Genomic DNA, 144,179 nt, shown 5'->3' on the forward strand with positions numbered 1-144,179 from the left:
AATGTAGAGCTTGTACTAGTCCTTGATCCTACAACACAAGGGGGATCAGCTAACATCCCAATGTAGAGCTTGTACTAGCCCTTGATCCTACAACACAGGGGGGATCAGCTAATGTCCCAGTGTACAGCTTGTACTAGTCCTTGATCTTACAACGCAAGGGGGATCAGCTAATGTCACAGCGTAGAGCTTGTACTAGCCCTTGATCCTACAACACAAGGGGGATCAGCTAATGTCACAGTGTAGAGCTTGTACTAGCCCTTGATCCTACAACACAAGGGGGATCAGCTAACGGCCCAATGTAGAGCTTGTACTAGCCCTTGATCCTACAACACAAGGGGGATCAGCTAATGTCACAGTGTAGAGCTTCTACTAGCCCTTGATCCTACAACACAAGGGGGATCAGCTAATGTCCCAGTGTAGAGCTTGTACTAGCCCTTGATCCTACAACACAAGGGGGATCAGCTAACGTCCCAATGTAAAGCTTGTACTAGTCCTTGATCCTGCAACACAAGGGGGATCAGCTAACGTCCCAATGTAGAGCTTGTACTAGTCCTTGATCCTACAACACAAGGGGGATCAGCTAACATCCCAATGTAGAGCTTGTACTAGGCCTTGATCCTACAACACAAGGGGGATCAGCTAATGTCACAGTGTAGAGCTTGTACTAGCCCTTGATCCTACAACACAAGGGGGATCAGCTAACGTCCCAATGTAGAGCTTGTACTAGTCCTTGATCCTACAACACAAGGGGATCAGCTAACATCCCAATGTAGAGCTTTTACTAGCCCTTGATCCTACAACACAGGGGGGATCAGCTAATGTCCCAGTGTACAGCTTGTACTAGTCCTTGATCCTACAACACAAGGGGGATCAGCTAATGTCACAGTGTAGAGCTTGTACTAGGCCTTGGTCCTACAACACAAGGGGGATCAGCTAATGTCACAGTGTAGAGCTTTTACTAGTCCTTGATCCTACAACACAAGGGGGATCAGCTAACGTCCCAATGTAGAGCTTGTACTAGCCCTTGATCCTATAACACAAGGGGATCAGCTAATGGCACAGTGTAGAGCTTGTACTAGGCCTTGATCCTACAACACAAGGGGGATCAGCTAATGTCCCATTGTAGAGCTTGTACTAGTCCTTGATCCTACAAGACAAGGGGGATCAGCTAATGTCCCAGTGTAGAGCATGTACTAGTCCTTGATCCTACAACACAAGGGGGATCAGCTAATGTCACAGTGTAGAGCTTGTACTAGGCCTTGATCCTACAACACAAGGGGGATCAGCTAATGTCCCATTGTAGAGCTTGTACTAGCCCTTGATCCTACAACACAAGGGGGATCAGCTAATGTCACAGTGTAGAGCTTGTACTAGCCCTTGATCCTACAACACAAGGGGGATCAGCTAATGTCATAGTGTACAGCTTGTACTACCCCTTGTTCCTACAACACAAGGGGGATCAGCTAACGTCCCAATGTAGAGCTTGTTGTACTATCCCTTGATCCTTCAACACAGGGGGGGATCAGTTAATGTCCCAGTGTACAGCTTGTACTAGCCCTTGATCCTACAACACGGGGGGGATCAGCTAACGTCCCAGTGTACAGCTTGTACTAGTCCTTGATCCTACAACACAAGGGGGATCAGCTAATGTCCCATTGTAGAGCTTGTACTAGGCCTTGATCCTACAACACAAGGGAGATCAGCTAATGTCACAGTGTAGAGCTTGTACTAGCCCTTGATCCTACAACACAAGGGGATCAGCTAACGGCCCAATGTAGAGCTTGTACTAGCCCTTGATCCTACAACACAAGGGGGATCAGCTAATGTCACAGTGTAGAGCTTGTACTAGCCCTTCATCGTACAACACAAGGGAGATCAGCTGTGTCCCCTTGTAGAGCTTGCACTACCCTTTGTCCCTACAACACTGGTCACACTATATGTACATGTACATTACAAATGTTTAACTGTAAGTGGATCATAAGTAATAAGCTAGTCAAATGATACCAGTCATGTAGGAGTCATATGTACATGTACATGTACGTGTATGAGTCATATGCAGGAGACAGATGTAGGAGTCAGATGCAGGAGACACATGTAGGAGTCAGATTTAATAGTATTTTTGAATGTAGACACTTCGAGTCAGTTAAAACATTTTGTCATGATGTGAGTAACTGGTTTGGGAAAAAAACATCTATTCAGCTTGAGGTGAAATACTGTCATATCATTGTCACACCAAGTTTGTCAACATTGCACAAGTTCCAACACCTCACCGGGCACTATACACAGTGGAGGGATCTCAGTTGTTCTGCAGACTGTACACATCATGCTGAATATAATCCCTGACAAACACATTCCACAAGTGTCACCCACCTCACAGTGTAGAGCACTGAGTGGCTCTGCAGACAGTACACATCATGCTGAATACAAATCCTGACAAACACATTCCACAAGTGTCACCCACCTCACACTGTAGAGCACTGAGTGGCTCTGCAGACAGTACACATCATGCTGAATACAAATCCTGACAAACACATTCCACAAGTGTCACCCACCTCACACTGTAGAGCACTGAGTGGCTCTGCAGACAGTACACATCATGCTGAATACAAATCCTGACAAACACATTCCACAAGTGTCACCCACCTCACACTGTAGAGCACTGAGTGGCTCTGCAGACAGTACACATCATGCTGAATACAAATCCTGACAAACACATTCCACAAGTGTCACCCACCTCACAGTGTAGAGCACTGAGTGGCTCTGCAGACAGTACACATCATGCTGAATACAAATCCTGACAAACACATTCCACAAGTGTCACCCACCTCACAGTGTAGAGCACTGAGTGGCTCTGCAGACAGTACACATCATGCTGAAGACCAACCCTGACAAACACATTCCACAAGTGTCACCCACCTCACACTGTAGAGCACTGAGTGGCTCTGCAGACAGTACACATCATGCTGAATACCAACCCTGACAAACACATTCCACAAGTGTCACCCACCTCACAGTGTAGAGCACTGAGTGGCTCTGCAGACAGTACACATCATGCTGAATACAAATCCTGACAAACGCATTCCACAAGTGTCACCCACCTCACACTGTAGAGCACTGAGTGGCTCTGCAGACAGTACACATCATGCTGAAGACCAACCCTGACAAACACATTCCACAAGTGCCACCCACCTCACACTGTAGAGCACTGAGTGGCTCTGCAGACAGTACACATCATGCTGAATACAAATCCTGACAAACACATTCCACAAGTGCCACCCACCTCACACTGTAGAGCACTGAGTGGCTCTGCAGACAGTACACACCATGCTGAATACCAACCCTGACAAACACATTCCACAAGTGTCACCCACCTCACAGTGTAGAGCACTGAGTGGCTCTGCAGACAGTACACATCATGCTGAATACAAATCCTGACAAACACATTCCACAAGTGTCACCCACCTCACAGTGTAGAGCACTGAGTGGCTCTGCAGACAGTACACATCATGCTGAATACAAATCCTGACAAACACATTCCACAAGTGTCACCCACCTCACACTGTAGAGCACTGAGTGGCTCTGCAGACAGAACACATCATGCTGAATACAAATCCTGACAAACACATTCCACAAGTGTCACCCACCTCACAGTGTAGAGCACTGAGTGGCTCTGCAGACAGTACACATCATGCTGAATACAAATCCTGACAAACACATTCCACAAGTGTCACCCACCTCACACTTTAGAGCACTGAGTGGCTCTGCAGACAGTACACATCATGCTGAATACAAATCCTGACAAACACATTCCACAAGTGTCACCCACCTCACAGTGTAGAGCACTGAGTGGCTCTGCAGACAGTACACATCATGCTGAATACAAATCCTGACAAACACATTCCACAAGTGTCACCCACCTCACACTGTAGAGCACTGAGTGGCTCTGCAGACAGTACACATCATGCTGAATACAAATCCTGACAAACACATTCCACAAGTGTCACCCACCTCACAGTGTAGAGCACTGAGTGGCTCTGCAGACAGTACACATCATGCTGAATACAAATCCTGACAAACACATTCCACAAGTGTCACCCACCTCACACTGTAGAGCACTGAGTGGCTCTGCAGACAGAACACATCATGCTGAATACAAATCCTGACAAACACATTCCACAAGTGTCACCCACCTCACACTGTAGAGCACTGAGTGGCTCTGCAGACAGTACACACCATGCTGAATACAAATCCTGACAAACACATTCCACAAGTGTCACCCACCTCACACTGTAGAGCACTGAGTGGCTCTGCAGACAGTACACATCATGCTGAAGACCAACCCTGACAAACACATTCCACAAGTGTCACCCACCTCACACTGTAGAGCACTTTAATAGTAGTTTTGCAGACAAATACACATTATGCTGAATACAAACCCTGACAAACACATTCTAGACATCATCCCACTACTGTCTGTTTTAATTAGAGCAGAGCTTTGTCAACCAATTAGTGCCACCTTCATATTGCTGTTTTGCAATAAAACAAATGAAAGGATCAAATGATGATATAGCATGTTTTGCTTTTGTGTTTATTGTTTTTGTTTTCTTTTTTTTCATTTACAACGAAGGAGATTCATTTTCATTTAAAGAGAACTGCATTATCACAGAGCATTTTGTATTTGGATGTTTTAGTGCTATATACATGTAAATGTTTAACAGAATGCATTTTTTTTCACCACCATTGTAGGCCCTATTATGTAGGAGAAAGTTTTTCTGCACTGGTTTGATGCTTTTCTCCAGTGATTTATATATGACCATGGTGTCATGGACAAAGAAGCAGCTTCCAGAAAGCAGGCAGATGTTATTGTTAACTAACTTTGGCACATATACCTTCATGTGTACATATATGTGTGTGTATGGCTGTATTAACCCTTCCAGCCTTCTGAAAACTTGCCCAGGGTATACAGTACATATAGCTGTTACATATTAAAGTGATTTGCCCCATTCTAAATGTGCACATTTGTGGGTAGAGATGCTCATGTTCAAGTGTGATAGGAAACAGAGTAAACCAATTTTGTGTACCATAACACACCAGTAAGTAGATTATTTGGCCTATGAGCTGCATGGAGTAGAACTGAGTTTTCGGGCATAACTTTTCACTTTTTTATTCATGGAGTTTTGCTCCAAGTGTTGCATAACCATGGTAACGGTTTAATTTACCTGTGAACTTATGTCAGTGTTAATGTGTGATACCATGTGTGATATTTTTGTCCTGTGTGATAATCTGCCTGAAGCTGACCAGACCTGTCATGTGTCTGTAGTTTGGTGAGTCACACCCAGCAGACCTTTGTTAGGGGACGAAAGATTCCTTTGTATGACTATGCACTCAACGGTTAAGGTTTTCCTTTATTGCTTGTGACTTGGTGACATTAATAATATTTGTACATCATTATGATTCATTAGGTAGGCAGATTGGTGAGTCCAAACTGTTCACTTAAGAGATACATTCATACAGAATCAATGGTGGTTAGCTGACAGTGGAAATAGGGTTTCCTGGGTTAAACCAATCAGCCTTGGTCACACTTTGTATAAATCTGCCATACCCAAAATTCATCTTGGGATAGGCATCGACTCTGATTGACTGACATAGGGTTTCCTGGGTTAATCCCTGCAGCAGAGGTCATGCTTGAGTAAAATTCACCTTAGGCTATTCAGGCTATCTCTCGTAACCTATCTCTCACACCAGCCAATCAGAAACGATGATTGTGTATCCCCTCAAAGTTAAGGTCTTCTTTACATAATTGTGCTAAGGGATAGTTTACTGTATTTCAGAACTATATATCCGACAGATGCGTTCTATATTCATACCTTCATGCATGCTTTATCTATCCTTTTGTTGAGCCCCTTGGACTTCCATTACACACACCATGTAACGGTGTTATTTTCGCATTGTGTACATATATTTAGGTGCTTCCCTGCAGATAATGGAATAGGTAACATTCTATTGGTAAAAAAATATACGAGAGATTGTGTGGTCACAAGAAGTAACGATGATGGTGTTGTTTATATCTCTTCAGCTTAGTCCTTTTGGAACAAGGATTTTTGTTTTAATTTGAAGTTGCGGTAAAACTTTCACTGATGTCATTGCTCCACACCCTGTGGACCGACACCTGTGTACTGCTGCTTTTTCCTGTTCAGTACCTCAAAGTATCCTTCCCCAAACAGTGTAATCTAATGCAAACTATGATAATCTGGTTCTTTTTGTTGTATTATCTTGCCTGTGTCTTGTTTTTACTAAGACACAAAAATGCCGGATTTTTTAAAAATTGTTACCAAGCTAATCAAACCTGGCTGTAGAGCTGCAGTAGGCAGACTTTCCATTCTGTTATGGTAGCATAATTTGCCTCTTATCCTAATCAGAATTGATCTTTCATGCCATTTTTGCGGAGGAGCAAAGATATCTGGGGAGGCTGCTTCACAATTACATGTATCTAGATGTAATTCATCAGCTGTAAGCGTTCATAGCTTTGGAATACCATCAGACATCACGGAATCTGTACCAACAAGGGAGCTAACTCTGCAGGCCAGTTGAAGTCAAAACTAATGATATTGTCGTAATAATGTAAAACTTTGATCTCCATCCGTTGTATTATTTTGGTTTTTACATTTAAACCATGCCAAACACTTACCTCTGATGTATGACACATTTGCTAATAAATTTATTTATTTCCCCACCTTGAATCTGTTGTTGTATGAATGAATTTAAATCCAATATAAAATCACTGTAAATGTTTATATATGGCTCCTTGTACTTGTATGGTTGTGACCAGGACTACTTGTACTTTGCTGAGGTGGGTTCACCAATGAGGGGAGAGTGTTTTAATCCTCTTGACGTCTGGATTGGTGATACAGCTGTATTATAGGGTTTCTGAGTATTTGTTCTTGTGTGTGGCAGGGATGAGTATGCAGCCAGAAACACCTCTCTTAGTTTGATACCGTGTATGGTTCACCAATGAGGGGCGAGTGTTTTAATCCTCTTGACATCTGGATTGGTGATACAGCTGTATTATAGGGTTTCTGAGTATTTAATCTCGTGTGTGGCGGGGATGAGTATGCAGCCAGAAACACCTCTCTTAGTTTGACCCCGTGTATGGTTGTGACCAAGACTACTTGTACTTTGCTGAGGTGGGTTCACCAATGAGGGGCGAGTGTTTGAATTCTCTTGACATCTGGATTGGTGATACAGCTGTATTATAGGGTTTCTGAGTATTTAATCTCGTGTGTGGCAGGGATGAGTATGCAGCCAGAAACACCTCTCTTAGTTTGACCCCGTGTATGGTTCACCAATGAGGGGCGAGTGTTTTAATCCTCTTGACGTCTGGATTGGTGATACAGCTGTATTATAGGGTTTCTGAATATTTGTTCTCGTGTGAGGCAGTGATGAGTATGCAGCCAGAAACACCTCTTAGTTTGACCCCGTGTATGGTTCACCAATGAGGGGCGAGTGTTTTAATCCTCTTGACGTCTGGATTGGTGATACAGCTGTATTATAGGGTTTCTGAATATTTGTTCTTGTGTGAGGCAGTGATGAGTATGCAGCCAGAAACACCTCTCTTAGTTTGACCCCGTGTATGGTTCACCAATGAGGGGCGAGTGTTTTAATCCTCTTGACGTCTGGATTGGTGATACAGCTGTATTATAGGGTTTCTGAGTATTTGTTCTCGTGTGAGGCAGGGATGAGTATGCAGCCAGAAACACCTCTCTTAGTTTGATACCGTGTATGGTTCACCAATGAGGGGCGAATGTTTTAATCCTCTTGACGTCTGGATTGGTGATACAGCTGTATTATAGGGTTTCTGAGTATTTGTTCTCGTGTGAGGCAGGGATGAGTATGCAGCCAGAAACACCTCTCTTAGTTTGACCCCGTTTATGGTTGTGACCAAGACTACTTGTACTTTGCTGAGGTGGGTTCACCAATGAGGGGCGAGTGTTTGAATCCTCTTGACATCTGGATTGGTGATACAGCTGTATTATAGGGTTTCTGAGTATTTGTTCTCGTGTGAGGCAGGGATGAGTATGCAGCCAGAAACACCTCTCTTAGTTTGACCCCGTGTATGGTTCACCAATGAGGGGCGAGTGTTTTAATCCTCTTGACGTCTGGATTGGTGATACAGCTGTATTATAGGGTTTCTGAGTATTTGTTCTCGTGTGAGGCAGGGATGAGTATGCAGCCAGAAACACCTCTCTTAGTTTGATACCGTGTATGGTTCACCAATGAGGGGCGAATGTTTTAATCCTCTTGACGTCTGGATTGGTGATACAGCTGTATTATAGGGTTTCTGAGTATTTGTTCTCGTGTGAGGCAGGGATGAGTATGCAGCCAGAAACACCTCTCTTAGTTTGACCCCGTTTATGGTTGTGACCAAGACTACTTGTACTTTGCTGAGGTGGGTTCACCAATGAGGGGCGAGTGTTTGAATCCTCTTGACATCTGGATTGGTGATACAGCTGTATTATAGGGTTTCTGAGTATTTGTTCTCGTGTGAGGCAGGGATGAGTATGCAGCCAGAAACACCTCTCTTAGTTTGACCCCGTGTATGGTTCACCAATGAGGGGCGAGTGTTTTAATCCTCTTGACGTCTGGATTGGTGATACAGCTGTATTATAGGGTTTCTGAGTATTTGTTCTTGTGTGAGGCAGGGATGAGTATGCAGCCAGAAACACCTCTCTTAGTTTGATACCGTGTATGGTTCACCAATGAGGGGCGAGTGTTTTAATCCTCTTGACATCTGGATTGGTGATACAGCTGTATTATAGGGTTTCTGAATATTTGTTCTCGTGTGAGGCAGGGATGAGTATGCAGCCAGAAACACCTCTCTTAGTTTGACCCCGTGTATGGTTCACCAATGAGGGGCGAGTGTTTTAATCCTCTTGACGTCTGGATTGGTGATACAGCTGTATTATAGGGTTTCTGAGTATTTGTTCTCGTGTGAGGCGGGGATGAGTATGCAGCCAGAAACACCTCTCTTAGTTTGACCCCGTTTATGGTTGTGACCAAGACTACTTGTGCTTTGCTGATGTGGGTTCACCAATGAGGGGCGAGTGTTTGAATCCTCTTGACGTCTGGATTGGTGATACAGCTGTATTATAGGGTTTCTGAATATTTGTTCTCGTGTGTGGCAGGGATGAGTATGCAGCCAGAAACACCTCTCTTAGTTTGACCCCGTGTATGGTTCACCAATGAGGGGCGAGTGTTTTAATCCTCTTGACATCTGGATTGGTGATACAGCTGTATTATAGGGTTTCTGAGTATTTGTTCTTGTGTGAGGCAGTGATGAGTATGCAGCCAGAAACACCTCTCTTAGTTTGACCCCGTGTATGGTTCACCAATGAGGGGCGAGTGTTTTAATCCTCTTGACGTCTGGATTGGTGATACAGCTGTATTATAGGGTTTCTAAGTATTTGTTCTCGTGTGTGGCAGGGATGAGTATGCAGCCAGAAACACCTCTCTTAGTTTGATAACGTGTATGGTTCACCAATGAGGGGCGAATGTTTTAATCCTCTTGACGTCTGGATTGGTGATACAGCTGTATTATAAGGTTTCTGAGTATTTGTTCTCGTGTGAGGCAGTGATGAGTATGCAGCCAGAAACACCTCTCTTAGTTTGACCCTGTGTATGGTTCACCAATGAGGGGCGAGTGTTTTAATCCTCTTGACGTCTGGATTGGTGATACAGCTGTATTATAGGGTTTCTGAATATTTGTTCTTGTGCGAGGCAGTGATGAGTATGCAGCCAGAAACACCTCTCTTAGTTTGACCCCGTGTATGGTTCACCAATGAGGGGCGAGTGTTTTAATCCTCTTGATGTCTGGATTGGTGATACAGCTGTATTATAGGGTTTCTGAGTATTTGTTCTCGTGTGAGGCAGGGATGAGTATGCAGCCAGAAACACCTCTCTTAGTTTGACCCCGTGTATGGTTCACCAATGAGGGGCGAGTGTTTTAATCCTCTTGACGTCTGGATTGGTGATACAGCTGTATTATAGGGTTTCTGAGTATTTGTTCTCGTGTGAGGCGGGGATGAGTATGCAGCCAGAAACACCTCTCTTAGTTTGACCCCGTTTATGGTTGTGACCAAGACTACTTGTGCTTTGCTGATGTGGGTTCACCAATGAGGGGCGAGTGTTTGAATCCTCTTGACGTCTGGATTGGTGATACAGCTGTATTATAGGGTTTCTGAATATTTGTTCTCGTGTGTAGCAGGGATGAGTATGCAGCCAGAAACACCTCTCTTAGTTTGATACCGTGTATGGTTCACCAATGAGGGGCGAGTGTTTTAATCCTCTTGACGTCTGGATTGGTGATACAGCTGTATTATAGGGTTTCTGAGTATTTGTTCTCGTGTGTGGCGGGGATGAGTATGCAGCCAGAAACACCTTTCTTAGTTTGACCCCACGTATGGTTCACCAGTGAGGGGCGAGTGTTTTAATCCTCTTGACGTCTGGATTGGTGATACAGCTGTATTATAGGGTTTCTGATTATTTGTTCTCGTGTGAGGCAGTGATGAGTATGCAGCCAGAAACACCTCTCTTAGTTTGATACCGTGTATGGTTGTGACAACCAACTACTTTTGCTAGGTGTTTTTACAATTCAACTGGCTAACAGAACAGGAAATCCAGATTGAATAGACAAATGTAAAGCACTGTCGGGAGATGACAGATGTTATGTACAAGAGGGTTTTGGGATGTGTTTGAACTGCAGCAAGCAGCTCTACATGTCACAATGTCAGTAGGTGAAGTTTTTCTCATCCTATCTTTTTGCATGGGCTGTCCACTTAAGATAGGGCCGCCGAGTAAAAGATGATAATGGTGGACTTATGCTCTAGAATATTTAACTCTACATGTTGCTTTGCTTTTACATAACAATTAATTTCTTTGAAATTCCATTTGGATCAGCACTATGAGCATTACTATACGGATATGAATGGAGAAGGGCCTTCAGTCAACAATTTTTACGGGAAGTATACATTTGCGTTTTATTCCATTCTCAGCAAAAGCATTTGTGATGTTATGACGTCACAAAAAGATTGAACGTGTGTTCAATGCGAATGTCATCCGGTTAATGTATTTCAACAATACTGATGTCATATAGGAGTTTGTGCATATCGTAGATAAAAATTGGTTTAAAACATTATTCATTTTTAGATACACGCACTTATGTTGAAGCCTACATCGTTCAAAGCTACTTTATTGACTCACGATACGCCGTATATAAGTCTGCGCCAATTCTTGGGTATATTATCGTGAAATCAGCTGACGGACACGGAAAATCAAGCTTAACTGAGGTATAGGCTTGGTGATATAAATGAACAAACAGGTGGTTGGCCAGTCAGACGAACGATTGGTCAGGTCACATACAAATCAAATACTCATCTACCTGCCAAGGTTTTCATGTTATGTATGTTTGGCAAGTGGTAAAAGTGTTCTATAATAGTTATCCATGACTAGGGGGGGTGGGGGGGACAGTGGTGCGACTTAATGAGGAGATCCCATGGTGTGAGTTTTATCCGCCAGTATATCCAGTTTGTGCCATAACCACACATTACAAGAAGCTTGGCACTGTGACGCAGTGAATGTGGAGATGAACATGGGAAGTAGTTCAGATGAGGAAGAGTGTAATAAGAGCAACTTTCCAGTGCCTATAGGAGTAACCCATAGGACTTTCCCTTTACCTCAATTGGTAGAGCACTTACATGTAACTTCATCTGTGCCGATCAGAATTCAAATTCCAGTCTGACCCACAGATTGCACCGTGGCCGAAAAGTGGATCTGGGGCGGTGAGTTAGTTGACCAGGTGACAGTAAATAACCTACCTGTGTGAAATTTGAGTAACCTCAAATCTCCTCCATCAAATCATTGTAAGTACTGGTTCTTCAGTACTGCGGGAATGTTGAGTACAACAGGATTCTAGGATGTGTTTATGTTTATTGCAGCAACAAGCAGTCCTATACACGTCACTGTGCTGGTCAGTCTGGAAATCTGTACACTATGAACCTACCGGTAGTAAATAATTTGATTAACAGTATAAGTAACATGTATGCCTCATGTCTGTAAGGGTGTTTGCTCAGGTTTTGTGATGGAGTCAGGAGAGGGGCAGTCACAGACATACCAAGGTGTACACGAGGCGCACACCCCATATACACCTTAGCTATACCTTACACAGAGGTGTACACCTCAAGTCTATAAGGGTGTTTGCTCAGGTTTTGTGATGGAGTCAGGAGAGGGGCAGTCACAGACATACCAAGGTGTACACGAGGCGCACACCCCATATACACCTTAGCTATACCTTACACAGAGGTGTACACCTCAAGTCTATAAGGGTGTTTGCTCAGGTTTTGTGACGGAGACAGGAGAGGGGCAGTCACAGACATACCAAGGTGTACACGAGGCGCACACCCCATATACACCTTAGCTATACCTTACACAGAGGTGTACACCTCAAGTCTATAAGGGTGTTTGCTCAGGTTTTGTGACGGAGACAGGAGAGGGGCAGTCACAGACATACCAAGGTGTACACGAGGCGCACACCCCATATACACCTTAGCTATACCTTACACAGAGGTGTACACCTCAAGTCTATAAGGGTGTTTGCTCAGGTTTTGTGATGGAGTCAGGAGAGGGGCAGTCACAGACATACCAAGGTGTACACGAGGCGCACACCCCATATACACCTTAGCTATACCTTACACAGAGGTGTACACCTCAAGTCTATAAGGGTGTTTGCTCAGGTTTTGTGATGGAGTCAGGAGAGGGGCAGTCACAGACATACCAAGGTGTACACGAGGCGCACACCCCATATACACCTTAGCTATACCTTACACAGAGGTGTACACCTCAAGTCTATAAGGGTGTTTGCTCAGGTTTTGTGATGGAGTCAGGAGAGGGGCAGTCACAGACATACCAAGGTGAACATGAGGCGCACACCCCATATACACCTTAGCTATACCTTACACAGAGGTGTACACCTCAAGTCTATAAGGGTGTTTGCTCAGGTTTTGTGATGGAGTCAGGAGAGGGGCAGTCACAGACATACCAAGGTGTACACGAGGCGCACACCCCATATACACCTTAGCTATACCTTACACAGAGGTGTACACCTCAAGTCTATAAGGGTCTTTGCTCAGGTTTTGTGATGGAGTCAGGAGAGGGGCAGTCACAGACATACCAAGGTGTACACGAGGCGCACACCCCATATACACCTTAGCTATACCTTACACAGAGGTGTACACCTCAAGTCTATAAGGGTGTTTGCTCAGGTTTTGTGATGGAGTCAGGAGAGGGGCAGTCACAGACATACCAAGGTGTACACGAGGCGCACACCCCATATACACCTTAGCTATACCTTACACAGAGGTGTACACCTCAAGTCTATAAGGGTGTTTGCTCAGGTTTTGTGATGGAGTCAGGAGAGGGGCAGTCACAGACATACCAAGGTGTACACGAGGCGCACACCCCATATACACCTTAGCTATACTTTACACAGAGGTGTACACCTCAAGTCTATAAGGGTGTTTGCTCAGGTTTTGTGATGGAGTCAGGAGAGGGGCAGTCACAGACATACCAAGGTGTACACGAGGCGCACACCCCATATACACCTTAGCTATACCTTACACAGAGGTGTACACCTCAAGTCTATAAGGGTGTTTGCTCAGGTTTTGTGACGGAGTCAGGAGAGGGCCAGTCACAGACATACCAAGGTGTACACAAGGCGCACACCCCATATACACCTTAGCTATACCTTACACAGAGGTGTACACCTCAAGTCTATAAGGGTGTTTGCTCAGGTTTTGTGACGGAGTCCGGAGCGGGGCAGTCACAGACATACCAAGGTGAACACGAGGCGCACACCCCATATACACCTTAGCTATACCTTACACAGAGGTGTACACCTCAAGTCTATAAGGGTGTTTGCTCAGGTTTTGTGATGGAGTCAGAAGAGGGCCAGTCACAGACATACCAAGGTGTACACTAGGTGCACACCCCATATACACCTCAGCTATACCTCACACAGAGGTGTACACACACCTTGTGTCTGTAAGGGTGTTTGCTCAGGTGTTGTAACAAAGTCAGGAGAGGAGTGGTCATAATGATGCCACATCTACTGCTGCCTCACCGTAACTGGACAATACAAGATGTCCTGCCAGCCCAGCAGCATAAGATATCATATTGAATCCACATAACAGACCGTACAGTTGTATGTTTAAGTTACAAATCACTTAGTTTAACCTCTCCTCAAATCACTCCAATTTGTCATAAGTCTTTGGTTTATAGTGACATCACAATGTTAACACCTTTCACAATGTTGCTCAAACCACAACTTCAGCAGAATAAAATTTATTTCACATTACTCATACATTGTCTGAAGATGTCAACATTTTTTCACACTTTTCTTTCCAATACAACTTCTAACAAAGTACTGGTAGTTCATAGCTGTTTGGACAAAAGTTTGACCTGGCTTATCAAATGATCATTTTATCTCATGTACAATGTACAAGCGGCTTATCAAATGATCTTCACTTTATCTCATCATGTACAATGTACACCGGGCTTATCTATCTCATCATGTACAATGTACACCCGGCTTATCAAATGATCTTCACTTTATCTCATCATGTACAATGTACATGCGGCTTTTCAAACGATCTTCACTTTATCTCATCATGTACAATGTACACCTGGCTTATCTATCTCATCATGTACAATGTACACCCGGCTTATCAAATGATCTTCACTTTATCTCATCATGTACAATGCACACACGGCTTATCAAATGATCTTTACTTCATCTCGTCATGTACAATGTACAAGCGGCTTAGCAAATGATCTTCACTTTATCTCATCATGTACAATGTACAAGCGGCTTATCAAATGATCTTCACTTTATCTCATGTACAATGTACACGCGGCTTATCAAATGATCTTCACTTTATCTCATCATGTACAACGCACATGCAGCTTATCAAATGATCTTTACTTCATCTCTTCATGCACAATGTACACGCCGCTCATCAAATGATCTTCACTTATCTCATATACAATGTACACCTGGCTCATCAAATGATCTTTTACTTTATCTCATCATCTACAATGTACATCACGCTCATCAAATGACCTTTACTTTATCTCATCATCTCCAAAGAGCATCCTGCTCATCAAATGATCTTCACTTTATCTCCTCATCTACAAAGTGCATCCTGCTCATCAAATGACCTTCACTTTATCTCATCATCTACAATGTAGACCCAGATAATCAAATGACCTTTACTTTATCTCCTCATCTACAAAGTGCATCCTGCTCATCAAATGACCTTTACTTTATCTCATCATCTCCAAAGAGCATCCTGCTCATCAAATGATCTTCACTTTATCTCCTCATCTACAAAGTGCATCCTGCTCATCAAATGACCTTTACTTTATCTCATCATCTACAATGTACACCCGGCTAATTAAATGACCTTTACTTTATCTCATCATCCACAATGTACACCCGGCTAATTAAATGTCCTTTACTTTATCTCACGATCTACAAAGTGCATCCTGCTCATCAAATGACCTTTACTTTATCTCATCATCTACAAAGTGCATCCTGCTCATCAAATGACCTTTACTTTATCTCATCATCTACAATGTACACCCGGCTAATTAAATGTCCTTTACTTTATCTCATTATCTACAAAGTGCATCCTGCTCATCAAAAGACCTATACTTTATTTCATCATCTACAATGTAGACCCAGCTAATCAAATGACCTTTACTTTATCTCATCATCTACAAAGTGCATCCTGCTCATCAAAAGACCTATACTTTATCTCATCATCTCCAATGTAGAGGGGCCTCCGTGGCTCAGTCGGTTAGCGCGCTAGCGCAGCGTAGTGACCCAGAAGCCTCTCACCAATGCGGTCGCTGTGAGTTCAAGACCAGCTCATGCTGGCTTCCTCTCCGGCCGTACGTGGGAAGGTCTGCCAGCAACCTGCGGATGGTCGTGGGTTTCCGCCGGGCTGTGCCCGGTTTCCACCCACCATAATGCTGGCCGCTGTCGTATAAGTGAAATATTCTTGAGTACGGCGTAAAACACCAATCAAAAAAAAAAAAAAAAAAAATCCAATGTAGACCCAGCTAATCAAATGACCTTTACTTTATCTCATCATCTACAATGTACATCATGCTCATCAAATGACCTATACTTTATCTCATCATGTACAAACATGTGATCATTTACACATAAAACAGATCAGAGTTATAAAATATATATGCCCACATCACATACTGTACATCGACATAATATTTTGGAGCACATATAACATTTTTCCCCAGCATCACTTTTACAGAAATAAAGACATGATATAAAAATAAGAAAATAAAACTCTGTCACATTAAAGATGTTGTGGCAACACTTTCTAAAAATGTGATCGCTAAGACTGTGTTAAAATATCAAAATATTCGGTAAAATGAACTTAGTATTTAATCTTTTTCCCATTGCATTTGTTTCAAACTACAATCATAGAAAATCTTAAAAAGACACTAAGATCAAAAAAACTATCAAGATGTACTATGTATGAAAATAGCCTTTAGCCTTGGAAGACACATGGATAAGTGAACTGTTCCTGATATGTCACACTATAAGATACACCCTGAAATCACTGTTGTCCAACAGTCATAACAGTATTCTAATAACACAGCGGAAAAGTGACACGACATCCTTGCGTTCATTCTTCACAGGGATACAATCCAACATCAATTCTGTTCACTTGAGTTAAACAGGCCAGTCACTGGTATTACACAACAAATCGATACATGATATAATGATAACACTGTGCTCTCATCAACTTCTTCACAGTACAGGATACAGCCTATCTTGCAGGATGACTTCCTCACAGTACAGGATACAGCCAATCCTGCAGGATGACTTTGTCACAGTACAGGATACAGCCAATCCTGCAGGCTGACTTCCTCACAATACAGGATACAGCCAATCCTGCAGGATGACTTCCTCACAATACAGGATACAGCCAATCCTGCAGGATGACTTCCTCACAATACAGGATACAGCCAATCATGAAGGTTGACTTAATTGCAGTACAGGATGCTGACAATCCTGCAGGATAACTTCCTCGCAGTAAAGGATACTGACGATCTTGCAGACAGGTGAAACATCATACTGCAGCTAAAGGTTTCACCTCTATTCCAGAAATCCAAATAATCTGTAAAAGTGATATGCACATTCTTTGGATTCCATTTTTACAACAGGGATGGTTCCTTTTCACCCACAGATAAAAAGGTTTTGCCAACCAAAAATAAAGCAGTTTAAAGAACCAGGAACAAACTGCACAGCTCTCCAATTTGTGGCTTAGAATGCTAGGGAATGTCTTTCTGCTTACTGATACACAGTAACCACGTTCAGACGTATGATGGAAGGCTTAATAGCTCGTCATTTGATCCATGACTGACTTGACACTTCAGCCAATCATATCACCAACACGGTTCTTGTACACATCACCTCAATGACTTTTAACGGTCGCTTCTATTTTACTGAAGTCAATCACAATTTGCTTCTGCTTTGGACGATATTGTCTAAAAGGCAAGGAAAATCAAAATATTAGCTTTATGTTTTTGAGCATGATCATTTAACACACTTGTAAAACATTTCGGCCTGCAATGTCACTATAGTACACTGACACCACCCTGACATCATTTTAAAGCTGTTTTCTGCTTCTTAAAGTGCATTTCCTGAAGAAGAAAAAAACACGTTTTGATGTCATAACGTATTTTATACGACAACGATATTTTTTTTTTCGATTTACAGGCAAGCCAACTTTCAAACATGCATAAATGGAATAAATATAAAACTGAAAATCCACCAATAATCTCCATGCATTCTGACCATTAATATGTAAATATGTCTTTAACAGGAAAAAGTGCCATTTAAATCCACAGTATTTATTTTTATCTTTACACCCATCTGCGACATTAAAAAAAAGATTTATTCTTCCTGTAAAACAATTAAAACTGGTGTAAGCCTTACCCTCAACCTTCAACTGCAACCTCAACCTTCACCATTCAACCTTCAACTTCAACCTTCACCACCCATCACTCCACAAATTCAAATAAATTCAGCTAAACTATTTTCAGGAAAGCAAATCTTTTCGCTCATCGAGTTCTAGTGGGCAGGAAAAACTAAAACCTATTACCTGGACTTATACTGTTCAGACTTAATTTGGAATCGGCTTATGGCAATTTGTGATTTATTTTTACCTGTATGTCACACCTGCAAAATCCATCATTTTCTTTGAGGCTTTAAACTCCACATGCTCCTTATACTTGTCAGAGAAATAGATGACCTCTTTGATACCAGACTGAATTATAACCTTGGCACATTCGTTACAGGGGAAGAGCGCGACATAGATAGAACAGCCTTTCACATCAGCCGAGTTCTTGTTGAGGACAGCATTCAACTCGGCATGACACACTGGAACACAAAGATAGCACATGTAATTCCTAATTATGTTCTATGAATTATGAAACTTTCACATTTAGTTGTTGGCAACTATTTTAAAATAAATTCTTGTGCTTTATCATTACTTGTGAATTAAACATTATTACATTCTGAAGATTTCCTCTTGGATTCTATGATGCGAGGTGTGATAATTATAACTAGGTTAATGGCTCAAGTAGACGCCCAGCTGTGGGCCTGACAAACCGCAGACAGATGGTCACACAGATGGTCACACAGATGGTCTGATGTCCTCTGAATCGATCAGGATCATTTTAAACATCATAAACAGAAGAAAAATATAATTTGGTGAGGAAACATCTGAAAATCTACTCAACTACGATTGAGTCACAATTGGCCTTTATACCTCACAGCAGTACATACCTTGTACATGGGACCTACAGGTGTACATACCATGTGGGGTATCTCTGTGTGTACAACACAGAGCACAGAACATACCATGTGGGCCATCTCTGTGTGTACAACACAAATCAGAGGACATACCATGTGGGCCATCTCTGTGTGTACAACACAAACCACAGGACATACCATGTGGGCCATCTTCATGTGTACAAAACAAACCACAGGGCTTATCATGTGGGCCATCTTCATGCGTACAACACAGACAACAGGGCATACCATGTGGGCCATCTCTGTGTGTACAACAAAGAGCACAGAACATATCATGTGGGGCATCTCTTTACCCGTCTCGCCATCTACCTGTACAACACAGACCACAGGACACACCATGTCGGCCATCTTCGTGTGTACAACACAGACCACAGGGCATACCACGTGGGGCATCTCTGTGTGTACAACACAGACCACAGGACATCCATGTGGGGCGTCTCTGTGTGTACAACACAGACCACAGAACATACCATTTGTGGGGAATCTCTATGTGTACAACACAGACCACAGGGCATACCATGTGAGCCATCTCTCTGTGTGTACAACACAGGACAACAGAAAATACCATGTGTGGCGTTTCTCTGTATACACCACAGACAACAGGAGAGGTCCATATGGCCCATCTCTGTGTGTACAACACAAACCACACAACATACCATGTGGAGAATCTCTCTGCATACAACACAGAACACAGGGCATACCATGTGGGGCAACTCTCTGTGTAAAATACAAACCACAGCACATTCCATGTGGGCCATATCTCTGTGCACAACATAGACCACAGGACAAACCATATGGGCCATCTCCCTGTGTACAACACAGACCACAGGAAATACCATGTGGGCCATCTCCCTGTGTACAACACAGACCACAGGGCATATCATGTGGACCATCTCTCTGTGTACAACACAGACCACAGGACATACCATGTATGCCATCTTCATGTGTATCACACAGACCACAGGGCATACCATGTGGGGCATCTCTCTGTGTACAGACATACTATGTGGGGCGTCTCTGTGTGTACAACACAGACCACACGACATACCATGTGGGCCATCTTCATGCGTACAACACAGACAACAGGGCATACCATGTGGGCCATCTCTGTGTGTACAACACAGACCACAGGACATACCATGTGGGCCATCTCTCTGTGTGTACAACACAGACCACAGGACATACCATTTGGGGAATCTCTCTACCCGTCTCGACATCTACCTGCACAACACAGACCACAGGACATACCATGTCGGCCATCTTCGTGTGCACAACACAGACCACAGGGCATACCATTTGGGGCATCTCTGTGTGTACAACACAAACCACAGGACATACCATGTGGGGCGTCTCTAGGTGTAAAACACAGGCCACAGGACATACCATTTGTGGGGAATCTCTCTGTGTACAACACAGACCACAGGGCATACCATGTGGGCCATCTCTCTGTGTGTACAAAACAGACCACAGAACATACCATGTGTGGCGTGTCTCTGTATACACCACAGACAACAGGAGAGTCCATATGGGCCATCTCTCTGTGCACAACACAAACCACAGGACATACCATGTGGGGCATCCTTATGTGTACACAAACCGCAAGACATATCATGTGGGCCATCTCTGTGTGTAAACACAAACCACAGGACATCTCATGTGGGCCATCTCTCTGTGTACAACACAAACCACAGGACATACCATGTGGGCCATCTCTCTGTGTACAACACAGACCACAGGACATACCATGTGGGCCATCTCTCTGTGTACAACACAAACCACAGGACAGTCCACGTGGGCAATCCTTGTGTGTACAACACACACCACAGGACATCTCATGTGGACCATCTCTCTGTGTACAACACAAACCACAGGACATACCATGTGGGCCATCTCTCTGTGTACAACACAAACCACATGACATCTCATGTGGGTCATCTCCGTGTGTACAATACAAACCACAGGACATACCATGTGGGCCATCTCTGTGTAAAACACAGACCACAAGACATACCATGTGGGCCAACACTCTGTGTAAAACACAAACTACAAGACATACCATGTGAGCCATCTCTCTCTGTACAACACAAACCACAGGACATACCATGTGGGGTGTCTCTGTGTGTACAACACAAACCACAGGACAATAACATGTGGGCATCTTCATGCGTACACACAGAAAACAGGGCATACCATGTGGGGACATCTCTGTGTGGTACAACAAAGGGCACAGAACATACCATGTGGGGCGTCTCTCTACCCGTCTCGCCATCTACAACACTGGCCATAGGACATACCGTGTGGGCCACCTTCGTTTGTACAACACAGACCACAGGGCATACCCATGTGGGGCGTCTCTGTGTGTACAACACAGGCCACAGGACATACCATTTATGGGGAATCTCTGTGTGTACCACACAGACCACAGGGCATACCATGTGGGCCACCTCTCTGTGTGTACAACACAGACCACAGGACATACCATGTGGGCTATCTCTCTGTGTACAACACAAACCACAGGACATTACCATGTGGCCATCTCTCTGTGTACAACACAAACCACAAGACATACCATGTGGGCCATCATTTTCTGTACAATACAAAAAACAGGACATCTCATGTGGGCCATCTCTCTGTGTACAACACAGACCACAGGGCATACCGTGTGTGGGGCGTCTCTGTGTGTACAACACAGACCACAGGACATAACGTGGGCCATCTTCAATGCGTTACAACACAAACAACAGGGCATACCCTGTGGGAACTCTCTATGTGTACAACAAAGAGCACAGAACATACCATGTGGGGAATCTCTCTACCCGTCTCGCCATCTACCTGTACAACACAGACCACAGGACATACCATGTCGGCCATCTTCGTGTGCACAACACAGACCACAGGGCATACCATTTGGGGCATCTCTGTGTGTACAACACAGACCACAGGACATACCATGTTGGGCGTCTCTGTGTAAAACAGGCCACAGGACATACCATTTGTGGGGAATCTCTCTGTGTACAACACAGACCACAGGGCATACCATGTGGGCCATCTCTCTGTGTGTACAAAACAGACCACAGAACATACCATGTGTGGCGTGTCTCTGTATACACACAGACAACAGGAGAGTCCCATATGGGCCATCTCTCTGTGTACAACACAAACCACAGGACATACCATGTGGGCCATCTCTCTGTGTACAACACAAACCACAGGACAGTCCACGTGGGCCATCCTTGTGTGTACAACACAAACACAGGACATACCATGTGGGCCATCTCTCTGTGTACAACACAAACCACGTGACATCTCATGTGGGTCATCTCCGTGTGTACAATACAAACCACAGGACATACCATGTGGGCCATCTCTCTGTGTAAAACACAGACCACAAGACATACCATGTGGGCCAACACTCTGTGTAAACACAAACTACAAGACATACCATGTGAGCCATCTCTCTCTGTACAACACAGACCACAGGACATACCATGTGGGGTGTCTCTGTGTGTACAACACAAACCACAGGACATAACATGTGGGCCATCTTCATGCGTACAACACAGAAAACAGGGCATACCATGTGGGACATCTCTGTGTGTACAACAAAGGGCACAGAACATACCATGTGGGGCATCTCTCTACCCGTCTCGCCATCTACCTGTACAACACAGGCCATAGGACATACCGTGTGGGCCACCTTCGTCTGTACAACACAGACCACAGGGCATACCATGTGGGGCGTCTCTGTGTGTACAACACAGGCCACAGGACATACCATTTATGGGGAATCTCTCTGTGTACCACACAGACCACAGGGCATACCATGTGGGCCACCTCTCTGTGTGTACAACACAGACCACAGGACATACCATGTGGGCTATCTCTCTGTGTACAACACAAACCACAGGACATACCATGTGGGCCATCTCTCTGTGTACAACACAAACCACAAGACATACCATGTGGGCCATCATTTTCTGTACAATACAAAACACAGGACATCTCATGTGGGCCATCTCTCTGTGTACAACACAGACCACAGGGCATACCGTGTGGGGCGTCTCTGTGTGTACAACACAGACCACAGGACATAACATGTGGGCCATCTTCATGCGTACAACACAAACAACAGGGCATACCCTGTGGGACATCTCTATGTGTACAACAAAGAGCACAGAACATACCATGTGGGGAATCTCTCTACCCGTCTCGCCATCTACCTGTACAACACAGACCACAGGACATACCATGTCGGCCATCTTCGTGTGCACAACACAGACCACAGGGCATACCATTTGGGGCATCTCTGTGTGTACAACACAGACCACAGGACATACCATGTTGGGCGTCTCTGTGTAAAACAGGCCACAGGACATACCATTTGTGGGGAATCTCTCTGTGTACAACACAGACCACAGGGCATACCATGTGGGCCATCTCTCTGTGTGTACAAAACAGACCACAGAACATACCATGTGTGGTGTGTCTCTGTATACACCACAGACAACAGGAGAGTCCATATGGGCCATCTCTCTGTGTACAACACAAACCACAGGACATACCATGTGGGGCATCTCTCTGTGTACACAAACCACAAGGCATATCATGTGGGCCATCTCTGTGTGTACAACACAAACCACAGGACATCTCATGTGGGCCATCTCTGTGTGAACAACACAAACCTCAGGACATACCATGTGGGCCATCTCTCTGTGTACAACAGAGGCTACAGGACATACCATGTGGGCCATCTCTCTGTGTACAACACAAACCACAGGACAGTCCACGTGGGCCATCTCTCTGTGTACAACACAAACCACAGGACATCTCATGTGGGCCATCTCTCTGTGTACAACACAAACCACAGGACATACCATGTGGGCCATCTCTCTCTGTAAAACACAGACCACAGGATATATCATGTGGGTCATCTCTCTGTGTAAAACACAGACCACAAGACATACCATGTGGGCCAACACTCTGTGTAAAACACAAACTACAAGCATACCATGTGAGCCATCTCTCTCTGTACAACACAGACCACAGGACATACCATGTGGGCCATGTTCATGCGTACAACACAGAAAACAGGGCATACCATGTGGGACATCTCTGTGTGTACAACAAAGAGCACAGAACATACCATGTGGGGCGTCTCTGTACCCGTCTCGCCATCTACCTGTACAATACAGGCCATAGGACATACCGTGTGGGCCATCTTCGTTTGTACAACACAGACCACAGGGCATACCACGTGGGACATCTCTGTGTGTACAACACAGACGACAGGACATACCATGTGGGGCGTCTCTGTTTGTACAACACAGACCACAGGACATACCATGTGTCGGGAATCTCTCTGTGTACCACACAGACAACAGGGCATACCATGTGGGCCATCTATCTGTGTACAACACAAACCACAGGACATCTCATGTGGACCACCTCTCTGTTAACAACACAAACCACAGGACATACCATGTGCGCCATCTCTCTGTGTACAACACAAACCACAGGACATACCATGTGGGCCATCTCTGTGTGTACAACACAAACCTCAGGACAGCTCATGTGGGCCATCTTTCTGTGTACAACACAAACCATACGACATACCATGTGGGCCATCTCTCTGTGTAAAACACAGACCACAAGATATATCATGTGTATACACCACAGGACATACCATGTGGGCCATCTCTGTGTGTACAACACAAACCACAGGACATCTCATGTGGGCCATCTCTCTGTGTACAACACAAACCACAGGACATACCATGTGGCCATCTCTCTGTGTACAACACAGACCACAGGACATAGTCATCTCCATGTGTACAACACAGATCGCAGAACATAACATGTGAGCCATCTCTCTGTGTACAACACAAACCACAGGACATACCATGTGGGCCATCTCTCTGTGTACAACAAAGACCACAGGACAGTCCATGTGAACCATCTTTGTGTCTACAACACAAACCACAGGACATACCATGTGGGGCATCTCCGTGTGTACAACACAGACCACAGGACATAACATGTGGGCCATCTCTCTGTGTACAACACAGACCACAGGACATACCATGTGGGCCATCCCCCTGTGTACAACACAAACCACAGGGCATCTCACGTGGGCCATCTCTCTGTGTACAACACAGACCACAGGACATACCATGAGGGCCATCTCTCTGTGTGTACAACACAAACCACAGGACATACCATGTGGGCCATCTCTCTGTGTGTACAACACAGACCACAGGGCATCTCATGTGGGCCATCTCTCTGTGTACAATACAGGCCACAAGACATAACATGTGGGCCATCTCTCTGTGTACAACACAAACCACAGGACATACCATGTGGACCATCTCTCTGTGTGTACAACACAGACCACAGGACATACCATGTGTGGCGTCTCTCTGTATACACCACAGACAACAGGAGAGTCCATATGGCCCATCTCTGTGTGTACAACACAAACCACAGGACATACCATGTGGGGAATCTCTCTGTGTACAACACAGACCACAGGACATACCATGTGGGCCATCTCTCTGTGTAAACAACACAAACCACAGGACATACCATGTGGGCCATCTCTCTGTGTGTACAACACAGACCACAGGGCATCTCATGTGGGCCATCTATCTGTGTACAATACAGACCACAAGACATAACATGTGGGCCATCTCTCTGTGTACAACACAAACCACAGGACATCTCATGTGGGCCATCTCTCTGTGTAAAACACAAACCACAGGACATACCATGTGGGCCATCTCTCTGTGTACAATACAAACCACAGGGCATCTCATGTGGGCCATCTCTCTGTGTACAACACAAACCACAGGGCATCTTATGTGGGCCATCTCTCTGTGTACAACACAAACCACAGGACATACCATGTGGGCCATCTCTCTGTGTGTACAACAAAAACCACAGGGCATATCATGTGGGCCATCTCTCTGTGTACAACACAAACCACAGGACATACCATGTGGGCCATCTCTCTGTGTACAACACAGACCACAGGGCATACCATGTGGGCCATCTCTCTGTGTACAACACAAACCCCAGGACATACCACGTGGGCCATCTCTCTGTGTACAACACAAACCACAGGACAAACCACGTGGGCCATCTCTCTGTGTATAACACAAACCACAGGACATATCATGTGGGCCATCTCTCTGTGTACAACAGGCCACAGGACATACCATGTGGGCCATCTATCTGTGTACAACACAAACCACAGGACATCTCATGTGGGCCATCTCTGTGTGCACAACACAAACCACAGGACATCTCATGTGGGCCTTCTCTGTGTACAACACAAACCACAGGATATACTATGTGGGCCATTCTCTCTGTGTACAACACAGACCACAGGACATACCATGTGGGCCATCTCTCTGTGTACAATACAAACCACAGGGCATCTCATGTGGGCCATCTCTCTGTGTACAACACAGACCACAGGACATACCATGTGGGCCATCTCTCTGTGTGTACAACACAAACCACAGGACATACCATGTGGGCCATCTCTCTGTGTTTTTACATTTTTGTGAAGGGAGTTAAAGGCATTGAAATGTTTGAATTCTAAGGCGGGCTTCATGGACCATACTATAAGCGTTTAGGAACTCTAAGCGGAAGTTTTTCCAACTCCTATCACGACACTGAATATGTGAATAACTCTTTATACCCAGGATTTAAAGACCACTGAAATGATGTTCTCAAAACTTCGTTCCTTCTGGTTAATATCAGGAGAAAAAGGTCATGTGACATCAGAGTTCACAGATACTGTCAGTATGGCTTGTAATGCCCAACAAAGAATTCAAATAGTTGAATGTCTTTCAGCACTCAAAAAAACTAAAAAACCCATGAAAGTATTTTTATGCTCACTTTTCAGTTGTCTATCTGATGAACCTTACTTTATACTTTTTAGCTATCTTTTACTTTAAAGTTACATACGTGGCCAAAAAAAAAAAGCCACAGATAGAGGAAATATGGACCAGATCTGACTGAATACTCCCTTCAATTACTGATGAGGGGCCTCCAAGGCTCGGTACAGAGCCATCTTGACTATGGCGTAGAGCTCCAATGAAATAAAATAACTAAATCAATTACTGATGCTCTCAGGGCACTACATATTGAAAAGCCCAACAAGGCATTGTCAAATCCATGCATATGGCTTATAGCATATCAGACTTGCTAATTCAACTAATTCAACCAAGAAATACAGAGGTTTATCCTAAAATAAAGCCAAACGAAAAAGAAAAGGTCCACATTTTCACTCCAGGAAACACAGGCTCTGACAGCAACTGTTGCGAAGCGATGGCCTTTTCCCCTATAACAGCCATGAGGCAGAAGGGCAGGCTTCCAACTCATTTCAAATCTTGCCTACACGCCGCTGTGGGCGCGCAAGACCCAAATGCATGCTACATCTTGAAGTCGAGATAATATAAACCCGGATAAATTTAAATGGGCACTTCTACAAGCTACCAATCACTGTTTCCACACTATAAAATTCAAGCTTCATTATAGATTAAGCCACACCATGACTATGGCTTCTGGAAAAGCACAGTGAGTAGGCCTAATGCATCAATTTAGCAATGCTTTACAGGGCAATACATAATGCCTTCAGGTCTTCCTGGCATGGCGTCACCTGCTCTGGGCTCTGCGGCTGACAGGATTGGCAGACAGTCCATCTTAAATGTTGTTTTTAAATGGAAGTGGTTGACATAATATTTTCTTATAAGCAGGTTACAAATGCACAAAGCATAAATAACATGAATAATTTTTATCTAAGTTTGAGCTTTTCCAATCTACTGTACATGGGAAGGTCTGTCATCAATCTGCGGATGGGCCTGGTTTTCCTCCCGAGCTCTGCCTGCTTTTCTCCCACCATAATGCTGGCCACCACTGTACAACTGAAATATTCTCGAGTATGGCTTAAAACATCATATAAATACATACACTCAGAATTGGTAACAAGCCTACCACAGAGCTTGCCTGTTTGAGGCAACAAAGTCAGGAATTCAGCCATTTATGTTATTTAATATGCACACACCGAATCAACGATGGAATATCCCCCTCATGCTATTGTGCTCTACATGTGAGCAAAGTCTGAGCTCAATACATGCAGTATTTTTTAAGATATCACCCGACACACTTTGTTTAACATTGATCCTTATACACCATACACATACACCATACTCAATACACCATACACCAGACACAATACATACACCACACACCATACATATACACAATACACCACACACAATACCCCATACATCACACATAATACACCACACACCACACAAAATACACCATACACCACACAGGATGCACATAGCCTGAAGTAATTCAGTAATTTACCGTATTTAATATACACACCCCCAATCAACGATGGAATACACCCCTCATGCTACTGTGATCTACATGTGTGCAAACCTGGAGCGCAATACCTGCTGTACTTAAGATAACACTCCCAACATTTTGTTTAACATTGCTGTATTATTGGACACCAATGCTCAGGGTTTGATATAAGCTACACCCTTACTTTACAAAGGCGAGCTGAAAGGGGTGGACACTCAAGATGTCCTTAGGTCAGCTGTTATGGTTACCATAAAGACGCTTCTGATCCAGTATGTCGCCCTCTCTCCCCCAGGGCATGACGTCATCGCTGCACCCAATAGGCATCCCATTGTACCCTATACCCACAATCTTGTTCTCACTGTTTACAATGCATGCTCCAACCTGTAAGAAATAGAATCAGACAAGACAACCTAACTACTTCCACAGGGTTACAACAGGTGAAATAGTACAGGGCAAAATGTCTGAGATAAGAGTTCTCTCCTGAAATAAATAGACATGCAGACAAGGTATTACACAAGGGAGTTAAATAATGTTCATAATGGGAGGGTGGTGGGGGAGTGGTAACAAAATTCACCTAGAGTTCTGTAGTGACAGAACTATCAAGTTTGACTTAAATTCAGTGCTGGATGCAGGGTTCCAAAGAGTCCTTCAGTTGACTTGTTTTTAAAGTAATCAATGACAAAGTAATCAATGACAAATTATTCAGAGCAAATAAGGTATGAAAATTGTATCGTATTACCAATACATGTAAATTCTGAAAGCACAAAAACACTCAAATATGTCCCAATTGAGAACTAGAAACTGGAAATGCTAGGACATAAGCCAAGTGGTCAGACACCAACAGTGAAGCTGTGGTCTTAATACATGTATCCTAGCTGTGGTCTTAATACATGTATCCTAGCTGTGGTCTTAATACATGTATCCTAGTTGTGGTCTTAATACATGTATCCTAGCTGTGGTCTTAATACATGTATCCTAGCTGTGGTCTTAATACATGTATCCTAGCTGTGGTCTTAATACATGTATCCTAGCTGTGGTCTTAATACATGTATCCTAGCTGTGGTCTTAATACATGTATCCTAGCTGTGGTCTTAATACATGTATCCTAGCTGTGGTCTTAATACATGTATCCTAGCTGTGGTCTTAATACATGTATCCTAGTTGTGGTCTTAATACATGTATCCTAGCTGTGGTCTTAATACATGTATCCTAGCTGTGGTCTTAATACATGTATCCTAGCTGTGGTCTTAATACATGTATCCTAGTTGTGGTCTTAATACATGTATCCTAGCTGTGGTCTTAATACATGTATCCTAGCTGTGGTCTTAATACATGTATCCTAGCTGTGGTCTTAATACATGTATCCTAGCTGTGGTCTTAATACATGTATCCTAACGGTGGTCTTAATACATGTATCCTAGCTGTGGTCGTAATACATGTATCCTAGCTTGAATATTTCGATTCTCATATATTTTTAAGGGCCTCATTTCCTACAGTTGACGTCCACCTTACGTGCACACCACAACAGGTACCTAGCCTGAAAATTTGGTCTAAGGATGGCTTGTACTTACTGATATGTGGAGAACATCCCTGGATGAAATGTGCACCTGATCATCACACTGTATCATAGCTATCCCCAAGCCACCATTGAATAGTTGTTTGTTGCGGGTTACAAACTCTATCTTTTGAAGTCGACTCGGTCGATCGGCATTTTTTTTTTTTGAAAGTAAACTGAAAGTAATTCCCAGCCCGCAATCTGAATCTGAATGCTAATTGAATTATCGCGGGTCCAATTTTCGTCACTTGCTTCAGGGCATACATCTCTTGTCTCTTTAAATGCTCTTTAAAAACCTTGTTGTTTTGATAAACAAGTTCTATCACATTGAAGTCAAAGATTCCTTCTTGATTGTGGATCCAACATTAAATTTGAGCAAATTTATGAACTTTAACCCTAAACAACTGAAGCTGAAAGGCATCCATTGCTTTCGCCATGGTGGCGAAGGGTGCCAACTTGCTTTAGCAACACAGAAATTATATTTGCCAAACCTAAGGTGGCGAATGGCTAGCAGAAGCCTAGCGACTAAACAGATTATCAGTCATATAATGAATTTGGGCTATTTCTTTTTTTCTTTTTGACACAAAGGGCACTTCGAGGGAAAGGCAGTATCCGGTAATCGGACGCTGAGAAGGGCTGGGTTTGGCCCTGCATATCCTAGCTGTGCTCTTAATGCATGTACCCTGTGATCTTAATATATGTATCCTGTGATTTTAATATATGTATCCTGTGATCTTAATACATGTATCCTGTGATCTTAATACATGTACCCTGTGATCTTAATACATGCAGAGGCTACAACTGAGTTGCATAACTGAGCATGCTACATTGTTGAAATCCATTTATAAACTCATCTGGCTGATAACCATACCTGTGTCCTCGGGTCCTTACTTCTCTCTGCAGAAAGAAAAGCCACAGCCATGAAGTAATCAGCCCATTCCAGGTAACCCTCTCTCTTCTTACTGTTTATCCTGTGTTAACATCAAGCATTGAAATAAGTCACCCTATGCCATGGTCAAACATAAGTCATACACATAAGTCAAACTGTGCCAAGGTCAACCATACACATAAGACACCCTGAAAACAAGGTCAAACATAAACACAACATCAGCTGGTGTATTTTATATCAGGACGACGGATTCTTCTTGTAGCTGGCTGAACCCAATGCTGACATACTGGTGTTTGTAGTCCTACTTCACTGGAATGTACAAAATGTCGAGAACAAGAGACATGATGTTACACCCAGTCACACTGTACTATCACCGGGCGTCAAGTACTTGGCCAATTCCTCTTATGCTGAGTGCCAAGCAAGACACTACCAGGATTACTGAGGGGCAAGTTTTATGACTCAATTCAAGTCTGTACCCCAGATCTACCATGTACAAGGCAGATATGCTCAATCCACTACCAGCCCTCAAAATTTGCAAAACTTTGAGGCGGCAATAAATGGCACTGCATCAGCACTTTGAAAAATGCTTAAGACACCAAAATAAAGGCAGTCCATTTACTCTGCAAATTCATCTGCACTGCCTACAGTAAAGTCTTATTACATCGCTATTTTCATCTATATAATACCCAATTAGATTGTCCAGATTTCAACCGTCAGCCATTTTTTGTTTAACCATTATCAAGCAACACAAGAGAGAGTTACGTAATTCAACATCTGAAGACACATGCTTTGTTATTGAACAGATCAGAACTTGAAATAATATTTTCGCACTAAAAAAACTAGAATGAGTTTTTCAACCTAATCCATAAAAATTCACAACCACAAAGATATATACTACAGCTGAGTTTACCTTACATAGCAATTATTTTAATTTTGTGAATAAGGACTACAAATCATAAATCTCTGTTCTGATGAGCATGGCTTGTGTTGATATGTTACAGACCTTGGCCCATTGGTAAATATTTAATTGTTCGCGATTTTTGATCTTTACAGGGATATATGATAAAAATGAAATATGAATAAGAAGTTTGTTCATGCAAAAACATAATGATAAATCTGTGCTGGTTTAAAAATTTGCAAAAAGTTGCTGTCGCAAGTTCAGGTCAGTCATCAAGTGGCAAAATTGTCAATTTACCACAGGGCATTTATAGCCTTGTGAATTTCCCTTTCCATGTACATAATAGTCCTAGGATAACCTTGACCCCTACCTGAGGCCTAGTCAAATATTTACCTGGATTTGTCTTCCAGAGTTGTTACAGCTTCTAATCTCTCACTCAGCTGATCAACTGTCTTTCCTTCTGACATTATGAACTCTCACTAAATTTGCTGACACCTTGGAAAATACTGTGGACACCTTGGTAAATACTGTGGACACCCTGTTAAATACTGTGGAATGTTGAAATATCACCAAACATTAAAATACAAATAGTAGGAGGCATTTGGGAAATAAAAACTTAGCAAAATATAACTAGCAAACATGGGATGCATGTACAATTAAAGACGCTGGCGAAACTTGTGATCAGAAACAACACGTCACCGCAAACCATTATTGCCATCCAAAAGGGTTGCATTTAATGAATATTCATGGCATTATTGATAAAAATAGGGTATAGCATAGATAATAAATCTTTCCACATACCTATTCAATTTTTGTTAAGAACTGACATACACGTGCGTGCACGCGTACCTGTACGTGTTAAATTTGTCAGAGACACACAGCTCCCTTTTCCCGGACCACTCTTACTCTCCTCTCTCTCTCGATCCAGTCTTCTGATTGCTGTTTCAGTCGTACTCACGGCCATACACACACCTTCGGAAAGTAGCTTACAATTCCAAAATAACTTGCTACGCGGAACGATGCGTCGAGTACTATGCAGCCGAGACAAGTCACTACAAGGGGTTTCGATCGTCACACTTTCCTTCGCGGGTCAGCTTCTCGTGCACACCCAGTGTCTTCGTGTCACCACTACCAAAAATCAGTAATTCCCGCGTGAATTTCAACCACACCCATATCCCTCTAGCGGGATGGTAGCCAAAGCGTGATCAGATTATCTCCCCTTCCTGGATTCATTTGCCGGCTGTGGGTGCCAGAAACAACTTTTGCTGGTACATTGTATCTTTCGCATCGAATTAAATAGGCCAGTTATCATTTAAGGATGAAAATACAAAAAGCGAAAAAGAAATTTCACTTTTCGTCGCACTAAACGTAACAGCTTTTTTTGTTTTGATTCCGATAACATAGGCCTATACATGTGCAAACATCAGAAACAATCAATGTAGGTCATGTTTAGGGGCCTACTGGTTTCTGACGAAAAATTTATATATGCCGGCGATTTTCGGAGTGTTTTCTGGAACCACACATTGTAGTGATCGATGGGTAAAGTAGGTTTGTTGTGTGTGTCTGAGCTTACTGTATTGTCTTTACACGTAGGCATTCTGCATGTCCCTAACGGAATGTGCCGTGTGTGTCTGAGTGTACTATATTTTCTTTACACATAGGCGTGCTGTCCCTAACAGAATGTGTTGTGTGTGACTGGGCGTACTGTATTGTCAACACACATAGGCGTGCTGTCCCAAACGGAATGTGCCAGGTGTGTCTCAGCGTACTGTAGTGTCATTACACATAGGCGTGCTGTTCCTAACGGAGTGTGCTGTGTGTGTCAAGCGTACTGTATTGTCATTATACATAGGCGTGCTGTCCCTAACGGAGTGTGCTGTGTGTGTCTGAGCGTACTGTAGTGTCATTATACATAGACGTACTGTCTCTAACGGAATGTGCCAGGTGTGTCTGAGCGTACTGCATTGTTATTACACAAAGGCGTGCAGTCCTTAACGGAATGTGCCGTATGTGTCTGAGTGTACTGTATTGTCATTACACAAAGGCGCGCTGTCCCTAACGGAGTGTGCTGTGTGTGTCTAGCGTACTGTATTGTCATTACACATAGGCGTACTGTCTCTAACGGAGTGTGCTGTGTGTGTCAAGCGTACTGTATTGTCATTACACATAGGCGTGCTGTCCCTAACGGAATATGCTGTGTGTGTCTGAGCCGACTGTAGTGTCATTATACATAGGCGTACTGTCTCTAACGGAGTGTGATGTGTGTGTCTGAGCGTACTGTATTGTCATTATACATAGGCGTGCTGTCCCTAACGGAATATGCTGTGTGTGTCTGAGAGTACTGTATTGTCATTATACATAGGCGTGCTGTGCCTAACGGAGTGTGCCGTGTGTGTCTAGCGTACTGTATTGTCATTACACATAGGCGTGCTGTCCCTAACGGAGTGTGCTGTGTGTGTCTGAGCCGACTGTAGTGTCATTATACATAGGCGTAATGTCTCTAACGGAGTGTGCTGTGTGTGTCTGAGCGTACTGTATTGTCATTATACATAGGCGTGCTGTCCCTAACGGAATATGCTGTGTGTGTCTGAGCGTACTGTATTGTCATTATACATAGGCGTGCTGTCCCTAACGGAGTGTGCCGTGTGTGTCTAGCGTACTGTATTGTCATTACACATAGTCGTGCTGTCCCTAACGGAGTGTGCTGTGTGTGTCTGAGCCGACTGTAGTGTCATTATACATAGGCGTACTGTCTCTAACGGAGTGTGCTGTGTGTGTCTGAGCGTACTGTATTGTCATTATACATAGGCGTGCTGTCCCTAACGGAGTGTGCTGTGTGTGTCTGAGAGTACTGTATTGTTATTACACATAGTCGTGCTGTCCCTAACGGAGTGTGCTGTGTGTGTCTGAGCCGACTGTAGTGTCATTATACATAGGCGTACTGTCCCTAACGGAATGTGCCGTATGTGCCTGAGTGTACTGTATTGTCATTACACAAAGGCGCGCTGTCCCTAACGGAGTGTGCTGTGTGTGTCTAGCGTACTGTATTGTCATTACACATAGGCGTGATGTCCCTAACGGAATATGCTGTGTGTGTCTGAGCGTATTGTATTGTCGTTACACACAGGCTTACTGTCCCTAACGGAGTGTGCTGTGTGTGTCTGAGTGTACTGTCCCTAACGGAGTGTGCTGTGTGTGTCTGAGCCAACTGTATTGTCATTACACATAGGCGTGCTGTCCCTAACAGAATGTGCTGTGTGTGTCTGAGCGTACTGTATTGTCATTATACATAGGCGTACTGTTCCTAACGGAGTGTGATGTGTGTGTCTAGCGTACTGTATTGTCATTATACATAGGCGTACTGTCTCTAACGGAGTGTGCTGTGTGTGTCTAGCGTACTGTTTTGTCATTACACATAGGCGTACTGTCTCTAACGGAGTGTGCTGTGTGTGTCTAGCGTACTGTATTGTCATTATACATAGACGTACTGTCTCTAACGGAGCGTGCTGTGTGTGTCTGAGCCAACTGTATTGTCATTATACATAGGCGTACTGTCTCTAACGGAGTGTGCTGTGTGTGTCTAGCGTACTGTATTGTCATTACACATAGGCGTGCTGTCCCTAACGGAGTGTGCTGTGTGTGTCTGAGCGTACTGTATTGTCATTATACATAGGCGTGCTGTCCCTAACGGAATATGCTGTGTGTGTCTGAGCGTACTGTATTGTCATTATACATAGGCGTACTGTCTCTAACGGAGTGTGCTGTGTGTGTCAAGCGTACTGTATTGTCATTACACATAGGCGTGCTGTCCCTAACGGAGTGTGCTGTGTGTGTCTGAGCCGACTGTAGTGTCATTATACATAGGCGTACTGTCTCTAACGGAGTGTGCTGTGTGTGTCTGAGCGTACTGTATTGTCATTATACATAGGCGTACTGTCTCTAACGGAGTGTGCTGTGTGTGTCTGAGCCGACTGTAGTGTCATTATACATAGGCGTACTGTCTCTAACGGAGTGTGCTGTGTGTGTCTAGCGTACTGTATTGTCATTACACATAGGCGTACTGTCTCTAACGGAGTGTGCTGTGTGTGTCTGAGCGTACTGTATTTTCATCACGCATAGGCGTGCTGTCCCTAACGGAATATGCTGTGTGTGCCTGAGCGTACTGTATTTTCATCACGCATAGGCGTGCTGTCCCTAACGGAATGTGTCATGTGTGTCTGAGCGACAATGTAATAATTGGCTAGAAATAAGATATTTGTAAATCCTATATCAAAAATGTATCATTAAAAAAAATGAAAAAATACTTTTCTGTAATAGAGAAAATAGAGATAATAGAGAAAAGAAATAGAGAAAAATCCCCACGTGAGGAGAATTTACATTGGAAAAAAATAAAAAAGAACGCCTTCTGCAGTTTCAAGCTTCATGTTATTTTCAAGGAATATGAATATATATTTGGGATATGCGTATGCTGCTTTACATGGGGATTTAGGATATATATATATATGCTGCTTTATATGGAGGTTGGTATTTATGTATGCTGCTTTATTTGAGGGTTTGGGATATATGTATCCTGCTTCATATAGGGATTTGGGATATATGCATGCTGCTTTATATGGAGGGTTGGGATATACGTACGCTGCAGCTTTATATAGGAATTTGGGATATACATATACTGCGTTATATGGGGGATTGGTATTTATTTATGCTGCTTTATATTCGAGGGTTGGAATATATGTATTTTGCTTTATATGGAGATTTGGGATATATGCATGCTGCTTTACATCTGGGTTTGGGATTTATGTATGCTGCTTTATATGGGGGGTGTGGTGGGATATGTGTATGGTGCTTTGTATCGGTGGGGTGGGGTGGGACATATGTATGTTGCTTTATATGGTGGGTTGGTATATATGTATGCTGCTGGTGCTGTACGGGGGAAATTTGTATGGTGCTTTATATGGAGATTTGAGATATATGTATGCTGCTTTATATGGGGGATTTGAGAGATACGTATGTTGCTTTATACAGGGACTTGGGATATATGTACACTGCTTTATATGTTGGGTTGGGATATACGCATACTGCTTTATATGGGTACATTTTATTTTCTACTTTGATCAATGTGCAATACGCTGACGAGAAGCTACCTGGGATGGCCAGGGTTTACCCCATGTGTTTGTAGATAAATGTCTTATTGTGCCAACTTTGAATTTCTTTTGAATTTCGTTGTCTAACAGGTCATTTTGTAGAACTCCCACACGTTTGATGTATATATTATGTGAGTGGGACTAGCATGGCTCAGCGGTGCAACGTCTACAACTTCCAATTGCTGACACATGCCGTTCGGGTTCGATCCAGGTCATGGGTAGGGAGTTAATAGATTTACACTCTTGTTCGTGTATGGAGCCATGGTGACAATACGCGGTCGACGACACTCGTGCCTGAGGTTGATGGTGCAGCCTCCCGCTCGTTGAGTACAACATGTTTTCTACACTGTACTTCACATAGTGTCTACTTCACACCTGGTAATGGTCGTCAGTAAGTTGCCAACGGCCAGCTTTGTGACAGCGGGCAAAGCCAGGGGAAAACCCACGACCACCCGCAGGCTGCTGACAGATCTTCCCACATACGACTACCATACCAATATCTTACATGAATCATTAAAAGTGAAATATTCTTGAGTACGGCGCTAAAGAAAAATCAAACTAAATAAACACATACATGGTGAAAGAAAAAATAAACTGCAGAAAACCCTGTCTTATTTTATACTAAACTGCACATTCAGGAAAACCGTTGAGCGCCAGCAATGAATGTTCCAAGTCTTTATGTCCTGTCATACAAGTAACCAGGGGTTTTGACCCAGCAAAGGCGAGCCCCTTCTTGACACTTCCCCTCTACATGCATAGATATTTCCCACTTAGGTCCACATATAGCCTTTACATGCACGATCTCTGATATCCCTACATATCATCTGCATGACCGTCTATATATAACACATGTAATGTCAAATACACATGTCCTCACTTCTGGTGTATGTATATCACGTTGTATATTAAACATGTATGTAGATTATATATAGCCACTTTTGTCAATGAAATTACATATGCTTGTTAAAATAAGAAGGATATTGTTAAGTTGTACCTGGTCTGCGTATCTCTGATACAACATTCTACTGATATGACGGTAAAGATTATTGTATAGATGCATTATCGAACTGTTGATTCACAGGTCAGCTGATATTCTATCAAGGATATAAGTACACTCCAATACGTTTATTTATTTCGTTTAATGTCTTTTAATGGCTTGTACACTCTAGAATCACTCATACATGTATACATGAGTGTTATCCGCGATATGATATATTCACAGTATAAACACTAGCTTATGAATTGCCTAACAGGTAAAGGTATAGTAAAGGTCATACATAACTGTATTTTCATGTCTGGTAGAGCGTACGCGTCGGGGGTGGTAGATTCAATCCTGGATCGGGTCACACCTAAGGCCTTAAAAGAGGAAGTTGTAGCTTCTTCTGTTGGCGTTCAGAATTAAGGGGATAGTGCAACGACTGGTTGATCCGTATCAGTATAATGGCTGGGGCGGGGCGGCTTACTTGCCTTCGGTAAGTCGTCTCATTGAAGCAGCGCTAGATAAATGAGAGGCGGAAATCCGTCCTGCAACAAGGAGACGCGCACTCTAAGGTACTCTTCGTCGTCATATGACTGAAAAATTGTTAAGTTCGACGTTAAACCCTAAACACTCACTAACTCTGTTTTCAGGTCCATAGTACTACCCCACAATGCAGGCTTTGAGGCATTTTCATGCAGAATCTAGAACAACCTACATGACATGGGGTGTAATGGGCGAACTCGAGGACGGGAATTTTTAGGCCACTGGGCCACGTCTTTCCCGCCAGAAAAATAATTTTGCTGAAACATATGTATATATCTAGGTGTTGTCAAAATCTCGTTTTGGTTAACGTTTGTCTTCATATGTAAAGGGAATAATGTGAACAGTTTTGTCATAGTTTGGCTAGTTTAAAACCCGTGTTTCTGCCATAGTCTGTCGCGCAACCTTCATAGTACAGTGAACTAACGAGTTGATGGAATTGGTGCTGACGTGTGAACTAACGAGTTGATGGGGTTAAAGGATATATGAAAAGGAACAATAAAACCAAGGTTATGTTGCTATGCCGAATGAAGAAGATTATGCCCTAGAATATTTGTTAAATAAAATTCATTCTAGGGGTTAGCTATAATTTAGTGCACTAGAGTAGGATACCATTTTTCGCTTTGTTTGACCAAAGCATGGCTTCAGTGCTTGTTTAGAGCTTTATATGTCACATGCTTGCCATATAGCAGGAAAAGAAGAGTAAAACAGAACTTAAGAAAGTAGCAGCCTTACGAGTGTGTCAGTGGCTGTCACTCACAGCTATAGTCAGTTTCGCTTCTTAAGGTGCACAGTTTCTAGCATTCGGGCCGATTCTTCGCCTTACCATTTCAAGTCCTTTGCTAATAACTTCAAGTTTAAAATATATCGATAATAGATTCGTCTGTGAAATGAAATTATTTGTCTCACAGACGTATATAGTAATAAAAAGTATTATTTATTTATCTGACTGGTGTTTTAGGCCGTACTGAAGTAAATTTCACTTATACGGCGGCGGTCATCATTATGATGGGAAGAAACCGGGTAGAGTCCGGGGGAAACCCACGACCATTGCTGCGGGAGCCAGCATGAGCTGAACTTCAACTCACACCGTATGCACACGCGTGCACACACAAATACATTCATAATATGAAATAAATAACATGATTATAAGAGTAAGTTGGCTAATTCATCACTGCATTCCAGTGACACCGAAAACCTGTCTTTGACTATATGCATTGTGCGATGTTTTGCCCTTGTGAATTTCTAATTCAACTCTTGATTTAAGGGCAAAGTATATATATAGGATTACATGGTGGACATTGTTCAGTCATGCGTATACGTACCTGGATGAATGCATTATGTAAATCACTCAGCCGTGACCGGTGCGTATCGGGCCACCGTATTTAAAACATCATCTTAACGGGGACTGGGCGAGCTTTAATTGTCATCGTTAATTACATTTTCGTGTTGCACCAGAGTCACGCCGCCAATCTCACGGCTCCCAGGACGATCTGACTTAAAGTCTGGAAACGATCTGTCAGGATTTCTTTTTTTTTTTTTTTTGTTCAGCCAGAACTCCGTCATTGGTCCATTAGACATTTTCAGAATTATACGACAATCTGTACACGGGTCATTTCCGGCTGAATTCCTGGATGTACATTGTAGACTAGTGACCAAGAAACTCCTCGGACGTGTATATAAAAGTACCTGGTGCTTTTCGGACAAAGCGGACATTAGATCTTGATGGTAGTTTTGCTTTGTGGAAGACGCTATCCTGTACCGACTTTCACCATGCTGTTCGGCGTCCGGTTGGCGTTTGGCGTCATTTTGTTTTCCCATCTCCAGGAAGCCTTGGGTTTTCAGTGCACCGACACTTTTCTTGGTAAGTTACTCGTGGCACACTAGAATGGTTTAATCTTCGAATGTACTTACTGAAAATATAATACATTTTAATTTTTGAAATAGTAAAACAAAACAAAACAAATGAAAAAAAAACAGCTGAAAAAGTTAGAATGCATGTCTTGCAAATGTATGTGACGGGAATTGCATATATAATTTTGTATAGGTAACTTCATATATAACTTACTTTTGCACATTTATTTTAATTATAATACAAATATATTGGCTTGCAATGTTCACAAGCTGCGATTTTTCGGCGTGAAATCATCAAATACAATTAGTTCTTGAAAACAGCCACAGAACAAACTATGTTACAAACTGTTAGTACATTTCGGATAATACAGTACATGACTACACTTGAGTTTCGCCCAGAACGTTAAAGGAAAATCTTATTGGAATTACCAATTAAGCACCATATTGTTGTAATTAATACGTATATGGTTTGACCTTCACATCTCCGCTTACGTGTCTATACATGTGCGTTGACAGTAGTATATTTGATATACATAATATCACTGTCAACGTTACTCTGACCGACCCTCATGGCTCAGCTGGTAGAGTGTCCTCTTCTGAGGCGGTAGATCCGTAATGAATCCAGAGTCGGGTCACAACTAAGACTTTAAAGGAGAAAGTTGTAGTTTCGTCGCTTGGCCTTTAGCGTTAAGGGGATAGTGCAACGACAGGTTGACCCGTATCGGGCTAATGGCTTGAGTGAGGCGGCTTATTTTTCTTCAGTAACTCATCTCAGTGAAGCAGCACTAGACAAACGAGCGGTGGAAATCCGTCCTGCAACAAGGAAACACCTTACATGTACATGCACCCTAAGGACACCTTCGTCGTCATTTGACTGAAGCATTGTTAAGTACTACCTTCAACTTTAAGCACTGACTCACACACCAAACGTTATTTTGCGTGTTGGATGGCATTGTTGACCCAAATGTATCGTTTTGTGATGGCATCGTGAAATATCTGAGGAGAAACCAAACGGGCCTACCTGAAGATAACTGATATAAGTTGATTATTCCACGTGATTCGTGCTTTTGTTTAAATTTTGCATAGAGGACATTTTCAAACAGCCTGGCCATCAACATTTTTCAATGGCGGTATAAAGTCGCTCAGAAATGCATGCAAGTGTATGCGTCGGAAAGGCAGTAGACGCATTGTCTCTATTAGAATCACCTTTTCACGTCTGGAAAACGGATCAGAATTTGTGTGATAGGAAACCAGTCATTGACAGCTTGTATGTTGTGCACGACAAAAATGCCATGAAGGTGGAAAATAGTTTGCTGTATGAGTCAAAAATGCCACAACCTTGGGAAATGGTTTGCTGAGTACAAGGCAAAATGCCACAACCTTGGGAAATAGTTTGCTGAGTACAAAACAAAATGCCACAACCGTGGGAAATAGTTTGCTGAGTACAAAACAAAATGCCACAACCGTGGGAAATAGTTTGCTTTATACAAAACAAAATGTCACAACCGTGGGAAATAGTTTGCACGTCTATGTACCGCTACATGGGCATGTGTATTTGGCCAGACATAATGACCGAAAAGTATTCGGCTCAAAATGTTACGTTTGTTTGTACTTACACTGATGTAAGACGAGAAACTTTTTGATCTTCATGTTATCAAGTCAGAGACTTCGTATATAGATATGTATTCTACCTTTATCAAACGGTCCATGCCATGGGAAGATTGAATCATTTGATTATTTTCCATTGGATAACTTTACCTCACGAACCTTGACCCAAACTGCCTCGCTTGTAATTGTGTTAGAATACATGGCATCTAGCTAGATACGGCAGAACAACGACTGGACAGAGATATCTGAACTGCGCAGAAGTGCCATGGGCTAAGTCATAATTAAAGGCTGTTCGCTGAAAATATCCAAGTCGTGACTAAATGCACTTTATTTGTACACAATAAACCGTTAACTTATTTTGTCTATTTCAGTGTTTTATATAGTCGTTAGCGTATTAAGAGTTATAATATAGTTGTTAATAATTCCAGTCCGTGGTTAATAATTTAATAGTGTCTAAATGATAGATACATGACTCCTGTGAGAGATGCCAGAGAGTATGAGGGTATAGCTGCTTATACTCGTGCACACGGAGGGTATAGGGATATAGCTACTTATGTTCGTGCATACAGAGGGTATGGGGGTATAGCTGCTTATGTTTGTGCACACAGAGGGAATGAAGGTATAGTTGCTTATACTCGTGCACACAAAAGTATGAAGGTATAGCTGCTTATACTCGTGCACACAAAAGTATGAAGGTATAGCTGCTTATACTCGTGCACACGGGGGGTATGAGGGTATTGTTGCTTATGTTCGTGCATACAGAGAGCATGAGGGCATAGCTGCTTATATTCGTGCATACAGAGTGTAAGAGGTTATTGCTGCTTATACTCGTGCATACAAACGCATGAGTTTATAGTTGCTTATGCTCGTGCACACGGAGGGTAAGGGGCTATAGCTGCTTATGCTCGTGCACACGGAGGGTGTGGGGATATGGCTGCTTATACTCGTGCATACAGAGGGTATGAGGGTATTGTTGCTTATGTTCGTGCATACGGAGGAATGGGGGTATAGCTGCTTATGTTCGTGCACACAGAGGGTATGAAGGTATAGCTGCTTATGCTCGTGCACACGGAGGTATGAGGGCATAGCTGCTTATGTACTTGCATACAGAGGGTATCGGAATATAGCTGGTTATGTTCGTGCATACAGAGTATGAGGGTATAGCTGCTTATGTTCATGCACACGGAGGGTATGAGAGCATAGTTGCTTATGTACTTGCATACAGAGGGTATCGGAATATAGCTGGTTATGTTCGTGCATACAGAGTATGAGGGTATAGCTGCTTATGTTCATGCACACGGAGGGTATGAGGGCATATCTGCTTATGTACTTGCATACAGAGGGTATGAGGGCATAGCTGCTTATGTACGTGCATACAAAGGGTATGAGAGTATAGCCGCTTACATTTGTGCATACAGAGGTATGAGGGTATAGCTCTCTATGTGGATTTTGAAACAAATTGTATGCTTGTGTTCTTGCATGCAGAGGGTATGAGGAGTAGCTGTTTATGCTCGTGCAGGGTATAGCTGCTTATGCTCGTGCATACAGAGTGTATAAGGGCATAGTTGCTTATAACTCGCGCATACAGAGGGTATAGGAGTATAACTGCTCATACTCTCACTTACAGAGGGGATGAGGGTATAGCTGCTTATACTCGTGCATACAGAATGTATTAGGGTTTAGTTGCTTATACTCGTGCATACAGAGGGTATAGGAGTATAACTGCTTACCGCTTACGGAACAAATATCTGTCATTACCTACAGTTATGGATGGACTTTCAGAGACAAAATTAGGAAAGAATCTATGAAATATTTATACGCAGGCCCTCTAATTTTAGATCTGTACGAGAAGTCAGTTGCTGTACTATAACTGTGCCATATAGTCTCAGAGGGACAAAGCTTTGGTTGAACTTCTTTTGATCAATGACGATTAACCTTGACATGTGTGGACTTGTATAAAGCTCCCATAACACACTCACTTCGTTGTCTCGGAGGACATCTTAAAGACTGGAGCTTATGCATATCCATAAAGTGGACAGATTATATGTGCGCTAATGAAGTCATGTAGTCAATCAGTGATAAAGGGAGTTGCTCGTGTGATTTTGACTTGCTGATGAGATCGTGGTACTGATCACCGTGCTCTCTCATTAGCTGACTACTGAACAGGAACGTCAGCACGACTGACAAGAAACTCAATAATTCATTGATTATTAAAAGCTCTGTATGACGTCATAAGACGAAGTACACGTTTATATATACGTTGTAAGATGACTGTCCAGTGTCGAGCATAACTCTTTCATTATTACGTAGATATGCGCCACTGAACTCAACAGGGGTATCTAGGAATATGCCGGCGTTCATCCCAGATTCAAGGAAGCCAGTACCTGTGAGGACAAGGTTCTTAATGCATGGCTTATCTTGGTTTAGAGTGTCCAATCTTCATTTAATCAAACTAGCTGTGATGTCCGCTATCAGAATCACGAATTATCCAACGCATTTTAATCTGCATGATATTTCTGTTGGGATGACCAAACTGCATACCAAATTGCATACAAAAGATCTTCATATAGATTCCCTCTACGGAAAGAATAGCTCACATTTTTTTACAATCAGTTGCATTATATTCACCTTTTGTCCAATCAATCAATCACTTCACAATCCATCCAATCAATAATCCAAGAAGGCAAAGGGCGTTTGTTAATTCAGAGAAGTTGCTTGAGCCTAGCTATAAATTTTCATCGTTTAGGTATTCGCCTATAACCCTGACCTTTTTGCCAGTGGGGACAAAGAGACAGTGTTTAGGTGGCAATGTTTCCAGTCACCTCCTTAGAACCATCAATGGCGCCAGGTCGAACGCCATGGCGAACTGCACATAATCATTGCTTGATAAAGGCTGCTTAGCTTCCATAACTACAGAAAAGAGTTTAAAAGGCAAACAATTCAGATTTATCCACCCTCGATGAATCATAATGTATCATGTGCAAACACTATGCCTAGCATCAGTCGTTGTGACTGTCTGACTCACTGACTAACTCATGTAAACCTGGCTACTTGCTAGTCGTCGTACCAGCTCATCGTTTCTACTTATATTGGCTTGTATTTCACAACATACATTGGATCCATTTAAATTGGACTGTTTTTATTCATGTTTTCTCGCCAATGGGTTGCGGTGTGACTTCAAAGCATTGTTGACACAGAAGGCTGAATTAACTGCCTCAAATAAACTAGACATGTGATTGTTTTAGCTGTTGTACGTGGGTATTGGAATGTAGGTGTAACATTTCGCTTTTGACATACCAATCCGTGCTCAGCTGCGTCTACACGCTAATCTACACTTGTATACTTAGTGTACGTGTAACAGCCAACGGTACCGTGGTGAGAACAGTGAAATGATGTAAACAAGTGACAAAGAAGATTCTAAATCCGGCTGTACAGCAGCATCGTCGCAGCAGATGTTAGCGGACATATAGAATGTTGGAGGAAACATTCTGAAAATACGGCCAGGACAAGGAAAAGTTATAAGTGGGATGTCCGCATTAACTTTGAAAGACTGAATAGGTGGGGAGTTAAAAAATTCGAATGTGTTAACGAAATACAGCAGGGAACATTCATTAGCCTGCAAGTAGAGACACATGCAAAATAACACACATGATAAGTTGGTGACTTGATCTGGTCACGAATGAGTGGGTGAGTGTTAGTTTAAGGTCCTACTTAACAATTTTTCATTCGTATGACAATGAAGGTTTCCTTAGAGTGCATGTAATGTGCCTCCTTGTTGCAGAACGGATTCCCTCCGATCTTTTATTTAGTGCTGCTTCACTGAGACGACTTAACCTCCCCCCCCCCTCCCCCGGCAACACACACACATACATACATTACGCAGCCATTATACTGATACGGGTAAATCGGTCGTTGCACTATCCCGTTAATGCTGAACGCCAAGCAAGGAGGCTACAACTTCCTCTTTTAATATCTTGGGTCTGACCCGGTCCAGGACTGACCCTGAAGCTATCACCGTCGAAGCGGAGATCAGGTCAAGACAGGAACAACATAACACATGTGAGACGCTCTTGACTTGATCGGCTTACAACACACGGACAACATAACATGTAAGAATCTGGTGACTTGATCAGCTCACGACACACGGACAACATAACACACATGTAAGAAGGTGGTGACTTGATCAGCTTACGACACACGGACAACATAACACATGTGAGATGCTGGTGACTTGATCAGCTCACGACACACGGACAACATAACACACATGTGAGAAGCTGGTGACTTGATCAGCGGACAACATAACATATGTGAGATGCTGGTGACTTGATCAGCTCACGACACACGGACAACATAACACACATGTGAGAACTTGATCAGCGGACAACATAACACATGCGAGATGCTGGTGACTTGATCAGCTCACGACACACGGACAACATAACAAATGTGAGAAGCTGGTGACTTGATCAGCTCACGACACACGGACAACATAACACACATGTGAGAAGCTGGTGACTTGATCAGCGGACAACATAACACATGCGAGATGCTGTTGACTTAATCAGTTCACGACACACGGACAACATAACTCACATGTGAGAAGCTGGTGACTTGATCAGCTCACGACACACGGACAACATAACACACATGTGAGAAGCTGGTGACTTGATCAGCTCACGACACACGGACAACATAACACACATGTGAGAAGCTGGTGACTTGATCAGCTTACGACACACGAACAACATAACACATGTGAGATGCTGGTGACTTGATCAGCTCACGACACACGGACAACATAACACACATGTGAGAAGCTGGTGACTTGATCAGCTCACGGCACACGGACAACATAACACATGTGAGAAGCTGGTGACTTAATCAGCTTAGGAAGGATAAGAAATACCCAAAACTAACATGAAGGTGCTGGGTACCTTATTCTGTATTCATTATGAGTAGGCTGTTATCTCTGATATGTCACATCCGTTGTTTCTTGTTTCCCTTGTTTCAGGTAAATCGTGTGGCCTCCCTCCCCGGGACTGCGTGGACCTGAGGAATGCTGGACAGAGGAAGAACGGGGTCTATCTAATCTACCCCCAGGGCACGGAGATGTCCTTCCCGGTGTACTGTGACATGACCACGGACGGGGGAGGCTGGTTGGTGAGCGACTCCTAGCCATAGCTACATACACACTGACTTTTTTTAACATATGTATTAAACTTGCCACTTGGGGTATCGAACCATCCATCCACCCCCCCTCCCATCCTGTATAAATCTGACCGCCTTTATATAAGTGGCGTATCTCTGAGAACGGCGTAAACCACGAAGTTCATCTGTCAGTCAATCAATGTTCAAAGTGACTGAATTAATATAGAAAAGAACATAGAAAAGGATCTATCATCCGATGAAAAGAAGAAAACAGACATCACTGTGACAGAATCTTGCCTTCCTTTAGCTTTAAGCAGATGAAAACAAGCAGACACCATTTTCACAGTAGCTTGTCTTCCTCGAGCTTTAACCTGATGAAAACAAGCAAACAGACACCATTTTCACAGTAGCTTGTCTTCCTCGAGGTTTAACCTGATGAAAACAAGCAAACAGACACAACTGTGACGGTAATTTATCTTCCTCGAGCTTTAACCTGATGAAAACAACCGAACAGACACAACTGTGACAGTACCTTGTCTTCCTTGAGCTTTAACCTGATGAAAACAAACAAACAAACAGGCACAATTGTAACAGTAACTTGTCTTCCTCGACCAGGTTTTCCAGAGGCGTATAGACGGAACGGAAGATTTCAACAGAAACTGGACGGCTTACGAGAATGGATTCGGCAATCGCGAGAAGGAATTCTGGCTTGGTAAAACAGTCGCAAAAATGAAAGACCTACTGTATGGTAGCACATGTTAGTCTATTGAATAGGGGAAGATTATCGTACCGGAGTATCGTAGGCTAATACGATGATTAGGCTACACCTACACTGTATCGTATCGTATGTTAGTGTAGTGAATAGGGGTACATTATCGTACAGGAGTATCGTACGCTAATACGATGATTAGGCTACACCTATACTGTATCTTATCGTATGTTAGTGTAGTGAATAGGGGAAGATTATCGTACCGGAGCATCGTAGGCTAGTACGATGATTAGGCTACACCTTCACTGTATCGCATCGTATGTTAGTGTAGTGAATAGGGGAAGATTATCGTACCGGAGCATCGTAGGCTAGTACGATGATTAGGCTACACCTATACTGTATCTTATCGTATGTTAGTGTAGTGAATAGGGGAAGATTATCGTATCGGAGCATCGTAGGCTAGTACGATGATTAGGCTACACCTACACTGTATCGTATCGTATGTTAGTGTAGTGAATAGGGGTACATTATCGTACAGGGGTATCGTACGCTAATACGATGATTAGGCTACACCTATACTGTGTCTTATCGTATGTTAGTGTAGTGAATAGGGGAAGATTATCGTACCGGAGCATCGTAGGCTAATACGATGATTAGGCTACACCTACACTGTATCGCATCGTATGTTAGTGTAGTGAATAGGGGTACATTATCGTACAGGAGTATCGTACGCTAATACGATGATTAGGCTACACCTATACTGTATCGCATCGTATGTTAGTGTAGTGAATAGGGAAGATTATCGTACAGGAGTATCGTAGGCTAATACGATGATTAGGCTACACCTACACTGTATCGCATCGTATGTTAGTGTAGTGAATAGGGGTACATTATCGTACCTGAGTATCGTACGCTAATACGATGATTAGGCTACACCTACACTGTATCTTATCGTATGTTAGTGTAGTGAATAGGGGAAGATTATCGTACCGGAGCATCGTAGGCTAGTACGATGATTAGGCTACACCTACACTGTATCGCATCGTATGTTAGTGTAGTGAATAGGGGAACATTATCGTACCTGAGTATCGTAGGCTAGTACGATGATTAGGATACACCTACACTGTATCTTATCGTATGTTAGCGTAGTGAATAGGGGAAGATTATCGTACCGGAGTATCGGGGGGTAATACGATAATTAGGCTACACCTATACTATCGTATGTTAAAGCAATAATCAAGCTAGACTTCGCTACATAACCAGGTAGACGTAACAATGTTGTTATATAAACTTATATTCTTTTGCGTTTCTTAGGTAATTACAAACTTTACATGCTGACGTCACAGGGCAAGTACCATCTGCGCGTGGATTTAGAAGACTTCGAGTTTAACAAAGCATTTGCGAAGTACAGTCAGTTTTCTGTGGCCGGGCCGATGGACGACTACAGACTGACGTTGTCTGGTTTCACCGGAAGCAAGATTCCCCTCGTCAGTAAGTACTACACATAATGTAAACTTACTGTGGCTTTACCACGGGTTGGGGAGTCAACGTGTATGGTAACGGTAACGTGTGCTAGTTTGCTCTCAGCAATGCCCAGCGATCAAGGAAGTGGTTGTAGCGTGATTGCTCTGGTTTCTCAGCTACGGTATCGCGTGTGAAGTTGTCGTGCTGACACGTGCTCTTGCGCATCTACTGTACCGTCTGTAAGGGGCCTGGTCGTCTGACATCTGCTCTGTTACCTCAGCTTCGGTACCATCTGTGAGGGTGTGGTCATCGTATGACTGACATCCTCTCTTGCGCATCAGGTACGTTACTGCGAGGGCCTGGTCGCCGTGTGATTGACATCTGCTCTGGTACCTCAGCCACGGTACCGTCTGTGGTCGTCGTGTGACTGACAGTTGCTCTAGTGCCTCAGCTACGGTACTGTCTCGGAGGGTGTGGTCATGGTGTGGCTGATATCTTCTCTTGCGCATTAGTTACGTTACTGCGAGGGTGTGATCGCCGTCTGACTGACATCTGCTCTGGCGCCATAACTACGGTACTGTCTGCGAGGGCGTGGTCATGGTGTGACTGACATCTTTCCTTGCGCATCAACTACGTTACTGCCGGGATGTGATCGCCGTCTGGCTGACAGCTGCTTTGGCGCCTCAGCTAGGATACCGTCTGCAAGAGTATAGACATCTTCTCTGGTGCCTCAGCTACCTTACTGCAATGGTGTGATCGTCGTATGACTGACAGCTGCTCTGGCGCCTCAGCTACGGTACCGTGTGTAAGGGTGTGGTCGTCGTATGACTGACAGCTGCTCTGGCGCCTCAGCTACGGCACTGTATGCAAGGGTGTGGTCGTCATATGACTGACAGCTGCTCTGGCGCCTTAACTATCGTGCTCTCTGCGACGGTATAGACATTTTCTCTGGTGCCTCAGCTACGGCACCATGTGCAAGGGTGTGGTCGTCACATGACTGACAGCTGCTATGGCGCCTTAACTACGGTACTGTCTACTAGGGTATAGACATCTTTTCTGGTGCCTCAGCTACGTACTGTGTGCAAGGGTGTGGTCCTTGTGTGACTGACAACTGCTCTGCTGCATTAATTAAGGTAACCTCTTTGTAGTCGTCGTGTTATCGACACCTGTTCTGGCCTGTTCATGTCTATGAGGGTGTGGTCGCCGTGTGACTGACAACTCTGGCGCCTCAACTACTGTACGGTCTGCCAGCAGCTTGCTGATAGTCGTGGGTTTCCCCCGGGCTTCGCCCGGTTTCCTCCCACGACAATGCTGGTGACCGTCGTATAAGTGAAATATTCTTGAGTACGAAGTAAAACACCAATCAAATAAATAGATCAACTAGTGTACAATGTGCGAGGATGGGGTTGTTGAGTAACTGACAGCTGTTGTGATGCCTCAGCTACAGTACTGTCTGTCAGAACTATAGATTTACGTCGGTCCCCTCTCACGCCGTATTTATCTAGTAGAAATGGGATTAAGATAGACATGTGACGTTTTATGCACTCTCTTCTATCTCAAGTCTCCTATCTCAAGTCTCCTATCTCAAGTCTCCTATCTCAAGTCTCCTATCTCAAGTCTCCTATCAAGTAATCCCATATCAGTTGCCATCCGTCTGAGGAAAGCTTCAACAGATGCAGCGGGTAACTAGGGACTACATGACATCAGTTCGGTTATCGGTAATCTGTTGACTTATAACACGTGTGTCTACTCTCCTGTCGTAATATAAAGGTTCAAACCGTGGATACATCCATCAGTTAATCGGTATCCTATGTCTTGATAGGAAGGTTCAAACCGTGGATACATCCATAAGTTAATCAGTAATCTGGTCAGTTATAACACCAGTATGTCTATCCACATGTCTAGATAGGGTGGTTCAAACCGTGGATACATCCATAAGTTAATCAGTAATCTGGTCAGTTATAACACCAGTATGTCTACCCTCCTGTCTTGGTAGGAAGGTTCAAACCGTGGATACATCCATCCCCTAATAAGTAATCTGGTCAGTTATAACACCAGTATGTCTATCTACATGTCTAGATAGGAAGGTTCAAACCGTGGATACATCCATACCCTAATCGGTAATCTGGTCAGTTATAACACCAGTATGTCTACCCTCCTGTCTTGGTAGGAAGGTTCAAACCGTGGATACATCCATAAGTTAATCAGTAATCTGGTCAGTTATAACACCAGTATGTCTACCCTCCTGTCTTGGTAGGAAGGTTCAAACCGTGGATACATCCATACCCTAATCAGTAATCTGGTCAGTTATAACACCAGTATGTCTACCCACCTGTCTAGATAGGGTGGTTCAAACCGTGGATACATCCATAAGTTAATCAGTAATCTGGTCAGTTATAACACCAGTATGTCTACCCACCTGTCTTGGTAGGAAGGTTCAAACCGTGGATACATCCATCCCCTAATCGGTAATCTGGTCAGTTATAACACCAGTATGTCTACCCACCTGTCTTGGTAGGAAGGTTCAAACCGTGGATACATCCATCCCCTAATCGGTAATCTGGTCAGTTATAACACCAGTATGTCTACCCACCTGTCTTGGCAGGAAAGCTCAAATCGTGGATACATCCATCAGTTAATCTGACCTGTTATAACACCAGTATGTCTACCCTCCTGTCTTGATGGGAAAGTTCAAACCGTGGATACATCCATCCCCTAATAGGTAATCTGGTCAGTTATAACACCAGTATGTCTACCCTCCTGTCTTGATGGGAAAGTTCAAACCGTGGATACATCCATCCCCTAATAGGTAATCTGGTCAGTTATAACACCAGTATGTCTACCCACCTGTCTTGGTAGGAAGGTTCAAACCGTGGATACATCCATCCCCTAATCGGTAATCTGGTCAGTTATAACACCAGTATGTCTATCTACATGTCTAGATAGGAAGGTTCAAACCGTGGATATATCCATCAGTTAATCGGTAATCTGGTCAGTTATAACACCAGTATGTCTACCCACCTGTCTTGATAGGAAGATTCAAACCGTGGATACATCCATCCCCTAATCGGTAATCTGGTCAGTTATAACGCCAGTATGTCTATCCACATGTCTTGATAGGAAGATTCAAACCGTGGATACATCTATCCCCTAATCGGTAATCTGGTCAGTTATAACACCAGTATGTCTATCCACATGTCTAGATAGGGTGGTTCAAACCGTGGATACATCCATACCCTAATCGGTAATCTGGTCAGTTATAACACCAGTATGTCTACCCACCTGTCATGGTAGGAAGGTTCAAACCGTGGATACATCCATCCTCTAATCTGGTCAGTTATAACACCAGTATGTCTATCTACATGTCTAGATAGGGAGGTTCAAACCGTGGATACATCCATCCCCTAATCGGTAATCTGGTCAGTTATAACACCAGTATGTCTATCTACATGTCTAGATAGGAAGGTTCAAATCGTGGATACATCCATCCCCTAATCGGTAATCTGGTCAGTTATAACACCAGTATGTCTACCCACCTGTCTTGGTAGGAAGGTTCAAACCGTGGATACATCCATCCCCTAATCGGTAATCTGGTCAGTTATAACACCAGTATGTCTACCCACCTGTCTTGGTAGGAAGGTTCAAATCGTGGATACATCCATCCCCTAATCGGTAATCTGGTCAGTTATAACACCAGTATGTCTACCCACCTGTCTTGGTAGGAAGGTTCAAACCGTGGATACATCCATCCCCTAATCTGGTCAGTTATAACACCAGTATGTCTACCCACCTGTCTTGGTAGGAAGGTTCAAATCGTGGATACATCCATCCCCTAATCGGTAATCTGGTCAGTTATAACACCAGTATGTCTACCCACCTGTCTTGGTAGGAAGGTTCAAACCGTGGATACATCCATAAGTTAATCGGTAATCTGTTCATTCAGTGTGGAGAATAGCGGTGACTTAATTCAGACAATTTTTGCAGCTCTCATAAATTATCTGATTCAAGTCAAAACTGTTACCACGTTAACCAAATGAATTGTCTATTTGATAAGGAGCTTAAACTGATGCCATGTATGTTCTTTTCTCTTTGTCGCAGGGGACACCTTCGCTCCTATTCACAGTAACCACACGTTTTCCACGAAGGACTATGGTGATAAAATCATTTGCGCAAACTCGTACAATGGGGGCTGGTGGTTCAACCATTGTCACGCCGTCCATCTGAATGGGGTGTACCGCTTACAGAACATTGAGAACGCCGCCTTCGCCAACGGCATCATCTGGAGCGGCTGGAAGGGCAACGGCTACTCCCTCAAGTTTTCTGAGATGAAGTTCAGACCTGTCAAGTAATCGGCGATCTGATTTCGGACTGAGCTTGATAGGTTATGCATCACGAGCGTAACGTCAGGTTTCTGAATAAAACAGTTATGCCGCCAGGACCACTGACTCTAAAAACGTTCTCCGTAACACATTTTTTAAAGTTTCACAGAGCCGGATCCAGAAAACGAATTTTTGAGATTATTGAAAATTTAAAACCATTAAAATCTATTCACGATTTATTGCCTTAAAAGTTCAAATGACCACAGATTGGTTTTATCACATTACCACCACCACATTAATTCTAAGGATCCAAAATCAGTAGCCATATCAAAATTGCACATAATTCAACCATGACGTTTTGGTTTTAATCAAGCGAAAACCATAATAACAGTATTTCCGAGCGATCCTAGATATGGCAGATTATTACAAAATCAGTTGGAAGGAACATTTCATACGCTGACCTGTATTCAAATTCTTCTCTCAGTGAAGTACCATCCACAATCTGACACCTTTTTGTGTGCGCAAAGATTTGGAAAATAAAAAACTATGGCCAATCTGTGTCAAAAGTCAAACACCTCCCATGTGATGTCAAATATAATGTTCCATGAGCTTATGTTCAATCCAATACTCTTATATCGTCCTTGGGAAGGCTAAGGGACAATGTCAATCAAAATACAAGTCCCACTATCATCCAATCAAAACATCTGAGATGTTGTTAACGCGGCCATTTGTCTTTTTGTTTGTACAATAGCCATGCAGTTAAGGCGCCACAGGAGCGTGGTTACTTTTGATGTACGAAAATATAACATCTGTCTTTCGATCTTTTTTGGGTAATTTTTGTCATATGCCATAATTTTCTTTTTTCATGTTCTGAGATTTTCAACTGATTCAAGTCTTCATGGATTTGTGGATAGTGAGATTTTTGTGATGGGAAAGTGTAAAACTGCGTGATTATATATTATTTTGCCTTATCTACAAAATTATATATTAAATAAAGGTGTGGACAGTAAGCTATATACCTACTTTTAAATGGTGATTCTCGTTGTCGTTAGGCCTGATTTCTACCCCATCTGCTTCACATTTAGCACTGTATATTAAACACTGGCAACATTTTATTTCACTCGTTCAGATTATATTCTCTTTCCTATCTACGCTATGTTTAACATCTACTTACTGGATAATGTGCAATCAAAAGCAGAATTGATGATGTATCCATCATGGGACCATAGCACAAAGCGATACGATGACAAAGGCACGAAGCGAGGGGCCGACGTCACGAAGAGTTGGAACGATGGCACGAGCCGATGGCACGAGCCGATGGCACGATGTTCCTCAGTTCGTACCACTTCGTCACATAGCTTCGTACGTTCGCTCCCTTCGTTTTGTTCCATCGTCGAGCGACACGACGATGACTTCTACAGTCGCACGTCAGTGTACCACCATGTATGTATCCGGTCGAGGTGTTTTTCCGTGCAAAAGTTAATGAAGTAAGAAAAAAGAAAATTGAGGAAAAGGGTCATCTTATTCTGTGTACCATATTAATTACAAACAGCTTTATAAATAAAATAAACAACATTAATATTGAACATTTACATTCTTGATTTATTTACTGACGGATGTACACAAATGATATTTCGTCGTCATATTCATTGATCAATCTCAGTTCAATTAAATATACATATAACAGATCTGTGCTTAGTATATTTACATTTAAGACCATGTTATGGAATCCGGAAAAAATTTTAATGTTGAAAGTTCTGGCGGTACGGATGTACGGTGAATTCCACCATTTATGTGATCTTCACCATCTATGTGATCTTCACCATCTATGTGATATTAACCTTCTATGTGATCTTCACAATCTATGTAATCTTCGCCATGTACAAGCACAGAATAGAAAAGCCTCGCGTAGGTTTAGACACTAGAATGCCATATGTGTGTATATCAGTCCAGCAGAAGTGAGAAACCATAGAGATGCAAATCAACATGAACTAGACACTGTTCGTTTGAAATTTTTTGTACTTTTAATCCAAACTTTCCACGAGAATCGAACACAGGCATTTCTCTTTAATTGCCTTTTCTCGCTAAGAACATTTCAGGGAGGGTATTCAAATGTCAAAGTTCACTCACATCTTGTCAAACCTTAAATTGTTGATTCCAATCGATGTGATGTTATAGCGCTGTACAATCCAGCAATTTATATCTACTGATTTATTTGACTGATGTTAAACGACGGTGGCCATGGCTGACAATCTCACGGATAGGGTAGGAAGTCTGCATAAGCTGGAATTAAACTCAGTGCGATCGCACTCGAGAGAATCTACCTCGATCACCTCTCGGCCACGGAGCCCCAACAAAACCCCACCCACCCACACCATCCCACCCAACCTCCCAACAATTTATATACAAACGGTAAAAGCATATACGCATCTATATGCATCCTAGGGTATATACAAAAAGCCTATACATATACAAGCCGAACAATGTGCACATGAAATCATCAACTTAAAATACTGTTGAGATGAGATAAAGGCAAGGGTCACGTTCTGGATGACAATGGGATATAAAGTACACAAAAATTGGGACCAACCAATAAAACTGAATTTATTCGTATATTTCTAAAATATTTACTTGCGTATGTGACAATTTGCCATCAGGATTTTTTACAGCGTTCATCAAGTTGTCAGGAACGTTGTCTACTTTGTGTTGTAGTCATATAAAATGAAAACAGACGTAAGATGGACGATGGAAACAAATTATTTTCGCTAAATATGGACGGAGTGGTCACTATTTATATACCCAAATTGAAAAGTAAATACATGGTACATGTAGAAGAACGGGCCATTGATATCAGATACCCACGCAGTCATATTTACATCAGCGATATGATGCAAACACGGCAACATGTTTAATTATCACCATCGTCTGAAAAGAGACCAACATATCAATGTTAAAATAACCTATATTACCATATAAGCACAGGCTGATTCTACAGCAGCGCTACTGAAGAACTCCGTCTCTATCCGTGACACAGTGACATAGCATAGAACAACTCACGGTCGAAGGCTGTCGCCACCATATCAACATCTCTAACCTCACCACTTTCAGGGCCTGTCGCCTTCATATCAACGTCTCTAACCACACCACTTTCAGGGCCTGTCGCTGTTATATCAACATCTCTAACCACGCCACTTTCAGGGTCTGTCGCCGTCATATCAACATGTCTAAACACCCCACTTTCAGGGTCTGTCGCCGTCATATCAACATCTCTAACCACACCACTTTCAGGGCTGTCGCCGTCATATCAACATGTCTAACCACACCACTTTCAGGGCCTGTCGGCGCCACATCAACTTCTCCAGTCACACCATTTTCAGGGTCTGTCGCCGTCATATCAACATCTCTAACCTCACCACTTTCAGGGCCTGTCGCCGTCATATCAACATATCTAACCACACCATTTTCAGGGCCCGTCACTGTCATATCAACATCTCTAACCACGCCACTTTCAGGGCGTGTCACCTCCATATTAACAGCACTGACCACATCGTCATATATACATTTCTGTCGGTGCCACATCAACATCTTCAACCACACCACTTTCAGGGCCTGTCACTGTCATATCAACATCTGTAACCACACCATTTTCAGGGTCTGTCGCCGCCATATCAAAGTCTCTAACCACACCACTTTTAGGGCCTGTCGGCGTCATATCAACATCTCTAACCACACTACCTTCAGAACCTCTCGGCACCATATAAACATCTCTAATCACACCATTTTCAGAACCTGTCGCCGAGAACACCATCCCCGTTATCATCATAGTCGTCGACGTCGTCACATTGTTATTCTCCAAAGAAGTCATTTGCTTGTCAATACGGACACATGGTGGAAATAATGAGACGTGGCTGATTCCACCCGAGGCCACATCCTTTACAGGAGACAGATCAGCCAACCCAAATGAATATAGGACCAGAATTTACCTTGACAGGAAAGTGGTGTTGAGGTCATGTTTTTCAGTTTATAAACCTCATCTTATATCTCTTGGGGATTTAATTAACACCCGCAGTGGAAGGGTGTCTCTTCTCGTTCGAGGGCATATTCAACGGCTTCTCGTCAGGGGCAGATAACTAGGGTTGCCGATCTTGTAGATTTCAGGGATCTATCATACCTCAGCGGCAAGACAAGGAATGTATAAATAACGGTCTCTCTGGCACCTAGTGGATTCCCAGGATAATGTACACCTGATGTGACGAGATGGAATAAATACGTTGAGGGTGACGAGGATTGGATAATAGCTGTGACATGGGGAGAAAACTCTTTGTTCATTGAAAGCTCATTGGTCACGTGAAGATCAGAGCAGCGCCAATCAGAAGAAGAGCCAGAGAGGGGATAGTCCGCAACGCTTGCTGGCCGTTATCCGTCGTGTAAGCTGGCATGAATTCCGGTGGCGACAGTGTTTGGGAGACATCGGCCGTGGCAGGCAATTCTGTCGTGAATGTTTTAACATCAGTCAGGCTCTCCGTCATGGTAACTCTTTCGGTTAGAGTCGTTGTTTTAGGTTTTTTATAGTTTTTGATTTTCTTTGTGGTTTTTCTTACTTTCTTTGTTGTTTTCTCAACTGGCAACTCATCAAATTCAGAAGAGATACCTGCCACTTGCTTACACCAGCTCGGTAAAACTGCCACATTGTAGTTGTTGTAGGCCGTTTTCACTTGATCAGTACATGATGTGTACGCTTGCTGTTCGCATCGCAACAGTTCAGCAGTTGCTCTGAAGCAAAAAGACATTAAATGACTGATTGATTGACTGATTGGTGTGTTGAAGAATGTTTCACTTATATGACGGCGTGGGAGAAACCGGATTGACCTTCGCAAGTTACCTGACAAAACCGGCTGAAGGAAAACAAGCCATGGGAAAGATTAAATCAGACAGGCTAAACCAAAGTTAGCTGAATACGGTGTCAACTAAGGCAAAATGTGCAAATAACAATTTTAGTAAACAGTACAATTTCAAAAGTTCACACAAGTTTCATAAGCTATACTAGAAATATTGAAACAAGCAGACCTATTGTATGAGGTATTATCCAGAAATGTACAGGGCAAAGACTGGAGAGGGAAGACTTGCTCATTATATCCCTTTTTTAAAGATCTCTGCCGGTGCACTTACTTGCACATGATAATACGCTTGTCTTGGAATGATAGCTCTGGTGTCTCTAACTCGTACGTTGCTTCGCTGTAGTCGTTGTTACAAGCTTCCGACACAGTCACATTGGGGTCTTGTACACATTCCAAGTCCTCCCCAAGATCTGCAATGTAAGCATCAAATTTTACGTCGTGTGTTGACTTATTAGCTCAGCCATATCGATCGTCATGTTTGAATGTTCGGTGCCAGCAACAGGGGTTTACTTTAACATTACAGATCAGTAAGTAGAACGCGCATTTCGAGAGCTATCTTCACCTATAATGTTATACCTACAATTTCATTTACTTCTCAATGAAGTGGAATAGGTACAGTAATCACAGTTTCAGGATAACACAAATATTACCATTCACAATAGGACAAAACGCTCTGTAGACCAACACTTACCATTCACAATAGGACAAAACGCTCTGTAGACCAACACTTACCATTCACAATAGGACAAAACGCTCTGTAGACCAACACTTACCATTCATAATAAGACAAAATGCTCTGTAAACCAACACTTACCATTCACAATAGGACAAAACGCTCTGTAGACCAACACTTACCATTCACAATAGGACAAAACGCTCTGTAGACCAACACTTACCATTCACAATAAGACAAAATGCTCTGTAGACCAACACTTACCTTTCACAATAGGACAAAACGCTCTGTAGACCAACACTTACCATTCACAAAACGCTCTGTAGACCAACACTTACCATTCATAATAGGACAAAACGCTCTGTAGACCAACACTTACCATTCACAATAAGACAAAATGCTCTGTAGACCAACACTTACCATTCACAATAGGACAAAATGCTCTGTAGACCAACACTTACTATTCACAATAGGACAAAATGCTCTGTTGACCAACACTTACCATTCACAATAGGACAAAATGCTCTGTAGACCAACACTTACCATTCACAATAGGACAAAACGCTCTGTAGACCAACACTTACCATTCACAATAGGACAAAACGCTCTGTAGACCAACACTTACCATTCATAATAGGACAAAACGCTCTGTAGAGCAACACTTAACATTCACAATAGGACAAAACGCTCTGTAGACCAACACTTACCATTCACAATAGGACAAAACGCTCTGTAGACCAACACTTACCATTCACAATAGGACAAAATGCACAGTAGGCGAACACTTAGCATTCACAATAGGACAAAATGCTCTGTAGACCAACACTTACCATTTACAAAAGGACAAAATGCTCTGTAGACCAACACTTACCATTCACAATAGGACAAAATGCTCTGTAGACCAACACTTACCATTCACAATAGGACAAAACGCTCTGTAGACCAACACTTACCATTCACAATAGGACAAAATGCTCTGTAGACCAACACTTACCATTCATAATAGGACAAAACGCTCTGTAGACCAACACTTACCATTCACAATAGGACAAAATGCTCTGTAGACCAACACTTACCATTCACAATAGGACAAAATGCTCTGTAGACCAACACTTACCATTCACAATAAGACAAAATGCTCTGAAGACCAACACTTACCATTCACAATAAGACAAAATGCTCTGTAGACCAACACTTACCATTCACAATAGGACAAAACGCTCTGTAGACCAACACTTACCATTCACAATAGGACAAAATGCTCTGTAGACCAACACTTACCATTCATAATAGGACAAAATTCTCTGTAGACCAACACTTAGCATTCATAATAGGACAAAATGCTCTGTAGACCAACACTTACCATTCACAATAGGACAAAACGCTCTGTAGACAAACACTTACCATTCATAATAGGACAAAACGCTCTGTAGACAAACACTTACCATTCATAATAGGTCAAAACGATCTGTAGACCAACACTTACCATTCACAATAAGACAAAATGCTCTGTAGACCAACACTTACCATTTACAATAAGACAAAATGCTCTGTAGACCAACACTTACCATTCACAATAGGACAAAACGCTCTGTAGACCAACACTTACCATTCATAATAGGACAAAACGTTCTGTAGACCAACACTTACCATTCACAATAGGACAAAATGCTCTGTAGACCAACACTTACCATTTACAATAGGACAAAATGCTCTGTAGACCAACACTTACCATTCACAATAAGACAAAATGCTCTGTAGACCAACACTTACCATTCACAATAAGACAAAATGCTCTGTAGACCAACACTTACCATTCACAATAGGACAAAATGCTCTGTAGACCAACACTTACCATTCACAATAGGACAAAATGCTCTGTAGACCAACACTTACCATTCATAATAGGACAAAATTCTCTGTAGACCAACACTTACCATTCACAATAGGACAAAATGCTCTGTAGACCAACACTTACCATTCACAATAGGACAAAACGCTCTGTAGACCAACACTTACCATTTACAATAAGACAAAATGCTCTGTAGACGAACACTTACCATTCACAATAGGACAAAATGCTCCGTAGGCGTTTAGCTGAGATTCAGAGTCGAACAAGTCATATGACCCCAACTCGTACAAAAGTCCTGTACGATTTCTCCTCTCGACCACTTGTTGGAGACACGGAATAAACGTCTCATAATATCTGTTGGAGGAAAGAGAAATGGAAAACAAATAAGAAAATACATAACATTTTGGCGCCAAAACAGACATTCGCGTTTCGGATCAGTTGCAAGACCAAAAAACGACATTCAACACCAACAAGCAAAGACCTAAGAAGTACCCAGCCTACAGTAAGAAATTATGATCTATTCATGTAAAAGGAAGAAGGTAACATTTTTCAGTGATGATGGAAAACTGCAAAAGTTCTAGGCGAATGAATTAAATCAGCATTGGAATAGTGCACCATTTTTCATATTTAACAAGTGGTAGTGCAGTTAAACACTCTTTGTTGCAAGTTCTGAAGTCTGCAAGTTCTGAAGTCTGCAAGTTTTGAAGTCTGCAAGTTCTGAATTCTATAAGTTCTGTAGTTTCTAATGTAAACTAATAAACAATATTGTTAACAAGGAAACCTTTATAAATATTTGAAAGACAAACAAACGAAACAAGATAAATGTTTGGAAGACAAACAAAGCAAGATAAATGGCGGGAAGACAAACAAACAAAGCCTAGATAAATGTGGAGAAGATAAACAAAGGAAGACAAATATTGGTAAGACAAGCACACAAAGCAAGATAAATGTTGGGAAGACAAACACACAAAGCAAGATAATGTTGGGAAGACAAGCACACAAAGCAAGATAAATATTGGTAAGACAAGCACACAAAGCAAGATAACTGTTGGGAAGACGAACAAACAAAGCAAGATATATGTTTGGAAGAAAAACAAAGCAATATAAATGTTGGGAAGACAAACAAACAAAGCCAAGATAAATGTGGAGAAGACAAACAAGGCAAGATAAATATTGGTAAGACAAACAAAGAAAGCCAAGATATATGTTGGGAACACAAACATACGAAGCAAGATTAACTCATCAGATTCATATCCAACAGACTGGTGTAAATATAGTCAGATACATTTAAACAAGCATTTTGTTGAACGTACGGCTCTGCAATACAAGACCCCTAGCGGCATGTGCGGTCAGAATAACATTAAAGTCAAAGCCTACAACAAAACGAAACGGGGATAACTTGGTTCACATTAGACGAAACTCCTCAAGTTGTAATCCAATGCGACAAAACCGTTTCGAACAGCTGAAAACTGCACAAATCTTTTTTGGAAAAAATCTAGAAGCCCAAATCAGTAGAAAACAGCCATAATTTTGTGAGCGAAGCGGCCCGAGACTGCGGTGTAAGTTCTCATGATGAAACCACGCGCCAAGTCTGAATTCTACATTAAGATTAACCTCTTAGAAAAAAATTCAGGAATCTTGGCCAGGTCTAATTCAACAGACGCTCAGGTAGAGGTAGTGGACTTATCAGCGAGAAATAATAGAATCTCTAGATGCAAAGATACCACTTCACAAGAAAGGCCAGTGATCCTAAATAATGCGGAGAAATCCTGAATATCTTCACTTTCAGCTCACCTGCACAGTTTGTTCAAGGTTGTCCCCAAGGACGCAGGGTCGGTTTCTCTGTCTTCCGGGAAACATTCTACAGGAATGCCCATCCAAAAAGGACCAAAGATGATGTCGTCGTACTTGGAGTTCACACCGAGCATAATCTTGCAGGTCGTGGGTAGTGCCGCGATGTAGAAGTTGGCCATGGCTCGCCCCATACCGGCATCGCACGATGAGAACGCCAAGCTCTCACAGCTGGCGTGTTTCTGGAACGCTCTGCGTTATAATAGATATCGAAAATATCACGCTATTAGTATAAATCTAAGCGTCAAGTCCAACATTCCTCTACCACCCGTGCAGGCGAAGAAGAGTGACTAAAGTCGATAATTGCCAGACGAAATGTATATTCACTTTCCCGCACTAGGCGTATGGGTATACGTCTTTTTTACAATACATACCTAATTCCTCAATTAATTTATGGTTCACAATTTTTCGGTATTTGTGTTGCCCGTTGTTTTCGGTCTTCATGCTACTACTGGTCATTTTGTGGCTATCACATATACAAATGTCAATGACGCCTTATACATACCATTGATTTGGCCCTTTTCTGTGTTGCATTTAAACTGTTGTGTGCAAAACTTTACGTACCTACATAAATATGTTGTTGATTCGTACACATCGTAAAAATTATGGTCCAGAAGAGAGCTGACGGCGTTCAGGTCCTCATTACACTTCATTAGTTCTGGTTCCTTCTCCTGAACACAGTGACGATTTGGGGTTATCGCTGTAAACAGAAGGGAAGCAGACAAACAATAAATCTTCTCCACAACACAGTGACGACTAGGGGTGATCGCTGTAAACGGTGGTGTAACAGACAAACAATAAATCTTCTCCACAACGCAGGAGAGTGCGGAGAGGTGGTGTACACGGGACAGGAGAGTGCGGAGAGACTTTCTGTGCAGGTTTAGTTATCAAAGAGAAAGTTGTTTGTTATCAACTGTTGCCAGTTCCGTCACTTCTTTTTGGAACGCTAGGAGTGTGTGGATGTCAATCTTTTGCTATTCTGATGAAATAGATGTTTCTTTGCTATAATGCTATAAGGAGGCTTGATTGAAGAGAAAAGAGAGGAATTTGTGGTGAAGTTGCTCGAGCGAACAGCGGTCGACAAATGGTGATATTCAATGGTGTTGGATGACGCAGCATTCATTTCGCACAAGGCAAAAGACAACGAGAAAGGTGATCAGAGAAGATGATCAGGTAAAGTCTGAGAACATGGACTCGGCATACTTCAGCATGCTGATGGAGGTTATACAGTATTTGTGAGGCCCGTGGTAACGAGTGCACGTCTTTAGGGCAGCTGGAAATGCCCGTGTGGCCTGCTGGAGTGTTAACAGGCGCGAATACTCACCTAGCAGATCGAGGCACACTCCCCGGTACGCTAGTTTCATCGAGTGGACATCGTGGAAGAGGTCAAGAGGCAATGGCCCGGGGTAAAAGGCAGCGGCTTCCTGTACGTCAAGAACGTAACACGCCAAGTAAAGCTCCAAGTTTCTGTTAACACAAGCAAACGCCAAGTAACATATACAGGTAAATCTGGCTTAGCTGCTAGGTGGACAATTCTACGGAGGTAAATTTTGGTCTCCTGTTCGAGTTCTTGAAATAAGTGCTAGTTCCGCCGTACACTTATCACTCACAGGCGGACTGACGCCACACGACAACGTTGACAGTTACATGACCAATCAAGACCTGTTCCCAATACAGCCCTTTACAGAAGTTCATTAAGATATGCCCTAATTCGACTGATACACAAGCTTTCAGGCTGATTACATGTACATCTGCTTAAAGCTGCTGTGCTAACGAAACGTTTCAACCTAATCATGTTCAATCCTTTCATTTATCGTCCAACATGTAAGCTATACTATAAACCCAATTACTTATATCGTGCTATTCCTGGCGTGTTCAGCGTGGCGTACAAGTTAGGCACCACTACAGTATATCGGCATTGTGACAGGCCGTCGTGATATATACTACATAATCGTCGTGATGTTTACTGCGTTGACGTCGTGATGTATACTGCATGATCGTCGTGATATATACTACATGATCGTTGTGATGTATACTGCATTGACGTCGTGATGTATTCTGCATGGTCGTCATGATGTATATTGCATGGTTGACATGATATGTACTGCATGGTCGTCATGATATATACTATTCGGTTGGTGTGATATATACTGCATGGCTGTGGTGATATATACTGCATGGCTGTGGTGATGTAAACTGCAAAATCGTGGTGGTGTATACTGCAAAATCGTGGTGATGTATACTGGTTGGTCGTGGGGATGTATACTGCATGGTTGTCGTGATGTATACTGCATGGTCGTCGTGATATACACTGCACAGTCGTCGTGATATATACTACATGGTCGTCATGATATACTATACGGTTGGTGTAATATATACTACATGGTCGAAATAATGTATACTGCATGATCGTCGTGATATATACTGCATGGTGGTTGAGATATATAGTTATGGTCGTCGTGATATACACTGCATGATCGGCGTGATGTTTACTGCATGATCGTCGCGATATGTACTGCATGGTCGTCGTGATATGTACTGCATGGTCGTTGTGATATACAGTGTTTGGTCGTCGTGATATATACTGCATGATTGTCGTGGTGTATACTGCATGATCGTGGTGACATCTACTACATGGTCTAGATATATAGTGTATGGCCGTCGTTATGTACACTGCCTGGTCGTCGTAATATGTACAGTCCGGTCGCCGTGATGTACACTGCATGGTCGTCGTGATATACACTGCACAGTCGTCGTGACATCTACTGCACGATCGTCGCGATGTAAACTGCATGATTGTCGTGATATATACTGCCTGGTCATCGTGATATGTACAACATGATCGTTGTGATATGTACTGTATGGTCGCCGTGATATGTACTGCTCCGTCGTCGTGATGTAAACTGTATGATCGTCGTGATATATATTGCCTGATCGTCGTGATATCTACTGTATGGCCGTCGTGATATGTCCAACATGATCGTCGTGATATATACTGCACGGTCGTCGTGATATGATAGACATGATCTTAATGGCGACCATTAAGGCCAAGCCACAAACACGCCGACATAAACACGGTACTCTGTGTTCTCCTAACAAACTCAGACCAGCTGTAATTGTAGTCGTATTTCTGAGACACTGAAAATATTTTCTCCGTTAGATACAGATTGTATCATAAACTTACTGGCATATTTGCTCCAGATCAAAGATCTTGTGATACGAAGGCTCAAGAATCTGCATGCATTCTCCTAGCATCGGCGGCTCATCGGATACTACAGTATTTGTGTAGTCCACCGTGGACATGGCCAGCATCGTTGAGGATTCCAGGAGCAGTACTGCAACACATCACCACTTATGTCATCAAAGATTAAGGAGATAATCAGGGTAAGTTGATAACACATACCAAATACTCATGACTTCACATTGTATACAACTTGCCAAAAGTATCCTTAATCAGGGATATATTGTTTACAGGTGCCAATAAAATTCAAAGTGGTTGAGAAATTTCCGTTAAAGGTTATCATTATCTCCTCTGAAATGTTATACTCCGTACAGTAGACATACAGCTATGATATTTTGAGCTCGAATGTAAACATGAAGTTTAACGTTTATATAGTCTAGGTGCGCCTAGACTATCACACAGTGACATTTAGAGTCGGTGTGCACACTTACGCTATCACACAGTGACATTTAGAGGCGGTGTGAACGCCTAGACTATCACACAATGACGCTCAGAGCCGGAGCGCACGCCTTGAGTATCGCACAATGATATTTCGAGCTGGAACGGACGCCTACAGTATCACACCATGACATTTAGAGTCGGAGTGCACGCCTAGAGTATCACACAGTGACATTTAGAGCAGGAGTGCACGCCTAGAATACCACACGATGACATTTAAAGTTGGAACGCACGCTTAGAGTATCGCACAATGACATTTAGAGCAGGGTCGCATTCCTAGAATATGACTTTTTGATATTTACAGCTGGAGCTCATGTATAGACCTGAAGTGTCACCCAATGACATTTACAGTGGAAACTCACCCCTGAAGTTGTTTATTTTGTTTGATTGGTGTTTTACGCCGTACTCAAGAATATTTCACTTATACAACGGCGGCCAGCATTATGGTGTGTGGAAACTGGGCAGAGCCACCCAATGACATTTATAGTGGAAACTCACCCCTGAAGTAACACACAATGACATTTACTGTGGAAATCCACGCCAACAAAGAATGACATTTACCGTGGAAACCCACACCTAAAGTAACACAGAATGACATTTACAGTGAAAACCCACGCCTGAAGTAACACAGAATGACATTTACAGTGGAGACTCACCCCTGAAGTAACACACAATGATATTTACAGTAGAAACTCACCCCTGAAGTACTACATAATAAAATTTAAATGCAGAACACGCGCCTAAAATATCACACAATGACATTACCGCCGGAACGGTTATGGCAGTTTTGGAATACTCGCCACATGCTTGCTGAAATCTATATGCGAGCTATGCTATGCTTCATTTATGTGTTTATTAATCTGGCATGTCACCAACCACCATTATTTGGCAGCAAAAGTCATCGATATACCAAGTGAAAACCGGCCTTTAGAAGGAATATTTGGCAGTACATGTATCTGTGGGAAACCTACAATCTTTTTAACGCCGCCATTCCTCTAATAAGTTATACAGAGAGCTTTGCTAGTCTTCGTTTACGGTATGGGCTTAAAACTCCCAATTGCCTAACGAGCAGTTACAATTTACATATATTTTTTGGTTTTGGCTTCTGTGCAGGCAAATTGTGGATTATGTAATATGTAGAAACTGTTTGGTTGTATATCCATCAAGGATACAATTGTTGTGTATTACCCTGGCAACATTATCGCTTTGCGCAGTACAGACGAAAATGTATCTTCATCCTCGGGACATGGAGTCCTTTTCGTTTCTGGCAAAACACGTATCCCCCGTGAAGAATACTTTTTAGCCCAGTTCCGTGTGACATCAAGCTTGCTGTATTCCCCCCGTCTGATCGGAGATTGGGTGCAGCTGAACTCTTACTCCAGTCGATTTGATAATGACATGACTCACAGAGACATAACTATTTATCCCTCAGCCAGTAGGTTACAGTTTGGAGTTTGCTTGACTGAGTAGAGGAGAAGAGTAGGCTAACTACCGCGCGATGTTCATAATATACAAAACGTATTTCAGCCAATAATTTCCGTCTTCGATGTGGTTACACGTAGGTGTATCGGGTAGGGGGAAAATGGAGTTCTTGGTGAAGAATTTGGCTGCAAATTCCAGAGCGCTCCTGCAGGCACATTCTGGCAAATCATAAAGTATCAGAGCATGCAGAGTATAAGGGAATGATACGCCTTTCAGAGAGAGGACATTTTGTGAATGAATATTTTGGTGCTTTTGTTCACTGTGATTGGGTGAGGAACCTGTGGTGTAGAAACCCCGATGCTAGCCTACTTGTAGCCTATTGTATTTAAATCATTTCTAGGACGGAAATAATCATGTCTGCAGTGAAATAAAGTTTTACGCGAGTGATGAAATTTGTCGTCTTAAAACACAATGATGTTAACTGAAATACTAGAAACAATACTGCAACCTCATAGTATAATAACTCTAGTAATTATAACACAACTGAAAAGTCAATCAGGAGTTTTTACAATTGTTAAGAATAGACAAATATGAAATGATAGAGACATGGAAGAACGCTAGGAGTGTGTGGATGGTGCGCGTTGTTGGCAGCACTCGGACGCCGTGTTGTGAGACGTATGGTGGTGGTGTGCTACTCTTGTAACGGGATCTATTAAACCACAGGTGGAAGCGCGCAGTAGAGACATGACGGCCTTTCTTACCTCATTATTGTGGCATGTGAACAAAGTTTCTCAAAATATTTCGCAACGATTGGAACAGCTCGCAAAGAGCTGACATGGAAGCGGGCCAAGTGCCGGCCTGTAGTACCCCATCTCCCCTCTCGCCCCTCGACTACTTACAGCGGGGTGTGCGTGATTTAGGTAGATGGGCGTTAGCCCAGCCCCGGGCCAAATGGCTTCTGTTCTCCGCCATAGCTCATCGGTAGGTGGAGGGAGCCCCGAGTTGACGAGCTCACTACAAGCCATAGACGACATCAGGTCTGACTTAACCGTCTGCCCAAAGGTAACTAACCTGGGGCATGATAGGCTTCAAAGGGGCGAGAAAACAGGGAAGGCATTGCCGCTTTTGTTCTCTGTAATAGCCGGTACATACAAATTACGGCGAGGTGAGCAGATGGGTAGAAGGTCGACTTCACGCACTGCGCATCAGGGTGGCCAGTTAAGTCAACAGCCCAGAGTTGTATTATTTCTACCCCAACCCGCGATAGGTGGAGCACATCCCTTAACCGCTAGTAGCCTGCTCTGAACTTTCCTATGTCGGTTGAAGATCCAATCGTTTGTAGGCCCATCTTCTGAGCTATTGTCTTTTAGTACAGCCTTCCGAATTTAGGCCATCGAAAACATTAGCAGTGTTAGCGTGTCAAGTGTAGGAGCAGATCACGTGCAGTGTAGGAGCAGCGCATGTACAGCGTACGTATAGTGTCCATATCAGGTGCAGTGTAGGGGCAGCGCATGTACAACGTACATATAGTGTCCATATCAGGTGCAGTGTACGTTCAGCGTATGTACATCGTATATATAGTGTCCATATCAGGTACAGTGTAGGTGCAGCGCATGTACAGCGTACACATAGTGTCCATATCAGGTGCAGTGTACGTTCACCGCATGTACAGCGTGAATATAGTGTACATATCAGGTGCAGTGTAGGGGCAGCGCATGTACAGCGTACATATTGTGTCCATATCAGGTGCAGTGTAGGGGCAGCGCATGTACAGCGTACGTATAGTGTCCATATCAGGTGCAGTGTAGGGGCAGCGCATGTACAACGTACATATAGTGTCCATATCAGGTGCAGTGTACGTTCAGCGTATGTACATCGTATATATAGTGTCCATATCAGGTGCAGTGTAGGGGCAGCGCATGTACAGCGTACATATTGTGTCCATATCAGGTGCAGTGTAGGGGCAGCGCATGTACAGCGTACATATTGTGTCCATATCAGGTGCAGTGTAGGGGCAGCGCATGTACAGCGTACATATTGTGTCCATATCAGGTGCAGTGTAGGGGCAGCGCATGTACAGCGTACATATTGTGTCCATATCAGGTGCAGTGTAGGGGCAGCGCATGTACAGCGTACGTATAGTGTCCATATCAGGTGCAGTGTAGGGGCAGCGCATGTACAGCGTACATATTGTGTCCATATCAGGTGCAGTGTACGTTCACCGCATGTACAGCGTGAATATAGTGTACATATCAAGTGCAGTGTAGGGGCAGCGCATGCACAGCGTACATATTGTGTCCATATCAGGTGCAGTGTAGGGGCAGCGCATGTACAGCGTACGTATAGTGTCCATATCAGGTGCAGTGTAGGGGCAGCGCATGTACAACGTACATATAGTGTCCATATCAGGTGCAGTGTACGTTCAGCGTATGTACATCGTATATATAGTGTCCATATCAGGTGCAGTGTAGGGGCAGCGCATGTACAGCGTACATATTGTGTCCATATCAGGTGCAGTGTAGGGGCAGCGCATGTACAGCGTACATATTGTGTCCATATCAGGTGCAGTGTAGGGGCAGCGCATGTACAGCGTACGTATAGTGTCCATATCAGGTGCAGTGTAGGGGCAGCGCATGTACAGCGTACATATTGTGTCCATATCAGGTGCAGTGTACGTTCACCGCATGTACAGCGTGAATATAGTGTACATATCAAGTGCAGTGTAGGGGCAGCGCATGCACAGCGTACATATTGTGTCCATATCAGGTGCAGTGTAGGGGCAGCGCATGTACAGCGTACGTATAGTGTCCATATCAGGTGCAGTGTAGGGGCAGCGCATGTACAACGTACATATAGTGTCCATATCAGGTGCAGTGTACGTTCAGCGTATGTACATCGTATATATAGTGTCCATATCAGGTGCAGTGTAGGGGCAGCGCATGTACAGCGTACATATTGTGTCCATATCAGGTGCAGTGTACGTTCACCGCATGTATAGCGTGAATATAGTGTACATATCAGGTGCAGTGTAGGGGCAGCGCATGCACAGCGTACATATTGTGTCCATATCAGGTGCAGTGTAGGGGCAGCGCATGTACAGCGTACGTATAGTGTCCATATCAGGTGCAGTGTAGGGGCAGCGCATGTACAACGTACATATAGTGTCCATATCAGGTGCAGTGTACGTTCAGCGTATGTACATCGTATATATAGTGTCCATATCAGGTGCAGTGTAGGGGCAGCGCATGTACAACGTACACATAGTGTCCATATCAGGTGCAGTGTAGGAGCAGCGCATGTACAGCGTGAATATAGCGTACATATCAGGTGCAGTGTAGGGGCAGCGCATGTACAGCGTACATATTGTGTCCATATCAGGTGCAGTGTAGGGGCAGCGCATGTACAGCGTACATGTTGTGTCCATATCAGGTGCAGTGTAGGGGCAGCGCATGTACAGAGTATAGACAGTGTCCAGATCAGGTGAAATGTAGTTGCAGCGCATGTACAGCGTGAATATAGTGTACATATCAAGTGCAGTGTAGGGGCAGCGCATGTACAGCGTACATATAGTGTCCATATCAGGTGCAGTGTACGTTCACCGCATGTAAAGCGTGAATATAGTGTACATATCAAGTGCAGTGTAGGGGCAGCGCATGTACAACGTACACATAGTGTCCATATCAGGTGCAGTGTAGGGGCAGCGCATGTACAGCGTACATATTGTGTCCATATCAGGTGCAGTGTAGGGGTAGCGCATGTACAGCGTACATATTGTGTCCATATCAGGTGCAGTGTAGGGGCAGCGCATGTACAGCGCACACATAGTGTCCATATCAGGTGCAGTGTAGGTGCAGCGCATGTACAGCGTATATGCAGTGTCCAGATCAGGTGCGGTGTAGGAGCAGCTAATGTTCAGTGTACATATTGTGTCCATACCAGGTGCAGTACAGAATATAGGGTCAAGTTCAAGTGCAGTGTAGGGGCAGCGCATGTACAGCGTACATATTGTGTCCATATCAGGTGCAGTGTAGGGGCAGCGCATGTACAGCGTGAATATAGTGTCCAGATCAGGTGCAGTGATGGGGCAGCGCTTGTACAGCGTACATATACTGTCTATATCAGGTGCAGTGTAGGTGCAGCGCTTGTACAGCGTACCTATACTGTCCAAATCAGGTGCAGTGTAGGGGCAGCGCATGTACAGCGTATCTAAAGTGTCCAGATCAAGTGCAGTATAGGGGCGAGCACATGTACAGGGTAATGTCCAAATGAAGTGCAGTGTTGGGGCAACGTAGGTGTAGCGTATGTACTCTTCAGGTGCAGTATACATGTAAGTGCACTTCAGTTGCAGTGTCAGTGCTGTGAACAATAAAAGGTTCTACAGCGGGAAAAACAACTGCATGGGTTATCTTTGACAGCTAAATGATTCCACTTGATACGTAAAGGGTTTTTAATGAAATCAGCAGGTTTAAGCAATGCCCGTAAGTCAGATGTCAGTCTGTGAGCGAATACCTGGGCGAAATTGTTGGCAAGATCAAGGGGAAAGTTTGGTAAATATCATGGGTGTATGGTTTCACAAAAGCGGCCGTAGCTGCTGTCAGTCAGAGAAGGCCCGGTTCACATACACAACCAGGCGGCCATTATCGCCGTACCACTGACACACAGCACAAACAACGTCTCATTTAGCTATACATTTTTTCCACTCCACTTCTGGTTTAGACATCACCGTAGAATGCAAGGTACATCGTCTGGCTTGGTTATTGTCTCTTTACGCGGGAAGAATTCTTTTCCACTTCCACCACATGCTTCACTTTCTTGTAACGAAATTCACCGAACATGTTCCAGTATACAGGCAGTTGAGAGACTTGCGGCCTGTGTCTCAATTTGTGGGAAGAATCCTCTTTTAATTTTGCCATATGTTTGATTTTTTCTCCGAGCAAATTTGCAACGCGTCTGCCAATGCAGTTTACTCGCAGTATAACTCTGCGTAAATAACAGATTACGCCGCTAAGCTACAGCACACTAACCACAGAATCTGGGGGTCTGGGAGAAACCTTCCTTACACAAACCATGGCAGACACATATACAGACGCTCACGTCAGTTTGACCATTACTGGGATGTAACAAGGCTAATCTTGTCATGCCCTCGACAACCACCCTGCCGCTGTCTCGCAGCCACTCTGCCAATTGCACGCTATCCCCCCTTCCCACCATACACAAGCAGTGTTAGTGGGTACATCCTATAAGACATTACTGAACTGGGTGTCAGTGGTTCCACAGATCAGATTTGTATAAAAAAATCTATATTTGGTCCATCATCAGGAAAGTTCTGCGAAGTCCTGATGGTGGCACAAACGTATTGTCCGAAATGTATATGACGACTGTGACTGTTTAACAATGTATAACTATTGACTCTGGTCTGCCAGCAATCTGAAGATGGTCATCGGTTTGGTAGAAAACGGAAATAATGGCCACGGTGGCATATATGTGAAATAATCTTGAGTACGGTTTAAAGCACCATTCAAATAAATACATAAATATCAATCCGGAGTTATCCTTCTTCTATAAGATGCGCATACGAAATAATAATGATAATAATAATGATGATAATAATGATGATGATAATAATAATGATGATGATAATGATAATAATAAATCAATAGCATTCTTCTAAAAGTATCGACTCCGCTAAGGTATCATGCCAAAGACATCAGACATTATACCAGTCCTGTTTTTTTTTCACACTAACCTCTTAATATCGAGCACGTGTATTGGCAGAGTACATAGTTGTGCGTGTATTCGCAGAACACATAGCTGTACATGTATTGGCAGAGCACATAGCTGTGCGTGTGTTGGTAGACCACATACCTGTACATGTACTGGCACAGTAGGCCTACATAGCTGTACCTTGTACTGGCAGAGTACATAGTTGTACCTTGCGCTGGCAGAGTACACAGATGTATGTGCACTGGCAGAGAACATAGCTGTACGTGTATTGGCAGAGTACATACTTGTAGCTGTTAAAGTACAAAGCTGTACATGTATTGGCAGAATACATACAAGTAGCTGCACGTGTACTGTTAAAGTACATAACTCTACGTGTCTTGGAAGACAGACCTTTGATATTAACTACAAGAACGCTTATAATGAAATCAAATGTCAGCAGTTTTCGTGCTATTTAAAGCTATACAAAAACATAGGTTGGAAAAAGCCACTTCATATTACTGGTACTTTATTACAGTTTTTGTTAATGAGCTAATCCTTACAATCAAGGACAAGTCAACAAAACGATGATCTAAAGTCGAAGATGTACTTCCCTCATTTAAGTCTCCGGGCTAACGCAACTATCTACTAGTTTGTCATTCCTCTGGTAATATAGTTACAGACCAGTGACACCTGATCAGACATTACGACTTTCCAAAGACGAGCGTATCATCATACTATACTACATCCCCGAGTGCGATCTGATAGTAACATATACTGAAGTGTTTCAGACCTCTCACTTGCTTGTGCAGATGTTTCCGTCACCTCAGATAACCTATGACCAATAAGGTCGGGGTTTCTAATCCAGTTATTGCTATTTTTTTTTTAGGTTTCAAAATCTACAAAGACTGGTCATGTTCGGTTTCTTCCACCCATGAACCTGATCGTCCCATATAATTAAGAAAAACTTACATGCATGTCAGACAGATTGCTTTTGTCCCAAGTACCAGTACGACAAAATTCTAAGATAGAAGTAGTCATAACCACATGCAGATATTGTCAACATGTTAAGGTGTCAAAACCTTATGAGTCGTCTAGCAGAACTACACAGCACTATAGCTGAGGTGTCAAAACCTGATGAGTCGGCTAGCAGAACTACACAGCTAAGGTGTCAAAACCTTATGAGTCGTCTAGCAGAACTACACAGCACTATAGTTGAGGTGTCAAAACCTGATGAGTCGGCTAACAGAACTACACAGCACTACAAAAACTAGCTGTCAAAACAACGTAAATGCCAGGTGTATGTTTCAGCTGTAAACATTTTGAAAACTTCGCTGACTATCACTGAGTTAATGCATCCGTCTGACACTACACTATTGTATGTATGCTTTACACATTTTCTTATCTACTAGGACAAATAACCTATCAGGCTTAACGCTGACTTTCTCTCCTATAAGGTAATCAGAATTTATGGACTTTTCCGAAATTGTATCAGGGCTTGATCGGGTCCAGGGTTTGGTTCGGTGAAAATGCCATAAATATATATCTTGCAACATTAGTCAAAATGGTTAATGAAATTGCCAATATAAACTCGCTTTTCTCATACATTTTGGTGGCTATTTTTGGAGTGGAGTGTCTTCTAAACTGAACATAGAGCAGAGAAAAGCTTCAGGGAAAGGTCTTTTGTAGACAGTTCTATCTAAAGACAGCAGTCAGATGCAAAGGTCAAGTAAACATACTTTACCTTCCGATTAACAGGTATCACCTGCTGCAACACAGAAAAAATGATTGTTTTGGCAAAAATGTCACTTAAACAGCCCTCGATTGCAGTCGCGACCACACGCTGGTTTGAAGAGTATTGGCTGACACGAAATGGCGGGAAGCCTTGAGCACGCTTCGCAAAGTTCAGTCGGTTCTGACAGATTAAACAGGGCTTATATACTGAAGTATTCGGTGTTTAGTTTAAGCATCTATCTAAGGGTAAGAAATAAAACTTTTATCAAAATTTGGAGTCACCTAATTTAAAGCAATACACACCATGACATACAGCTTATAAAGGGGTAAAGCACTCCACACAATGAGATACAATTTATAAAGCGGTAAAGCAATACACACCACGACCTACAGCTTACAAAGTGATAAAGCAATACACACCACGACATACTGCTTATAAAGTGGTAAAGCAATACACACCACGACATACTGCTTATAAAATGGTAAAGCAATACACACCACGACATACAGCTTATAAAGCGGTAAAGCAATACACACCACGACATACAGCTTATAAAGTGGTAAAGCAATACACACCACGACATACAGCTTATAAAGCGGTAAAGTAATACACACCACGACATACAGCTTATAAAGCGTATAGCTAATCGCTTAGTATTTTTCTATCTTTCTATTAAAAAAGAAGATTGAATATATTCCTTTCGTTAGGTTAGTATCTATTATTGCTGATCTCAAACCGGTGATATCGCAACAGTGTATGCCTGCAGAGAGGATATCTCAATGCTGAGCCTATGCATGTAGAGTGGAGATCTCAAAGTGATGATAGCACACCAGTGCATGCCTGAAAAGAGAAGATCTCAATGCTGTGATATTACAACTGTGTATGCCTATAAAGTGGAGATCTCAAAGTAATGATATCACAATAGTGTATGTCTGTAGAGAGGAGATCTCAGTGCTGTGATATCTTAACTGTGTATGCCTGTAGAGGAGAGGTCTTAATGCGGTGATATCACAACAGAGTTTGCATGTTGAGTGAAGATCTCGAAGTGATGATAGTACAGCAGTGTATGCCTGTAGAGGAGAGATCTTAATGCGGTGATATCACAACAGTCTATGCATGTAAAGTGGAGATCTCGAAGTGATGATAGCACAACAGTGTATGCCTGTAGAGAGGAGATTTCAATGCAGTGATATGATAACAGTGTATGTCTGTAGAGGAGAGATCTCAATGAGGTTATATCACAACAGTGTATGCATGTAGAGAGAAGATCCCAATGCCGTGATATCGCAGCTGTGTATGCCTATAAAGTGGAAATCTCAAAGTGATGATATCACAACAGTGTATGCCTGTAGAGAGGAGATCTCAATGCAGTGATATGATAACAGTGTATGTCTGTAGAGGAGAGATCTCACTGAAGTTATATCACAACAGTGTATGCATGTAGAGGAGTGCTTTCAATACTGTGATATCTCAACTGTGTATGCATGTAAAGGAGAGATCTCAAAGCAATGATAGCACAACAGTGTATGTCTACAGAGAGGAGATCTCAATGTGGTGATATCATGACATTATAGAGGGTAGATCTGAATGCGATATAGAGGGTGGAGTTGTCAGTCCGGTGATATCACGACAGTGTATGCCTACAGATGGGTGATCTCAATGTGATGATATCATGTTATTATAGAGAGTAGACCTGAATACAGCGATATCGTGACAGTGTATGTGTATATATGCGGTGATGTGAATGCTGTGATATCATGACAGAGTATGCCTATAGAGGTGAGATATCAATGCGGTGATGTCATGACAGTGTAGAGGGTAGATCTAAATGCGATGATATCTTGACATTATAAAGAGTAGACCTAAATACAGCGATATCATGACAGTGTATGCCTACAGAGAGGAGATCTCAATGCGGTGATGTTATGACAGTGTATGCTTACAGAGGGGATATCTCAGTGAGGTAATATCATGACAGTGTATACGTATAGAGAGGGAGATGTGAATGCGGTGATATCATGACAGTGTATGCCTATAGAGGGGGGATCTCAATGCTGTGAGGAGGTCATGGCAGTATATGCCTGTAGAGGGGAGATCTCAATGCGGTGATATCATGACAGTGTATGCCTATAGAGGGGAGATCTCAATGCTGTGAGGAGGTCATGGTAGTATATGCCTATAGAGGGGAGATCTCAATGCGGTCATATCATGGCAGTGTATGTCTGTAGAGGAGAGATCTCAATGCTGTGGGGAGGTCATGGCAGTGTATACGTGTAGAGGGGAAGATGTGGATGCGGTGATATCATGACAGTGTATGCCTATAGACGGAGAGATCTGAATGCGGTGATATCATGACAGTGTATGCCTATACAAGGGAGATCTTAATGCGGTAATAGCATGACAGTGTAAGCTTATAGTGATGAAGTCTGACATGGGATACAATATGACATTTTGTATCCCAGGTCTAACAAACCGCTGCTCGCCTTTTTGAATACACGAGGAATCACTATTTATCATAGTAGATAAGAATCACTTCAACTTAGGCCTTGGAGGTCTGTTCGTACCTGCTCCCAGTGAAAGTATTCACTTCACAAATTTTGTTGCCATGTACACAATAAACCTAAGCAGATCATGGCCAAGCCGTGGGACCAAGAGGTGGGAACAAGCGGTGGGACCAAGCTGTGGGACCAAACGGTGGGACCAAGAGGTAGGACGAAGAGGTGGGACCAAGCTGTGGGACCAAGCTGTGGGACCAAGAGGTTATTGTAACTGGGGCTCTATTCACCTCTTTCATTGGTTTAAATCATACGAGCTTACTTCCGCTTCCCTCCAGTTTTCTGGAAGCTTGGTCAAAAGGACCCAGCGACCGAAAATAACAGCTAAATTGGAAAAACCCGCAGGCAAATAACAGCTAACAGCACTAGGATTTCTTCCAAAATTATCTAATGCTTATCCAAAGTAATTCAGACGCGCGTCCTTGAGTTGAGTATCATGGTTGTTGGCGTCTTGGTTCTCTTTAAAACAAACGTTTATGCTCTTAGAATGGAAACAAATGTCACGAGCACTCGGGAGGTCATCAGGAGTCTTGTTTTGACAGACGAGGTGATGTGTCAGCTGATCTGAGAGTAAAATTTGACAGGGTACTCACACAGCTTTGTCAACAGCTAGCGACATCTGGTGGCAAGAGTGTGTAACCTCTGTTTTTCCAAACACATTCCACGTCCAGCAATCGGCACTAAGGTTCATAACGGTTATAGCCCGATGCACACAAAGTCAAGCATCAGTGCGATCGTATTTTAGCTGGCCTGCCAGAGTAGCTCAGGCGCTTTCCGCTGGAATAGGCTTACGTAAAGTATTACCCATACTACATAAATAACTAATGTCAGCATATAGATGGATGACGATGTTTTATGTGACAGCAATGCTATGGACAGCACCGGTTTGTTGTCAGACTTTCAGATTGTAATATAACAATGAGGGTTATTAGACATCCAGGTTACCACTGAACAGAGAAATAATGGAAATATTGTATATTTATCATTCATCTTCCGGCGATAACCTATTCAACCTTCAACATATTCAACCTTCAACCTATTCAACCATCAACCTGTTCAACTTTCTATGCCCTGGTCAGGTCATACGCAAGGCTTTAAAAATGATACTTGCTGCTGTATCGCTTGGCGCTCAGCTTCGAGAGGTTAGAGCAAGGGAACAGGCCTGGTTGGCTTGGTCAGTATAATGTGACTGGGTGGGGTATCATGTCTGGTGTCTGGTGTCTGGTGTCTGGTGTCTGGCTCCTGTAGAAGTTATCTAATAAGAAGTTTCTGGAAGGTATCGTGTATGGTAATAATTTTGTCTAGACTCTAAAGCTTTTATTTCATTTCAATGATAAAAATCTATTCTCAGATTTTGACTGTCTTTATTTACAGGTCACCGATTACAGTATAGATATACATGACATCCACATATGCTTGTAACATACGAAATGTCATAAGTGGGATATTAATGTAAGCAAAAGCTATAGGAGGCCTCCGTGGCCGAGGTAGTTAGCATCCCATGGCGGCGCAGTAACCCAGGGGCCTCCATAGTCGCGGTGTTGAGGGCGGCGAATTAACCCAAGGACCTCCGTGGTCGAGGTGTTGAGCATGCCGACGCGGCACAAGGACCTAGGTGTTAGTATGCCTGCACGGCCAAATGGCCCAACAGCCTCTCACCCATACGTTGGTTTGAGTTCAAATTCAGTTCATGCTAGCTTCATCTCCCGCCGTACGTGGGAAGGTCTACCAGCAACATACCGATGGTCATGTATTTCCCCCGGGCTCTGTCCGGTTTCCTCCCACCATAATTGGCCTTCATCGAATAAGTAAAATATTCTTGATTGCGAAAAATCTAACAACTGTCGTTTATTGCAAACAAGTGATGCACACAGTAGTGCCCAGATTTCTAAATTTTAATTATTTTTCACAGATATATCTTTTTCAAGATGGTATTTTTTTGTTTCGTAGAGACATGAGTTCAAAATCTGTTCTTTACTTCAAAGCTACATTTATATTTGACTCACTTCCCTTGACATATAAAAATTCAGAAGGGAATTTTTGTGCACTGTGCTTTGCCCAGTATAATGATTTATTGGTTTAAACACTATCAATTTTATGTCACTGAGAAGAAAATCTGGGAACGGTTGGGAAGCTCTGTAGTAAATTGTTGGAGGAATGTAATCGCCATGCAGGATTTTCACAAACCACGAATACTCCTAGAATGCATTGTCAAGAACATGTCAACTGTCAATAACGTATACTTTTCAGCAAGTATTTTTTGTGTCCCATAGGGTAACATGACAAGTTGATGTACCGCTGTCAGTCTGCTCCGGAAGAATTTTGTGATCGGGTTATTTGGCCTGAGCGCTCTCCATTCCACATGATCAAGTACGTGCTTATGCGAGTTAAGTGAGCTTAAAGCTTTCCACTGAGAGCTGACCGAGGAACATCCCCCTTCTCTATTGCTTCCAGACTCGGTTATTTTAGCCCCTTTGGTGAGAAAACCCTTGTAATAACTTTAGAACAAAAAAGTCCAAGCGGAAGACTAAGCTGCTGACAACTAGCCACCAGTTACCGAGTGTCAGTTAGTCCGTGTGTCGGATGGATGGCGGTGTGGATTACTTCAGTCTACTGAGTAGCAGCTATTTATCAGTATCATCTCTACCCCCACATCACTGGCCCTGGTGACAGCTCAGACACAGGGACGTTTTCACACGACACCAAATGGTGCTTAAAACTTAAACGGTTTTAATGTGCCTACAGTGGCCTTTGGCTTGCACGTGGCAGTAGGTTTTCACACACACGACAACACGGTATTTTACTGGTTGAGACACAATTGACTTCCACGATCATGATAAACTGGACACATAATATTGACACATGTGAACGATGATGATATACTGGGTACATAATGTCATGTCATGATATTTATTCAATTGGTGTTTTACGCCGTACTCAAGAATATTTCACTGCGGCCAGCATTATGGTGGGAGGAAACCGGGCAGAGTCCGGGGGGAAACCCACGACCATCCGCAGGTTGCTAGCAGACTGTCCACGTACGGCAGGAGAGGAAGCCAGCATGAGCTGGACTTGAACTCACAGCGACCACATTGGTGAGAGACTCCTAGGTCATTACGCTGCGCTAGCGCGCTAACCAAGTGAGCCACGGAGGCTCCCTCATGATACATGTAAACGATGATGATATACTGGGTACATAATGTCATGATATATATAAACGATGATGATATACTGGATACATGATGTCATGACACATGTAAACGATGATGATATATTGGACACATGAGGTCATGGTATATGTGAACGATGATGATATGCTAGGCACATAATATCATGATACATGTGAACGGTGATGATATATTGGACATATGATGTTATGATACATATAATAATGATGATATACTGGACACATGATGTCATGACACATGTGAACGATGATGATATACTGACCAGGATGTCATAATACATGTGAACGATGATGGTATACTGGACACATGATGTCATGATACGTGTAATCCTCTTCCACAAACAGATTAATGAGCTTAATGCTGATACATGATCCCAATTTGCTACAAGTTTTTACTTGTGGAAGACAGTGTGGACAATTCAAACTTTTGACTCGCTAGAAGAAACCCCCACTGTCGGGAAACGTCCGAATATGCAGGTTTTTATCTTATCGCGTTTCGGTTTTAAAGTGGAATAGGATATGTCAGGTGTTGTATCAAAGCGACAGTGTCCAATATGGGCCAAGGGGGCAATGTCCAATATGTAAGGTGTTTATCAAAGCGACATTGTCCAATATGGCCAAAGAGACAGTGTCCAATATGTAAGGTGTTTATCAAAGGGACAGTGTCCCATATGGGCAAATGGGGCAGTGTCCAATATGCAAGGTGTTTATCAAAGGGACAGTGTCCAATATGGCCAAAGAGACAGTGTCCAATATGTATGGTGTTTATCAAAGCCACAGTGTCCAATATGGGCAAAGGGGGCAGTGTCCAATATGTAAGGTGTTGTATCAAACTTTGCTGAAAGCCCAAAATCGACAGGTTTTATGCCAGCATGCCAAAGCCAGATACTCTTCGGACAAAATACATAATTTGGAATTATTCAAATTCTTGAGATACTCTATGATAATGAGTGCAGGGAAACCCATGGGGATACCCTTTTATAATGAGTGCAGGAAACCCATGGGTAAGCTCTGGTTTGTGGTAACTTACGGTAACAGTCAAGAGGCTGTTCCTTCCTCAGGAGAGGGATATAAACCAGCATCAGTAGACAAAAACTGAGAGGAATGGAAGACATTCACTAAATAGCCCTGGTTGAGAGCACAAGTGGTGAAGTGAAGTGCAAGCCGCTGGGATTATTATATGACAGAAGTAGGTCCGTCAGCTCGAGCGGTTAGCACTCACCACCTGCCGGATCACTCCGCGTCGCATGTGTATCCGAGCAAAAAATGAAACCCTGAGGAATATGCACTTCAAAAGGACGTTTTCTCCAATAATATCGTTGTAGACTTGGTATAGGATGTTTTGGCTTACCAGCAAATTTTGACAGCTCGGACGGTATTCGTGATAAAACAACACTTTGGTAGTTAAAATCTTCTACTATACATTACCACTAACTTCCTAATATGACATCAGCATATACGATCGTAAGCTAGATGATTTCCGGTAACCAGTATAGCCCAGGCTTTAAAACGGAAATTAAAATACACATCTTTTTTTTTATTCTTTATTATGAAGTTTTATTTCTTCAGTATAACAGGTCATAAGCCCGTGTACATGCATACATCTACTGACCACGGTGGTATGTAATTAGATTCAAACGTCTGTACAGACAAGAGAAACAATACACAAGAGAAATAACCACAGATGTCTTGTATTGTCCATGTATTTCCTATCTGGTACTAGTGTACAGTTGTTGCGAACAAATTTTACAAGTATCCACGAGTTTATGTGTTACTACTTAAAACTTGCGTACTACCAACACCCTGGTTCTCACAGGCATACTTGTGCTTATACGTGCGTCCCTATGTAGCTCGGTAGTAAGCGGGGTTAGATACAGTTGTCACACAGACCTCCAGACATCCGGAAGGCTCCGTACATATTTGTAGCTTCATAGTAAGCGGGGTTAGATACAGTTGTCACACAGACCTCCAGACGTCCGGAAGGCTCCGTACATATTTTGTAGCTCGGTAGTAAGCGGGGTTAGATACAGTTGTCACACAGACTTCCAGACGCCCGGAACGTTCCGTACATATTTGTAGCTTCATAGTAAGCGGGGTTAGACACAGTTGTCACACAGACCTCCAGACGTCCGGAAGGCTCCATACATATTTGTAGCTTCGTAGTAAGCGGGTTTAGATACAGTTGTCACGCAGATCTCCAGACGTCCGGAACGTTCCGTATATATTTGTAGCTTGGTAGTAAGCGGGGTTAGATACAGTTGTCACACAGATCTCCAGACGTCCGGAACGCTCCGTACATATTTGTAGCTTCGTAGTAAGCGGGGTTAGATACAGTTGTCACACAGATCTCCAGACGTCCGGAACGCTCCGTACATATTTGTAGCTTCGTAGTAAGCGGGGTTAGATACAGTTGTCACACAGATCTCCAGACGTCCGGAACGCTCCGTACATATTTGTAGCTTCGTAGTAAGCGGGGTTAGATACAGTTGTCACACAGATCTCCAGACGTCCGGAACGCTCCGTACATATTTGTAGCTTCGTAGTAAGCGGGGTTAGATACAGTTGTTACATAGATCTACAGACTTCATGAACGCTCTGTACATATCCGTCACCTCACAGTGTTACACTCACTGTAGAATTTACAAACCTAAGAGTCAAAGCGTTTGTTGGCGAATCCTTGGCAAAATACATGTAGTTTATTAATCAATACCTTGAGGCGTAGGTTGAAATCATCACATTTTACACTGGATGCATGAATACTATAAGAAAAAATACAAAACGAGGTGTGTACAAGTCGTAAGGACAACTGCTTCAGTATATTACTATCCACAAAAGGATAATTTACCATTGCAAACTGAATGAGTGACTTCTGTTAAAAGGCGGCGTGAAAGACGGTGTATAGATAATCCTTGTACAATACAAGTGCAAATAAGTTGTATTATATATCAGGACTATATGGCATCTCCTGGCAAATGACACTATTCAGGTATTTCCATCATACATTACATTTTATAGCACAAGAGCTTTATCGTTATGTCAGCGGGCTAACGTTAGGTAGACATATCGCTGACTACCGTAAACATAACAAGCTATTCGTAAGTAACCAATAGTTAGACAAAGATTGGACGACTGCAAACAGCTGGGTAGACACTGAGCACAAGCACTCGCCTCTGTATGGGCCCACACAGCCCACAAAAACACAAGCTAATATTTCCCCCCATTTTACACTCGATTAACTTTGGAGGGAGCATATTTTCCTACCACGAGGCGTGAAATTTCCTATCAGGTTTTCAATGGGAGGGTTCCAATGGCTTTCAGCTCGACAGTCTGATCTAGGCCGTGTAGTCGAGCTGCCTCATGTACGTCCCCTATACATGAGCAAAGTTGGGGGAGCGGGTCTGTACAGAGCCAAACAGATCCGTGGTGTTCTCAAACTCACTCAAACGACTATCCCTTGTACAGCCCTTCCTGAAAGGGTTTTCATCTAATTGGCTATTAGTTGTTTGACGGTCGGAATGTGAAAACCCGTCATTTTAAAACAGCTGCCATTATTTCCGACTTCTCAACTGTAAAGTTTTCTAAAACTCAAAACCTGAACAGTCACGTCTTTTCTCCTCATAATCACATTACTTTTTTTTTCACCCCTGGACCATTCTTCAATAGGACATTATAGATTCCAATAGGCTAATGTCAATAATATGTTCCATGAGAGAGACACCATAGCCATACAGGCTAAATTCGATAATATCTTCTATGAGATGGACACCATTTTCCAATAGGCTAATGTCAAAAATATGTTCCATGAGATAGACACCATAGTCCAATAGGCTAATGTCAATAATATGTTCTTTGTGATTGACACCGTAGTCGAATAGGCTAATGTCAGTAATGTTGTGTATAACTGACACCACAGTCGTGTGTATAGATTCAAGTCACTAATACCAGAACATACTGGAAGGAGACGATGTACTCCAGGGCGTTCTATGAGACTGAAATCTTAAGATAGTCCAGCTATTTACGCTAGGCCCACGTTTTATTTATCTGGGAAGAAAACATCTGTTATCCCTGATTTTTTCATGATTTATTTGAGACGAAAATAAAGATCCGAGCCTTGCATCTCTGCTCTGTACAATCCCGTCTCAACTGATGGTGCAGGAAGTCCTGAAATACGAGTATGTGCAATGTATCAATAGGCCTAAGTGTGCCAGACCAGTGTCAGACTGGCTGGACACACTGACGACTCAATCCCGTCTCAACTGATAGTGCAGTAAGTCATGAACTACGAGTATGCGCAATGTATCAATAGGGCTAAGTGTGCCAGACCAGTGTCAGACTGGCTGGACACACTGACGAATCAATCCCGTCTCAACTGATGGTGCAGGAAGTCATGAACTACGAGTATGTGCAATGTATCAATAGGGCTAAGTGTGCCAGACCAGTGTCAGACTGGCTGGACACACTGACGACTCAATCCCGTTTCCACTGATGGTGCAGGAAGTCATGAAATACGAGTATGTGCAATGTATCAATAGGCCTAAATGTGCCAGACCAGTGTCAGACTGGGTGGACACACTGACGACTCAATCCCGTCTCAACTGATGGTGCAGGAAGTCCTGAAATACGAGTATGTGCAATGTATCAATAGGGCTGAGTGTGCCAGACCAGTGTCAGACTGGGTGGACACACTGACGACTCAATCCCGTCTCAACTGATGGTGCAGGAAGTCATGAACTACGAGTATGTGCAATGTATCAATAGGGCTAAGTGTGCCAGACCAGTGTCAGACTGGGTGGACACACTGACGAATCAATCCCGTCTCAACTGATGGTGCAGGAAGTCATGAACTACGAGTATGCGCAATGTATCAATAGGGCTAAGTGTGCCAGACCAGTGTCAAACTAACTGGACACACTGACGAATCAATCCCGTCTCAACTGATGGTGCAGGAAGTCATGAACTACGAGTATGTGCAATGTATCAATAGGGCTAAGTGTGCCAGACCAGTGTCAGACTGGGGGGACACACTGACGACTCAATCCCGTTTCCACTGATGGTGCAGGAAGTCATGAAATACGAGTATGTGCAATGTATCAATAGGCCTAAATGTGCCAGACCAGTGTCAGACTGGGTGGACACACTGACGACTCAATCCCGTCTCAACTGATGGTGAAGGAAGTCCTGAAATACGAGTATGTGCAATGTATCAATAGGGCTGAGTGTGCCAGACCAGTGTCAGACTGGGTGGACACACTGACGGCTCAATCCCGTCTCAACTGATGGTGCAGTAAGTCATGAACTACGAGTATGCGCAATGTATCAATAGGGCTAAGTGTGCCAGACCAGTGTCAGACTGGCTGGACACACTGACGACTCAATCCCGTCTCAACTGATGGTGCAGGAAGTCATGAACTACGAGTATGTGCAATGTATCAATAGGCCTAAGTGTGCCAGACCAGTGTCAGACTGGCTGGACACACTGACGACTCAAAATCCTTCCCCTGCCTTTGATCAAAAAAAAGTTTGAGTGAAAACGGCAACTAATTTCCACTTAATTAGAGAGTACAACATTTGGAAATTGATGCACTATGATACCTACCCCTGACTATAATCGGCTATCCGCTTTACCTTCGTTGTGGTCGAATTAAGTGACCGATTTAATGACTAACATGTAATTCAGTGAATGAATGATTCTGTTCGGTGTTAGCATTACGGTCATCTCGTGGCCAGACATAGATTTGAAGGAATACATGGAATCTAAGGGTCAGGTCCGAAATTCATACACCACGCGTAGGTCAGTCGATAGTCGCAAAACACATTTCCAAAACAACCTACATCATTTCCCAAGGGAGTATGTAAGGAATAATACATAAATAGTAAATAAATCTGGCAACATGTAAGAGAGAAGCAGTCATGAGTTTTTAACAATGCAGGGGAGACAGTCGATATTTCAAGGAATGATATCCAATTTAAATTTCGAACTCGTACTCCGTGGACACTTTTCTGGCAGAATACACATTTAGGTATATATATTCCAGCAGTACTTTGATTACAGCTGTTTATAAAGCGGTGATGTCATGAATATGAATGCTTATACAGCCCCAGAGCCCCAGACTAAGAGCAATTAGATACAATATCATCCCTATTCTCTGTTAACGACTCCATTGTCTTCGCTGCTCTGGTTTTACTCTCTACACTGTAACTCTTTTATTACACATTTACTAACATGTTATATCGTAGTTTCGTGTGCCAATGACAGTTGCACGGCAGTTTACTCCTGTGACAGTTGTATTACAATTCACTCCTGTGACAGTTGCACGGTAGTTTACTCCTGTGACATTTACGTTATAGTTTACCCCTGTGACAGTTGTATTGCAGTTTACTCCTGGGACAGTTGCATTGCAGCTTGCCTCCTTAAAATTTGCATTATACCTAACACCTTTGACAAATTGCACGACATTTTTATACTTGTTTCACCTTTCGCTTTCATTCACGTGTCCCTTTCATCAAGTTTCGGTTTAGTGCTGTGCCTCACGTGTCTATTAGACAGAGGCTCTGGCACTGAGACAAGAACCAAACAGCTGACAGGCGAAGCCGAAGAAAAAAGCACGGAAATAACTGTAAAGATTTAATTTACGCCTGTTACGCAAATGACAGGCGTGGGGATAAAAGCAAAATACTGTGCTGTTACAAAAAGAGTAGAAAAAGAGATTTACCGGGTAACTGTAAATTCTGCCTGAACATCCTTTCAAATTGTGCAGGGGTTAATATTGGCTTCACAAACGAGTGTTGGAAGTCGTACGGAAGTTGGAAGCGAGTGTTTGATGATCTGGAATCAGCAGATGTGTCTCACACACTCGTGCCAGTCGGGCACGTGTATTGGAACCATGTGGCCATGCACGTTATATAGACACGTGCTTCACAATTTGATGAGGCAAAGCCCTATGGTATTTCCGGGAATAGTTGTAGATGCAATCTAGTGATCATCTTGTCCGAACACCCTCCCCCCACCCCCCAACCACCACCACCACCACCACAACAAAGACTTAACATTTTGGTAAAGGATAACCTAATAAAGAAACAGCGAGCTGTATACATGCAAAACTTCCGGGTGTGGAACTCTCAGTCTGGGATCAGGCGTCTCCTCATTTGATATCACACGGCTTACTGATTAAAGGGCAAATCAAGTTTATATAAGATACATGTGCATGAAACCACTTCAGAATCGTCGAGGATATACAACATGATGAATTAAACGACAATGTTGAGGATATACAACATGATGAATTAAACGATAATGTTGAGGATATACAACATGATGAATCAAACGATAATGTTGAGGATATACAACATGATGAATTAAACGACAATGTTGAGGATATACAACATGATGAATTAAACGATAATGTTGAGGATATACAACATGATGAATTAAACGACAATGTTGAGGATATACAACATGATGAATTAAACGACAATGTTGAGGATATACAACATGATGAATTAAACGACAATGTTGAGGATATACAACATGATGAATTAAACGACAATGTTGAGGATATACAACATGATGAATTAAACGATAATGTTGAGGATATACAACATGATGAATTAAACGATAATGTTGAGGATATACAACATGATGAATTAAACGACAATGTTGAGGATATACAACATGATGAATTAAACGACAATGTTGAGGATATACAACATGATGAATTAAACGACAATGTTGAGGATATACAACATGATGAATTAAACGATAATGTTGAGGATATACTACATGATGAATTAAACGACAATGTTGAGGATATACAACATGATGAATTAAACGATAATATTGAGGATATACAACATGATGAATTAAACGATAATGCTGAGGATATACTACATGATCAATTAAACGACAATGTGAAACTGATGGAGTATACACAATTTTGGGATGTTGTATGCTGAAGTTTGGGATGTTGTATACTAAAGTTTGGGATGTTGTATACTCAAGTTTGGGATGATGTATACTGAAGTTTGGGATGATGTATACTGAAGTTTGGGGTGAGGTATACAGAAGTTTGGGATGTTGTATACTGAAGTTTGGGATGATGTATACAGAAGTTTGGGATGTTGTATACTGAAGTTTGGGATGTTGTATACTTAAGTTTGGGATGATGTATACTGAAGTTTGGGATGTTGTATACTTAAGTTTGGGATGATGTATACTGAAGTTTGGGATGTTGTATACTGAAGTTTGGGATGATGTATACTGAAGTTTGGGATGATGTATACTAAAGTTTGGGATGGTGTATATTGAAGTTTGGGATGTTGTATACTAAAGTTTGGGATGATGTACACTAAAGTTTGGGATGTTGTATACTGAAGTTTGGGATGATGTATACTGAAGTTTGGGATGTTGTATACAGAAGTTTGGGATGATGTATACTAAAGTTTGGGATGATGTATGTATACTAAAGTTTGGGATGATGTATACTTAAGTTTGGGATGATGTATACTGAAGTTTGGGATGTTGTATACTGAAGTTTGTGATGTTGTATACTGAAGTTTGGGATGTTGTATACTGAAGTTTGGGATGATGTATACTGAAGTTTGGGATGTTGTATACTAAAGTTTGGGATGATGTATACTAAAGTTTGGGATGATGTATACTGAAGTTTGGGATGATGTATATTGAAGTTTGGGATGTTGTATACTAAAGTTTGGGATGATGTATACTTAAGTTTGGGATGATGTATACTAAAGTTTGGGATGATGTATACTGAAGTTTGGGATGATGTATACTTAAGTTTGGGATGATGTATACTTAAGTTTGGGATGATGTATACTTAGGTTTGGGATGAAGTATACTTAAGTTTAGGATGATGTATACTGAAGTTTGGGATGATGTATACTGAAGTTTGGGATGATGTATACTTAAGTTTGGGATGATGTATACTTAAGTTTGGGATGATGTATACTTAAGTTTGGGATGAAGTATACTTAAGTTTAGGATGATGTATACTGAAGTTTGGGATGATGTATACTGAAGTTTGGGATGATGTATACTGAAGTTTGGGATGATGTATACTAAAGTTTGGGATGATGTATACTGAAGTTTGGGATGATGTATACTGAAGTTTGGGATGTTGTATACTTAAGTTTGGGACGATGTATACTGAAGTTTGGGATGATGTATACTGAAGTTTGGGATGATGTATACTGAAGTTTGGGATGATGTACACTGAAGTTTGGGATGATGTATACTGAAGTTTGGGACGATGTATACTTAAGTTTGGGATGATGTATACTGAAGTTTGGGATGATGTATACTGAAGTTTGGGAGGATGTATACTTAAGTTTGGGATGATGTATACTGAAGTTTGGGATGAAGTATACTTAAGTTTGGGATGATGTATACTGAAGTTTGGGATGATGTATACTTAAGTTTGGGATGATGTATACTTAAGTTTGGGATGATGTATACTGAAGTTTGGGATGATGTATACTGAAGTTTGGGATGATGTATACTGAAGTTTGGGATGATGTATACTGAATTTTAGGATGTATATTTATGACGAAATCTCGTTTACACCACAAAGCTTATCTCTGAACTCTTAGCTTTTGGTATCACATCTGGGAATGTTATCCGAGATAGAGAGACTTGTCTCAAACAGAGCTTTACACATGGCTATTACAGTAAATATTATCGCCTATTAGGGACTACACTTTCTGTCGGCATCAAAAACTTTCTGGGGCACCAAATCGTCAACATAGTGAAATGCCCTCCCACAAAAGACGGCTGACATTCATTTCTGAAACTGTGTCATTTCTGTTCATCAGAAGGGAAATAAGTCTACCGGACAACTATCTGCTATGTTTGTGGGAGACCTTTTGGTCGAGTGGTTTAACATTTTATTGGCACCGGCACCGATAGCACAGTTGGTAGAGCGCCCGCTTCGGGAGCGGTAGATCCAGGATCAATCCTGGGTCGAGCCACACCTATTATCTTAAAAAGAGGGTTGTAACTTCAGCATGAACAGGATCCGTATCAGTAAAATGGCTCGGGTGGGGCAGTTTCCTTGCCTTCAGTAAGCCGTCTAAGTGAAGCAGCACTAGATAAAAGAGCGGTGGAAATCCGTCCTGCACTCTAAGGATTCCTCCGTCGTCAAATGACTGAAAAAATTGTTAAGTAAGAAGTTAAACCCCAAGCACTCACTCCATTGCTGGCGATTTGGTGCCCGACTCTGAGGTCGCTGTTTCGAAGCTCTTGAAACTGCTGTATTCAGATAGCGTAATCCCAAATAACGATATTACTGTTACTTAAATTCACGCCCTAAATGACATCTACACCAGTCTGACATCTATTACGGCAGATGTTAACGGCTCTGAGTACTCAGTACAGATAGCCCATTCCCACTCCCCAGAGTTGTTGTGGTCCAGAAGCTTCATTTGAAATCCCCGCATTGCCATTACCAAGATCATTTAAGAAGCTCTTAAGGCAAGCACGTGAGCAAACTCTTGTTTCCCTTGACATTATGTGTTTGTGAAGTGACCGCTACAGCCCTACACTAGCAAGGGCAGGCCAGTTAGGCCATTCTTTGAAGCTGTGTTATTTATGAGAGTAAGCAAGACGAGACTGTAACCGTAAAAATACCCAGCGGACGATGACTGGGGCTGTGTGGGGAATAATTTACCTGGATGCCGCGCGTTGGTTGCATAGTTAAAGACGGGACTGTTTCTGGGAGCCAGGGATGATGCATCATTCTGGGCGGGGGCATTCGGACAGGCTCGATATCCTCGGTACCACCACGGCCTGGCTTTTACCCGCTGCTTCTCCCGTCACAGCTACATCTATATCTACACACGAACTGATGGATGGTTGGATGATCGATTGACCAAGAGGCTACATCATCATCACTATAATGATAATATGAGTGAGCCATAGGGGTGTAATCGAGTGCATTTCCACGCCGTTCAAAGGTCTCAGTTTAACGCAGGCGATTGTTGCCGTGTGCATTATTTCGTGTTTACACAGATTTATTTGAGAATTGCCCCCGTTGTCTCTCCTTAGATTCGCGCTCGGTATCAGCCGTGAAGATGGCTGGATGGAAGCGGGTAGCAGCTTCACGTCGCTACAGACAACAACTCAGAAGAGATATAGAGGCAGACATAAACAAGACGAGACTGCCCATTAGCTGCTCTCTGTTTGCTGCTGGACGGATCACAATGGAGCTAAAGTTGGCCTATAATTACTAGCGTATGGCTCCGGGAACGCCAGGCATCGCAGCATCTTACGCTTGAATACGTTCAGGACATAACTTTTGCGTAATATCCTTCGTTCACATACCAATGCCTATTAACGCAAGGTCACATGACGGCGGATAGATCCAGCGAAAGTAATGGCAAAGTTTCAAAAAAAAAAAAAAAAAATGAAGAGGGGACTGGGGAGGGGAGAGAAAAGAAAAAAAAAACATTGAGAGAGAAACGTCTTCTGAAGTTACGGCCCGCTTCGTCACCCCACTTAAGACTCTCAACTATAAGATATTCTCTTGCACAGTTCCCCCCTACCCTCGCTCGATATTTGCATGACAGATTGCGACTAACGGAGCAGTTGTTGAAACTTCAAGAGGCCAAATTATTCACTAGTTTTAGTTAATGGCTAAACCCAGCTGTGCACGAGGTTGAAAGTCTTCAGATAGAATACGTCTCCTCGTGAACTGATGAGGGAGTTGCCATTTATGTACCAGGCGTTGTGTAACACACATAACCGCACACACGCACACACAGACATAAATATATGTCACCGTAGAACAATAAACTCTCCTCCTCATTTCACATTACTTATATTTACATATAAAAGATAATGCTACAATAACTTTATGGTTTACATCGATCATGTTCAGCATAAAGACGCCCAGCATGTCTGACTTGAAGTCGACGGCTTGCTATTCATCATAGTATACCGAGGGCGCTTAGTGAAAATGTTTAAACATTGACTACATCAAAAAATTAACGTATCAATTTATTTTCATGATATAGTACTTTTTTCTGAAATGAAAAAAAATGACATAGACGGGAAAAGCCACTGCAGTTTAATTGCATAATATATATACATTCCTTCTAAATGACAACAGACACTGATTTTTATAACAAAGCAAATCTACTCAATAAAAGATTAACAGCATGCATCCCTCGTAAACTTTAAAACATTATCCCTAAATAAACATTAAAGGACGTCCTAAGTATCTGAACAAAAGTCAAATTTTTTTTGTCTTCTTATTTTTTTTTACACGCAATAAATCTGCAATGTGAACCTAAGGTTGGATAATCATTTTCTAATGTTACATTTTGACAACCAGACAGTACATACATCTGATCGAGGACCGGGTAACTGTTTACTGTTATCTGGATACGATATTAACTGTTATCTTAATATATCGGAGAAAATGTCGCCGATATAAAGGTTCCGGTATTCAACCACTTCTGTACTGAGATATTTTCTTCGTGTGATGAAATTAGTCTTTATGATATTGCTGCACACTGAATGTACAAACTGTACCTGTCGTCCGTATTGAGGTTGCCTGATCAGGTCACAGATTTGACTTCTATCTGTTTGCTGTTTGCTAATACATCACACTGTGGTGCAGATACCCAGGCGACAAGATAATAAGATAATTACGATAGCGATGTCACATCTCGTCAACTGGGTGATCCACTCTTCTGATGTCATCCTAATTATCCGTTCATTCTAATATCAGCATAATCAATCATTCTCTCTAATATCACTATAATCATTTATTCGTTCTAATATCCTCATATTCATTCATTCTAATATCCTCATATTCATTCGTTCTAATATCCTCATATTCATTCATTCTAATATCCTCATATTCATTCATTCTAATATCCGCATAATCATTCATTCATTCTAATATCACCATAATCATTCATTCACGCTAATATCCGCATAATCATTCATTCATTCCAATATCACCATTACCATTCATTCATTATAATATCCGCATAATCATTCATTTATTCTTATATCCGCATAATCATTCATTTATTCTAATTTCACTATAATAACTAACAGAAATAAGTCGAGTTCAGTCAGGACGCACAAATAATGATATAGGTCTTAATAATGATATCGATGACAGAAATCTCTGCTGCTGTCTTGATAACCTGATAGGGAGCTGGAAGAGGACATTAACTGGATGGTATTTGTCGGATGATGTGTTATTGCGATGAGATAGAAGACAAGAGAGCTCAGACTTACGGAGAGGGAATAAAGCCGGGGGAAGCCTTGAGGACGCTCTGCACGACCCATCAGCCATTCTGCCCGTCAGTCAAGTATCTACCACAGTCCCGTCCACAAGGAAGCCTTTCTGTTTTGTGCCAGTCTCTGTGGTGTAACCGACAGAAGCCCTGGCGCGAGTGGAGAGGAGCTACTTCACCATCCCCTATTAATACCTCAGTACCGTCAGCCGCTAGTCTAGGGACATTTCAGTTCTTAGACGGACTCCTGCGCTCTTTCCCCACTCCCCCTCTCCCACCCCTCCCTAACTCACAGATAACAGCCATCAGCATGTGTTTTTATTTTGTGGAAGTTAAGTTTTGCGGAAGACAACAATACTGGCTATCTGAACAGATGCATGTAGAGACATTGTGTACGTTACGGAGCATCTCAGCTTGCGGCTCGCCCAAACTTATCGCTGATTGATAGGAATTATAACCTGCTAGATAATAAACAGTGTAAAGCGATAAGAGTTGTATCCAGTCAGGGCGATACCCCAGCCGCTAACAACATGCTTCTCTCTGACAATCAGATATCCTACAATACCTGCTGCTTGTCCAACCCATTGTCCAGGATTTGGACTGCACAGCTTGTCTTCCTTTGTTGCTATAGAGATGGATTAATTGGCCTACATTTAAGACGAATTACATGGATACAATGATATGTTTTTTTCAAATATTTAAAATAGATTTGGGAAAATGTTTTCAAACAGGTACAGAAGACCTACATTTGCGATTAGAGTTCAGATTGTAGATGCACCATCAGACATCGCTTCTTCAATGAAATATCCCTGACTTACATTACAATTTTAAATATCTGTCTCTTTCACAATAGCGGCTATAATAAATACCGGTATACAAATAGCTTTTTCCTAAATGGCTTATAGAAACAAGGCATTTCCGCTTAACTAAGGTGCTAGAGCCACCATCTGGCTTGAACAGTTGCAGAGTTGAGCTGAACAATCTGAATATGATTTGCAAGCTTCCTGACAAGATTAAAATGTGATGAGAGATTAACTTTTACATGTTTCAAGCCATGTTTGATATGAGACACACCCTGCAAACACTGGAGAACTACACAATGGGTAACTTTTGTACTACTGTCTAGAGGAAGGGGTCAAGTACTGACGGTTTAGTGTCCCACATTGTGTGTCCCCGCGTGGGGCTTGGTCGGCATTGAGAGCGGCCTGCTACAAGGAGACACCTTGGTGATGTGACCGAAATAATGTTGAAAACTACGTTAAACGCTAATCAATACATGATTGTGGCTTAACGCCTGGGGGAACACATGACAATATTTCAGCCATATCGTGGCACGCCTATCAATACATGATTGTGGCTTAACGTCCGGGGGAACACATGGCAATGTTTCATCCATATCGTGGCATGCCAATCAATACATGACTGTGGCTTAACGTCCGGGGGAACACATGGCAATGTTTCATCCATATCGTGGCATGCCAATCACTACATGACTGTGGCTTAACGTCCGGGGGAACACATGGCAATGTTTCAGCCATATCGTGGCGGGCCAATCAATAAATCAAAGAAATGAGGGCGTGTTTGCGTACACTTGGGTTGGCATTAACGTTAATGATTTTATTGGAAGGTTGCCACTTTCAATAGTCAGCATCAAGTTTTGTGAGATATAAGTGTTATAGAGGTCCAGATAACTAAGTGTTATAGCGCTCATGTCATGAGAGTCCGGATAACTAAGTGTTAAAGTGTTCGTGCCATGAGAGTCCGGATAACTAAGTATTACAGTGGTCGTGCCACGAGAGTCCAGATAACTAAGTGTTATAGTGTTCATGTCATGAGAGTCCGGATAACTAAGTGTTAAAGTGGTCGTGCCATGAGAGTCCGGATAACTAAGTGTTATAGTGCTCGTATCATGAGAGTTCGGATAACTAAACTTATAGTCGTCGTGCCAAGAGAGTCCGTATAACTAAGTGTTATAATGGTCGTGCCATGAGAGTCCGGATAACCAAGTGTTATAGTGCTCATGTCATGAGAGTTCGGATAACCAAGCGTTATAGTGGTCGTGCCATGAGAGTTCAGATATTAAATATGTTTATTAGTGGTAGACTTATACACATTATAGCTGTCATTTATTACGAACTTTAAAATGAAATGATGTTTTCAATGACTGGATGTCAGTGTTGTGTAGGAAATGTCAGCACGGTTTGTACGTACTTTAATGTACAAGCCCCACCATATGACAATGAAATGTGCGGTGCGTGTAGGAAATGTGACCATGGTTTGGACGTACTTTAATGTACAAGCCCCACCATATGACAATGAAATGTGCGGTGTGTGTAGGAAATGTGACCATGGTTTGGACGTACTTTAATGTACAAGCCCCACCATATGACAATGAAATGTGCGGTGTGTGTAGGAAATGTCGGCACGGTTTATACGTACTTTAATGTACAAGCCATTCCATATGACAGTGAAATGTGCGATGTGTAGGAAATGTGACCATGGTTTGGACGTACTTTAATCTAAAAGCCATGCGATATAACAGTGAAATGTGCGATGTGTGAAGTAAATGTTGCCACGGCTTGTACGTGCTTTAATCCACAAGCCCCACCATATAACAGTGAAATGTGCGATGTGTGTAGGAAATGTTGCCAGGGTTTGTAAGTACTTTAATCCTCAAGCCTTGCGATTTGACAATGAAATGTGCGATGTGTAGGAAATGTCTCCACGGCTTGCACGTACTTTAATCTACAAGCCTGACAATTTGACAATGAAATGTACGATGTGTGTAGGAAATGTATCCATGTGCGATGTGTGAAGGAAATGTTGCCACGGCTTGTACGTGCTTTAATCCACAAGCCCCACCATATAACAGTGAAATGTGCGATGTGTGTAGGAAATGTTGCCAGGGTTTGTAAGTACTTTAATCCTCAAGCCTTGCGATTTGACAATGGAATGTGCGATGTGTAGGAAATGTCTCCACGGCTTGCACGTACTTTAATCTACAAGCCTGACAATTTGACAATGTGGCTTGCACGTACTTTAATCTACAAGCCTTACGATTTGACAATGAAATGTGCGGTGTGTGTAGGAAATGTCAGCACGGTTTGTACGTACTTTAATCTACAAGCCCCACCATATGACAATGAAATGTGCGGTGTGTCCAGGAAATGTCCCCACGGCGTGTACGTACTCTAATCTACAAGACAGGCGATATTACAATGAAATGTGCGATGTGTGTAGGAAATGTGGCCACGGTTTGTACGTACTCTAATCTACAAGACAGGCGATATGACAATGAAATGTGCGATGTGTGTAGGAAATGTGACCACGGTTTGTACGTACTCTAATCTACAAGCCGCGCCATTACCTACTGCACTATGTCTCTGCCAGTGATTCCATTATTTAGTGTTGACCATGTGTAAGTGCATCGACTGGTTGAATGGTATCATTATAATGATTCAGGTGGGGCGGCTTACTTGCCTTCAGTAAGTTGTCTGAGTGAAGCAGCACAAGAGAAAAGAGCTGTGGAAATCCGTCCTGTTAAAAGGAGGCACATTACATGCACTCTAAGGACTCCTTAGTTGTCATACTGAATAATTGTTAAGTACGGCGCTAAAACCTAAGCACTCACTCACTCCAATAATAGTCATAGTTCATCAAATGCTGGTCGTTCCTCATCAAATGCTGGTCGTCCCTCATCAAATGCTGGTCGTCCCTCATCAAGTGATAGTCGTCCCTCATCAAATGCTGGTCGTCCCTCATCAAATGCAGGTCGTCCCTCATCAAGTGATAGTCGTCCCTCATCAAATGCTGATCGCCCCTCATCAAATGCTGGTCGTCCCTCATCAAATGCTGATCGTCCCTCATCCAATAATATAGTCACTGGGCTCAATGGTCGAGTTAACGTGTGCAGACGTTTCACCCGACAGTAATTAAGACTTACAAACATATACGCCTACTTTTTGACAAACTTTATCCGTGTTTGTAAGACAATATAAGCAATTTACCACAAAATGATCACAAAAAATCTCTTCGCAAAATCTTTACTTATCCCTTAAAGCACGCCTGTGAATGCGTCGTCATAATGCTGCTGCACATGCGCAGAGCTGTTCACATGCATGATCAAATATATCTGAACCAATCATATATGGCTGCCACAAGTCTTTTCGTGTATAGGTGCATAAAGACATAGCTCAGCGGACACAAGTTGTTCTGCTCAGTATCGCAGGGCCGTTAATTAAGAAACATCTTGTAACAGTCTCGCTGTCTTGGCTGCAGAATTAATGGCCAACGAATGGCGTGGAAGATGTATAGCTGAAGCTATCAGCGTAATTGACTCAATTATCCGGCGAGCCAATCTGAGTACAGCTTGTACCCTTCAGGAAAGAAGAAAAACTGTACATCCAGTAAATTAAAATAACTGACCGCCATCGTATCTGGAAAATGCGCTTCAATTCATCAAAATTCAGCTTGATTCAATTGACGAATATAAGAAAAGTTTTGTGTTTGCAATTTATACTGGATGCATTCGTTCATGTTGTGGCGACAGAAGTCCGAATTTACCGATAGGAAGAAGAAATGTTTAGAAGTCAAGTATTTACACGATCACAGTCATTCGATATAAAGAAAACCGTTGCAAATTACTCTGCACATATCTTTTTTCAGTGACCGTTATTTGAGGTTTTGCAATATATTAAATAATGAAGTTGACTACTCTCAAAAGTTTCTTCATTGGATAAACTAGTATATGACACTCCAGATCAATTTCCCAAATCCAGGTAGCATTAAACAAACACGTAACGTATGTCAACCTAATACCAATAACTTGGTTGCCATAGCTACGTGCACATAACACTACCAGTGAGACAACGCAGATCTGATTTTGTTGGTGTGATGTTAGATCGATAAAGGAAGTGAAAATGGAATGAAGCGAACAGGTGTATTAAGTCAGTCGATCGTATCATTAAGTGTGTTAGGCTTGCTTTAGACAATTAGACTGCCTTAGACTGAAAATCATGTGGAAAAAATCCCCCCTTCTGGATCAAACAACTCACTTGTTGAAATAAGCCTGTTTTGATTCACTAACATCAGGCTAAGGGTACGTTATTCTTGTAAGACTCGATCACATTTACTCCGATTGGACTTGCACATTTTTACTCATTTATCTAGATCGGCTGAATCTGAGAATTTGTAATTAAAAGCCAGTTGGTTTGGTAGGCCTACTCTTGATTGAATGATCGAGAAAGATTCTATGATTAAATCAGCATTTTTGGAAGTGTGTAGACGTCACGCAAAGATTTGTAGGAGCCATTTGAATTCGATCACCACCTCATACCCCACTGAGGCGAATAGATCACCCTGGTATGGATAGAAAAACCTATACATGAAGTGACTGTTTCATTTTATTTTGTCTTATTATTCGTTTAGAGTAATACGTTTTCAGCACTAGCCCTAGCCGCCCCCCTCGGCTACCGCTACACCCCGGTCAGATCCTGGGTAAGGATCCCCTGTAACTGTGTACAGGCGTTTAGTATAGCAGAGTAGCACTGTGGGACTGTAGGGGTTAAGGTTTGCTGGTGCTGTACCCATTTCGGAGGTAAGGTGCATCTCTCGCGCGCGCCACATGTGTGCTCGTCTTGTGGTGCATTAAGTCGACTCACAACAACCATGCTTAGAGCTCGCTGTTGAGGAGAGACAGGCGTTGACGTCTTCATGTGAACGCTCACACTGACGTGATCGTCTAGAGGAGAGAAATCGGGCACTCTACAGACCCGACCACGATTATAGGCTACATGTGCACTAAAGCTCCGATCAACAATTTGCCAAATATCTACAGCTAAATATCAACAGTGGTCGACCACTTAGCTTCAACAAAACACTTGGCTACATGTGTTTTGTCTCAGCCTCTCATCAGTATCGACCATGTCAGGACGAGATCCTTGCTACTGCTACAGGACGACTTTATCAGCTTTTAACGTCGGCATCTATATGAAACCCTGGCAAGGGCATAACAACCCAGATATAATATTAATTTCCTTATTTTCAGGTTGAATCACACAACAAAAACTTGTCTGCTATTCCACCAGCCTGACTGTACCAAGTGTAAATGTTTGTATATTAATTCAGAATTCCATTCATTAGAACATGTTTTGGCTGACAGCTTCTTCCCTGTAGTGTTAACAGTAGAGGCATTATGTAATCAGCTATATCCGGGCTAATGCAGAAGCACAGAAAAGCTGAACACGGTTGGTTAACGCAGTGAGAAACTTGATTAAAACAAAACTTGGTAGATGTCATGGTAAAAAGAATCAATTACCATGAATCAATAGTTCTCGGCAATGATTGAAAAAAATCATAGTCAGTGGTTCTCGTTAGTGAGAAGAAAGAATTATACAGTCAGTGGTTTTCGCTAGTAAGAAGAGAGAATTATACAGTCAGTGGTTATCGTTAGTGAGAAGAAAGAATTATACAGTCAGTGGTTGTCGTTAGTGAGAAGAAAGAATTATACAGTCAGTGGTTGTCGTCAGTGAGAACAAAGAATTATACAGTCAGTGGTTGTCGCTAGTAAGAAGAGAGAATCATACAGTCAGTGGTTGTCGTCAGTGAGAAGAGAGAATTATACAGTCAGTGGTTGTCGTTAGTGAGAAGAAAGAATTATACAGTCAGTGGTTGTCGTTAGTGAGAAGAAAGAATTATACAGTCAGTGGTTGTCGTCAGTGAGAAGAAAGAATTATACAGTCAGTGGTTGTCGTCAGTGAGAAGAAAGAATTATACAGTCAGTGGTTGTCGCTAGTAAGAAGAGAGAATCATACAGTCAGTGATTGTCGTCAGTGAGAAGAGAGAATCATACAGTCAGTAGTTCTAGGTAATCAGAGACAGACAGTAGTATAAAGTCAGTAGTTCTGGACAATGTCAGAGAGAATCATATACTCAGTAGTTCTCGGTAATGAGAGACAAACAGTAGTAGAAAGTCAGTAGTTCTGGACAATGTCAGAGAGAATCATACAGTCAGTGGTTCTCGGTAATCAGAGACAGACAGTAGTAGAAAGTCAGTAGTTCTGGACAATGTCAGAGAGAATCATACAGTCAGTAGTTCTCGGTAATGAGAGACAGACAGTAGTAGAAAGTTAGTAGTTCTGGACAATGTCAGAGAGAATCATACAGTCAGTAGTTCTCGGAAATCAGAGACAGACAGAAGTAGAAAGTCAGTAGTTCTGGACAATGTCAGAGAGAATCATACAGTCGGTAGTTCTCGGTAATCAGAGACAGACAGTAGTAGAAAGTCAGTAGTTCTGGACAATGTCAGAGAGAATCATACAGTCAGTGGTTCTCGGTAATGAGAGACAGACAGAAGTAGAAAGTCAGTAGTTCTGGACAATGTCACGCTATCAGTAGCTCTCTGCAATGACACAGACAATCCTAATCGTATATAAGTTGTTAGTTTAGGATATTATATATGAGACTATTGGTCAGTATTATTATTGACTATTGTTATTGAGTATTAGCCAATAAGGTTGGTAGGTTGTACTATCTTAATGATTATATGTGCCTGTATGGTATCCCTGACGGGTATATTAAGTAGAAATTACAATGCTCAACAACGGTGCTTTTAATATCGCATTTCTCGTGTGTGTGTACCTATGTAGTCAGATCAGTACCTGTTCACATCGCTGTGTAATGCCATGGCTTGCTGGTCTAAGGCCGTATGTACATCGAAATGCTGCACTTAGCTGTATGGTGCTGTTTGGTATTCTTTTTTCTTCTGCATCATGCGTAAGAATGTAGCCGCGTGTCAGTTTGCTCAGCTATACATCTCAAAGGTCATAAACTCCACGTGTTTGAGGATTTTCCCCTTTCTTTAACCATTAGTCCACTGGACCCCCAACGAGAGAACTTGTATCTTTCTGTCTCGACGATCTGCACGAATCAAAACTAACCTACATTTCTTACAAGTCCTGTAACCCGCTGAGTTTGGGAAGAATCGTCATGAGATAGCAGGACCTGAAATTCTGTTCTATAACAAGTTGTGCGTGGCAAGGCCTGTCAGCAACCTGTGGTTAATAAATAAAAAAATATATTATATGTATTGTATTAGCAATATTAGATAGTCTACTGGAACATGTTGACTTTTTGTCGTAGTTGTTAATTACAGCTGACATAAACAACAGCAACAAGCTTTGTATGGTCTGTTTACATCGCTCTGTCTCAAAACAGCAAGCTTTGTATGGTCTGTTTACACCGCTGTGTCTCACAACAACAAGCTTTGTATGGTCTATTTACATCGCTGTGTCTCACAACAACAAATTTGTATGGCCTCTTTACATCGCTCTGTCTAACAAAAACAAGCTTTATATGGTCTGTTTACATAGCTCTGTCTCACAACAACAAGCTTTGTAAGGTCTATTTACATCGCTGTGTCTCACAACAACAAGCTTTGTATGGTCTGTTTACACCGCTGTGTCTCACAACAACAAGCTTTGTATGGTCTGTTTACACCGCTGTGTCTCACAAGAAGTGTACCATGTGCTTATACCGCTGTGTCTCAGAACAACAAGCTTTGTATGGTCTGTTTACACGGCTGTGTCTCAAAACAGCAAGCTTTGTATGGTCTGTTTACACCGCTGTGTCTCACAACAACAAGCTTTGTATGGTCTGTTTACACCGCTGTGGCTCAGGACAACAAGCTTTGTAGTTTCTGTTTAAACCGCTGTGGCTTACAACAACAAGCTTTGTATGGTCTGTTTATAGAGCTCTGTTTCAAAACAACAAGTTTTGTATGGTCTGTTTACACCGCTGGGTCTCAGAACAAAAAATGGTATCGTCTGTCTCAAAACAAGCCATGTATCGTTTGTTTTAACTACTCTGTCTGAGAACAAGAAGCTATGTATTGTCTGTTTAAAATGCGTTGTCTCAGAACAACAAGCCATGTATCGTCTGTTTAATCTGCTCTGTCTCAGAATAAGAAGCAATGTATTGTCTGTTTAAACTGCTCTGTCTCAGAACAACAAGCCATGTATCGTCTGTTTAAACTGCTCTGTCTGAGAACAAGAAGCTATGTATTGTCTGTTTAAACTGCTCTGTCTGAGAACAACAAGCCATGTATCGTCTGTTTAAACTGCTCTGTCTGAGAACAAGAAGCTATGTATTGTCTGTTTAAACTGCTCTGTCTCAGAACAAGAAGCTATGTATTGTCTGTTTAAACTGCTCTGTCTCAGAACAACAAGCCATGTATCGTCTGTTTAAACTGCTCTGTCTGAGAACAAGAAGCTATGTATTGTCTGTTTAAACTGCTCTGTCTGAGAACAACAAGCCATGTATCGTCTGTTTAAACTGCTCTGTCTGAGAACAAGAAGCTATGTATTGTCTGTTTAATCTGCTCTGTCTGAGAACAACAAGCCATGTATCGTCTGTTTAAACTGCTCTGTCTGAGAACAACAAGCCATGTATCGTCTGTTTAAACTGCTCTGTCTGAGAACAAGAAGCTATGTATTGTCTGTTTAAACTGCTCTGTCTCAGAACAACAAGCCATGTATCGTCTGTTTAAACTGCTCTGTCTGAGAACAAGAAGCAATGTATTGTCTGTTTAAACTCCTCTGTCTCAGAACAACAAGCCATGTATCGTCTGTTTAAACTCCTCTGTCTGAGAACAAGAAGCAATGTATTGTCTGTTTAAACTGCTCTGTCTCAGAATAAGAAGCAATTTATTGTCTGTTTAAACTGCTCTGTCTCAGAACAACAAGCCATGTATCGTCTGTTTAAACTGCTCTGTCTGAGAACAAGAAGCAATGTATTGTCTGTTTAAACTGCTCTGTCTCAGAACAACAAGCCATGTATCGTCTGTTTAAACAGCTCTGTCTCAGAACAACAAGCTATGTATCGTCTGTTTAAACTGCTTTGTCTCAGAACAAGATGCTATGTATTGTCTGTTTAAACCACTCTTTCAGAGACGTAAGGAATGATTTGTACGAATTCCCTTAGAACGTTGTGTAGACCGCAAGAGGAACTCTCAGTGCGATTTGAGCACGTGTAAAAAGACTTAACGAAGTGCAAACTGGACGAAAGCTGTCACGTAACCAATATATTTGCTTATGCTAAAGTACACCTAAACGTTGTAGCAGTTGAGTTAGACAAAAAAATCAAAGAAATGATGTGTTTTATCGAAGCTGTTCCGGTGTTTAAACTGGAAGTATGGGGCGGTGTTGTACACAACTCTATCCAGTCGACAAATGTTTACGTAAAAACAACCGCTTTCCCCACCTTTACCGGGAAGAGCAGGTAAAAAATGTCTGACATGATAAAGTACAGTTTTCAGTTAACTTAGTTTACAGAAGAATCTCACCAGTTGCATTTGTCTAAGTCTGTCAAAAGTTTGAGATTGTTGTCATTCTTTGAGCCAAGACACCTCGTTAGCTTTCAAGGCGAAGACTCAGAGAAGAAACACAAGTAAAAAATACAGATGAGAAAAAACTACTTCACCGCTATTGTTTGTAAAGCGCGTCACGTGACAGTTGTTATCCAATCAACACAGCCATGTATGAGGGCTTCATAAAGCTGGCAGTGACTCGTGGCGGACTGATATATAATTGGAGCTCAAAGACCGAGAGAACCTTCTGAAACGCCATTTCCAAAACTCTCACACTGGATTATGTGTGTCATTTCGCTGGAATACTGATATAATATCACTGTCATATACAAAAACAAAGGTAAATTCGTTCTCGTACTGGTGGAAACACAGAAGACTTGCATGTACATACACATCGTATGTTTTTTCGGTACACACTTCAGATATGTAATATAGAAAGAAAAGCAAGTGATCCATTTCGGCTAAGCAAATGATTATTACAATACTAGGCCTACATGTATGTACAAATAAGTATATATATATATATATATATGATTCAGCTAAACGAAATAAAAACAAGTCCTTATATATACATGTTTGTTGTGTAAATAACAATGTCAGCATATTCAATACAAAGGCGTACGTGTCTTCGTTATATCTTATTCTGCCAACCTGTATATGTCATTGTCCAGTTTAGTTAGATATGTCGGTTCGGTGTCAGTACGACACCCTGTCATCCCTCTAAACTGTTCACGTCACAAAGGAATGTGGGCAGGGGCTCGGAACTGTGTCTACTTCCATGCACGTGGGCAGCTAATTTGACCTTTGAGGCTACCATAAAGAGTGTCCGGGCATTGCCCAGTCCCACGGGCCGGTACCTTTTCATCAGAGCGGACAGACGTACAGAAACTATAGACAAAACAGATGCTGGGTTGTCGCGGAAATAGTTTTCCGGATACCAGTAACCTTTCTCTAATATACCTGGGGGTTCTCTGATGAATCCAAGCCAATGTGGTATCAAGATGAGGGGTAGTTGAGCGCGTGCTCACCCGTGACCCCTTGTGATGTGGGTGGGGGTAGGCCACATGACCCGGTTAGCCAGCATGAGCACATGGTCTGAGCATAAAGTTGCGGTAGGGTGCTAAGACAATAACCCTCCCCACACAGCGGCTCTCTGAAAGAAACGAGTGTTGATGTTGGTCTGTTCTCAGGCATTACTATCAGCATCAAATGTATAAAATATCCAGGCATTATTTTGGTATATAACACTTTGACGGAGATGAAAGCGAAAGAAGCAGCGTGCTGCGTATTTATACCGGATAATGTGATCTTTGTGTAACGAGCGAGTGCCAACACCTTAACGTATCTATGTTCGTGTAGGTGAATGAGGGATACCTGACCCCATGTCACTGTCTCAGCTATGCCCGCTCTCAGGGATACCTATCCACCATTCTCTGTCTCAGCTATGCTCGCTCTCAGGGATACCTATCCACCATTCTCTGCCTCAGCTATGCCCGCTCTCAGGGATACCTATCCACCATTCTCTGCCTCAGCTATGTCCGCTCTAAGGGATACCTATCCACCATTCTCTGCCTCAGCTATGCCCGCTCTCAGGAATACCTATCCACCATTCTCTGCCTCAGCTATGCCCGCTCTCAGGGACACCTATCCACCATTCTCTGCCTCAACTATGCCCGCTCTCAGGGATACCTATCCACCATTCTTTGCCTCAGCTATGCCCGCTCTCAGGGATACCTATCCACCATTCTCTGCCTCAGCTATGCCCGCTCTCACTCAGCAACAAGAGTGACCTATCCAGAGTCTGTCCCAAGAATACACCCCTTTAAAATGCAAGCAAATGATAAAAATACACGGCATGACTGTTCCCGTCGTATCTATAGATGAGACCGTCACATGATCCGGAAAGTTTGTTCCAGGGTGAACACAACAATTTTAATTAAGACAGGGATTTTCTAAAATGTCAAACATATTGTCAGATCATACCATTATTACTTGAAATTGTGATCAGTTCACTTTGATAGTCAGTAAACAGGCACTTCTAAAGCGTCGAATTTTCGCAGGAAGAAATGATAGATAGACATTCAGGGTACCTGTAGAACGACCAAGGAGTGCATGTCAGAGAGACATGCGGGATACCTATAGAACTACCAAGGAGTTCGTGGAAGATAGACATTCACAGTATCTGTCGAGCGACCGAAGAGTGCATGGCACATAGATATTCACCGTACCTGTAGAACTACCGAGGAGTGCATGGGAGATAGATATTCACCGCACCTGTCAAGCGACCGAGGAGTGCATTAGCAGACAGATATTCACGGTACCTGTCGAGCGACCGAGGAGTGCATGGCAGACAAACATATCATGGCACATATTATCAAGCATTCAGAAGACCTATAGCTTATTACATCTGAATGGTAAAATCTATCTCTTTTAACGGTCCGTCTATATTCAGCTGTCAGGATAACACGTAACACGTAACAACCCAAGCTCTACACATCGATGTGTGGGAGGGTCATATTCTTGCAAGGAAAATGAAGTTAGGATGCTTTTTCTAATATATAATGTTAAACTCCATAAGGCTTGTTTTGACACCAAAAACTCGTTGTCTCGGGTGACGTCGCAATTTTTCAGAAACAAATAGCTTGCTGGACTGGGCGTGGGGAGTAATTTGTTTTACAATAAGTGCACAAACATGTGATTAGGGCAACCTGCATCCAGTAACACAGCCTTCACCACTGTCTCCGCCAATTGGCTACATTGTTTTTTATTACAGAATTTCCTAACATGCAACTCTAAAATCACTCTGCCGTTAGATCATATACTACAAGATATAAAATATAATTCAGGAGAGAAACTGGGTTTAGAGGGAAGTCGATAGGAGCTTAGGTAACTGGTGTCACTTTCCGTCAAAACATACTGTCCATCTCCCAGCATGCAACTTGTTTTCGAATAATTATGTCGTCACTCGAAATGAATTCTTGCCGTCGAAACTGCCTTTATGCAGTTTAACATTATCAATTAGAAATAATGTTCTAACTTCATGTTCTTTGCAAGGACATGAATTTTCAAAATATGGACGTGTAGAGCTTGTATTGTTACGTGTCACCGACTAAAAGCAATTTTTGTAGCCGATATGACTGATTTCACAGACAGCTTAATATAAGCGACTCGTTAAAAGAGATAGGTTATAGCACGTTCACAATTCTCCATTGTTCCAGGTGTTCTCCCTAGTTCCAAATATTCTCCCTAGTTCCAAATATTCTCCCTAGTTCCAAATATTCTCTGTAGTCCCATAACGTTCTCCAAAGTTCCAGATATTCTCCATAGTCCCAGGTGTTCTCCATACTTCCATGTGTTCTCCATACCTCCATGTGTTCGCCATTGTTCCAGGTGTTCCATAGTTCCGGACCTTGTCTATAGTTGGAGGTGTTGTGTCTAGTTTCAGGTGTTCTCCGCAGTTCCAGGTGTTCTCAATAGTCTCAGATGTTCTCCATAGTCCCAGGTGTCCTCCATAGTTCCAGGCGTTCTCCATAGTTCCAGATGCTTTCCATAGTTCCAGGTGTTCTCCAGTTCCAGGTGTTCTCCATAATTCCGGGTGTTCTCCATAGTCCCAGGTGATTAATGGAGAACACTGACTCCTGAAATAACTGGGGCCTAATCGGTGTAGTCTGTTGTTCACAAATGCCTTTGCGATGAGGTTACGGAAGTGGGTGCTTAATACTGAGGTATGGCAAAAAACCCATGGCTAATCCGTCTTGGTTCTGAGTGATCAATGCGCGGGAAATATGTACCATTGCTTGTTTAAGGTCATTATTTCGGTCTTATCACGAGGGTGTCTCCTTGTAGCATATCAGCTGGAGAAGGGACATAGATGTAAACAAATTTCTCAGGCTCAGCGACCAACAAAGAGGTGTGTGAAAATCCAGATGTTGATCTGTCCGGTGTCAGTATTTCGTGATGCCTTCGCTATGGTGTACGGGTGAGGCGGCATTCTCTGATCCAGGCATCAGTATACCTGGACTGGTATCTTCGACACGGCGTACTACTGATGCAACAGGGTGATTCCGGTGATTCCGTGTTGTCTTTGCAACACTGAAATAATAATGAAAGCGATGTTAAACCGTAAGTATTCAAACAAAATCTTGTCCTGTCATTCATAGTTATAATGTTGTCCTGAATGCCTAAAAGACACCAAGCATTTCAATCTACCCAATCACGTTAGTGCCTGGTCTGTAACCTTTTGAAGAACGTGAAATGAGTTTAAACACCGCGTGCTCAGCCTTACAAGTCTCTCCCTCACCCGGGAAACAGGAAAACTCTTCAGATGTTTTAAACAATGATCAAATACAAAAACTAAGTCCACAATGTAATTCAGTTCACAATGAATGTCTTTACAATATGAAATGGATCTGTGCATTTATATTTCCCGTATTTAGTTAACTGCTCTTGTCAAATTGCTACTAAAACAGACCCCGCTTTTCAGCTTTGTGTAAATTTATTCCTCGTACTCGAACTGGATACCTCATAATTATCTCCCTTTAGTCCACTTATTCTGAAACACCAATGTATTAATCTGTGGTAACACTGAATGATTATTCTGTGATAAGTGGTGATGTAACCAGAAATGAGACCAGCTAAAACACAACAGCTTGATACATCTGCCACTTATAACATATAATTCGGTACAAAAATAAAAGAAATACCCAGATTAAAGCTACAGTAAACTGCCTGGTTTCTTTATTTATTTCATTGAGTTCTAACATTGTAATCTTTTCTTAAACCACGGCCGTGGTGTTCGTTTGTGGAGTCAGGAGAAAGCCACGGCCATTCGCCAGGTGATTTACTGGTTTAACCACGGCCGTGATGTGCGGAGACAGGAGAAACCCACGGGTGATATACCGGTTTAACGCCGGGCTATATACTGGTTTAACCTTGTTCGTGATTTGCAGAGACAGGAGAAAACCACAGCCCTTCGCCAGGAGACATACCGGTTTAATGACGGTCGTGAGGTGCAGACACAGGAGAAAACCACGGGCCTTCGCCAGGTGATATACCGGTTTAAAGACGGTTGTGATGTGGGCAGACAGGACAAAACCACGGCCCTTCGCCAGGTGATACACCGGTTTATGAGGTTTATGTGCCTCAGAGTTGTCTCCCCTATTTCACTTTTCCTGTACATGTATGTGGGGTCTACATAAACCCTTTCGCCGTTTTAGAATTGACAACTTGAAGGGACTTATAATAATCTTATAGCCTGTGTAGGCCTATCCCAGCACTGTGAAGAGCCATATCCTGGCATTCATCACTGGTGACAACCATATCCCGGCCTCATCACTGGTGACAACCATATCCCCGCCTTCATCACTGGTGACAACCATATCCCCGCCTTCATCACTGGCGACAACCATATCCCGGCCTCATCACTGGTGACAACTATATACCTGCCTTCATCATTGGTGATAACCATATCCCCACCTTCATCACTGGTGACAACTATATACCTGCCTTCATCATTGGTGATAACCATATCCCCGCCTTCATCACTGGTGACAACTATATACCTGCCTTCATCATTGGTGATAACCATATCCCCGCCTTCATCACTGGTGACAACTATATACCTGCCTTCATCATTGGTGATAACCATATCCCCGCCTTCATCACTGGTGACAACTATATACCTGCCTTCAGCACTGGTGACAACCATATCCCCGCCTTCATCACTGGTGACAACCATATCCCAGCCTCATCACTGGTGATAACCATATCCCCGCCTTCATCACTGGTGACAAGCATATCCCGGTCTACAACACTGGTGAGTGGATGTGGTGACACCAGGTTCACCTGCACTAAAACTCTTCACTTAACACGTGTGAGTCTGCAGGTTAAGTAGTGTAAATGTGAGTTAAAGGGCTGTGAGAAAAATGATGGAATCTCAACATGTATTATATCTGTATATTATGTTTGTGTATTATGTGTATTATGTGAATATAATGTATATTGTGTATATTATGTGTATCATATTATACATGGGACAGACAAGTCAGCATTATTGATGATGGTTGTATAAAACACACAAGTAATAAAATTAAAAAGGAAAAATGTGCTAAAAGAATAAAACTAACAGCTTATACAAAACTAAAAGTAAAGACAACCCCAAAAAATGCTTCTTGTATTTCTTGTGTCAATGACAAAATATTTTATTTCACACAATATTTCTGGAAATAAAACACTCAGCACAAATCTGAAGGTTGGACTTGGCACAGAAAAAAATACAGGGTTATTGACAGCATTGAAAAAGTTACAGCCTTATCCTGGTTACTAAGAATCAAAAAGCTGTAAAGCATTTAACATATCAGAAAGAGTACCCCATATTCCACAGTGTGTGTACTTGTACAGATATCACATTCACCAGCCAGCCACCACCACAGCCTATGTTATATAGGGTTAGGAAGCTGGTGCCTAGGATTCCATGCTGGTGTAAATGGTTATAAACACAATGACACTGGACGGTGTCCAGTCTGCCAAGAGACATTAAAAAATACAGCTCTCAGTCATGTCAAACATCCCAGTGAGTAAGGCTATTGACACGTTAGGATGTGATGCATACAAGTAAAATGGACAGGAATAGTAACTGTGAGAATGCAGTAGCACTTAAATAAGACATAGGCATCATCAGACTTTGAATAAAATATATACCCCACTTATTCTGAAAATAAGCATGATACCCTTAAAGGCATGACTTACAAGTTGTTAAAAATATTAATTGATATTTATAATAATATCTTTTCAGTGTCGTTATATACACATGTTCACAAATGTAAACATTTTCAATTTTTTTTTTAAGAATTCCAATGGTATGAAAACACCCCATGGGTAATAAATAGTTGTATTACTTTAAAGAAAAAAATTCATATTAATGTGACAATGATGGATAAAAATAGTTAAGAAAATGGAGTTTGGCTGTAATAAAATCTGACAAAAATTATCCGGATGTTTAAGAGCCCAAACAATAGATTCCTAAAACATTGGCTGTGAGACTTTGATACCTGAACGCATCCTCTTTGTGCTGCACCTTTAATGGCGAGCTAAGACTGAAATAAAAATTTATCACATTCTTAGGGTTTTTGAAATATATCATTTGGTCCAAAACCCCCCTCCAAATTCTTCCTACCCCTGTTTTATACATTACTGTAGGAGACTAAATTTCTCCCCAAGAACTAGGGCTGGTCAAATGTATTTATTTATTTATTCATTTGACTGGTATCTTCCCCCATACATAAGAACACTTCACTTATACGACGGCAGCCAGGTCAAATGTAAACAAGTTTGCTAAATAAACTGCTGATAAGCCTGGAGACAAGACATGTAAATTCCGTACAAAAAGAAAAATTGCTTGTATAACATATAGACAGATTGTATTAATACTTGTGTTAGGATCAGCTTCCACGCTAATGAGTATCTCCTCAAATCATGGCTGACTTATATTAGCAGATTGATCAGCTCATGCCGCATACCCCTGTATCCATTCAAGACGTTTGTCATGTAGCCAGCGCTAGAATACAAATGTTAACTTGAGGGTAAATTGTACACTGAGCTATTTACATTATGTACAGCAAATGAGACTTGGGGCAATCTGAATCCTGACACAGACACACTACTTTTAAGGAGTCTCTGTCCCCTCACACTCGATCAAGTGGTCTACTGAGACATGTACATTTCATATCACAACACCTGGCATACACAGCCTTTACAACATCTTTAAATGTTCATGAAGCCATGGTGAAAGACGGTTTCTTGCAAATAACTCGTGTACATTTTGGACTTTTAGGTTCTTCAGTTAAAATCACATAATTCCACAGCAACGCTGAGTGCCTGCTATCACATGATTGGTCATATAACCCATCAGATGAGTGCCTGCTGTCACATGATTGGTCACGTAACCCATCAGGTGAGTGCCTGCTGTCACATGATTGGTCACATAACCCATCAGATGACTTTCACAATTCACAATGATAAGGCACCAAATTTGTCCAGCTCTTTCATGACAGGCTCAGGATTCCTCAATGCCAAACGCAACACACTTCTGTGCCGATGTATGGAGGATTCCTCAATGCCAAACCCATCACATTTCCATGGCGATGTATGGAGGATTCCTCAGTGCTAAACCCAACACACTTCTATGGTGATGTATGGAGGACTCCTCAATGCCAAACAAAACACACTTCTATGGCGAAGTATGGAGGATTCCTCAGTGCCAAACCCATCACATTTCCACAGCAATATATGGAGGATTCCTCAATGCCAAACCCAACACACTTCTATGGTGATGTATGGAGGATTCCTCAATGCCAAACCCAACACACTTCTATGGCGACGTATGGAGGATTCCTCAATGCCAAACCCATCACATTTCCATGGCAATGTATGGAGGATTCCTCAGTGCTAAACCCAACACACTTCTATGGTGATGTAAGGAGGATTCCTCAATGCCAAACCCAACACACTTCTATGGCGATGTAAGGAGGATTCCTCAATGCCAAACCCAACACACTTCTATGGCGAAGTATGGAGGATTCCTCAGTGCCAAACCCATCACATTTCCATGGCGATGTATGGAGGATTCCTCAATGCCAAACCCAACACACTTCTATGGTGATGTATGGAGGATTCCTCAATGCCAAACCCAACACACTTCTATGGCGACGTATGGAGGATTCCTCAATGCCAAACCCATCACATTTCCATGGCGATGTATGGAGGATTCCTCAATGCCAAACCCAACACACTTCTAAGGGGATGTATGGAGGATTCCTCAATGCCAAACCCAACACACTTCTATGGCGATGTAAGGAGGATTCCTCAATGCCAAACCCAACACACTTCTATGGCAATGTAAGGAGGATTCCTCAATGCCAAACCCAACACACTTCTATGGCGAAGTATGGAGGATTCCTCAATGCCAAACCCAACACATTTCCATGGCGATGTATGGAGGATTCTCCCACATTCTCATTTCTTGGCAAGTTTTTGGGATAGTTTTTTATTACTGGACAGAAAATCCCACGTCTTTTTACAGATCCTCACAGGAAAATGTCACCATATTTGGAACCAAGCGACTCGATAATGGTGAAGATGTTAATGGAACGGTTGATCGTCTTGTACGATGTGTTGAATGTAGCCAGGCACAGCACCAAACGCTGACTCAGGAATCATCTGGCATGCTTCTCTTCAAAGCCTGCAACTGTTCCTGACCCAGAGTTATTTTATCTTCCAGTTCTTGAAACTCTATTGTCAGTCGAGATTTCATCTCCACAAAATGCATGTAGTCTCCAATCTCCTCTTCATTCAGATAGTTTTTCAGAATTCCCGCCACAACATCTCTTCTCTTGTCAATGTCTGCCTTGAGTCGTTTGGCCTCCTCATGCTGGTCCATGAGATGATTACGCTTATCTACCAGGGCACTCTATAACAACAACAACAATGCAGTTATTGTCAAAATGTTCTCCGATGTAATGAGGTGTGTTAGTACTGGTGGTTTGATAATGTTCTCCAATGTGATGAGGTGTATTAGTACTAGTGATGAGGTCTGTTAGTACTGGTGATGAGGTGTGTTAGTACTGGTGGTTTGATAATGTTCTCCAATGTGATGAGGTGTATTAATACTAGTGATGAGGTCTGTTGGTACTGGTGATGAGGTGTATTAGTACTGGTGGTTTGATAATGTTCTCCAATGTGATGATGTGTATTAGTACTAGTGATGAGGTCTGTTAGTACTGGTGATGAGGTGTGTTAGTACTGGTGGTTTGATAATGTTCTCCAATGTGACGAGGTGTATTAGTACTAGTGATGAGGTCTGTTGGTACTGGTGATGAGGTGTGTTAGTACTGGTGGTTTGATAATGTTCTCCAATGTGACGAGGTGTATTAATACTAGTGATGAGGTCTGTTGGTACTGGTGATGAGGTGTGTTAGTACTGGTGGTTTGATAATGTTCTCCAATGTGATGAGGTGTATTAGTACTAGTGATGAGGTGTGTTTGTACTGGTGATGAGGTGTATTAGTACTGGTGGCTTGATAATGTTCTCCAATGTGATGATGTGTATTAGTACTAGTGATGAGGTCTGTTAGTACTGGTGATGAGGTGTGTTAGTACTGGTGGTTTGATAATGTTCTCCAATGTGATGAGGTGTATTAGTACTAGTGATGAGGTCTGTTGGTACTGGTGATGAGGTGTGTTAGTACTGGTGGTTTGATAATATTCTCCAATGTGATGAGGTGTGTTTGTACTGGTGATGAAGTGTGTTAGTACTGGTGATGAGGTGTATTAGTACTGGTGGTTTGATAATGTTCTCCAATGTGATGAGGTGTGTTAGTACTGGTGATGAGGTGTACTAGTACTGGTGATGAGGTGTGTTAGTACTGGTGATGAGGTGTGTTTGTACTGGTGATGAAGTGTGTTAGTACTGGTGATGAGGTGTGTTAGTACTGGTGATGAGGTGTGTTTGTACTGGTGATGAAGTGTGTTAGTACTGGTGATGAGGTGTGTTAGTACTGGTGATGAGGTGTGTCTGTACTGGTGATGAAGTGTGTTAGTACTGGTCATGAGGTGTGTTAGTACTGGTGATGAAGTGTGTTAGTACTGGTCATGAGGTGTGTTAGTACTGGTGATGAGGTGTGTTAGTACTGGTGATGAAGTGTGTTAGTACTGGTGATGAAGTGTGCTAGTACTGGTCATGAGGTGTGTTAGTACTGGTGATGAAGTGTGTTAGTACTGGTCATGAGGTGTGTTAGTACTGGTGATGAAGTGTGTTAGTACTGGTGATGAAGTGTGTTAGTACTGGTCATGAGGTGTGTTAGTAATGGTGATGAAGTGTGTTAGTACTGGTCATGAGGTGTGTTAGTACTGGTGATGAGGTGTGTTAGTACTGGTGATGAAGTGTGTTAGTACTGGTGATGAAGTGTGTTAGTACTGGTGATGAAGTGAGTTAGTACTGGTCATGAGGTGTGTTAGTACTGGTCATGAAGTGTGTTAGTACTGGTCATGAGGTGTGTTAGTACTGGTGGTTTGATAACAGTCTCGAGCATTTATGTACATATCAAGCACTAATGCTTCTTCTTTAGCTTGTAAAAAATGGAGACCTGATAAAATATTGTAGATCTCAATGCTAAAAGTAGACTACTAGACCGGCACAGTGTAGAATCATGATTTCTTGTCCAGGATTTGATGCAAAACCCATAGATTAAAACCATACACTGACAACTACAAGGGAGAAAATTTTACCTTCTTTTTAACTTCTTAAGAATGCTAAATGAACTACAGAGGCAGCATTTCCCATGCTCTGTGTTCAAAGAGACCAATACTGCCATATCATGAAGATCCTTACCCGTTGTTGTTGGTCAGCATCTGGAGCCAAACAGCTCAAAGCATTTTCAGCACGCGCCAGCAATCCCGACAGTTTCAGCAAAAGTCTGACAATCTTTTCCAGGTCTCCGATGTAGGACTTGTACTTGTCTTTCTCATTCTGACCTTTGCACTTTTCCTCTACTGTCTCCAAGACCTGAGAAATGAACAAGCCATATACTTAATGTCTTAGATTGATTGAGCATTAATTTTCCACACGATAGCAGCCAGTTTATTGAATGGGAGAAGCCACAAAGTTATGGTCATGAAACACAAGAGGACATGAACTGTGTATAAATTTATAGTTTTCTTTTTGTGTCCAGCATTGCGTACATGTAAAATTCTATTGGTCATTAGACACAACAGGACACAAACTGCGTCTGAAGTTCTCAGGTCATTAGGTACAACAGGACACAAACTGTGTCTCAAGCTTTCTGGTCATTAGGTACAACAGGACACAAACTGCATCTGAAGTTGTCAGGTCATTAGGCACAACAGGACACAAACTGTGTCTCAAGCTTTCTGGTCATTAGGTACAACAGGACACAAACTGTGTCTCAAGCTTTCTGGTCATTAGGTACAACAGGACACAAACTGCACCTGAATTTCTCTGGTCATTAGGCACAACAGGACACAAACTGTGTCTGATGTCTGTTTATTAGGCACAACAGGACACAAACTGTTTCTGAAGTCTGTTTATTAGGCACAACAGAACACAAACTGTGTCTGAAGCTTTCTGGTCATTAGGTACAACAGGACACAAACTGCGTCTGAAGCTTTCTGGTCACTAGGTACAACAGAACACAAACTGTGTCTGAAGCTGTCTTCTCACTAGGCACATCAGGACACAAACTGTGTCTGAAGCTGTCTCCTCAAGAGGCACATCAGGACATGAACTGTGTCTGAAGCTGTCTGGTCATGAGGTACAACAGGACACAAACTGTGTCTGAAGCTGTCTGGTCATCAGACATAATGGAAAGTCCCACCATCCTTTCTCATTACTTTCACACTTACCTGTTTGCCCAATGCATTATTGCCATCAATATCCTGTTGCACGTCATCCCTGGCTTCCTGTAGAACTTTAAGTTTTTGGTTGATCCGGGTCATCAGTTCCTCCTGGAACACAAAATACACAGTTTACACTCACACGTAACAGACACCACAAAAACGAATTTTCTGATGTCTTTCTTTCTTTCTTTGGTGGGTAATCATTAGGTTTTACTGCGTTCAATACTGTTCACTGCTACACTGCTCAATAATTGTTCACTTCCACTCTGTTCAATAACTGTTCACTTCTCCACTGCTCAATAACTGTTCACGTCTACTCTGCTCAATAACTGTTCACTTCCACTCTGCTCAATAACTGTTCACTTCCACTCTGCTCAATAATTGTTCATTTGCACTCTGGCCATCAACTGTTCATTTCCACGGTGCTCAATAACTGTTCACTTCAACTCTGCTCAACAACTGTTCACTTTCACAGAGCATAATAATCAAGGAGAATTTAGTATTCCATGTCCCATTGAGCAAAGTCACAGCTTCAACATTATCCTTACAGTGTTCATGTGTGGTCAGGTTATGAATTGGCTGCTAAACAAGGGAAGATAACTCCTCTTACCAGAACAAACAAGAACTCAGGCCAGCTGTGAACAATGAGCAGAGGAGAAATGAAACCTGCTGTATAATATACATGTAGCTGGGTGGTGTAAAACACTGCCCGACCCAGGGGCCATAAACCAGAGCCACAAATCTCCAGCCCCAGGCAGCTGTTAGCCAAATTAACACTTCTATCCTTGGTGAACATGTGTGCACCCATCATATCTGGTAACCCATTCTGTCTAAGTGGCACTCACTCACTTGTATGGCAGATACAAGGAGAATTTGTATCTCTTTAGATCAGTGTACTTATTTTTTCCAGCTGTTACTTAATAATTTAAAACAAAAAACACCCAGTTTTAGATTTAATCAATGGCATAAAATAGATACACTTTAAAACAGGACTGAAAACTGTATTCTCTGTTTTGTATAATGAAAGGATTTCCCAGCATTCACATTCTATGTGTCGTCACAAGTTGTCTCAAACTATGCCAAAATACAAATACAAGGAAAGTGAGACATTGCAGCAAGCTGGTACATGTATATCTGTGGATAATTTTACGAAAGAGAATTAGACACACTTTATAGTAGTGCTTCATCAAACTGGCTGTATGTGTGGGAGGCCATCATTGTACCTGGCTAACCTCCTGCCCACAAACTTGGACAGCTCAGTATAAATATCTGGACTGGTCAGCCTAAATATCTGGTCAGCCAAAATACCTGGTCAGCCAAAATATCTGGACTGGTCAGCCTAAATATCTGGACCGGTCAGCCAAAATATCTGGACGGGTCAGCCTAAATATCTGGACGGGTCAGCTTACATATCTGAGCTGGTCAGTTCAAATTTCTGAACGTGTCAATGGCTGGAGTGTAGTACATTCTGGTTTGATACTAATGGTCAGTTCAGAATGAAAACTGCACTATGAACCCACGCTAGCTTTAGTCCTTCGTACACAAATATCTGCCTGCAATATTATCTTAACATAAAGGACAACAGCGTAAAAACTTACAAACTGCACTTCTCAGCCATACCAATAGCCAATATAAATCAAGATATTCTCAGCAAATGATAATTACATTAAATCACTAAAATGAAGTACATGTGTATGTCAGACAAAAGACCATTAAAATGATAATTACATTACATCACTGACATGAAGTACATGTGTATGTCAGACAAAAGACCATTAAAATGATAATTACATTAAATCACTAAAATGAAGTACATGTGTATGTCAGACAAAAGGCCATTAAAATGATAATTACATTACATCACTAACATGAAGTACATGTGTATGTCAGACAAAAGACCATTAAAATGATAATTACATTAAATCACTAAAATGAAGTACATGTGTATGTCAGACAAAAGACCATTAAAATGATAATTACATTAAATCACTAAAATGAAATACATGTGTATGTCAGACAAAAAGCCCTTAAAATGATAATTACATTACATCACTAACATGAAGTACATGTGTATGTCAGACAAAAGACCATTAAAAACTGTCATGGAAATCAGTTTCAATACTTTATTATTTCTTAATCTGGGTCAAATGCATTTGAAGCATTCAGTTCTGTGAGGATCTTGAGTAGGTTGTTTTCACTCACATTCCACATTCAAATCGCCGCATTAGAATACACAAATACTCGTACTAATAATACGAAATACTAATACACGGTACATGACCTGATGCTGTAGTCACATGTACTAAATAACTTCCCTACCTTCTTCTACTGAATGCTTACCTTATGTTATAGTCAAGCGTACTAAATAACTTGGTTTCCCTACCTTTTTCTGATCAGTGCTAACCTGATGCTATAGGCACATGTACCAAATAACTTGGTTTCTCTACTTTTTCTACTGAATGCTAACCTTATACTACAGTCAAGTGTACCAAATAACTTGGTTTCTCTGGCTTTTTCTACTGAATACTAATCTTATACTACAGTCAAGTGTACCAAATAGCTTGGTTTCTCTACCTTTTTCTACTGAATGCTAACCTTATGCTATAGTCAAGTGTGCCAAATAACTTGGTTTCTCTACCTTTTTCTACTGAATACTAATCTTATACTACAGTCAAGTGTACCAAATAACTTGGTTTCTCTACCTTTTTCTACTGAATGCTTACCTTATGTTATAGTCAAGTGTACCAAATAACTTGGTTTCTCTACCTTTTTCTACTGAATGCTAACCTTATACTACAGTCAAGTGTACCAAATAACTTGGTTTCTCTACCTTTTTCTACTGAATGCTAACCTTATACTACAGTCAAGTGTACCAAATAACTTGGTTTCTCTACCTTTTTCTACTGAATACTTACCTTATGCTATAGTCAAGTGTACCAAATAACTTGGTTTCTCTACCTTTTTCTACTGAATGCTTACCTTATGCTATAGTCAAGTGTACCAAATAACTTGGTTTCTCTACCTTTTTCTACTGAAAGCTAACCTTATGCTATAGTCAAGTGTACCAAATAGCTTGGTTTCTCTACCTTTTTCTACTGAATACTAATCTTATACTACAGTCAAGTGTACCAAATAACTTGGTTTCTCTACCTTTTTCTACTGAAAGCTAACCTTATGCTATAGTCAAGTGTACCAAATAGCTTGGTTTCTCTACCTTTTTCTACTGAATACTAATCTTATACTACAGTCAAGTGTACCAAATAACTTGGTTTCTCTACCTTTTTCTACTGAAAGCTAACCTTATGCTATAGTCAAGTGTACCAAATAACTTGGTTTCTCTGCCTTTTTCTACTGAAAGCTAAACTTATGCTATGGTCAAGTGTACCAAATAACTTGGTTTCTCTGCCTTTTTCTACTGAATGTATAGTCACCAATACCAAGGGTAATTCCCTACCTTTTTCTGCTCAATGCTGTCCTCGTCTTCCCCCAGTGTGAGCTGCTCAGAATCGGTTTCCCTCATGCGCTCTATCAGCTTAGCTTTAGCAGAGGAGATCCAGTACGGAGAGTTAGCGGGCAATGGAGACTCACTCCTATGCAGGAAAAAACAACAACAATCAGATTAAATATAGCCGAGACTTGCTCAGCAATGGACCACTGTGTTAAATGACACAGCTTTAGTGATGAAGCTTCCATATTACGGTAACTCAGAAATGTGAAAGCATTCTGTGTGATACAATAGCCAAGGGTTTTGCCTGCTGTGTGATACAATAGCCAAGGGTTTTGTCTGCTGTGTGATACAATAGCCAAGGGGTTTATCTGCTGTGTGATACAATAGCCAAGGGGTTTATCTGCTGTGTGATACAATAGCCAAGGATTTGTCTGCTGTGTGATACAATAGCCAAGGGTTTTGTCTGCTGTGTGATACAATAGCCAAGGGTTTTGCCTGCTGTGTGATACAATAGCCAAGGGTTTTATCTGCTGTGTGATAAAATAGTCAAGAGTTTGTCTGCTGTGTGAAACAATAGCCCAGGTTTTATCTGCTGCATAAAATCTTCTAAAACTTGTGTCATATAATGGTTATCAAACAGAAAAAGTAACAAAAGTGGTGTACCCAGGAATCTTGCAAAATCTTCCATCCCATTTATACCAACCCAGAAACCTAAATCATCATCCAAGTCAGGAATCTGGAATAATTCCAGGGTACATCATGCAAAAAAGTCGTTTGCTTTTTTTACATATTCAACTCACCCCATGGCTATTTTGTGCCAATCCTAGGTACACACCTACAAGACCAGGCACCTTGTACCACAAAGTGCATGCATGAATACATGTACACTAACTTTGGGGTAAAGTACCAGACACAAGCCTAGGCCTCAAAACAGAAAGTCACCTGGTACACTCTGATAGCCTATCTATGGACTTTTTGATTTTCATCTACAACCATCACTGGGGTGAAGACTACCTAGTGAGTGCTTCAGAGATCAAACACAGCAGTGGCCAGTATGTGGGTAGGAGACTCTGTCAACATTGCAGCTGTTCTCTGAATGACAGTAAGCTTAGGCAGGTCAAACAGGGGAATTACCATCCTTGATGGATATGACCTTTGAATTCTTCTCTCAAAACTTGAGTAGAAAGATGTCAGCTTCCCAAACTTAGAGAAAAGTCTGGTTCCTGTGGGTATCAGAGAGATCTACCCTATTTCTTCTAAAATTTGGTATGTTCATTCTAGCTGGAATATTGAGTTTCTTTTTTCTCACATGATTAGACCATCTAATAAACAACATAATCATATCTTTACTTTTCCAAGAGGCTTGTAGAGAAATATAATATTCTACTCTCTACACTATTAATAACTGCCTCAAATTTTAGAAGAACTAGGGTACACAAAATACCAGGTCTACCTAATCCTGGATCATCTAATCCTCAAAATAAATTGTTAGATGGCAGACAGCCAAAGGCTACCCACATACACACATGTACTGCTGTACTACTAACAGGCCCCCACATACATACATGTACTGCTGTACTACTAACAGGTCCCCACATACATACATGTACTGCAGTACTACTAACAGGCCCCCACATACATACATGTACTGCTGTACTACTAACAGGCCCCCACATACATACATGTACTGCTGTACTACTAACAGGCCCCCACATACACACATGTACTGCTTTACTACTAACAGGCCCCCACATACACGCATGTACTGCTGTACTACTAACAGGCCCCCACATACATACATGTACTGCTGTACTATTAACAGGCCCCCACATACACACATGTACTGCTTTACTACTAACAGGCCCCCACATACACACATGTACTGCTGTACTACTAACAGGCCCCCACATACATACATGTACTGCTGTACTACTAACAGGTCCCCACATACATACATGTACTGCTGTACTACTAACAGGCCCCCACATACACACATGTACTGCTATACTACTAACAGGTCCCCACATACACACATGTACTGCTGTACTTCTAACAGGCCTCCACATACATACATGTACTGCTGTACTACTAACAGGCCCCCACATACACACATGTACTGCTTTACTACTAACAGGCCCCCACATACACGCATGTACTGCTGTACTACTAACAGGTCCCCACATACATACATGTACTGCTGTACTACTAACAGGTCCCCACATACACACATGTACTGCTTTACTACTAACAGGCCCCCACATACATACATGTACTGCTGTACTACTACCAGGTCCCCACATACACACATGTACTGCTGTACTACTAACAGGCCCCCACATACACACGTACTGCGGTAGTGCTAACAGGCCCCCACATACACACATGTACTGCTGTACTACTAGCAGGCCCCCACATACACACATATAAAGTTGTACGACTAACAGCCCCCCACATACACACATGTACTGCTGTACTACAAACAGGCCCCCACATACACACATGTACTGCTGTACTACTAACAGGCCCCCACATACACACATGTACTGCTGTACTACTAACAGGCCTCCCATACATGTACTGCTGTACTACTAACAGGCCCCCACATACACACATATACTGCTGTACGACTAACAGGCCCACACATACATACATATAAAGTTGTACTACTAACAGGCCCCCACATACACACATGTACTGCTTTACTACTAACAGGTCCCCACATACACACATGTACTGCTGTACTTCTAACAGGCCTCCACATACATACATGTACTGCTTTACCACTAACAGGCCCCCACATACATGTACTGCTTTACTACTAACAGGGCCCCACATACATACATGTACTGCTGTACTACTAACAGGGCCCCACATACATGTACTGCTTTACTACTAACAGGGCCCCACATACATACATGTACTGCTGTACTACTAACAGGGCCCCACATACATGTACTGCTTTACTACTAACAGGGCCCCACATACATGTACTGCTGTACTACTAACAGGGCCCCACATACATGTACTGCTATACTACTAACAGGGCCCCCATACATGTACTGCTGTACTACTAACAGGGCCCCACATACATGTACTGCTGTACTACTAACAGGCCCTCACTGCATTGTGAACTTTTTATACACGCTTAAGTGCGACTGGTCAGTTACGTGTGAGTAAACCTTTAATGTCCAACCATTTTCACTGCATGGATGGACTGGCTGAATTGTCTCGAAATCTCCTACCCACTACCATTATTTTCAAAACAACACTATTCAAAAACAATGCACCAGATACTGGTTTGAATGTATACATACCATTACAAACACCATCTTTAACCCTAATAGAGTAATTATTACAACTAAAACAGCAAAATGTTTGCAGGAACCATGTTGATCCATATATTTATATCTTTTCATCAAGAGAAGAAGAGTTGTTGCTACTCACTTCCTGTCACTCGAGGATTTGTTGGTATCCACTGATCTCGCTGTATTTTTCGGTGACACATCTTTCTTGGATGCTGAAGAGGTTGATCTTGGTTGACCTTTATCACTAGGAGAGGTGACTTCAAATAATCCATTCATGTAATCCATGGCACTTCTCATTTCAAATGGTGGAGAGATGACTTGTGATAGGCTGGAATCATCGATCTGACCAGCCAATAGCTTGGCATGCCGATCACACTCCTCCTCTTCTCGCGACTTTTCCCGCCGATGGATGATTGCTAACGTTTCTGGTCGAGCAGCGTTCATTTCCTCTCGTGGACTCGGCTTGGGAGCACTGTTGGTACACGTCCTCAATGGACTGGCAGCAAAATTGTCTACCGAGATTCTTTTCACATTTTTACCAATGATAGCACTGTTATTGGTTACAGACACAGGGCTGCTGGTACTATTGACTGATGATGACCCAACTCTCTTGTCACTTATTGCTGATTCTACGTGACGAGGGTCTTTGCATCGACCTCTGCTATCACTGACTGGGGATTCCACATGACTCTGGTCTTTGTAATATCGACCTCTACTATCACTGACTGGGGATTCCACATGACTCTGGGCTTTGTAATATCGACCTCTGCTATCACTGACTGGGGATTCCACATGACTCTGGGCTTTGTAGTATCGACCTCTGCTATCACTGACTGGGGATTCCACATGACTCTGGTCTTTGTAATATCGACCTCTACTGTCACTGACTGGGGATTCCACACGTTTTGAATCGTTGTATTGATATCTGCTATTGTTAACTGGAGATTCCACACGGCTTTGTTCTTTAGGCCGTCGCCCATTATGAGTTGTGGGAGATCCCACCCGATTTGGCTCTCTGGGAGCAGAGTTTGAGAGGTTTTCACTGGACCTGTTTACAGCTTTGGTTTTAGAGACACTGTCTTGAGTCCCTGCTGGCGATGGTACATTAGCACTGGTATTCAGCCTTTCAGAACACTTTGAACGTTCAAAATTGGACACTCTCTCCCTGACTGAAGGGGAAGAAGTGTCAACATCTCCATTGGTCAGACTCTCCCTGGACGTGGTTGCCCGCGAGGAAATGCACGTTACTGTTGTGTTGAAGGACGAGCTGACCTTGACAGAGGCTGCCTGAAAGTTGTCCGATGCCCTTCTCTGGGGCGTAACACGAGGCAATGTGTTAACAGGTGACACTTCCCCCGAGGCGGGACCTTGGGCATGAAGCCAGCGACTGCTGCGGGCGTCAGGTGGTGGGGTCCCTGTGGGACTGGACGCCTGATACGGCAAGGACTGGACACTCCTCCATGCCCGCTCTCCCAGCTTCTTTGACTGGCCATGCCCATCCGAGCTGCTCTCAGAGCCTGTGGGTTCATGAAAGGGACCAGATGAAGACCTCTGATAAGAGCCAAAAGGCCTGGCCCCAGATCTGTTGTTCTTGTGAGACCCATAGGATCCCTCTGGATACCTGCAACAACAACAACACCACTCAGGATTACTCTGTGCCACTTAGTACACCAAAGTAGGAGACCAGAGCATTCTAGTCGCTGCTCTGATCTTTACACTGGCCACTTACCATGTCTTCAAGTTGATGCCATGTGAAGGCTTACCATGTGAAGGAATGCCATGTGAAGGTTACCATGTGAAGGGATGCCATGTCAAGGCTTACCATGTGAAGGGATGCCATATGAAGGTTTACCTTGTGAAGGTTGCCATGTGAAGGTTTACCATGTGAAGGGTTGCCATGTGAAGGGATGCGATGTGAAGGGATGCCATGTGAAGGCTTACCGTGTGAAGGGATGTCATGTGAAGGCTTACCGTGTGAAGGTTGCCATGTGAAGGCTTACCATGTGAAGGGATGCCATATGAAGGTTTACCGTGTGAAGGTTGCCATGTGAAGGTTTACCGTGTGAAGGGATGCCATGTGAAGGCTTACTGTGTGAGGGGATGCCATGTGAAGGCTTACCGTGTGAAGGTTGCCACGTGAAGGCTTACCATGTGAAGGGACGTCGTGTGAAGGCTTACCATGTGAAGGGATACCGTACATTTATTTATTTATTTCATTGGTGTTTTACACCGTACTCAAGAATATTTCACTTATACGACAGCGGCCAGCGACCGGATACCGTACATAAAAGGAAGCCAAATTAAGGCTTATCACATGAAGGGATGCCATGTGAAGGTTTACCATGTGAAGGGATGCCATGTGAAGGCTTACCACATGAAGGGATGCCATGTGAAGGTTTACCATGTGAAGGGATGCCATGTCAAGGCTTACCATGTGAAGGGATACCGTACATAAAAGGAAGCCAAATTAAGACTTACCACATGAAGGGATGCCATGTGAAGGTTTACCACATGAAGGGATACCGTACATAAAAGGAAGCCAAATTAAGGCTTACCACATGAAGGGATGCCATGTGAAGGCTTACCACATGATGGGATGCCATGTGAAGGTTTACCATGTGAAGGGAAAATGAAGGCTTACCATATGAAGGGATGCCAAGTGAAGGTTTACCATGTGAAGGGATGCCATGTGAAGGCTTACCACATGAAGGGATGACATGTGAAGGTTTACCGTGTGAAGGGATGCCAAGTGAAGGTTTACCGTGTGCAGGGATGCCATGTGAAGGCTTATCATGTGAAGGGATACCGTACATTAAAAGAAGCCAAATGAAGGCTTACCACGTGAAGGGATGCCATGTAAAGGCTTACCACATGAAGGGGTCCCATGAAAGGCTTACCACATGAAGGGATGCCATGTAAAGGCTTATCAAATGAAGGGGTGACATGTGAAGGTTTACCACATGAAAGCTTACAATGTGAAGGCTTATAACTTGAAGGGATACTCTACATGAAAGGATACTATGTGGAGGGATGTCATGTGAAGGGATACCACATATGAAGGATATCTGGTGGAGGTTTAAAACATGAAGGAATACCATATATGAAGGATACCTGGTGGAGGCTTAAAACATGAAGGAATACCATATATGAAGGATACCTGATGGAGGCTAAACACATGAAGGATACCCAATGGAGCCTTAAAACAGGAAGGGATACCATATATGAAGGATACCTGATGGAGGCTAAAAACATGAAGGATACCTGATAGAGCCTTAAAACAGGAAGGGATACCATATATGAAGGATACCTGATGGAGGCTAAAAACATGAAGGATACCTGATAATAGTCCCCATCTAATCACATCTACAAGATAAATAGCAGTTAGATACACATCATTCCGATAAAATAACATCGCTCAAGCAATGCCTTGCCTTGACATGCTAGAATGAACCACTGAAGATACAATTAAATATCAGTTTGAAACACAAGATTTAAAAAATGACATTTTGCCAACAGAATGGCCACCAGAATGTTTGATATAGGAACTTACACAAGCACGTGCTATGAGCACATTATCTTCACTTCACATGGGCAAGGTCGGGGGGACCATTATCTTCACTTCACATGGGCGAGAGGGGGACAATTATCTTCACTTTACATGGGCGAGAGGGGGACCATTATCTTCACTTCACATGGGTGAAACGGGGACAATTATCTTCACTTCACATGGGCGAGAGGGGGACAATTATCTTCACTTCACACTGGCGAGAGGGGGACCATTATCTTCCCTTCGCATGGGCGAGAGAGGGACAATTATCTTCACTTCACACAGGCAAGAGGGGGACCATTATCTGCACTTCACACAGACGAGAGGGGGACAATTATCTTCACTTCACATGGGCGAGAGGGGGAAAATTATCTTCACTTCACATGGGCAAGAGGGGGAAAATTATCTTCACTTCACAAGGGTGAGAAGGGGACCATTATCTGTACTTCACATGGGTGAGAGGGGACCATTATCTTTACTTCACATCGGCGAGAAGGGACCATTATCTTTACTTCACATGGGTGAGAGAGGGGCAATTATCTTCACTTCACATGGGTGAGAGGGGGACCATTATCTTTACTTTACATGGGTGAGAGAGGGACAATTATCTTCCCTTCACATGGGTGAGAGGGGGACCATTATCTTTACTTCACATAGGCGACAGGGGGACCATTATCTTCACTTCACATGGGCGAGAGGGGGACAATTATCTTCACTTCACACAATTATCTTCACTTCACATGGGCGAGAGAGGGACAATTATCTTTACTTCACATGGGTGAGAGAGGGACAATTATCTTCCCTTCACATGGGTGAGAAGGGGACCATTATCTTTACTTTACATGGGTGAGAGAGGGACAATTATCTTCCCTTCACATGGGTGAGAGGGGGACCATTATCTTTACTCCACATGGGTGAGAGAGGGACAATTATCTTCCCTTCACATGGGTGACAGGGGGACCATTATCTTTACTTCACATGGGCGAGAGGGGGACAATTATCTTCACTTCACATGGGCGAGAGGGGGACAATTATCTTCACTTTACATGGGCGAGAGGGGGACCATTATCTTTACTTTACATGGGTGAGAGAGGGACAATTATCTTCCCTTCACATGGGCGAGAGGGGGACCATTATCTTTACTTAACATGGGTGAGAGAGGGACAATTATCTTCCCTTCACATGGGTGAGAGGGGGACCATTATCTGCACTTCACATGGGTGAGAGAGGGACAATTATCTTTACTTCATATGGGTGAGATGGGGACCATTATCTTTACTTCACATGGGTGAGAGGGGGACCAGTATCTTCACTTCACATGGGTGAGAGGGGGACCATTATCTTCACTTCACATGGGTGAGAGGGGGACCATTATCTTCACTTCACACAGGCGAGAGGGGGACCATTATCTTTACTTCACATGGGCGAGAGGGGGACCATTATCTTTACTTCACATGGGTGAGAGAGGGACAATTATCTTCCCTTCACATGGGTGAGAGAGGGACAATTATCTTCCCTTCACATGGGTGAGAGAGAGACAATTATCTTCCCTTCACACAGGTGAGAGGGGGACCATTATCTTTACTTCACATGGGCGAGAGGGGGAAAATTATCTTCACTTCACTTCACATGGGCAAGAGGGGGAAAATTATCTTCACTTCACAAGGGCGAGAAGGGGACCATTTTTTTTCTGAATCCCTGAAAACCTTCCAGATCCCGCATTTCATTAAGTGTAGTCTGTCATTATTCTTATAGCTTCTCAGTTTCCAGTGAACACCTTTCGGGAGATAGCAGAGTGTTCAAAGTGAACATGAAGGGTGTTGTGTGGTTTTGCCCCACTATATGTAGCCCAGGTGATGTATGCTCCACAGTCTGACAGCATAAGGAAGTATGGTGTAAAACACATACAAGATGACTGGATGAGCAGTGGGGTTTGGGGGGACTGTTGTACTCTGACCAGATATCACCCACAAACTGACAACTTCATGCACATATTACGCCACACAATCATCAAACAAAGACAGTAAAACTGCCTTAACAGTTCTTTTGGAAGGTGCTATCTTTGAGGAAATCTCCTGTTCACTGGAGGATATTTTGGCCAGGGACAACATAGACATCAATAGCTAAGACTGTAAATGTGAAATATAACTGGCCAATTTTGTAACATACATGTATCAGTCAAACTGTGACTTGTAAACTGCTGTTCCAGTCTGTGCTGCCCACAATTTATGACAAACCATTTACTGCTTTTAGTATTTTTAGACAAGGCTGTTTTTCCACTCATACTCTGGAACCATATCCTTGCACCATGGGTCAACTTCAATGTGAACTGGCTGCTAACATTCAGTTCCACTATGTGGTTTTCCACTAATGGCTAGGTTTGCTCAGTTCCCCCACATTCATTTGTGTTCACAAGCTGAACAATGAACACATCTGCAGGAACACAGATGTACTGCAAGGCTTTCTACTGATGGCTAGATTTGCCCAGTTCCCCCACATTCACCTGTATTCACAAGCTGAACAATGAACACATCTGCAGGAACACAGATGTACTGCAAGGCTTTCTACTGATGGCTAGATTTGCACAGTTCCCCCACATTCATCTGTATTCACAAGCTGAACAATGAACACATCTGCAGGAACATAGATGTACTGCGAGGCTTTCTACTGATGGCTAGCTTTGCACAGTTCCCCCACATTCATCTGTATTCACAAGCTGAACAATGAACACATCTGCAGGAGCATAGATGTACTGTGAGGTTTTCTACTGATGGCTAGATTTGCCCAGTTCCCCCACATTCACCTGTATTCACAAGCTGAACAATGAACACATCTGCAGGAGCATAGATGTACTACGAGGCTTTCTACTGATGGCTAGATTTGCCCAGTTCCCCCACATTCATCTGTATTCACAAGCTGAACAATGAACACATCAGCAGGAACACAGATGTACTGCGAGGTTTTCTACTGATGGCTAGATTTGCCCAGTTCCCCCACATTCATCTGTATTCACAAGCTGAACAATGAACACATCTGCAGGAACACAGATGTACTGCGAGGCTTTCTACTGATGGCTAGATTTGCCCAGTTCCCCCACATTCATCTGTATTCACAAGCTGAACAATGAACAGATCTGCAGGAGCATAGATGTACTACGAGGCTTTGTACTGATGGCTAGATTTGCCCAGTTCCCCCACATTCATCTGTATTCACAAGCTGAACAATGAACACATCAGCAGGAACACAGATGTACTGTGAGGCTTTCTACTGATGGCTAGATTTGCCCAGTTCCCCCACATTCATCTGTATTCACAAGCTGAACAATGAACACATCTGCAGGAACACAGATGTACTGCGAGGCTTTCTACTGATGGCTAGATTTGCTCAGTTTCCCCCACATTCATCTGTATTCACAAGCTGAACAATGAACACATCTGCAGGAACACAGATGTACTGCGAGGCTTTCTACTGATGGCTAGATTTGCCCAGTTCCCCCACATTCACCTGTATTCACAAGCTGAACAATGAACACATCTGCAGGAACACAGATGTACTGCGAGGCTTTCTACTGATGGCTAGATTTGCTCAGTTCCCCCACATTCATCTGTATTCACAAGCTGAACAATGAACACATCAGCAGGAACACAGATGTACTGCGAGGTTTTCTACTGATGGCTAGATTTGCCCAGTTCCCCCACATTCATCTGTATTCACAAGCTGAACAATGAACACATCTGCAGGAACACAGATGTACTGCGAGGCTTTCTACTGATGGCTAGATTTGCCCAGTTCCCCCACATTCATCTGTATTCACAAGCTGAACAATGAACAGATCTGCAGGAGCATAGATGTACTACGAGGCTTTGTACTGATGGCTAGATTTGCCCAGTTCCCCCACATTCATCTGTATTCACAAGCTGAACAATGAACACATCAGCAGGAACACAGATGTACTGCGAGGTTTTCTACTGATGGCTAGATTTGCTCAGTTCCCCCACATTCATCTGTATTCACAAGCTGAACAATGAACACATCTGCAGGAACACAGATGTACTGCGAGGCTTTCTACTGATGGCTAGATTTGCACAGTTCCCCCACATTCACCTGTATTCACAAGCTGAACAATGAACACATCTGCAGGGACAAAGATGTACTGTGAGGCTTTCTACTGATGGCTAGATTTGCCCAGTTCCCCCACATTCACCTGTATTCACAAGCTGAACAATGAACAACTCTGCAGGAACACAGATGTACTGTGAGGCTTTCTACTGATGGCTAGATTTGCTCAGTTTCCCCCACATTCACCTGTATTCACAAGCTGAACAATGAACACATCTGCAGGAACACAGATGTACTGCGAGGCTTTCTACTGATGGCTAGATTTGCCCAGTTCCCCCACATTCACCTGTATTCACAAGCTGAACAATGAACACATCTGCAGGAACACAGATGTACTGCGAGGCTTTCTACTGATGGCTAGATTTGCTCAGTTCTCCCACATTCATCTGTATTCACAAGCTGAACAATGAACACATCTGCAGGAACACAGATGTACTGCGAGGCTTTCTACTGATGGCTAGATTTGCCCAGTTCCCCCACATTCACCTGTATTCACAAGCTGAACAATGAACACATCTGCAGGAACACAGATGTACTGCGAGGCTTTCTACTGATGGCTAGATTTGCTCAGTTCCCCCACATTCACCTGTATTCACAAGCTGAACAATGAACAACTCTGCAGGAACACAGATGTACTGTGAGGCTTTCTACTGATGGCTAGATTTGCCCAGTTCCCCCACATTCACCTGTATTCACAAGCTGAACAATGAACACATCTGCAGGAACACAGATGTACTGCGAGGCTTTCTACTGATGGCTAGATTTGCCCAGTTCCCCCACATTCACCTGTATTCACAAGCTGAACAATGAACACATCTGCAGGAACACAGATGTACTGCGAGGCTTTCTACTGATGGCTAGATTTGCTCAGTTCCCCCACATTCATCTGTATTCACAAGCTGAACAATGAACACATCTGCAGGAACACAGATGTATACAAATTCCTGTCAGTGTGAGTTCTGATGAGCTCCAGTGGTAACAGTTCGGAACAGATGAAATCCAGACATGCATGTTCTGGCAAAGTGTACTTACTGCAAAGAGAAAAATTCATGAATGCCCAATTACAGTTGTCCATATGGGCATGGGTGGTTAGCTACCTGCGTGAGAAGTGCGCATTAGTTTGGCAGCACTCCTACATTACAGATGGACTGGGAATGAAATTGGTCAGTCTCAAGCAGAGATGGAATTGAAAAGTGTAGTGGAGAGAGAACCAAAGAACAAACTCAGCACACAACTTCTGTCAGTCCCATTTGTTTTTCCAGTGATATCTGTCAGTTTCCTCACCAGAAAAATATCTCTCAATTTAGCTTTCCTAAAGAGCAGCTTCCCTCCCTGTAGGCAGTTATAAATATTCCACTAGAGTGCTGTTTACTGGTGTAGATAATGCCTGGAGGGAAGCGTTTAGGAGGGTGGGTGTTGTAACAGTCACTGGGGTTCTTGTCACAACATTCTTCGACCTGACTTACAACTGTACCACAACCGTACCAGCATTTACAGGTTTGGCTGAGCAGGACTAGTCGAACCCGCACACAAATTTGTCAGCCTCCCTAATACTGGGATACACAAGTATCAGTCAGAAGAAACTAGAGTGATTGATAGCCTTCCAACAGTTCCTCAGTGGAGAGTAAATATCACCTAAGCTAGATGCCATAACCTACACGTCAATTTTTACATTGAAGATCTCTTAATTTCTACCTTTACTCAGATGAACTCTCAATTTTTACATTCTTTCAGATGAACTCTCAATTTCTACCTTCACCCAGATGAACTCTCAATTTCTACCTTCACCCATATGAACTCTCATTTTCTACATTTACTCAGATGAACTCTCAATTTCTACATTTACTCAGATGAACTCTCATTTTCTACATTTACTCAGATGAACTCTCAATTTCTACATTTACTCAGATAAACTCTCAATTTCTACATTTACTCAGATGAACTCTCAATTTCTACATTTACTCAGATGAACTGTCGATTTTAATCTTTATTCAGATGAACTCACAGGAAATGAACAGTATTCCTGCAGGAAGAATGAAAAAAAAAAACAAAAAAAGAAAAAACAACAACATGTGAAAAAGACTGCTAGCACACTTTTGCAATTCTTCTGAGCTATTAATGGGTTTTGGCATTGCCAGAAAATGTTAGGAGTGTCTTCCAAGTGGAATAAATATAGCATGGTAACAAATCCATGCTCAAAGCAGAATGTTCTCTGAAGTGAATCAGAAATGTGTAATAAGCTAAAATCGACTCTGTCCTCATCAGGATGAATCAACATCATCTGACAATTTCTGTCTCTGTGAATTCAAAAGCCAGAGCAGACTAAATGCCAATAGGCTCTAGAGGAGACATCATACATGAGCTTTTAAGAGTTGTAAGCGGATGTGCTATTTTCAGACCATTCACAGAAAATGGCCAACCGTCAGCAGTAAGTACATTTACACATCTATTACCATAGCCATTCCAAATGACACGTCCAGAGGATACACAGAATGTGTTATGGGGATATTTTCAGCCTGAATCAACATTCACTCAGTATGACTACATAATACAACAGGCAGCTGTCTAGATTACATTACTGGTTACAGAAACTGTTACAATATCACTATACTCAAGACATTTTCAGAGGTTCTACTTCACATTCCCAATGGTGACCAGTGTAAGTAAACAAACAGCCCTGGTCACTTGATCACCATGACTAGAGAGTTCCATCTGTGTATAGCCAGCTGGACATTGGTCAGCTACTCCAGGGTTAGCTAGTAAATATCAAACACCAGACTACATACATGTATATAAACATCTAGTGTCAATGTCAATGGAAGGTTAGCCATTAAGTCCTGGAGTAAGTGCTGTGTGAAACTGGTGTAATAATGTGGATTTCTCTTGATGTACTCAGTGCTCCAGTGTGAAGGGTCCTTAGCCACACAGCACAGCATGTTTATATATCATCTACCAATGTACTCTACTCACACAGAATTTCTGGACTCCAAACCTATTATACTAATCACCACATGTATCAACGTACCACTACAAGTATTGCTTCTCTGCTTGCTGCTTTTGTGACAAAATTTGAACAAAATAAAAAATCTGTGAGAAAGTAGCAGAAGTGATGTCAGCAATGAAGATCAGTACAGAATTACTTTTGACTAATAAACCAAGCACACATACTCTGTGTGCTGTTTCTTCATAACATCTTTCAATAAACGTATAAATATGTGACCTTGCGGCAGCTGTACGGCACATGCACAAAAATGCACAATGTTATACATATGTACAAGGTATATTGAATGATGAGCCAGGCCAGCAGTGGCATCGAAATGGACCTGACGCAGCTGCCAACCTGCAGGACTGAATGTAACATGGCTAGCACAGGCTATATACCACAGCACGGCAGTGTCCCAATCATGGAAACTGAAGACTTATTTCATGACAAACACTCAATGCACTCTCACAAATAAACATGGCACCACATGGTGTAGAATCTGAAATCTATTCAGTACATGGTTTGCCGTACTGCATGGTAATATTGCATTTTGCATAAATGATCAAGTCTGAAGTGAGTACCTGATATCAAAGCCTTGTACAAACCAATCATTTATCTCAGAAAAACCCATCAATACATGTATATATTGAGCATCATCCTTGTTTTGAATAAGTCTGTAAGAACCTAACACTGTACTGTTTACTGTACACTGATTGTGCATGGATTTCCTGTCATTTCTGACAAAATGCAGGCAGAGACTTATAAATATGTTCAGGCTTAGAAATACACAGAATAATTTAGAATGTAGAAACCAAAGTACAGCTACATGTACCTGGATAATATGTTTTCTCCGTGATTTATTAATGAAAATATTATTTTTTCTGAAATTGGAGATGGCTGCAGGAAGTGAAGAAACAAAAATAGAGCTGGAGAGGAGATATTCTGTATGTCAGGTTAAAAGCAGTGAAAAAACAGCAGAACCTGTGGAAATGCAAGGTTACTCAGAGTTGCCAAGCTTGCCAAGATAAGATCCCAGTGGAACGCCAGAAAATAGGAGGAGCTTCATACCAGAGTGATTCTCACAGTTCCTACACGTTACTGAAATCGCCACATATATTTTCAATTACAGACTCATTCATTCATCTTCATTCATCTTTCTCTCCTCTGGGATACGGCTTTACATAATATGCAAAGAATGTATGCAGGAACATGTGTTATGGCTGTTTTGAAAATAGAAATACAGCAATCTGACATGTGCACCAATCTCCGCAATCACCCATACAATCAATTCCTTTTAAAACTAATACTTAGCACTTTCATCACCTTTTGCAGAATCTTGCAAGATAAGGGTAAATTTGGTATCTAAAACGATCCTACAACTAGGTCCATACATAATATTTGCACAAAAAACCCCTCTCAAAATGATACATTTGGTGGCTACATACAAAGACAACAATACGCTTCCTGACAACAACCCCCACCACCCCCTTCCCCCCAACCCACCTAACATCTCACCTGATCCTCCAGCGCCGACATGTAAACATCACCATTTATATCCTCCACTTCTCAAACAAGCAGCAATCAAAACACACAGATATCACACAGAAAGTGTCACGAAATGAAATCCTCTACCAAAGTTTCTCTTCACTTCTCAGCCTGCCAATGAATTAAGTTCCTACTTGGGTCAGCTCAGCTTCAATTCTGGCTCACAGTAGTGTCCTCACCCACATAGTGAAGAAAGAAATGCTTAGCCCAAAGGTCCCTGTAGTTCAATGTGTATATGAAGAGTGCCCTGGCTGTGTGTTATAGTCAGGAAAACAGACTGTAGTGAAGTATTAGCTGAGTGCATGTCACACCGACTGATGAGAACTGATGTGGTGAGCAGTGATATCAGCAGGAGCTTCAGAAGCCACAACGGAGAACTGCAGCATGAAATTGGCACATCCAGAAATGAGCAACTTTGTTAGATGGCTACCCATATATTTGTCAATGTTTTCCACCTCCCAGCAAGAGGAAGACACAGATGACACGTAGCTGAGAACTGCCAGATCAATGTATATCCAGTAATCCGGAGTACATCAATAAGTCAATTACTGCAGCACACCTGAGGGAGGGCACACCTGAGTATCCTACAGGGTAGAGCCAGGGAGACAGGCAACAGATGGTCAGGTGAGAGAGACCCAGAGAAAGCCGGCGGCTGGTAGGGGAGTCACTCCGGCTGTTCCCCTGTAGCCAATGTTCATGATCACATCTGCTTAGCCCAGCTACCAGTGACAGTATTTCACAACCCTAGATCTGCATAAATCAGCTGGTAACTGGATGCCAGGAGAATCTTGCCGGGCTTGTGGGATAAGGTATTGGGTAGTGAGGGGTAGTCTGGGGTAGGTAAACTCATCACTCACTCTCAGAGCTGGCTGCTGACCTGGCCAGGCTAACAAGGAAGCCTTAATAACTGTCTCACCTGGCCTAATCAAAGTACAGTTCCTGACACAGTTCTTGTATAGGTGAGATGTTGGGAGATGGATGGGCTCGCGAGAATCTGAGACTAGTCTGATGTTAAGAACTTAACGATGTAGTTCCTTTCTCACCCCACAGAGACTGTCAGAGACATCTACCATTAGCAAATGGTATATAGGTAAATACAAGCCTCATAAGATGTGCATAAGATGCGGATGGGGGTACTACTACTATCCTTGTGCTACAGCCCCTGTCCCACAGAGGACAGCCCCACTGCCCTCCAGAGTAAACAGTAGCAGGCTGGTTGCCTAGGGTGAGTCCACTGACTGTTGTGGGGGGTGGGTGGTCCCAGGCTAATCAGTCTTCACTAGCCATGCAGGTAGACTGAGGTGTGAGAGAACATGCACACTGGATGCTGTGGCTGTGTACACAAAGGCTTACCTTAAATGCTAGTCTTTGGCCTACTAGGGGACAGGAAGGGGAGCCACAGAAGGATGCGGGGAAGCGGAACCAGAGAATGATGTGGGTAAGGGGAGAGAGAGCCAGAGAAGGATGGGGGGAAGGGGAGCAGGAGAAGAATGCAGGGAAGGGGAGCCAGAGAAGGATGCAGGGAAGGGGAGCAAGAGAAGGATGCCGGGAAGGGGAGCAAGAGAAGGAATGTGGCTGTGTGTTCATCATTCCAACAACAACCATTCCTCTTTATTCACCAACTCATTGGGTTCTCTACCAAAATGTGTTTCTAATATTGTCCATATTTACTTTAGGCCACTTGTGTGGTTTAAATATGCAAGAGCACAAAATACTTTTGAGGGCTGAGGATGGCCATGGGTAAGGGAGGGGCTGAGGATGGCCATGGGTAAGAGAGGGGTTGAGAATGACCATGGGTAAGGAAAGGGCTGATTATGACCATGGGTAAGGAAGGGACTGAGGATGGCCATGGGTAAGGGAGGTGCTGAGGATGGCCATGGGTAAGGGAGGGGCTGAGGATGTATGTACTCGTAAAGGCAGTAAGGCACTGGTAGATGTAGGAATTATCCCCATCATAACAGGATGTAGGAGTTATCCCCATCACAGCACAGCAGTAAGAGCACTGGCAGATGTAGGAGTTATTCCTCATCATAACATAGAAATAAGGCACTGGCAGATGTAGGAGTTATGCCTATCATAACACAGCAGTAAGGCACTGGCAGATGTAGAAGTTATCCCCATCATAACACAGCAGTAAGGTACTGGCAGATGTAGGAATTATCTTCATCATAACACAGCAGTAAGGTACTGGTCGATGTAGGAATTATCTTCATCATAACACAGCAGTAAGGTACTGGTAGATGTAGGAATTATCTTCATCATAACACAGCAGTAAGGTACTGGCAGATGTAGGAATTATCTTCATCATAACACTGCAGTATGGTACTGGTTGATGTAGGAGTTATCCCCATCATAACACAGCAGTAAGGTACTGGCAGATGTAGGAATTATCCCCATCATAACACAGCAGTAAGGCACTGGTAGATGTAGGAACTATCTTCACCATAACACTGCAGTAAGGTACTGGCAGATATAGAAGTTATCTTCATCATAACACAGCAGTAAGGTACTGGTCGATGTAGGAATTATCCCCATCATAACACTGCGGTAAGGTACTGGTAGATGTAGGAATTATCTTCATCATAACACAGCAGTAAGGTACTGGCAGATGTAGGAATTATCTTCATCATAACACTGCAGTAAGGTACTGGTCGATGTAGGAATTATCTTCATCATAACACAGCAGTAAGGTACTGGCAGATGTAGGAATTATCTTCATCATAACACTGCAGTAAGGTACTGGTCGATGTAGGAATTATCTTCATCATAACACAGCAGTAAGGTACTGGTAGATGTAGGAGTTATCCCCATCATAACACAGCAGTAAGGCACTGGCAGATGTACGAGTTATCTTCATCATAACACAGCAGTAAGGTACTGGTCGATGTAGGAATTATCCCCATCATAACACTGCAGTAAGGCACTGGTAGATGTAGGAATTATCTTCATCATAACACTGCAGTAAGGCACTGGCAGATGTAGGAATTATCTTCATCATAACACAGCAGTAAGGCACTGGCAGATGTAGGAATTATCTTCATCATAACACAGCAGTAAGGTACTGGGAGATGTAGGAATTATCTTCATCATAACACTGCAGTAAGGTACTGGTAGATGTAGGAATTATCCCCATCATAACACAGCAGTAAGGCACTGGCAGATGTAGGAATTATCTTCATCATAACACAGCAGTAAAACCACTGGTAGATCTAGGAATTATCTTCATCATAACACAGCAGTAAAACCACTGGTAGATGTAGGAATTATCCCCATCATAACACAGCAGTAAGGTACTGGTCGATGTAGGAATTATCCCCATCATAAAACAGCAGTAAGGCACTGGTAGGTGTAGGAATTATCTTCATCATAACACAGCAGTAAGGCACTGGTAGATGTAGGAATTATCCCCATCATAACACAGCAGTAAGGCACTGGCAGATAAAGGAATTATCTTCATCATAACACAGCAGTAAGGTACTGGTAGATGTAGGAGTTATCCCCATCATAACACTGCAGTAAGGTACTAGTAGATGTAGGAATTATCTTCATCATTAAACAGCAGTAAGGCACTGGTAGGTGTAGGAATTATCTTCATCATAACACAGCAGTAAGGCACTGGTAGATGTAGGAATTATCCCCATCATAACACAGCAGTAAGGCACTGGCAGATAAAGGAATTATCTTCATCATAACACTGCAGTAAGGTACTGGTAGATGTAGGAGTTATCCCCATCATAACACAGCAGTAAGGTACTGGTAGATGTAGGAGTTATCCCCATCATAACACAGCAGTAAGGTACTGGTAGATGTAGGAATTATCTTCATCATTAAACAGCAGTAAGGTACTGGTAGATGTAGGAACTATCCCCATCATAACACAGCAGTTAGGCACTGGTAGATGTAGGAATTATCTTCATCATAACACTGCAGTAAGGTACTGGTAGATGTAGGAGTTATCCCCATCATAACACAGCAGTAAGGTACTGGTAGATGTAGGAATTATCTTCATCATTAAACAGCAGTAAGGTACTGGTAGATGTAGGAACTATCCCCATCATAACACAGCAGTTAGGCACTGGTAGATGTAGAAATTATCCCCATCATAACACAGCAGTAAGGCACTGGCAGATAAAGGAATTATCTTCATCATAACACAGCAGTAAGGTACTGGTAGATGTAGGAGTTATCCCCATCATAACACAGCAGTAAGGTACTGGTAGATGTAGGAGTTATCCCCATCATAACACAGCAGTAAGGTACTGGTAGATGTAGGAGTTATCCCCATCATAACACAGCAGTAAGGTACTGGTAGATGTAGGAATTATCTTCATCATTAAACAGCAGTAAGGTACTGGTAGATGTAGGAACTATCCCCATCATAACACAGCAGTAAGGTACTGGTAGATGTAGAAATTATCCCCATCATAACACAGCAGTAAGGCACTGGCAGATGTAGAAATTATCCCCATCATAACACAGCAGTAAGGTACTGGTAGATGTAGGAACTATCCCCATCATAACACAGCAGTTACGCACTGGTAGATGTAGAAATTATCCCCATCATAACACAGCAGTAAGGTACTGGTAGATGTAGGAACTATCCCCATCATAACACAGCAGTTACGCACTGGTAGATGTAGAAATTATCCCCATCATAACACAGCAGTAAGGCACTGGTAGATGTAGGAATTATCCCCATCATAACACAGCAGTAAGGTACTGGTAGATGTAGGAACTATCCCCATCATAACACAGCAGTTACGCACTGGTAGATGTAGAAATTATCCCCATCATAACACAGCAGTAAGGTACTGGTAGATGTAGGAGTTATCCCCATCATAACACAGCAGTAAGGTACTGGTAGATGTAGGAGTTATCCCCATCATAACACAGCAGTTACGCACTGGTAGATGTAGAAATTATCCCCATCATAACACAGCAGTAAGGTACTGGTAGATGTAGGAATTATCCCCATCATAACACAGCAGTAAGGTACTGGCAGATGTAGAAATTATCCCCATCATAACACAGCAGTTAGGCACTGGTAGATGTAGAAATTATCCCCATCATAACACAGCAGTTAGGCACTGGTAGATGTAGAAATTATCCCCATCATTAAACAGCAGTAAGGTACTGGTAGATGTAGGAACTATCCCCATCATAACACAGCAGTTACGCACTGGTAGATGTAGGAACTATCCCCATCATAACACAGCAGTTAGGCACTGGTAGATGTAGAAATTATCCCCATCATAACACAGCAGTAAGAGGCACCAGTAGATGTATGTCAGTCATCTCTTTCTCTTGCTTACTTCTCTGTTACTGGATACGACTGGCCAATATGATGCCTCTTAACACTTTGTTAGTATTCTCCTGAGAGACTGATCACAGCCACATGGAGGGTGTGGGGTGAAGAGGGTGGGAGGCAGGCGGTCAGATAACTTCTTGTATCCAGGGTAGTCTGCAGGGGGTCCTTACTGATCACTTAACATATACTTAATTGATAGTCTGCCAACATTTTCTTTGCAATTAAATCCAGGAAAAAAAACTTATATATCAAAGTAACACTTCAAATTAGTGCAATGCTGCTATTAAAAAAATTAAAATTTTTTAACAGAATGTTGAAAGTTTTGTTAACTTTTGGACATAAGTTGTTTGGTATTAACTTTCCACTTTAGCTTGTTATTCAATCCATCCAGAAAGGTCCGGTTTTAAGCAGAATAACATAATATAATTTTATCCATACATTCTACCTTTTCAGATGTAAACAAAGATCACAAAATATTAATTTTGGTGCTGACACTTGCATTTTACCAGTAAGATTTTGTCCTACCAGCCAATGAAATCTCAGTTTTCTAAGATGAGAAGAATGCTCTGACTCCATCTAAATGAACAATTCAGTCAAGGATGAAAGTTCAGGTCAAATACAGTGATGTGTGATCGACATGTAAGATGCACCGCAAAGGGGAGATAACTCTACACCTCTATATGACAGTGCCATGGTAGTATCTGGTGCTGGTTTTACCAGCTGCCCTTGCATGGATTGTTTCTATAACTTGACATTAGTGATGAGCAGTGTAAACATTTTTATAAGATTTGATGTTAAAATCAGAACTGGTTCCTAAAATAGTTAAAACCTCAGTAATTCAAAGATGATATCTACTCCTGAGCCATAATTCTTCTAGTCTGGTCTTGATGAGTTAGGGTAGTTAGGTAAATGTTCAGGTTATAGCCATAGATCAACCTCGTTAACAAACTTCGTAAACAACACTGATATTTATTTGTGATCTGTTCATTTGTTTAGCTTGAAGCTGAAAATTTATTTAAGCCTATTTTTCTTACTGCTGTGATCAAACACAGAAGCACCCCATGGACCAGTCAGGTACCTGACAGGTAAGACAGGCGAGACAGGTGATACAGCTACAGGTACAGTTTATATAAAGCCTTCCTGCAATGTCACACTAAGACCCCACCGAACTAAACTAGATGAATATGGGTGCATGATTACAAGACTGAGTATGTCAGCATTACTCACCTCTGTCCATCAACTTCTTCCCCCTCTCCTTGGGAATCTGCCCTATTGTCTGTGGCCTCCCTGTCCTCCATGATGAAGCTCGGGGGTGGGGGCAGGTCTCCCTGGTCTCTCACCTCCTCCCCTGGAGTGGGGCGTGGTGGGGACGGAAGGGGTAGCTCCGGGCTGCTGTCTGGGGGAGTCACCGTGGTCAGAGAGTCACCTTCTTCCTCTATCCTCAGCTGGGTCAGGAATGAGGACGGACTCTCTCTTTTCTGTGAACGGTTGGTCTCGTACTGGGTAGGTGGTTGTACCACTGGTTCCCCTGATGGTTGTACCACTGGTCCCGCAGGTGGCTTGGTCTCGGAGGTGGGCGTCATGGCAGTTCCGCTGTTTTCCTGACCCTGTGGAATGGCTGTCGCTTCCTGAGGAACCATCGGCTGTGTGGCAACGGAATGGGAAATATAACTTGCAGGTTTGGAATTGATAAAGTTGATTCGTGCCGGGTTTGGCATCACATGTTCAGAAAGTCTTCGCCTGGCCTCTTGACGCAACTGGGCCACATAGGTGTCCTCTTTAGGCGAGTCAAAGCGTCCGTTGCCAGTGTCCCCATCCAACCTCCGCTGTGGGGTTTTGTCTAATCTGCCCTCTGTGCTGAACCGCCTCAGATTGTTCCCTGTATTCGCAGGAGGCTGCCCCTCATCAAACTTACGGTAGTTCCTGGGTGGAAGGGCAGGCGGGGCATCATCGTCCCCAGATTTAAAGGGTGCTGCAGGTACTGGGGGCTTGTAAGGCCTTGGAGCAAGGGCACTGAAATCACACCAAAACACAGTTTGATTATCACAGCGCAGATTGAACACTAAGCGTCTGGCACAGCTGTGGAACTGGGCAGTATGGCTGCTTTTGTAAGGATGCTATAAAATTCCTCAAAATGTTTAGAGTCACGGTCAACACTGGCTCACAATGCAAGACAAACTGAAATATTTCTGTCAATGCAAAACGGTGTTGACATGACTGAAATACAGCCTAGATTTCCTCAATGTCCTAACTAATACCAGATGACATTTCTTAGCCAGCCACTGGCATCTGATTGGGTGACCAGCTGTATCAACCCTGTCTCCCCTCCCCCCCTCCCCCACCTTAACCCTCTCATCCCAGCATTGGGTACACCCTGAGGTACATCAACATGTGTGAGATGAAGGATCCTAGTCAGTTATCTGTTCCACACTCCTTACAGCAAACAGATCAAAGATAAAACATGGCTGGCCACCTTAAATGTGTGGAATTTGTCATATCTGCTGTTATGGTATGTTTTTCAATAACCAGTTAATTGATGGGCATGAGAATATGTTGGGTTTACAACTAAATGGTCAATTGATGGGCATGAGAATATGTTGGGTTTACAACTAAATGGTTAATTGATGGGCATGAGAATATATTGGGTTTACAATTAAATGGTTAATTGATAGGCATGAGAATATGCTGGGTTTACAACTAAATGGTTAATTGATGGGCATGAGAATATGTTGGGTTTACAACTAAATGGTTAATTGATGGGCATGAGAATATGTTGGGTTTACAATTAAATGGTTAATTCATGGGCATGAGAATATGTTGGGTTTACAACTAAATGGTTAATTGATGGGCATGAGAATATATTGGGTTTACAACTAAATGGTT

At 42.5% G+C, this 144,179-nt stretch overlaps 4 protein-coding genes across 6 annotated transcripts in view; 1 reads left to right on the plus strand and 3 right to left on the minus strand.

The window, feature by feature from the left end:
- Nucleotides 1-17,221: 17,221 nt before the first annotated feature.
- On the minus strand, nucleotides 17,222-32,802 carry LOC135473804 (deoxycytidylate deaminase-like). 3 transcript variants are annotated; one of them, XM_064753702.1, is made up of 6 exons: nucleotides 32,531-32,802; nucleotides 32,075-32,219; nucleotides 30,766-30,865; nucleotides 28,588-28,720; nucleotides 18,310-18,523; nucleotides 17,222-17,628 (listed from the first exon to the last, which is right to left on the minus strand). In XM_064753702.1, exons 2-6 carry the CDS (start codon nucleotides 32,146-32,148, stop codon nucleotides 17,556-17,558), a joined length of 594 nt encoding a protein of 197 aa, XP_064609772.1. In that variant the 5' UTR covers nucleotides 32,149-32,219; nucleotides 32,531-32,802; the 3' UTR covers nucleotides 17,222-17,555. The 3 variants fall into 3 exon arrangements, with proteins under 3 accessions (XP_064609772.1, XP_064609773.1, XP_064609771.1); XM_064753703.1 differs by having other exon boundaries at nucleotides 32,075-32,229; XM_064753701.1 differs by having other exon boundaries at nucleotides 32,483-32,802.
- Nucleotides 32,803-46,666: 13,864 nt separating this feature from the next.
- Nucleotides 46,667-53,479, plus strand: LOC135473716 (ficolin-1-A-like). Its single transcript, XM_064753581.1, has 5 exons — nucleotides 46,667-46,670; nucleotides 46,821-46,969; nucleotides 47,573-47,669; nucleotides 48,981-49,157; nucleotides 53,229-53,479. Exons 2-5 carry the CDS (start codon nucleotides 46,919-46,921, stop codon nucleotides 53,477-53,479), a joined length of 576 nt encoding a protein of 191 aa, XP_064609651.1. The 5' UTR covers nucleotides 46,667-46,670; nucleotides 46,821-46,918.
- A 1,490-nt stretch (nucleotides 53,480-54,969) lies between these two features.
- On the minus strand, nucleotides 54,970-94,395 carry LOC135473093 (uncharacterized). Its single transcript, XM_064752904.1, has 8 exons — nucleotides 94,269-94,395; nucleotides 65,908-66,058; nucleotides 64,048-64,190; nucleotides 63,288-63,423; nucleotides 62,667-62,915; nucleotides 61,081-61,226; nucleotides 58,619-58,757; nucleotides 54,970-58,222 (listed from the first exon to the last, which is right to left on the minus strand). The coding sequence occupies exons 1-8, from the start codon at nucleotides 94,324-94,326 to the stop codon at nucleotides 57,793-57,795; spliced, it is 1,452 nt and encodes a 483-aa protein (XP_064608974.1). The 5' UTR covers nucleotides 94,327-94,395; the 3' UTR covers nucleotides 54,970-57,792.
- Nucleotides 94,396-110,805: 16,410 nt separating this feature from the next.
- The window catches only part of LOC135473007 (uncharacterized), a 161,361-nt gene continuing 127,987 nt past the window's right edge, over nucleotides 110,806-144,179 (minus strand). The window contains exons 6-11 of the mRNA XM_064752773.1: nucleotides 142,524-143,309; nucleotides 123,934-125,415; nucleotides 120,496-120,631; nucleotides 117,048-117,149; nucleotides 116,017-116,190; nucleotides 110,806-114,096 (exon numbers count right to left, since the gene is read on the minus strand). Of these exons, the coding sequence (XP_064608843.1) occupies nucleotides 113,836-114,096; nucleotides 116,017-116,190; nucleotides 117,048-117,149; nucleotides 120,496-120,631; nucleotides 123,934-125,415; nucleotides 142,524-143,309 (2,941 nt within the window). The 3' untranslated portion in view covers nucleotides 110,806-113,835. The remainder of the gene's footprint in view (nucleotides 114,097-116,016; nucleotides 116,191-117,047; nucleotides 117,150-120,495; nucleotides 120,632-123,933; nucleotides 125,416-142,523; nucleotides 143,310-144,179) is intronic.

This window comes from Liolophura sinensis, chromosome 8, assembly GCF_032854445.1.
Source record: "Liolophura sinensis isolate JHLJ2023 chromosome 8, CUHK_Ljap_v2, whole genome shotgun sequence".
NCBI classification, from domain to species: domain Eukaryota; kingdom Metazoa; phylum Mollusca; class Polyplacophora; order Chitonida; family Chitonidae; genus Liolophura; species Liolophura sinensis.

What these genes read in the sequence shown, in the direction of transcription:
- LOC135473716 (XM_064753581.1), top strand. Translation starts at nt 46,919, where the DNA reads ATGTCCTTCCCGGTGTACTGTGACATGACCACGGACGGGGGAGGCTGG. An exon ending in CGAGAAGGAATTCTGGCTTG is followed by an intron (nt 47,670 to 48,980) that starts GTAAAACAGTCG and finishes TGCGTTTCTTAG; the next exon opens with GTAATTACAAACTTTACATG. An exon ending in AAGCAAGATTCCCCTCGTCA is followed by an intron (nt 49,158 to 53,228) that starts GTAAGTACTACA and finishes TCTTTGTCGCAG; the next exon opens with GGGACACCTTCGCTCCTATT.
- LOC135473093 (XM_064752904.1), bottom strand. Translation starts at nt 94,326, where the DNA reads ATGGCTGATGGGTCGTGCAGAGCGTCCTCAAGGCTTCCCCCGGCTTTA. An exon ending in CCCGGCTTTATTCCCTCTCC is followed by an intron (nt 66,059 to 94,268) that starts GTAAGTCTGAGC and finishes GATGTGTTGCAG; the next exon opens with TACTGCTCCTGGAATCCTCA. An exon ending in ATTTTGTCCTATTGTGAATG is followed by an intron (nt 58,758 to 61,080) that starts GTAAGTGTTCGT and finishes CTTACATTGCAG; the next exon opens with ATCTTGGGGAGGACTTGGAA.
- LOC135473804 (XM_064753702.1), bottom strand. Translation starts at nt 32,148, where the DNA reads ATGTCAGAAGGAAAGACAGTTGATCAGCTGAGTGAGAGATTAGAAGCT. An exon ending in GTAAGGACCCGAGGACACAG is followed by an intron (nt 28,721 to 30,765) that starts GTATGGTTATCA and finishes TATTTCTTACAG; the next exon opens with GTTGGAGCATGCATTGTAAA. An exon ending in TTTGCAGGTGTGACATACAG is followed by an intron (nt 17,629 to 18,309) that starts GTAAAAATAAAT and finishes CTTGCCTTTTAG; the next exon opens with ACAATATCGTCCAAAGCAGA.